This window comes from Bos grunniens, chromosome 7 (genome assembly GCF_055505025.1).
Source record: "Bos grunniens cultivar Pamir isolate PY7600 chromosome 7, Bosgru_T2T1.0, whole genome shotgun sequence".
In the NCBI taxonomy this organism is placed as follows: Eukaryota; Metazoa; Chordata; class Mammalia; order Artiodactyla; family Bovidae; genus Bos; species Bos grunniens.
In genome coordinates, this window is record NC_141171.1 from 43,850,062 (window position 1) to 43,988,960 (window position 138,899).

The following is a 138,899-nucleotide window of genomic DNA, read 5'->3' on the forward strand; positions in this document are numbered from 1 at the left end:
GAATATGGCTGCTATGAGCATCTAAGTTTTTCCTTTTATGATAAAGTTTTCCACTCTAGAGTGCTGAGGGAGGGCATCCCTGCTCAAGGGGGTGCAGGCTGAGGATGGAAAGTCTCTCTAGTCTGGTGGAGGAGGCTTAGCCAGGAAAACAGCAGGCTGCCGGGCGACTGGGGCAGAGTTGCTGTCTGCAGAGGGTGTCAGCTGACAGCCCTGCTGGGAGGCGCCGGGCCAAGAACTTGGGATTTCTTTTCCCAAGGAGGCTTCTAGGGGTCCAATGGGCTCAGCTTCCTGCCCCAGTGTGAGAGCTCTTCCTGTGCTCCCGGGGCCACCAGGGAAGGAGCCAGGGGGTAGTACTGGGGGGTCAGGGGCTCCGGATCCCCCAACCTGCACTCCAGGCTGAGCACGGCCACAGTCCGGTGACTGGCTCCCATATGCCTTCCTAAGCCTCGGTTTCCTCATCTGTAACATGGGGCTAAGAACAGCCCCAGTCTCCGGGATGAGCCACTGTCTGGAAGGGGTCTGGGTTTCTGACACTGGCCTCCAGAACTGGCTCAGACCCCTGACTTTGGTTAAGTCTGGGTGATCTCCTGTCCACATATTCCTGAGGGCTAGGCAGGTCTGTCTTGGGCACACAGAGCCCAGCACAAGCTTCACACACTAGTAAGTGCTGGACAAATACCTGAATTAGTAGGTGGCAGAGATGTGACCCTGAGAGGAACCTGGATTCCTGCCTGCCCATGCAGATTCCAGGGCAACAGTGACGTGACAGCTCAGACCCACGGGCCCCCCAGCTGCCCTCCTCCGGTCACACTGCACCTGATTCTCATTAGCAGGGGACTCGGGCTCCCCAGCCCCAGTCAGCTGGGCCCCACCCCACCGCCCCCCCCCCCCCGCCCTGCACTGGCCTGGAATCCTTGACCCTGGCACTGAGGCCAGCCCCCCTGGAAAGGTGCCAGAGGCTGGCTCCCATCAAATGCACTGAGGCACCCTTAGAGTTCCCCATGCCCTGGGCACCCCCATTTGACATGCCAGGTGGACATCTGACTACACAGAAGGTGCTTTCTATCCCTGGTGGCTTGGCTGGGCCGGACTCTGAAATCTGGTCTCTGGAAAATTCCAAGGCCTAATTCCAGCCAAACAGAGCCCTCCTAACCCCTCCCCATTCATTGTGTTATGTAACGTATGGGTATTAATTCTGAAGCATCTGGAGGCAGCTGCCTGGATTCAAACCCAGCATTGCCCCTTCCTGGCTGGAGAAGTGAGTTTACCTCCCTGGGCCTCAGTGTGTTCATCTGTGAAATGGGGACAAGGCCAGTACCCGGGTCTCAGGATCAGTGAAAGGGTGACTTGAGACAGCGAAAGTATGAGGCACAGCTCAGAGGTGCCACCATAGTTCCACGGGGCCCAAGCCTGCCCTCTTGTCCTCTATCCGCTTGCCTCTCCATGGCTGCCCAAGCCAGAGCCAGTAGTCACCAACCCTAGTGCCTCTCCTTTAGTCCCCAAATCCTGCTCCTCATGCCTAGTGTCCATTATGCACAGCAGCTTCCTAGCAGTGCCCCTCTGGGCTGCACTGCCCTCCCCACCAGCCCCAGTCCCAGAGATATTAGGCTTCTTCCCCTTCCTCTCTCTTCCTCTGAACCCTGCTGTGGCTCCCCAGGGCCGAGATGATCAAGCTTCACATTGTCATACAGGCAGGCCCCAGGGACCTACCTATCTGCAGCAGTCCCATGAGTGTATTCAGGACGACTAGACTCGAACCTCAAGTGTACCTTGAGGGGAGCCCCGCTAAGCACTCATTCCCACCCACCCTTCCTTTTGAGGCCTCGAGAGAATGAGACAAACCTTCTGACTTCAGTTTCCTGCTCAGAGAAATGGGCGCGTGGACAATTCACAGCTTGGTGGAAGGCGCAGGATTGGAGAAGCCAGCGAGCCGAGCGCGCGCGACTGGCGCGGGGTTTACGTGCAGGATGCCAGCGCCGCTCTGGTCCCTGGAACTCCTGCCAGCCCGGCGTCCCCGCATGCCCACAAGCCCCCACGCGCCCGCCCCCTCCCGTACCGGCCGCCCGGAGCGTCTGGACTCCACCCCTCCCCCCTCGGCCAATAAGAGGCGCCCCAGTAGCGCGCGGCCCCTGGAGCAGCGCTGTGCGCGGTGGTCGCGCCCGAGGCTGCGCCAGTGCGCCAGCCAAGGCCCCCAGGGAGGGATGGATCCCCGGCCGCGGCGGCGGCGGCGCAGTTGCTGCCCGCTGGTCTCCGTCTTCCTGCGCGACCCAAGCTCGGGGCGCGTGTACAGGCGCGGGAAGCTGATCGGCAAGGTGGGGACTCCAACACTCCAAGTCCGCGGCAAGGGGGCCGGGCGGAGCGGGGGTCCCAGCCCGGCGGAGCGCAAGCGAGATCTCGACCCGCAGATGAGCCAGTGTGTGCCCTGGCTTTTGTCTCTGCGTGTCCGCGTGTCTGCGGGAGTTTGGAGGCTGGCGCGGGGCTGGCGTGGGTGGGTGCCCGGGTCTGCGATGTACTCGCTGTGCGGCGCGCGTTGTATGGCGGGAACCGGTGTTGGGCGTGCAGTGCTGTGTCGTGGGTTATGTCCAGGGTATGGGTGTGTTGTGTGTTTTTGAGCCTTGGTGCGGACTCAGACTCTGTTTTGTTGTCCCTGTGCGTGTGTGTCTGCGTTTGTCATAGGTCTGTGCTTTCTGTGTGCGGGCGTTGTAGCGTGTGTCTGGGTACTGTGTTGGGGTTCTGTGGACTCAGCGTGTCCAGGTATGGAGGCGTCTGTGATGTATCTGTGTGCCTTCGTGTTCATCTGTGTTGTGTTGCTTTGGGGATCCAGGTAGGAAGGTGTGAGCTGTGTGTGTGTGTGAGGAGGCCTGGCCATCTGTCCTCACACCTGTATGCACCCAGCTTGACTCTCCTGCCCTGCAGGGCGCCTTCAGCCGCTGCTACAAGCTGACCGACATGTCCACCAGCGCTGTGTTCGCGCTCAAAGTGGTGCCTCGTGGAGGGGGCGGGGCTGCGCGGCTACACGCCCGCTGCAAGGTACTATCTGCGCGTCAGTGCCCAGGAGCCCCAGAACCGAAGCGGGTCCCCAGAGAGGTCCCTGCCCTGGGGGTGTGGAGCTCGCCTGTGGGGCATGAATGCCTCGGGTGTGGGTGCCTACCGGGTGTATACACATGGTGCCCTGCCTGCAGGTGGAACGCGAGATCGCTCTGCACAGCCACCTGCGACATCGCAATATCGTGGCCTTCCACGCCCACTTCGCTGACCGGGACCACGTATACATGGTGTTGGAATACTGTAGTCGCCAGGTGCGGGGGCGGAGTGAGAGGGAGGCATGTCCCCTCCCACCCGTGTCTGCTGAGCTCATCTGTGTCCCCCCACCCTTGTCTGTCTCTCCTTACCTGTTTTAACCTGAGACCACACCAGGCCCACCTGTGCACCTCTGCCCACCCAAAGGCTCTCTTGACCCACCTAGGCACATCTTAGCCCATCTGTGCTTCTCCTGTACTCAGCCAGGCCCCACTTGCCCACACCTGTCTCCAACTGGGCAGCCCTGCCCCCTTCCCCAGGTTCAGGGCTCCCAGGGCCACTCCATGGTGCAGCCCAGAGCCCAGATGTCTGATTGGCGGGAATGCCCGTTCCTGGACCCAACTGAACTTAGCTGCACCTTCACAGATCCCTTGAACTCAGCCCACTTAAATACACCTAAGCTCACCTATGCCCAGCGTGTACCCACCTTGTGTTCATCTCTGGTCTACAAGCTCATTGTGGCCCCTCTGTCCACTGAACTCCTGTGCTCATCCTCGAGCTCAGAGCTCACCAATGCCCATGCCACAATCAGCCACGTTCACCTGGGCCCAGCTGAATTTTCCTTTGCCTTCTTGGGCCCCTGGAACTCACCTGTGTCTCCTCGACGGTGGTGTGGCACCTGTCGGGCCCCTGCAGTCGCTGGCCCACGTGCTGCAGGCACGGCAGACGCTGACGGAGCCCGAGGTGCGCTACTATCTTCGAGGCCTGGTCAGCGGCCTGAGCTACCTGCACCAGCGGCGCATCGTCCACCGGGACCTGAAGCTCAGTACGGCCGGGGCGGCGCTTCGGGGCGGGGTGAGGGCGGGGCTTCCACTGAAGCCACGCTCCTTCCTCACTGCCCGCTGCGTCCCCTTCCACAAGGTAACTTCTTCCTGAACAAGAACATGGAGGTGAAGATCGGAGACCTGGGGCTGGCCACCAAGATAGGGCCAGGGGGCCGCTGCCACAGGTGACTGCAAGCTCTGAGCCGGCTCTCTGGGTGGGTGCAGGTGGGCCTGGTCTGGTGTGGGGGCCCCCAGTCTTCCTGAGCCCCCGTTATGCCCCCAGAGTGCTCTGCGGGACCCCAAACTTCCTGGCTCCAGAGGTAGTGTCCAGAAACGGACATTCCTGCCAGTCGGACATCTGGGCTCTGGGCTGCATCATGTGAGTCGCCCTGGGAGCCCCAGGCCTGGGGAAGGGGGGCAGGAATGCCCAGGTGGGGACAGGCACCGGCAGGTAAGGACAGGTGTAAGCATATACGGAGGAGGTTGAGTGTGGGGACAGGCAGGTATGAGCAAACATAGAACCTCAGTGTATGCAGCTGGGGGGCAGGCAGGAGCAGGCACCTGCCATCACTTGAGCCTACAGGTATGAATAGGGATACAGGAGGGTGTATGTACAGCAGAGGACGGGTTTGAACATACCCAGAGGTGTGGACAGGTGTGTGCAGGTGTTAGGTACACAGGCAGATCAGGACATTTGTACCGACATGAGGTATATGCAGGATTGGAACAGGTGCGAGCAAGCATAAATTAAAACTGGAAAGGTCTATGCAGGTGTCCAGGTGTAACCCAGGTGCAGGCAGGTGTACAAACAGATGCTGGTGTCTTCTGTGCAGACAAGAATGACTAGGTGAGAGTGGATGCAGGGCGGGTGTGAGAAAATGAGTGTGAAGCAGGAATGGTGTCAGGGATTGAGGGTAGGGGTGCATAGGTAGGTGTGAACCAACCCTGGATGCCCAGAATAGATCCAAGCAGGATCTATTCTGCCCTGCTTCCTGCCTCCGACCCGGCCAGGTACATGGTGCTGACTGGCGTCCCTCCTTTCGTGGTGGCTCCCCTGTCGGAGATGTACCAGAACATCCGAGATGGCCGCTACCCCGAGCCTGCTCACCTGTCTGCCAACGCGCGCCGCCTCATCGCCCGCCTGCTGGCCCCCAACCCGGCCGAGCGGCCCAGCCTGGACCACCTGCTGCAGGATGACTTTTTCACTCAGGTGTGGAGTGTCTGGGGGACAGGGCGGCCCCTCTATGGGGTGTCTCAGCAGCCCCAGGTGAGGGTCAGGACCCCCAGGTAGCACAGGTACTCAGGAGCAGCCTGCTGACCTCCAGCTCCCCACTCTAAAGGGCTTCACCCCGGACCGGCTGCCACCCCACTGCTGCCACAGCCCACCCATCTTCGCCATCCCCCAGCCTCTGGGCAGACTTTTCCGAAAGGTGGGCCGGCTGCTACTGCCCCAGTGCCGGGCGCCCTGTGAGTACCTCTCCTTCCCCCGTCACCTGCTCCTCCCTGCCCTGCATCTCACACACCTGTCATATCCCCTTCCTGCTCTGAAACCATCTCCACGGCAGATGCTCTCCATGTGGGGCCAGGCTTTGCCCCCACCCCCAAATCCTTGTGCCCCCTGCAGGCCCCTTGGCTTCTCAGGAGGCCTCAGGTCCTGGAGAAGATGGTTCAGACTCTGACTCCATGGAGTGGGGCAGTGAGGTGAGGGCCAGGAGCAGGGAGGTAGTGGGGAATGCAGAGGGCGTCCTCACAGCTGGCTGGGCACGGGAAGTCACGAGGTCTCCATGGGGAGGCCAGAGCCCGCCACCAATTCCCAACATCTGTTGCTCCCTCCCCAGGACTCCCTGTTGGAGAGTGGGGCTCTGTGCCCCCGAGGTCCCCATCCAGCTGCTGGCCCAGGGGACCCTCCAGAGTGCCCCGGCGGGTGAGCATGCTCCATCCTAGACAGGAACTGTGGGCAGGGGTGAGGGTTGCGAAGTGGGGGGTGAGGATTGTGCCTTGCTAGCATCACAGCCCTTCTCCTGGCCTCAGTTTCCCCACCTGTAAAGTGTGGACAGTGTCTGGATTCCTGGGTTGAACATGGGACTTTTCTGGATGTGGAAGCTGGGGGTGGGGTTGTCCTCCATATCCTGTGCCCCTCAACAGAGATCTGTCTCCCCAGGACCCGAGGGGAGTCCAAGGCAGGGGGTAGAGGCAGCCATCAGGAACCTGCAGCTCTACCTGGATTCGGGCCCCCCAGGTAGGGGCGGCACAAGATGACGTGAGATTTGCTGAGAAGCCCAGAAAACAGACTTCCGGCTTCCCCGGCCACCCCCTGGGCTGCTGGATTTCCCTAGGCTCCCCATTCCCGCCTTTTTCCTCTTCCAAGGATTCCATCCGGGCTGCCACATGGGCTTGAGCTATTTTATTTTTAATGCCAAAAAAAAAAAAAAAATGCTTAATGAAATAAAGCAAAGCCCTGCAGTGTTTTGGACCTTACACGCGTTTCAGATTTATTCATTGCTAAAAGTGGCTGTGACCCCAGGGTCCCCCAGTCCTCTCCCCTCAAGGCAAGAGTTGCTTGGGTTGTCTTTGTTTTTCGTCCACACCATGCGTTATGCAGGATCTTAGTTCTCCCTATCAGGGATTGAACTGGCTCCCCCTGCAGTGGAAACACAGAATCTTAACCACTGGACCGCTAGGAAGCCTCAAGAGTTGGTTTTCTATGCCCTGGACCTTTCTCCCCATCTCCTGTGCCTCCACCAGGCCCCTCCAGGAACCCCCCATCATGTCACTTCCTCCTTGTGCCCAGCCATGCAGGACCCCCCAGGAGAGCAGCAGCCTGTTTTCTGGGCCCCCAAGTGGGTGGACTATTATAGCAAGTATGGCTTTGGCTACCAACTGTCAGACGGTAGGAACAGGGTCTTGGTTCGGGATAGCACCCACATGGCCCTGCACCCCCCAGGGGGAAAAGTCATGGAGTTCCTACCCGCTGTGGGGCCAAGCCCTCCCTGCCTTCACCTTTCTTCATTCACTCAAGTATTTAATAAATACCTACTGTGCATACCTACAGGTGCTTACTGCCTGCTGGGGGAGAACAATGCTAAATAAATGAATCACTAAGTTGATTTTGGTGGCAGTTTTCTGAAGAAAATAAAGCAGATGAGATGACAGACTGGGGGGGGGCGTGGAGGCAAATCCACAGAGTGGTTGTGGAGGGAGGGGGTTTCTGGGGAAGTGATGCTCAGGTGAGACAGGAAGGATGAGAAAGGGCCTGTCGGGAACAGCATGAGAGGCAAAGAGAACAGCATGTGCAGAGCCCCCAAGATGGGATCCAGTGCGGTGGGTTTGAGGAGCGGCATGGAGGCAGACATGAAGTCACAGAGCCTCACAGGTGACTGCTGGGGTTGGGGGCAGGAAGGAGAAGTCTGACTTGTACTTTTATTAACAGGAGACCAGCAGGGAGGTGGCTGGATTAGCTGGGTGGACAATGGTGGTGACTTGGGCTGGGGTGGTGGCTGTGGAGGGGTAGGCAAGGGCTGCAATCTGGGTGTAGTTTGCAGGTTTGTGGGGGGGGGGATGGAGCAGCCACCAGGCAAGAAGGGAAAGTGGCAAGAGGGCAGATGTGGGGACCCATCAGGGTCTCAGCATGGACAGCCAAGTCTGAGGCGCCATGGGTCTGGAGTTTAGGGCCAGGGTTGGGACTGGATGGACAGAGAGGGCTTGGACCCTGTAGAGCTGGTTTCAAATCATGGTCCAAGGATCTACAGGAGCAGGTGTCCTCGGGTGTGAGCTGCCCAGAATGGAGCCCCTGACTCCATGGTCACTGCCCTGTGCCCCCCCCAACAACAACCAGGTAAGCTATGCGCCCCACTTGGAAAAGCTGCAGATGTTTACCCTGAGGAATGAGCCCAGACTCCTGGGCGCCCTGCTGTTCCCCAGGGCTGCTGTGCTTCCTGGTGTCCAAGCAGGTGGTGCTGCTGCTCTTCAGCGATGGGATGGTGCAGGGGATCAAGGGGCCCCCTCAAATGGGCCTGGTGTGTTGCATGCTTTTGGGAGAAAGCCCTAGGAAGCAGTTGGCTCCTGGTGGAACCAGGAACTGAGACTTATGACTCCCAAGCATAAAACTGGAAATAAAATGTGTTCAAATGATGGCAGAATGTCACTGGGGATCATGGTCCCATGTGGTCACCGGTAGCAGCTGGCAAAATGTCATCTCATTGCAGAATCAGTTGTAGGTTATCCTGAGCGATTCTGGCAATCTCTGAGAAATTGTAGCCGCTCTTAAAACAGACTTCCAACGCAGTAGTATACAATCCTTACTATCATCTTAGAAAAATTTGTATGATTTTATTTTATAGTGAAAACCCCATCTCTGTTTAGACCAGAGTGCCCTGACCTGGGCTGGATCTCAGAGGGCAGGATTGGCTTCAAATGGCCATGCCCAGCGGCAGGGAGAGCTGGCAGTTCCCAGTGAGGGAACTAGAGGAGTTGAACAGCAGTGAGGAGCTGCTGTTCCCCAGGACACAGGCTTGAGTAGGAGGTCTCACTGGGTGGTTATGGGCAGGGGGTCCTATCTGAGCCTTGGTCTCCCTGTCTACACGGTAGAGCCCTGGCTCCTGGCCTGGAGTCCCCATGGGTGGGGCAGCCACTGAAACTCAGGTCAGGGCGCCCTCAGTCTCCTGTCCACTTGCCCTCCAAAGGCCAGGGCCCCTTCTCCCTTCCACCCCAGGTTCTCCCCACATTGGCAGATCAGCAGCAGCAGCGGAGATCAGGAACAACTCGTGCTGAGCAGGGGTGGTGAGGAGCTGCTGCTCACAGTCTGGGAACTGGGCCAGCCTGGCACCTCCTACCCGCTGGGCATCCTCTGGGGCCATGGCTGTGCCCCAGGCACCCACCAGCACCTTCAGCATGCCATCCTCATGCTACAGAGCATCTAGCGATCCTGAGGGTCAGAGTAGACCTCTGCATGTTGATGGACCCAGGACCCAGGGTCCATTTCTGCTCCCGTTGCCCTCCTTTCCCCACTGAGTGACGTACTCGGGGGCAGCATAGGGAGTGTGCAAGGGGTGCGGGGGCCTCGCCTCACCTCTAGACATGACTGTTCAACCCAGACTTGTGTCTGGATTTGTTCTTTTTTCATTAAAGGAAACTTGACTCTGCAGCCTGCCCCATCTGCCTCTCTTTGGGGCATTTGAGGAACTTTGGCAAACGGGCACCCAAACCCAGCATGATTTGAGCCCACCGCTCTCTGTGACACAGATAGATGGGCCAGATTTTCACCAACACAGAAATCCTTACCAGAGTGGGGTTCTGCCATGACCAAAACTCTCAAGTATGGAACACTGCTTAACGGATGGGCAGGCAAGACACGGAAGGGGAGGCTGGGAAAATGGTGACCTCTGTCACACCAGGGCAAGACATTTGGCACCTGCTGCTGCTGTTGCTGCTAAGTCGCTTCAGTCATGTCCAACTCTGTGCGACCCCATAGACAGCAGCCCACCAGGCTCCCCTGTCCCTGGGATTCTCCAGGCAAGAACACTGGAGTGGGTTGCCATTTCCTTCTCCAATGCATGAAACTGAAAAGTGAAAGTGAAGTCGCTTAGTCGTGTCCAACTCTTAGCGACCCCATGGACTGCAGCCTACCAGGCTCCTCCATCCATGGGATTTTCCAGGCAAGAGTACTGGAGTGGGGTGCCATTGCCTTCTCCACAGAGGAACCTGGCGGGCTACAATCCACTGGGTCGCAAAAAGTCACCTGCTATCAGTTTCCAAATTGCAACCTGACATATGAAGCTAAATCCCCAGGGCTGATGCCTCTCATCTCTGGTCCTCTTCCTTCCTGGGGAGGAGGCCCCAGCAAGGTTCTCTGGATCTTTCTATCCATTTTCAGGCACTTATGCTTCTGTGGCTTCCCTGGTGGCTCAGCTGGTAAAGACTCTGCCCACAATGTGGAAGACCTGAGTTCAGTCCCTGGGTTGGGAAGATCCCCTGGAGAAGGGAATGGCTACCCACTCCAGTATTCTGGCCTGGAGAATTCCACGGACTGTATAGTCCATGGGGTCTTGAAGAGTCAGACAGGACTGAGTGACTTTCAGTATGTTGCTATGGAAAAAATTAAACCATTGGTGTTGCTCTTTTTCTCAACACTGTGACTCGGTGCATTCCTGCCTCTGGGTGGAAAGACCCAGCTGGTGATTTTGTGGAAGAATGGAGTGAAGGGAGGGAACGAAGGGGCTGGGGGTCCATCAGGGGAGGTCACAGGCCTGAGTGTGGTCAGACCTGGGAAGAGAAACTGTTCTGCATAAAAGAGGGAGAGTTTAGAATCTCCTTGGACTCCCTGGAGAACACGGAGGAATGGGGTGTGAGCAGAAAAGTACACAAACCGTGTGTGGATTGTGTTTTTTTTTGTTTTTTTTTTTTACTTTGCTACTATTATTACTACTGAGGTAACATAACATGAAATTCACCATTTTAAAGGGTAAAGCTCCATGGCACTGAGTGCATTCACACTGTTGTACAGTTACCACCCCTGTCTAGTTCCAGAACAGTCCATCACTCCAGAAGAACACCTGTCCTCATCAGCAGTCACTCCTCACCCCTCCACTTCCACAGCCCCTGACAACCAAGAACCCACTCTCTGTGCCTGTGGATCTGCCTGGAGATCCACACTTCCCATTTTCTGTTCTGGACATTTCCCATCAACAGAATCACATGCTGTGTGGCCTTTTGTGTTTGGCTTCTCTCACCGAGTATCATATTCTTTTTTTTTTTAATTAAAAAAATATTTATTTATTTGGCCTTGCTGCATAGCATGTGGGATCTTAGTTCCCAGACCAGGGATGGAACCCATTCCCTCTACAGTGCAAACCCACAGTCTTAACCACTGGACCTCCAGGGAAGTCCCGAGCATGGTATTTTCAAGGTCCATCCACACTGCAGTGTGTCAGAACGTCACTCTTTTTCCTGGCTAATACTCTAATGTATAAACGGATGTTTCAAGTCACTCAGTTTGGGGGTGATGCATTACCCAGCAATAGCTAACTAATACACATGCCAAAGCATGAAAAGAACCCAGCCCCTTTTCTGCCCAGAACATTTGTTTCTGGGAGTGGAGGGGAGGCAAAACATCCACAGTCCATTTAACTGTGCATCTTGCAAAATGACCTACCTAGAGTATTTATTTCCATCTGTTTGTGGGCGTAAGAACAGCAACAATCTGTGAGAATCGCCCACACCCTGAGCCTACAATGGTGGTTTATTAAAAATAAACCAACCACGGAATATATTAATTTCATAACCTCCCAGACCGATTCTTATTTCTAGGTATGAGAACTTCGAGAGATGGCAAAGTGCCCACACCACCCTCATACTGAAAATTTCTGGAATCTTCTTCAGAGAGGTTAACTGTGTGTCTTAAGAAATAAAATTATTAGAAGAATTATTAGCCTCACCTTTTGGGGCATTTACAACGGGCTGGAGCTTCATGAAATGGAAATGAATTCATTCCAGGGATGACCAGGCCTTTTTTTTTTTTAAAGAAACCACGGAAAGCCTATTTAAACCTGAAAAGTGAGGGAAAATTTGGCTTCACTCAATTCTACCCTTTTCCCCCAATCTAAAGCGTCGGTAGAACCCAGCCTCTGGACTACCTACCTCTTCATTGGTCTGTGGGAGCATGTGTCACGATGCCTCCTCCAATCACCAGCAGGTGAGGCGGGACCAGGGCTGGAGCATCCCGGGCAGGCACGTTGGTTGGTGCCATGGCAACCTGGTGTGCCATCACAAAGCCTCTCTGGCTCCAGGTCCTGACTGCGGGCACCTGGTTCCCCATCTACTCTAATTCTCAAAGTTCACCTGAGTGCTTTCCCCCTCCCCATTTAACAGATGAGAAAACTGATGCACATGCGTTGCTAGCAGAACAGCTGTAAGTAGGTCAACCTGAATCATATCAGACTGCCTCACTGAAGAGTTTAAAAAATTCTGATGACTCAGGGGAATCATGCTGAGCAAAAAACAAAAACAAAAACAATGTCACAGTCTCATATACTGTAAGATTATGTTTATATAGCACTTTTTAAATGATATCCTTTTTGAAATGGAGGACATTTGAGTGGTTGCCAAGGTTAGGGAAATGGGCCACTGTGGTGGTGTATACATGTACCCACCCTACTAATACAACTGTAGATAACTAAATACACACACATACACAAACGCAAGAAAAACTGAGGAACTTGGAAATCTGATTTAGATATAAATGTATCCTGGTTGAGGTACCGACTGTCGTTTTGCAAACGCAAATTTTGCGGGAGACTGGACAGAGTGTATAAGGGATAAGCATTATTTCTTAAAACTCCAGGGGAATCTACAATAATCTCAATAAAAATTTCAATTAAAAACTCTGTTTTAGGCGGATTCATTTTGATATTTGGCAAAACTAATACAATTATGTAAAGTTTAAAAATAAAATAAAATTAGAAAAAAAAAAAAAAACTCTGTTTTGGACTTCCCTGGCAGTGCAGTGGTTGAGACTCCTCGCTTCCATTGCAGGGGTGCAGGTTTGATCCCTGATCTGGGAACTATGATCCCACATGCCAGCATACCTCGACGAAAATTAAAAATAAAACCGAAAAACTGTGTTCCTTGGTTCCTCAATAAATTAAACATAGGACTACCAAATAATTCAGCAATTTTATTCCTAGGTCTCTATGCAACTAAACCTGTGTGCCTCAACTACTGAAGCCAGTACTCAGCAATGAAGACCTAGCACAGCCAAAAATTTTTCTTTAAATTTTTAACATAAAAACAATTTAAAAATTCATTCCTCAAGGATGAATGGATAACAAAAGGTGGTCCATATATACATTAGAGTATTCTTCAATGATAAGAGGAGAGAAGCCCTGACCCTCCCTACACTGTGGATGAAACTTGAGAACACAATGCTCAGTGAGGGAAGCAGACACACGAAGACACACAGGGTGTGATTCCACTGATGGCAGATGTCCAGAACAGGCCGATCCATAGACACAGATCCTGGTTGTCAGGGGCTGGGGGTGGGGAGTGACTGCTAATGGAGGTGGGATTTCTTTTTGGAGTGATGAGAATATGCTGGAATGAGACAGGGGTGATGGATTGGCCAAATTGTGAATATACTCAATGTACACGTCAAAGTGGTAAATTTTGTTATGTTTACTACAATTGAAAAAAAAATCCTGCTGCCCACATGGCACCCAGACTAATTATGGGGACTCAGGCTTTGATATTTTTTAAACCTCCTCATCCACACTGAGGATCTGTGTTGGGAACCACTGGTTAGAGTACGTGAACAAGACATGAGAGCCAGATCTCCAGGGAATATGCGCCTGATGTAGATTGAAACCAACTGACTTGTAAACAATAACAATACACTCGAGGAAACGGAAATGCTGCCCAGAGAGTTACTGTTAAGAAATCAGCCTTACCATGAGGACTCCCCTGGTGATCCAGTGACTAAGACTCTGCACTTCCAATGGAGGGGGCCCAGGTTTGATCCCTGGTCAGGTAACTAGATCCTATATGTCTTAACTTTTTTTTTTTTTTTAAAGTTATTGTTAACAATTTTAAGTTCTGATGGTGACATTGTGGCTACGTGTGTTACTCAGTAAGCATTCTGGCTTTGTGGACAAATGCAGTTTGCTACAGAGCCTGGTGAGGGTGGGGCAATTGGAGAGAAACAGCCAAGAATTGCTGGGGAATTTGAGAATTGGTTATTTGCTGAAGCTGGGTCCTTTGGATTGACCCTCTCTGCTTGGATTTACATGTGATGTTTCCAACACTAAAAAGTTCTACGAGTCAAGCATAAGTCATTTTAGCTGGGACATGAATCCATCTTAAGGGTTGCTTGAAATAAACGAAAATCAGATGTTCCAACTCTGCAAGCGGAACCCTCCATGTGGGTGGGTATGTGGGGAGATTCCGGGACACAGCCTGTTCAGGGCCAATTTGGTCCAATCCCCGAGAAATGGGATGAACAGTTCTCACTGGGGGAGGGGAGGTTCCTGCCACCAGGGGAGACTTTAGAACATTTTCATCGTCAGAACTGGGAAAGGGGGGCTCCTGACATCGAATGGGGGGTGGGCAGGGATGCTGGTCAACCCCCGTAGTGTCCAGGATGCCCCTCAGAGGATGATCCATGATCCAGACCCCAAATGACCACAGTGCCTAGGGGGAGAACTTACATTAATTATCTAGAAAAATAAACTCCAAGCCCTACTCACACTGGACACCAGGGTAAATTCCCAACGGTCAGATGGTGTAAACCAGGTGGCTTCCAGCGTTTGTGTCACCTCCTCTCCCACTCAGGTGTGTATTTAAATGTGCGCAGTGTCTCAGGACCTCAGGAGGTCAGGCGGTTAGGGATCTGGTTAGGCTAAAGAAAAAACCCTCAGTTTCATTTGGGTAGCAGGGAGCGGTCCCTGTCGTGTATTCAGTCAGCAAACGTTTAGGGAGGGCCCACTGCGTGCCAGCGCTGAGTTGCTGAGCGATGGATTGTGGGCTGTGGAAGGGGACCGGCTTATGTCCTGAGGAGCCCACAGGCCTGGGCTAAGGGCAGTTACACCCACTTTATATAAATAATAAGGAGCGGGCTCTGCGGCTGTATCGGGCAGAGTGTCATGTGCAGCTTCGGCCACACGGTGGCGACAGAGGACGGGCAGTTCTGGTCCCTCCCGGCCGCTGGAGGGGCCCGGCTGGGGATGGCGCAAGGGGTTAGTAGCAGCAAAAGTACTTGGGGCTTTCTGGCTTCCTCCAGCTTCCGCCCCGGAGCAAACCCGCTCCTGGAATAGCAAGGATCAAGGCGCTCAGTCCATATCCATAAATGTGTGTGGAATTAATTCTGCTCCAGGTTCACGAACCTGCCAGTCCCCACCCCACATCCTGGTGTTGTTCAGTCCATAAGTCTTGTCCCAGCCTCTCGGAACCCATGGACTGCAGCACACCAGGCTCCACTGTCCCCGGCTATCTCCCTGAGTTTGCTCAAATTCATGTCCAGTTGAGTGGTGATGCCATCCAACCATCTTATCCTCTGCTGCCCCCTACTCCTCCTGTCCTCAATCTTTCCCAGCATCAGGGTCTTTTCCAATGAGCTGGCTCTTCACATCAAGTGGCCAAACCATAGTGTTGACTCTACAGACCTTTGTTAACAACGTGAGGTCTCTGCTTTTTAATATGTTGTCCACATCCTGTTAGGCTGCTCTGCACCTTTAAAGTCAGGGTGGAATTTAGGAACCACAGGAGGGACCTCTCCAGCAAATATGTGTCTCCCTGCAAATCAGTGGCTTCTCATCCCCCTCCATGCCTCATAGAGTTACCAATGAAGCAAATAAAAACATAATATGTTCTGTTAAATCTGAATTTCAGGTAAATAACCGAATGATCATCAGGTAGAGGGGTGTCCCAGGCAATATTGGAGACAGATTTTGACTAAAAGCATGATCCACTGTGTATTAGAAATTCAAGTTCACTGGGTGTCCTCTGTCTTCTAGGATGCATTATTTCAGCTCTGGCCTCTGGCTTCGGTGTCTCTTGGACATGCCCTCATTCTCATGGGGTGTTTTGAGGATGTCCTTACTTTCTGGCACCACAAGATGTCTAGGCTCATTTTGTAGTTTCCCTGCACAGGGCATAGAATCAGCCATTTCTCCAAGGTGCTGGGGCAGCTTTTAACACAGCTGTGTGAGTTTCCCATATTGAAATGAAGCACCACACATGTGGGGGCTTAAAGCAACACAAATTTATTCTCCCTAACAGTCCTGGAGGGCAAAAGTCCTCAGATTCACACGTGGGCAGGGCTGTCCCCTCTGGAGGCTCCCGGGGAACACTGGCTCCCCACTTTTCCAGCTTCTAGAGGCACCGCATCCCTGGCTTGCGGCCCCTCCCTCCATCCTCACAGCCAACAGTGCAAATCTCCCGTCTCTCTGCCTCTGACCCTCCCCCTCCCTCTTATAAGGACCCTGTGATGACACTGGGCTCCCCCTGGGGAATCCAGGGTTGTCCGCATCTCAGGGGCCTTAACCCCACCTGCAGAGTCCCCTCTGCCACATGAGGCGACACGTCCACAGGCCCTGGGATCAGGAGGTGATGTCTTTGGGATCATTATGCTGCCGACCACAGCAGCCCACAGGTTTTCCCTCCCCCGTGGCTTTGTCACCTTCAGGCCACTCTGTTCAGGATCTCCACTCCCTGTTACTCTCACCACAATCTCTGGGCACACTGGCCTTCCTGTTTCTCTGCTTTAAAAGAGTCTACATGGTAAACAGCTTCCCTAGATGCTATCTCAATTTAAAGTAAAGCCAAACAACATTTAAGATTCAATCTCTTGGTTGCACAAGTCACATTTCAGATGCTGGGTCACCCATGTGGCTGATGGCTCCTGTACAGGTCAGTACAGGTCTACAACAGTCCCATCATAACAAGATGCCCTATGGGACAATCCTGAACTGGAACCTTCCAGAGAGATGTGGCCCACAGAGGAACCTCCAGCCACCTGGGGCTATTTACATTTGAATTCTCTTGGCCAAAGTTCAGTATGGGCTGGTGTGTCTTTCTTTTTGTAAAGGGGAAGGTCCAAGGGTGAGGAAGACCGTGGCAAAAATGGGGACCCAATAAAAGTCCTGACACAGGTGGGAGAGATTAAAGGAGAAATTCCAAGGCCTGGCTCCAATCCACCTTTTCAACTCATCTCCCCATTATTCTCACCTGTCCCTCTGAGCAGCCATTCTGTGTTCCCTGGATGTGTCCTGGGATCTCATCACCTCCAAGTCTTTGCCATGCTATCTGCACCTGACTATGCCGTCCAGTCAACCCTCAGTCTAGCCCACCTACCATATCAGTTTCCCAGAGCGGCTTTAAAAAATTACCTTAAAGTGGGCAGGTTAAGACAATAGGTATATGTTCTTCCTGTTCTGGAGGCCAGAAGTCAGGGATCAAGGTGTGGCAGGACCATGATTCCTCTGAAGACTCCAGGGCAGGCGGTGGGTGGTCCTTCCTGCCTCTTCCAGCTTCTGGGGACTCCAGGCATCCTGGGCTTGTGGCTGCATCAACCCCAGTCTCGCCTCCAGTGTCACATAACTTCTCCCCACATGTCTGTGATCCTGCTGTGTCTCTTACAAAGACATTAGATTTAGGGCCACCCTAACACAGATGAAGGTTTTTCTGATAGCTCAGAGGGTAAAGAATCCATCTGTGATGCAGGAGACACAGGAGACACAGGTTCAATCCCTGGGTTGGGAAGATCCCCTGGAGGAGGAAATGGCAACCCACTCCAGTATTCTTGCCTGGAGAATCCCATGGACAGAGACGCCTCCAGGGTCACACAGCTTCTGCCCACACGTCTGTGACTCCTGCTCTTTTATAAGGACACTGTCTTACAGGGTCACCCTGATGCAGGATGATCTCAAGATTCTTGACTATAGCTGCAAAGCCCGGTCTGTAAGTTCCCACCCATAGGTTCCAGGGCTGTATCTTTTGGGGGCCATGTACCAATGCACTCCAAGGCTGGAGCCTCACCAGTGCTGGGAGTGTGGACCTAGGTGTTTCCCCATTTACAGATGGGGACATTCCAGCAGGACTAGACTGGAACCCTGGGTGCACAGGGTCTGTCCTGAGACCCAACTGGGTTCCACAGTCTGGGGTGACTACTCTCAACCAGAGGGTCCGAGGTGACCTCCATTTGCTCTTGGGCATGTCCTCTCCATCTCTGGCTGCTTCCTCTCTGTCCCTGTTGCCCCTTCAAATGCTCCTGTTATCCCAAACTCTTGGCCTTCTCCTGAAAGCCCTCCAGGCTGCTCTGCTCTGTCTTCCTAGTTTCCCTAGCGGGCTGTGTTCTCCAGGTCCCTCAGTGCCTGTTTCCAGAGCCAGCAGCCTGTGGTCACCTGGCCCCTGGGCTTGCTTGTCCCTGGAGCAGTCCTGGGCCCCTCCCTGTCAGCACATCCCATCCTCAACTCACTCCACTCAGCTTCCTCCCATCTCTGGAGCTCTGCTGGCCCCTGTCAGCAGCCCACAGTCCAATCTGTGACCCCCGAGTCCTTGCCTCTGGGCCAGTCCCAGTCCTAAAGAACCATGTCTGGCAGCCCCACACCCCAGAGTTCTCTGCTCCCAACTAGATGCCTGGGGGACAACACCTGAGGCTTATCACTGGGAGGAAGACCTGCCCCTCCTCTATACAATGTCATCCTGCTGGCCATGGGAGTGTCATGGCAGCAGGCAGGTGCCCCAGGAAGCAACCAATATCATCACTCCCCCACATAGCTCACAGCTGTCCCCATGGTTGGTTGTCCCCTAGGATGTGGGGTCCTGAGAATAAGAAGACCTGGCTGGACCACCTCTTTGTAGAACCCCAATAAGATGCCAACAGCACCTGGCTTGTGGAAAAGCCTAGAAGCGGGATATCCTGAGCCCTAACGCTTTGACCTGGAAGACTAGGTGGGTGGGGCTGGAACTGAGCCCCTATCCCAATCCCTCCCCCATGCCCACCAACCCCACACCAGGCCAAGGTCTCACATGTAGTAAAAAGACTTTATTAAGAAGGCTTTGAAGTCAAAAAATAAAACTCTTGATACAATTTTCTGAACCCTTAGGTCAGCTCAGCAAATATATAATCAGTAATTTAGCTGTGTAAGATTAAAGGTCCGTTACTTTATTTAAAATAAAATATATTTTAGTCTTAAAATTTATTCCATAAAGTACATATTTCCCTATAAATTCCCTACATATACACAAGAGGTAAAAAGTAAAAGTTTTTTTTTTTTTAAAAACAACAAAAATTAAAAACTGTCAAAAGAAACCACAGCAGAAAGGGATTAATAATTAAAAAAAAGTTAGAAAGTTCCGGACGCCCCTCGCCCCCTCCCCCCCACCCCCCTCCGGCCTGCGCGCGGCTTACATACTACAGGGTAACCATATGATCCCCCCAAAGGGAGCCATCCTCCTCCTGGAAGTTGCTACAGAGGTTGAGACCATGGGAAAACAAACACTGTCAAATTGATATCCGCTACATACAAAAGAAGTACAACCCAGAGTTGTAAAAATCGTGTTTTTTCTTCTTAAAAAGATCACCTTGGGCTGGGGGCTGGGGGCGGGGGATAGGGGGTAGGGAGTGTCTTAAATAAAAAGTGCAAGCAGGCAAGCAGGCCTTTTCTCTCTGGTTTATTTTAACCTGTCGACTCAATACTGTCATTTGTTAAGAACTGAGGTGCCGCTTGGCCGCGTCGTCTCCACGCCTGGGACCGGAAGAGTTAAAGCTCGTCTGTAAACACTGGCCGCCGCCCCGCCCGCTTCCTCCCCTCCAGGCCCTGTGCACCCACCCTGCGCCCACTGATGGCCCCGGGGGTGGGGGTGGGACCGCGGGCGCACCAGGGGCCCAGCTAGGAAAAGATATGAATGGCCTGGGTGGCGGGTGTGCGGCAGGCCGGGCACTCCGGCTCGCTCTTGCCGCAGATGCGGACGGCGCAGTCCATGCAGAAGAGGTTGTGGCCGCAGGGCACCAGCGCGGCCATCACCTCACCCTCAGCACACACTACGCACTCCCGCGCCAGGGCCGCAGGCGCTGGGGCCGCTGGGGGCTTACGGCCGTTCTCGGGGGCGCTGGAGTCCAGCGCCGAGCACGAGGAGGCCGAGGAGCTGCTGGGCAGCGAGGTGGCTGTGGAGAAGCTGGCGCTGCTTGAGAAGGACGTCAGGGAGCCCTGTGGGGGCCGCCAGGGCAGGGCGCCCACTGGGTCTGGTGTAGGCCGGCGGGCCAGCGGGAGCTCCAGGCCCAGGCCACCGGGCTCGGGCAGCGTGGGCGAGTGGCGTGGTGTGCCGGTCCCGCTGCTGCGTCGGGCACCCGGGGCTGGCGGGGCGGGGGCCCCATTGACCGCTGAGCAGCCACCGAAGGCCGGCAGCGGGGTGGCCCGCTCGAAAGGCGCCCAGATGGTGGCCGCGGTGGGCACGGTCAGGTCCAGCGCCAGGAAGTCGAAGCCAAAGTCGCAGTCCTCGAGGGCGGGTGGCCCCGTGGGGGCCCCAGGACCGTCCCCGCCGAAGGTGAAGCCCCCATTGCCAGAAGTGCTGTAGGGGCTGGCGGGGCCGGTGTCCGGTACCTGCACAGGCACCGGCGGCCCCCCACGGCTGGCCGCGTAGAAGGACTCAGGACCTCCCGGAGCGCCCAGCGCAGTGTCCCCACGGAGACTGGCTGTGGGCGCTGGGGGCCGGCGGCCCGGGTTGGGGGCTTTAGCCCAGAGGCCTGCGGCCGCCCCGAGCAGGTCCAAGCAGACATCTGTGCCGTTGGAGTGGAAGTCGCTGTCAGGGCTGGCGTCGGTGAAGGCCCCCGTGCGCAGTGTGATATGGGCCTCGATCTCCTCGCGTGCCCGGTCCACGTTCTCGGGCATGCCCGTCACGGCAAACACCGGCTCCTTGTCGCGCCCAGGCGTCACGATGTATGTATGCGTCCGTTGCTGGATGCGCTTGATGGTGGCGCCCTTGGGCCCCACCACCAGCCCCACCACGCGGTAGGGCACGCGCACCTGAATCGTGGTCTGTCCGGGTAGGTTGGGTGGGCCCTGTGCGGTACCCGGCAGCCCGCCCGCCTTGCTCCGCGTGGCCCGGATCACGGAGAAGTGCTCGGCGGCCGACAGGATCTCACGCTTGGCCATCTCCACGTCCTCCTTGCGGCCGGTCACGATAAAGACCGGCTCCTCCCCTCGCACCGGAGTCTTGATGTACGTATTCGTCTTGGCTCGCAGAGCCTTTATCTTGCACCCTGGGGTGGGGGAGGGGGAGACATGGTGAGGGCGGGGACCCCTCCTCAGGACAGCCCCTCCAGGGCCGCAGCTGCATGGGACAGCTGGTGACCTGGGTGGGTGCCCCCACCTTCCAGCTGTAACATCAGACTGCCACTCTACATGTCCTTCCTCCTCTATAGAGACACTGGTCACTGGATTCAGGGCCACCCCAACCCATCATGACCACATTCTAACTACATCTGCCAAGACTCTTGCCCGGTAAGGTCACATTCTGACATTCCAGGTGGACATGGATTTGGGGGGACACCTTTCAACCTACAACAGGGCCTCTCTTTGCCTTTTTGACAATCCCCCTGCTATGCAGCAGGGGTTTGTAGGACCAGAGGGGACACTGAGGCCCAAGGATGGAGGGAGGGACACAGAGTGTCCCTGAGATTACAGTCATGTGAAGACGGAGCCCAGGGCTGGAGGGAGGTGGCCACAAGCCCCAGGACGCCAAAGCTCGTGAGCACCACTGGAAGCCCGGAGGCTGGAGAAGACCCTCCACTGGAACCTCTGGAAGGAGCATGTCCCCCGCCAACACCCCGATTTCAGATTCCCACCCTGCAGAACTGTGAGCATTCAGTTCTAGTTTCAAGCCATTCGGTCCACTGTACCGGACAGAGGATACTAACGCAGACTCTTTGACACCAACTCCCAGACTGCCTGGAGGGGAACCCGAGGCCTGGGCGGTGGGAACTTCTCATCACATGACCCTCCCCCAACAGCAGATCCTGTGCCCCAGGTCAAAACACCTCCACAGGCCCCCCAGTGGTCCCAGACACTGAAGGGAAGCTGGGGACATGCCTTGGGGGTTCATCACTGCTGCCCAGGTGACCCTGGGCCGCAGTCTGAGGGTTGACCCTGCAGAAAAGGGCCGGGACATCTGTTGAGGAGAGGGTCAGTCATGCAGGGTCCTTGACTTGGCACCTCACCCAGCATCTGGCAGCCCTCCCAGGGCTAAGGGGAAGCTACACATGAGAAACCTAAATGCCAGGTGTGGTTTCACCAGGCCCCTGACACCCCACCCCCACCCCAGGGCCTTCTGAGACATTTTGAACTGGGGCCCAGGAGACTGGGAGTCCCCCCACCCTCTAAGCACTGGGAAGCCAGGAGGACATAGGAATACTGTTTCCCTGTGGCAGGCAGGCGGCTCTGAGTGGAGTTAACAGTGTGGCTAAGTTCTCAACAAGAAAAGATACAAAGTTAGCCAGCAAGCCTTCTGTGCTGATCAAGTCAGAGTGATGGAGCCTGGGTCCCAGGCAGGTGCCCCTCACCCATAGCTGAATAAAAGCAGGGCAGGTGAGCAGGGGTCTGCCATCTCTCAGCCTCACCTCTTGGTCCCTGGCCATTTCCTCCATGCCCACCCGGGGTCCTCCCCTTGGTGGCTGCCCGGCCTTTCTGGCAATTCCAAAGGCCCCCCCGACCTGTGGCTGCGTCCATGCCTGCCCTGGTCTCCTCCCTACTTGGCTGCTGGGAAGGGCCTCTCCTGCAGTCCCCTCGCACCTAACCTTTCCCATCTGCAACTTTACTTTCATATCCTCTTCCTTCTTTGCATGACATCAGAGCCTGGCATGCCTTCCTCCAGGGAAGCCCACCCTGACTATACTGGACCAGGCCCCAGTACACACTTCTCAGACCTTATGTCTAACTTTCTGAACTCTCTGAGACTGGGGGACTGTGATGTAAGGCTGGTGCACTGGGGATACTCTGGGCATCTGAGGGACCGTTCCATGCCTCAATTTCCTCATCTGTCAAAAGAGAGCAGAAACAGACCCAGACTCACAGGTTTGGGGCAGGATCTGATGGGCCAGGGACTGGAACCTGCCCTCATGGGGGAGCCTCAAAGCGGGTGGAACCCTGCAGCTTTCTGTTCACGGGACCCCATCCTGCCCTGACCTGAGAGCAGCCTCGGGTGGAGCCCTCAGTGGCCAAACAGAACCCTGCTCACCACCCCCACTTCAGCTGTGATAGTCACTGCCCCCCCCACCACTAAGACCCCTAAAGGTGGCAGAGCTTGGGGGCATGGAACTGCACAAGACAGGAAACTGGGGCTCCAGGAGTGACCCTGGGGGCTACTGCCAATTGGTGGGTACAGCAGAAATGCAGATTCCTGGGCCCTGCCCCTACCAGGATTCCAACTCAGAGAACCGGGGAGGGCGGGTGACTTCCCCCGGCCCCAGCGGGCCCCATAGCTGCCGGACCTGCCCTCAGAGAGGCAAGGCCTCGGGTCCCCACAGGCAGCCTAGTTGCAGGCAGTCCTGCTTCCTGCTGCTCACATGAGCCTGGACCAGGATCCAGGCCACCCCTGCACTGAGTGCACTAGGCATTCAAGGAACCAGGCCCCAAGGGAGCTCATGCAGGTGACCATAGACCACACTTATCCAGGGAACCTCAAGGTCATGTGGGGGAGCCAAGGGCACCACCCTGGGAAGAAGGCTGCGTGCTGGGGGAGCGCTCCTGGCTAAGGGGACAGTGGGGACAGCGTTCCACAAGCAGGCGGGTGCTGGGACAACCCAGTGGGGTGCTGTCCCAGAGCAAGGCTGAGTCACAGTCGGATGTCTGGGGACAAAGCTGGCTCCCATGTGAAATAGGGAGCCATTGTGCAAGCAGGGAAGGCTGCGACCCCCAACCTGGGCCTGGCTCTCTTCCTATACTCCCCACTCTGGGTGGGTAGATAAGAATTTCAAGGCATGGCCCCCCATCACCCTAGGATCATCCCACAGGGATGGGGCCACACACAGGCAGAGAATACCAAGCAGAGGTCCCTCTCACTGAGGGACAATGAAGGGGACACTAGGTGGCTGGCAGGTCACTTGTTCCTGACCGTGACCTAGTGTGCTGCAGGCCAGGCTTGGTGCTGAAGACCCAACCCCAACACCCCAGTCATGGCCACACTGCAAACTCTGGCAAGGGGAGCCAGGCAGGAGGGCACTGGGGTGGACGGGGGCGGGTCTCGGAAGGAACAGGGCCAAGGTCAATGGTAGCAGATGTGTGCCAGCCCTGCCCACTTACGGGCTGGGGTGACACCCCCCAAACTGGTCCTTCTGAGTTTCCACTTTCTTGTTTGTGGAAAGGGGTCAGCTCCTGACACACCCAACCCTGGAGCCAGTTCTCTCCCAGCTCACCTTTTCTCCCCCGCAGTGCAAAAAGAGTCTGAGAGACTAGAGTGCAAATTCCGGCCCTACCAGCTGGCTATGGCTGCACTTCCACCTCAGCCGCTTTACCCTCCTGGCCTGGAGGTGACAGGTCCTCTCTAGGGGATACCGTGGGGCAGGCTGAGGCCCCCACTCAGTGGTCCTCTCAGTCCCTCAGGCCCCTCAGCCTCAGGGACCAGGGAGCACCACAGGGGTCATGGTCCCTACCCCTTGCCCAGAAGTTGCACAGACCTAGTGGGGAGGAGACTGAGGCTCACGGAGCAACATGGGGTTGTCCGGGAAAGGGAGAGCCCAGGTTTGTGGCTCTGGTTGCCAGAGGAGGCTGGACAGATGCACACCCCCTCCATGAACTCCAGGGAAGGGGTGGCCTTAGACCAGGGGTCAGACAGAAGAGTAAGTTCAGGGCAGGCCACGACCCCTGCACTTGGGCCAGCAGAGCAGGAAAAAGGGACAGGCTCCATGTTCAGGGACCCACAGGGTAGATGGGGAGGGGTGGGGGACTGTGACTGGAAGAAGGGCATAGTGTGTCTTCCAGGCTGTGCCTGAGGACTGGTGAGGGAAGATGGGAGCCACAGATACTTCAAGAGTGGGGAGCAAGGGCTGCTGAAGCTGCTGACCTGTCCTGGCACGTGTGCTCCACCCCCTGAGGCCCTGCACCCGACTAATTATGGGACGGCAACTGTGTGCCAGCCGGGACTGGGTGGAGAACCAGCATCTTGCTTGAGAATTTTCACAAAAACCTCCATTGAGGTGCTCTCCCCCAACCCCCGTCACAGAGAGGAACCACCCTAGATGTGGGGAGAGCTCTGGGGGTCCCTGCCTTGCTGCCTGCCATCAGTGGGAACCCAGGCGGACACCTGGTAAACGGGTACCAGAGGCACAAGTAAGAGACAGGGCGGAGCCTGACGACTCAGCCACCAGATGGCTCAGACGAGACCAGGGCTTGGGGCCCTCTGCCTACTGCCCACACCCCCAGGTGCTGCCACGTGCATCCACAGGGGGCTTGCCCTCATGCTCCACCATCCACCAGCCTAGTGACCTTGGGTGGCATCCCCGGCCTCAGTCTCCACATCTGCCCCCAACGGGCTTCTGAACATTTGGTGTGGGGCGGCTGTCTTCTTCCAGGTCCCAGTGCTGTTACCGGGGACAGGGCAGGGAGGGGACAGAGCTGGGAGGGGACAAGGCAGGGAGGGGAAGTGTTCAATTGGGGTCTCTTGGTGCTTGCCCATAGCCAAGGACCCCCTTATGGCAGTCCCCCGACCTAGCACCACACCTGGCCCTCCTTGTGTCCACATGAAGGGTGGACAAATGAATGACTGAATGTACCTGTGGCCGAGGCAGCAGGCTTGCTGGCCCCAAGGCCCCACCCACCTGGAACTAGTAGAGGGTGGTGTTGAGGTATCCCTGTGGTCCTCTGCCCGTGGCAGTTAGGGTGACAGGTCATCTTGCAATTCAAGCCCCCCACACCTTTCTCTAGCTCCCGTGACCGAGGTCCCAGAGGCAGGGTCCCCCAGCCCCATCTCAAGCTCCGCCCAGGCCCCACCCCAAGTTCTAGAACCTGGCTGACCAACAGAGAGGCCGGAGCCCAGAGGTGTGGGCAAGAGAAAGTTGAGGCTGGTGGGCAAGCAGCTAACAGGGTGGGTGGGTGTGTGCTGGGCCGGGCACTGCCCACCACCTCCGGCCCGCCCGCCCCGCAGCTCCAGGGCCAATGAGCGGCCGCCGGCCTGATGTCACCCAGCCTGGCTCTCTAACAAAGAGAACAATGGGGCGGCTGCAAAGACCTCCGACAATGCCGCTTCGGGACCCCCACACCCTGGCCAGAGAAGGGCTGTCGGGCTGGATCCCCCCAAGTGGCTTTCACAGGGGGTCCTTGTGCACACCCTAGATCCCTGACGGGGCTGACAGCGGGAGGGATATTCGCTCACCCTGTCCTGCTCCCCCTCACCCCAGCAGGGTGCCCAGGCTGGCAAGTCTTAAGGTGTACCCTCTTTGTGCCACCAAATCTCTCTCCTGACCCTGCCAGAATGCCCTGGCCCCTAGCCCCCCTCACACGCGAGCGAACCGCCCCGGGCCATTTCTGGGTGTGGAGAGGGCACTGCCCGGCCCAACCTCCTTATCCCTGGGATGGAACCTCCGGGAGCCCAGGGCCCAGGCAGTGAGCTGCACGCAGGGCGCTCTCCAGGCTGGAGGCGCCCAGACAAAGGCGGCAGCGGGGCCGGAGCGCCGAGGGGAGGAGCGCGGGCCGCGCCCAACTTTCTCCCGCGGCCAGCGGCAGGACAAAGGCGCACAGGCGGCCACCGAGGCCCGAGCCCACGCGGGGCGTGGCCGGGGTCTGGTGTCCAGCCGTGGGCTGGGCTGGGCGGCCCCTCTGGGGGCGAGTCGCGCAGGAACCCCTGGGGCGGCGCCCCCGACGGCGGCCACTCACCCTGGCGACCCACGATCTCGGCGACGTGCTCGGAGCTGGGCACGGGCACGCACTCGGTCATGTTCACGCTCTTCTTGCGGCTGCCGATCACGCTCATCTGCTCGGCCAGCAGCGTCGAGGGGCCCAGCGCCGCGGGGTGGGGCGCGAAGCCTGCGAACACGTCGGGCGGCGACGGCCGAGGCGGCGGCGGGGTGCTCACGTCCGGCTCCAGCAGCGGCAGCGGGCCGGGGGCCACGGCCACCCCGGGCGCCCCCGTCTCAGGCCCGTCGGGGGGCGCCGGCTCCGCCGCGGCCCCGCCGTCTGCGCCCCCAGTCGCTGCACCCGCTCCGTCTCCGCCGCCCGCGGTCGCCCCCTCCTCGTCCTGGTCGCCCGCGCCCCCCAGCCCCAGACCCGAGAGCTGGTCCAAGGCCAGGCGCAGCGCGGCGGCCGCGTCGTCGGGCTCGGGCGGCGGCCGGGGCGCGGGCGCGGCCTCATCGGCGCCCTCGGGCGGGGGCGGCGGCGGCGGCGGCGGCGGGGGACCCGGGCTAGGGTCCCCACAGACCGGCGCCCCGGGTCCGCTGCCGCGCGCGCCCCCGCCGCCGTCGGGCTGTCCGGTGGAGCTAGGCATGGCGGCGCTAGCGCTCGGGCCCGCGCTCCCGCCTCCCGGCCGCCGGCCGCCCCCGCCGCCGCCGCCGCCGCCCGCGCCGCCGCCCTCCGCCTCTGGGAGCTCGGCCGCCGGCCGCCGGCATCCAGCAGCGGGGCGGGGCGGCGGCGGGGCTGCTCGGGCGCGGGCGGCGGCGGCGCGGCGCGGCTCTGCTTGCTTCTCGGCGGCGGCGGCTAGTCGGCGGCGGCGGCGGCGGCGGCGCGAACGCTCCTTCCCTCCGCCCTCCCGCCGCCTCCCTCGGGCCGCCGGCCGCCCCGCCCCGGCCCCGCCCCCGTGACGCGGCCACCGCCAACAATGGGGCGCCGGGCAGGGCGCACGCGCGGGGCGGGCGGGGCGGTCACGTGGCGTGGACACCGCTGCCGCGGGCGCTCGGGCGGGCCGGGCGCCCTGGCACGTGCGGCCGCGGCCGCAGGTAGGTGCCCGCGGCGGCCCGGGCGCAGGGTGCGCGAGGGCGTCCGGCCCCAACCTCGCCTCTGCGCCGGAGTCCCGGGCTCCCCACTCCGAGACCCCTAGCACCCCTGCCGGGCTCTGTACTCAAGTCCCCTTCCTCTCCGCGGTCCCCGTGCACACCTGGCCTCTGGGCACCCCCGGGAGGTCACGGGCACCCACATCCCCTAAGTGCTGGTGTTTCCGGGCTTGGGCTGGTTTCCAGAGGCCAGAGCCCTCGGACGTGAGCGTCGCTGGGTAAAATTCCCGAGAGCGGCCCCGTGTGCCCACGCCTAAAGCCATCCTGTCCTAGTGGCCTCCAGCGGCCCTTCGGGGCCTTCTTTTTGCCTTTGGGGCGAAAGAGCCTTCCGGTTTCCCTTTACAGGTAAATAGATGGGCTGGAAGGAGGATTGGCCCGCCGAGTCGCCAAGGGGACCTTGGCCCCAGTCTCTGGCTGGATGCCGTGGAACCTCAGGACAGTTGCATGTGCTCTTTGGGTGCGAGAGGGGACGGCCTGCCCCTTTGCCCAACACTGGTCTCTCCCTTGGGTCTGCTGCCATCCTCACCGGACTTGGGTTCCTGCCCCGAATTCTGTGGAGTCCCTCAGCCATAGCTGCTCCCATGACTAGATGGTCCTTCACCTAGTCTCTTCTCTTCGTGGACTCTTGTCTCTCCTGGCAGGTGCCCCCTGCCCTTGAAGCCCTCAACTCCTTGCCTCCTCCTCATGCCTTTCCCGACCCCAGGCTGCATTCCACCCAGTTTCTCTCTCAGGATCTGAGAGGAACTTTTTTCCTTTTCTGTGTTTGAATGCTCTCAAGTATTGATTACTTCATCCTGACTTATGTGTGTCCCCTCCCCACTAGGACTGGGCTCCTGGAGGCAGGCACTGGAGCTACAGAACTGCTGGGCTCCCAGGAAGCATTCAGTGTGTGACCCCGGCACTCCCTCCCATGCCCCCTCTGTTCCAGCCACAGGCTTTGTCCTGTCTCCTCACCCAAAGTTCTGCTGGCTGTAGCTGGTGTTCAGAGCACAGGGGGACCTGCCCTGGCCCACCTGGCCAGCCTCAAGTCCCCCTGGGGGCACGGTGTGGGGAGGGGCCTTGGTGCCTGCTCATCCTTTCCCCTTCCTGGAACCCCACCCAGGGTGGCATGTTGGATGCTGAGAAAGGGGCTTGGGTGGGGAGAGGAGAGGCCAGGAATGGAGGAGACAGTGTTTGAGCTGGGGCAAAGAGTGGTATCCAGCCCTTACTGGTAACAGATGGGGAACAGGCCAGAGTGTCTTGTCCTGGGTGCACCCCTGTGGGTGGTCATGCATGCACACACGTGTTCTTCAGACAAGCTCGGACTGGTGAGAGTTAACAGCACAGTAGCAGGAGTTCAACATCAGCAGGAACTCTCCCAGAAAGTCAACCAAAGAGACAAAAGGTGGGGGAAGAGAAAATAAAGGAAAGGAAAGGAAAATGGATGGAAGTTGTCCAGGAAATAATGGGATAGTGGAGCCAGAGCCTCCAAACAGCTAGGACCCCACAACTTGTTCAGGGACTCAGGTGTCCTGGGACCACTAAGGGCTTTCAGGTCACATTCCAAAGGATCAGGAAGAAAGCCGAGCTTCCTAGGAGAAGTGATGGCTGACCCCAAGGTCCATATCAAGAGGGAGGAGAAATCAAGATGTTTCAGGCCGGCAGATCATCACGGATTAGCTTAATATACTGCAGGATGCACTCCAGCAAAAAAAGGGAGTAAGTAAATGAAGAAACAGGTGCTGCGCTAGGAAGGTGAGTTATGTGGGGCTGGATGATCATCTGAGGGGTTTAATCGAGGCCACTGATCAGGGTGTGAGGGGAACCGATCATCAGAAGCAGACTATGATTTTAAAAGAAGGCTGTCAGGCAAGAAATGGACAAGAATGGAGAGAGAAGGGGGAACGGGGACTCTGGGGCCTTGATTTCAACATGCAGTTGGAGACACCTGAACAATGACCTGTTGTATGTACATGTGGATTTGTTCACGATGGCCCTGTGGTGATGTGATTTAAAAGTCCTTTTAATAAAAAATAAAAGTCCTTTTAGAACTGCAAACCACCAATCTCTTTAGTGATTTTCATGCTGAAGTATTTAGGGGCAGGGGGTGGTGTCTCCTTCGAAATATACCAGAAATAAGACGAAGGGAGGGATGGACAGAAAGGTGGATGGGGGTTGGGGGAAGCTACAGATGAAATGGCAGTCCTGGACCCCTGGGCAGGGTACTCCCCTTGGCACTGTGGACATTTGTGGCTGGGTCTTTCTTGATGGCTCAGAGGTAAAGAATCCCACCTGCCAATGCAGGAGATGTGGGTTCTATCTGTGGGTGGGGAAGATCTCCTGGAGGAGATAGCAACCCACCCCATTATTTTTGCCTGGGAAATTGCATGGACAGAGCATCCTGGGGGGCTACAGTCTATGGGGTCGCAAAGAGTTGAACATGACTGAACAACTAACCAACAACATCCTCAGGGAATGGGGGGCCGCTGTGGGGTATGGAGTGGCATTCCTGGCCCTACCCACTTTATGCCTGGAGTCACCTCTCCTCTACTCCCTGGAGTAGTTTTCTGTGGCACCATCTGTCCAGCCTCCACCGCTGAATCGCAAGGTGTTCATCTCCCTGTGTAGCTATGTCCTGATTTTTTATAAGGGCACCAGGCATTGGGTTCAGGGTCACTCTACTATGTGACCTCATCTTAATAGTGACGTCTGCAAAGATCCTATTTCCACACAAGGTCCTGCTCACAGATTTAGGGAACCAGCTATCTGGGTGCCCCTCAGCCTGGTCAAGTTGACCCCTAAAATTAACATCATGGCGTGGTTAAGTCTGGCTTCTCACTGACCAGCATGTTCTCAGGGCCCATCCACACCCATGGTAACAAGTGTCAGGGCTTCTCTGCTTTTTGTGGCCAAGTGATGCTCCTGTGTCTGGAGGAGCTGGATTTTTGTATTCACCAGTGGATAGACACTTTGGCCATCATTTTTTAAAAAAAATTATGGCCATGGTGGCTTTTCATTGCTACAAAGGCTTTTCTCTAGTTGCAGAGTGGAGCATGGGCTCCAGAACACGCCAGCATCACTTCTGACACAGGAGCTTAGTTGCTGGGACATGTGGCATCTTCCTGGATCAGGGATCAAACCCATGTCTCACGCATTGGCAGAGGAATTCTTTACCACGAGCGATCAGGAAAGCCCTGGCAGTCACTTTTTGAGAAGCCTCACCTGATCTTATACAGTGGGTGTCATCCCCTGATCCCTCCAACCCCACCGAGGATCAGCATCCTTGTTCTGGACAGTGTGATGTTCTCTGTTACTCTGTCCAGTCATGGCCCCCAGCCCCATGTGGTCAGGGCAGCTGAGGAATGCAGTGTCTAAGTTGTCACTGATTTCTATATCCATGGCCACATGTGACTGGTGGGAGTCCCGCTGCTTCCTCTGACCAGAAAGTCCCTGTTGCCAGGCATCACTGTCCCGTCACCCCCGGCCCATGAACCTGGGGGATCCTGAAATGATAGGTTCCAGGGCTTCTGTAACAACTCTTTATCCCCTGAAGGGACAGCAGCGACAAGGCCCAAGAGGCTACAGTGAGCTGGGGGAAGCTGAGGTTGCAGGGGCCTGGCCACATGGCCAGGTAGGAGCTGCCTCCACTGAACAGGAAACTTATCTTCAGGGTAACGTCCCCCAGAGTCACCCTGGGGCCTGTGGACACATCACCTCACAGGGTAGAGAAAACTTCGCAGGAGGGATTAAGCTAACGCCCCTGAGATGGGGATGACCCTGGATTCCCTGGGGGGTCCGTGTCAACACAAGGTCCTTATAAGAGGAGGCAGGAGATGCTGCCCTGCTGTGAGGATGGAGGGAGGGAGGGGCCACAAACCGGGGATGCGGCACCTCTAGGAGCTGAAAAAGGCAGGAGCCAGTGCTCCCCTGGAGTCTCTGGTGGGACCGGCCCTGCCCATGCCTATAAGAGCCACAGAGTAGGAGTGAGGAGGGCCCAGGCCACCAAAGCCCTGACCAGTTGTGGATTCAGACAGAAGCTCTGAGGGTCCAGGCTAGGTGGCTGGGCAGTGGAGGAGCCAGGGTTCTCCCGGCTCCTGAGCCCGGCTTTGGATCAGGAGAAAAGCCAGCCATGACCACTCCACCAGGGGTGGAGGGGCTGCTGGAGTGGGGTGGGTGGGACCAGCGCTCTCGCTCACACTGCTGGGGCCTGATCCTCAGGAGACCCCGCTAAGGGCCACAGGGAAGCCACCCAGCATCATTCTCACTTTCTTGCCCCGGGAGACGATGAATTTGAGGGAGGCTCCCAGCACACGGACACAAAACCCCCAGATTTGGACTGACACAAAGCCCTAGCCATACTTGCCTGACACGCTTTATTCGATGCCACCCACAGAAACCTCCTGCAGCCTCCTAGCTCCTCCCCTCAGGGTTGCAGCGGAGGGGCTTTCCTGGGGCCTGTGGCTACCTGGGCAGTGGTACTGCAGCCTGCACGGGGCAGTGCCCAGTCTTCAAGGCTTTGTGCTTTGACTGAACTTGGGAGGACGGGGTCAGCCAGCCTCCCAGGCTGGTGTCCTCAAGAGGGAGCCGGCAGTGTGACCCGGCCCCTGGAGGGTCCCAAGGCCACTACCACCCCGCCAGCAGGCCACCACAGCCCAGGGAGTCCGGACAAACGAGGCAGTGACCCGGGCCTCTCCTGACAGTCATGGCTGCAGGTGCGGCAGGCATGGGACAGGTCTGGCATTCACAGGCCACACTGGCCATGGCTCAAGCCTCCAGGCTGATGGATGGGCTGCAGCGAGGGTGCTGGCCGGGATCCACTCAGGCAGCAGGGTCTCCCTTCGCCCAGGCCCTTGGGCTGCTGGGACTGGGGCAATGCGACTCTGCTCGCCTTGTTCTGTGGAGGCCGCTGCCCAGGCCAGCAGGAAATGCACCTGGTGAGACCCAGGCCCAAGGGTGGCGCTACCCTGGAGCCTGGCCTGAGTCTGGCTGTGAGCAGTTAGTTCTCCGTCCATGGTGCTGACCATCAGGCTAGGCCAAGTCGGAGACAGCGAGATCTTCAGGTGCCGAGGCCCGAGTTCCCGTCCGTGTGTGGCCAACACAAGGTTCGCAGCAACGGAGACGTTTGGCCCCTGGGGGACCGTGAGTTTATTGTGGGTGCGCTGCGCCCGGCTGGTGGGCCTGGGGAGCCATCCTGTACTGCTTCTGGGAGCGCTGACATGTAGCCTGGGACATCACCCCTCAAGGGCACAAGTCAGAGGCGAGACTGTTCCACACACATTTCTCCAGTCCTGGGGAGCCTCGCAGGCAGCCTGGTGGCAGTTGTCCTGTGTGAGGAGCTCAGGGCAGTGGCCGTGGGGACCAGGCTGGCCTGAGTGCAGCATGGAGCAACCACCTGAGCAGGGGGCCTCCTGTGGACGGGCTGGGCCCTTCAGAGAAGCAGATGTGGGGGGTCCGTCAGGCGAGGGGCTGTCCTTCAGCCAAGCTCCTGCGGCCCAGGGGAGGGGGCACACCAGGGCAGGGTGAGGGCCGAGTCTGAGGTGGCCCCATGTGGGCGGGCTGGCAGGCGGGGCCCCTGCAGAAATAGATTGGGTGGCGTGAGTGCCTGGCCAGCCTAGGGCTGCTGCCGCAGGCACAAAAGGCCAGGCCTGGTGGCACCTGCTCTAGACGTGCTCCATCTCTGGGTCCTGGTCGGGCTCCTCCTCCTCCTCGTCCTCGTCCTCCTCGTCGTCAGCGCCCGCCCTGTCCAATGGTGCCTCACCATCCCGGGCCAGCTCCTCCACGTGAGCCAGCATGTCGGCCATCAGCGCCTCCTCCAGCCGCTTGCGGACTTGCTGCACCAGCTCTTCCTGCTTCCTGGGGACACAGGGACCCAGTGGCCAGGGTTTCCCAGTCTCAGACAGACCCCAGCCCCACGCTGTCCCACCTGCGTTTGCTGCTGCCCCTCCCCAAACCAGCTCTGCCAAGAGGGCCACTGTCAACCTGGGCCCACGACCCCTGGGCCCTCCCTGCCTCCTCCACGCCTGCCCCCTCTATGTGGACGAGACTTCCTACCATCACCAACCCATCCTTGGTGCCCCCACACTGATGGCCAAGAGTGCCCCCTGCAGGCAGGACCAAGGCCACAGTCCCACGTGGTCCCCACCTTGCTGACTCTATTTCTCCAAGTGGTGCTTTAAACGTCGCCCAGACTCTTACACAGTTGTCTTGACCTATCACTTCTGTCACCTCCTGCCCATTCCCTCCACGTGAGGCCTGTGTGTGTGTGGTCTAAGCACGGGTCCTCACCTCTCATGGGGCTCCCCTCTCGCCAACCCCCAGCACTCCAGGTGTGGCTGCTCTGCCTTGCAGTCTTCTGTGCACCCCCCACCCAGAGCCCCTTGAGGGGCTCAGAGCCCAGCACAGAGAAGCTGCTGCATGGCCAAGAGACCTGGCCTCTCTGGAGCACATAGCCTGTGGGGAGGGAGGAGCAAGGGGCAACTACCTGATGTCCTCATCAGTCACCATAAAGGCCTTGCAGAGCGGCTGGGCCGTGTTGAGCCACACCCCAGGGTTCTTCTCCACAGCGGCTGAGAGCTGCCCGGTGATGGGCGTGGTGCTGGTGTGCAGGGCGCTGGCGATGGCCGACAGCAGTGTCTCGTCTGTGCAGCCAGGACCCACTCCTGCTGGGCATGGGGGACGGTCACCAGCCTTGTCCCCTCAGCCCTTCTACAGGTTCGTCCTGAACCTCTCTCTGCGGGTGGGCAGCCCGTGGTGACACAGGAGCACGAGCTGCCCTCGCAGCGACAGCAGGGAAACCAGACCCCCAAGGCTTCTCAGGACCAGTGACTGTCCCGTCCCGAGGGTCAAGTGCACCCTGGCTGGCCCCAGGCTGGGGGACCCAGAGCCTTGTCCCTCCTCTGTCCCCTTGCTCCCCCTGTGGCAGGTCACCTTGCAGACCCTTGGGGAGGTCCATGGTCTTCACCAGCTCCTCTGCGATGTCAAAGGCATTCAGGCCGCTCAGCTTCTTCTCCCAGAAAAGCTGCCACCAGACACATATCAGGCGAGGGGATTCCCAGGCCACTCGCCCCCACAGCAGGCAACACGGGGGCTGGGCTGGGGTCTCAGCCTGACCTCTAACCCCACACTTGATGGGGCTGTTTGCACCCCAGGGCAGAGAAACCCCAACCTCGTTTCCAGCAGGATAAACACCCCAGACATCTGACTTGCTGCTGGATGGTCTGTGGTCCCTTCACCCCGGGGTTGGGGGTCAGGAGGCCCAGTCTCCACCTGAGCTGAGCCCGGGCCTGAGGCCCTGGGCATACAGTGAGCTTGCACCCTCAGGCTTTACCTTGAGACCCGGGAAGGGTGTCTAAGGGGTAAAGACCTAAATGGGAGAGTGGGAACACAGAGGTTTCTGACCTGTTAACCGGACAGCTGCAGCCCACATGGCACCGAGGGCACAGCCCATAGTGGGATCCCTGCCCTGCGGGTCTCCCAAGTGTCCCCCCTGTGCCAGCCATGGCCTCCCGACCCGGGCCAGTACCCCCACACCCAGCTATCTACTGGGTGTTTGTAAACACATGTGAAAACGTGGTAAGTCTTGGTTTTTGGAAAACAGTTCACAACACTGCATATGTGAAACATCATTGACCTGCTCGTGACAGTGGCGGCCCAGGCGGCCCCTTGTGTGTGTGGGTGGGGGGGGGTGGGGAGACTGCTTCCCGTGGGACTGCACTCCAGGATGACGGCTCCTGATCACAGTGCTGGGGGCCCTGGGCCCACCAACTGGGCTCTGAAGAGTGGACTGAACTCCAGAGCCCACCTGACCCAGAGCCAGGCCTGCCACCGCAAGCAATCAAGGTGTGTGTGTGGGCTCACCTGCCGGGGCTGCTCCACAGCCTTCTGGGGGTCGCTCTTCACCTTGTTGCTGGGGTGGTTGGTGATCTTGGTCACTGGCTGCTTAAAGATGGATGCTGTTTGCCTGACCGGGAGGGCCGTGTTCAGGTCAGGCTTGCCCTGTGGAGACGGGATGGGGCAGGTCCTCAGAGTGCATCCCTGTCAGTGAGGAAGCTGTGCTCCAGGGCTTCAGGGTCCCCAGCACACCCCAGCACCCCTGGACCAGAGGCAGTGCTATGCCCAGGCCTGGGCTGATGTGCTGCCCTCGGTGAGCTTGGCCAGGGGCTGTGGACACACACCTGCCCCCTCCTGCCTCGTGGCCCCGTCCTCTGCAGAGCATGGGCCAGGTGCCCTTAGCCACCTCTGTCCTGCAATCAGGGCAGGGGACAAAGTCCCTGAACACTTGTTTATTGGAGACTTGCAGACACTACAGGCGCCAGGTGCCCAAGCACAGACCGCAGCTGGGCCTCTCCTGGGCAGGTGACGGGCAGGTCCCGATCTTCCTTCTGCTTTTCCATAGCCGCCGAGTCTCCCCCAAGGAGCAGCCAGGCATCTAACTCCAGGATGGGGGGTGGGGGATGGTGGGGGGGGGTGAGTACCTCCCTCCCGCCCCCAGCAGCAGCTCCCACGGGCTCACCTTGACCTGGCTTGGGGAGTCGTAGCGCACCCGCTGCCGGCCCTTGTTCACCTTGCTCATTAGCATCTTGCCCGTGCGGAAGTCAAAGGTGCTCAAGTCCATGGAGCCGCCCAGGTAGCGTGCCAGCTGAGGCTTGCTTCGGAACTTCTTCCCGCTTGGGCTGCGGACACAGAGGGTCAGCGGAGGCCAGGTACCCACTCCCCCAGCAGAGCAGATGCCAAGGCCAAGAGCAGGGACAAACGCTCCCGCCTATGGCAGGATGGGGCCAGCCCTAGGAGCCTGGCTGACATTTTTGGAACATTCCGGAAGCAGACCATGTGTTAGGAAGCCTGAGCCCTGGCTATGAGGCTCTGCAACCTGCACAGCCCATGGACGGGGCCAGGCCTCGCCTCGCCTGGCCTCTCAGAGCTCACACCGCAGGTGACCAGCATGGGACCCTGCACCAGCAGTAAGGACTGGTCACTGGGGACAAAGACGGGTGTGGCCACTTTGAGAAACAATCCAGCAGTTCCTCTAATGGTTACAGAGCAAGTCCACCTCTAAGTATCCAAGAGGAACCACAACACACGTCCACAAAAACAGATGCCTCGTCACTCACGGAAGCTGACTTACACTGGCCAAGGGAAATGTCCTGGATGTCCCTCGACCAGGGAACCTCATTCAGCCACGAAAATCCCAAGAACTAGTGAGTTGTACACATGAAGCCTCCAGCAGGCCTGGCACCCATCCAGAACATCTTGTTGCTCTCTGTCCCTGCCACTCTCCATCTGAGGCTGATGAGGGCTGCATTTTGTAGACCTCCCCTGAAGGCCTTTAGTCTGAGCTCATGCCAGCGCACACCTGCCCCCTCCAGGTGTCCCTGAGTACTGCAGATCAGCGACAAAAGCGGGCAGCATGGAACCCATGCTGACTATCAGCTGGGCAATGCCAGCTCTCCCCTCCACACCTCCCACCCCAGAGTTCCAAGGCTGCCGGGGACTCTTCTGGAAGATCCACTTTTCCCTTACTCCCTGTGCTGGCTGACGTGAACAGAGTTCACGTCCTGACTCCAGCTTCATGGGCAGAGGCAGGACCTCGACAAGCCCTCACCCCCACCCACTGCTGTCCTGCTCACACAAGGCCAGGGAAACAGAAACCCAGGCTTCAGATCTAGGGCTGGGGAGCAGGGGTATGGGTCAGAGGTAGTTGAGGTCTAGGGCTGTTTTTGGAATAACAGAAGGGTCTAACTCTGACCATGGTGACAGGTGCACTGTGTGACCTGTATGCTTTACACAGGTGACAGTACAGATGGCTCCTACCTCAGTAAAGCTCTCACAATAGTGAAAGTGAGGCCAAGTAGGTGGGGGCTGCCAGCAGCTGGAGAGCTAATGGATGTGGGTCTCTTCTGGGTGACAAGAACATTCCAGAACTATAGTGGTGACGGCTGCACCATGTGTGTGAATGTCCTAAAAACTGCTGAGCTGGACACTTTTAAAAACTGAATTGTGCAAAACATGAACTATATATCCTTTTTAAAAACAGTTTTTGCAGACTTGTATTGGGACATAAAGATGTCCAAGGTATTTTATCCAATGAAACAAAAATCTAGATTTGGTAAAACCTGACATACAGAACAAGAGTGGCCTTTCTACAGAACAAGGGCCACCCCGGGGAGCAGATGGACAGCCAGAAGCCAGATGGAGGGCCCCCTGAAGCACTGAGGTATTGTGGGGGTGGGAGCCAGTGCCCAGCATGGACACAGGGCTGTGGGAGGGGTAAGGAGTGGGCAGCAACCCCAGGCCTATAAGGGAGCTTGTAAGGTCTTGTGAGGTCTTAAGAGCAAGACACAGCTGGTTCCAGCCAAGCCGAGCCTGCTGTTCAGGGAAGGGGGCCGACCTGCTGAGCACCACCTACTTTCCTAAGTGTATTCCCACCTTTAAAATGGGCTCCAAGAAGTCCTCTGTGTTCCACTCACCCTAAAGAGTGACGCTAACTGCCAAGTCCTCAACTTCCTGCCTGGACTGTAAATGACAGCCACAGCTGGAGTCAGCTGCTTCATCCTCATCTCCCAGTCCTCAGGGCCCAGTTGCCAAGCTGGAGGCGGGTGTGTGTGTATAATCCCTCCCCAAGTATGTGAGGTGACACCACTTCTCCTGCAAAGAACACTGTCTCCCCACCACTCTGTGGACCAGGACACCACAGTTCCATGTGCCCAGGGGCCGGGCTAGGATCCAAGGGCAGCTATGTCCGACTCAACAGTCCAGACAGCTGCCTTCCCTCAGCAAGAAGAGTACCAGGGAAATCCACATGCTCCTGCCCCGGCACCTGGCTCCACATCGGGGGCTGAGAGGGCCAAGGACCCATATCCCAGAGAACACTGAGGGTTTCCTATCACAGCCCCCGGACCTCCCACTTCCTGAGACCAGGCAGGTCACCCAGACCAGAGGCCTGGGAGAGGCACTGGACCCCACACCCTCATTCTGTCTCAGGCCCTCACCTCTCATGGGAGCTATCCAGTCCCCTCTGGAGGCTTTCCCTACCACCAGATCCCAGTGCTCAGGACCAGGGCCTTGGCGTGGGATGCCACTGTCAGAGGCCCTGAGAGGCTCCCAGGTAGGGAGCAGGTGGGGACGAGACCTCAGATGATGGCAGTATGGGGCCTTTCAGCCACTCTGGCCACTTTCAGCTCCTGAGCCTCCTCACAGGCTCCTCCCACCGCCTGGACACTCCTCCTGGCTCCAAGGCCTGGCTCAGCTCTAGACCACCTATTCAGACAAACCCTCGCTGACCCACCCCCAGCTCAGCTAGGCACCCTGTCATTCACCCCTCACAGACCCCTGCATCTCTGCATATGTCACCACCTGTAACTATGAAAGCAATGGGGCACTTGATGACTGGGGCACCAGCTGTCACCCAGGAGAGGAGACCCAGTTCTTGTTCCCAGCTGAATGGTCAGCAGTTGCTACAGAGGCATCTACTAAATTAACAATGGATTAAAGGCACAGAGACCTGACTCAGTCTTTGGATCTAAAAGGAAGAAGTAAGTACACAAGTGTGCTTGGAATTAAATGAGGGCACGTGGTTCTTAGCCAGAGGCCACTTCAGGCACCTAGGAGGACAGAACCAGGATTCAAGTTTTCTAAAGAGCCAGCCATGCAGTCAGATACAATGAAGGGGAATATACATACAGGCCCTTAAGAGATGCTGATTGTAACCCCACTATCTCCTGCTTGACCTTTCCAGACTACAGCCAATCACAGTGTACACTGGAGGGCTACCAGCGCTTTTCCGACGTGAGAACCTGAGCTTGTCCTGGGCGAACTGCCATCCCTTTCCTGCTCACTTCCCTCACTCCTCCCAAAAGGCGGCTAGCAAAGGCCCTGGACCTGCTGCACACACCTCACCACCTGGCAGGCATTCAACACGTGGCAGGTGTCCTGCCTGCCTGCCTCCCTTTCGCCAGGGTCCTGAAGCAAAGGGGAGGGAGCCATCAAAGCCGGCTCAGAAACAAAGCATCTTCACCAATCAGAAAAAAAAAAGGAACAGAAAAGCAAACCGCAGGTGGTTGACGGTCTGAGGCTGGGGTTCCAGCCTCTTATTGTGTCACAGAGGTGTGGGTCCGTGCTACCTCACCCAGCCCAAGGGCAGGTCTCCCTCCAGTTTGGGTATGGGGGGGTTCACAAAGACCGCGTCCCCGGTCTGGGGACTACAAGGGCCACTACCCACGGTCCGAAGGACAGAAGGGCGGACCTTAAAAGACACGCAGCTCTGGAGCCCAGTAGCCCTGGTAAAGAGCCAGGAACCTGCATCCCTAGGCAGCCTTCCCTAGTTCCCCAGAACCAATACTGCTTCCGGAAACCCTGGCTCCCCATCCGCCCAGGCTGCGCCTGGCCCGGGAGAGCCCCACGCGGATCAAAGGGACACCCCAGCCCCCACCCCCGCCTCCCAGCGGCATCTGGCTCGAGCCGGGGTGCCCCTTGCCCAGCCGGCCGCTTCGCTGCGGCAGCCGAACAAAAGCCTCCGCGCGCCCGGGACCGGTTCCAGGGCCATGCGGCCGCGTGGGAAGCGCAAGCGCACTGAGACAGGGCCTCGCCGGGCACGCACGCGCAATGGGCAAAGCGCCCGCCGCACGCCGGCACGCACGCACGCACGCACGCACAACGCACGCGCGGGGCCCAGGCCGCGGCCCCGGTCCGGGAGCCCAGGCCGCCGCAGAGGCCGCTGGGAGGCGCCCGTTGGGGCCCTGCCCGGCCGGCACGTTCATTCACCTATAGTAAAAGACATCCCTGTGGCCGGCCGACAGCCCCGACCTTCTGGGCACTTCTTCCCTCTCCCAGCCCTGCGGGAGCGCCGGGCACTCCCACCTCTTCCGCTCCATCGCGCCCGGGTCCTCGGCCCGCCGCCGGCGCCGCCGCTGCCGCCCGGACCCCCGCTCGCCGCCGCCTTAGCTGCCTCCGCCGCTGCCGCCGCCACTTGCCGCGGCTGTTCCGGCCCGCAGGCCCCCACCCTCCGCCCCCAGCCGGGCGCGCGCCGGCTTTGCCGCCCTCTCGGCCCCCTCCCCGCGCTCGCCAGCCCCCGCTCGGGGGGCCCGCTCCGCCCACCCGCCCGCGCGCGGGGCCCCGTGCTGCGCAGGCGCCGCGGAGGCCCCGCCCGGACCGCGGCCTCCGGCCCCGCCCCCTTAACGGCGGCGCCAATCAGCGTGCTTCCTGGAGGCGGGGCCTGCGGCGGCGCGCGGCTTGTCTGCTATGCGCGTGCGCTTTGGGCGGTTCACACGTTCCTCTTAGCGCTGGGTCTCCGCTGCCCTCCTTGAGTGGTCTTTTCCCCGAACCTCCTCCGCGGTCCCTCTGGTGTTTCGGGATGCCAGTCCAGTGCCGGATTGCCATCCTGCTGCTCCCCTAGTCTCGTCATTGGCATGCACGTCTAGGCACATTGTAGGTGACCACCCACCTCCACACCCCAAGGCCCACCCGACGCTTTAATGACACCTCAGAACCCAGGCGCCAGCCCCTTCTTCCGCCTCCTCCTTGGTCCACCGCCTTCTGTTTCCGTGGGCTCTAGGACCTTCCTCGGAAATTTCCCGTCCCTCTTATGTCCCTTCACACTCCCCTGGGCGCTCCCCTGGCTCCGCTGCTCCTCCAGGGCTGAGCCGGGGCGGTCCAGGGCAGGTATTTCAGAAAAGACTTCTGAGTGAGTGGCCGAAGCTATGGTCAGTGCCAGGGGTGAGCTGGGCCTCCCGTCAGGCTTTTCCGGGCTTCCGGCCCCTGGGGGATGGGAGGATGCGGGTGGGAAGGGTCTGGGCTCCCCCGAGGGCAACCAGCTGGGTCCGCACGCCCTCAACTCCCTGCAAGTGCAGCCCTGGGTCTCCCGGTCCCTGCTCTGGTTGGAGGCGGTGCCTGGGCGGAACCCCAAAGATCGCGGCGGACAGGTGCCACTTGTTTATTTAAAGTCCCTGGTAAGTGCAACTTACTCATTACGTACCTTTCTCTTCTGAGTTCCCCAAGGCGGGTAACTGGGCTGTTCTCCTACAAACAAAGGGCAGAGTGGCCGGGCAGGCACCCTGATGGGTGAGCGGTCATCCTGTTACAAAGCTGGTTTCCAGCACTGGATGCTCGTGTGCAGTTCAGGCCCAAACCCAGGCCTCGAGGACCCTGGCCTTGCAGGGAGGGCAGTCCTGGTCACTGTTGTATTTTCTCCCAGCGTGTGTGACTTCGTTTTTCTTTTTTAAATCTTAGTTGCAAAGATAGACACGTGCATTGTAATCAGTGAAAGCACGGGTGAAGATGCTTAAAGGAAAAAGTTGTCATCCTTCTTGCTGCAGGAGCCCCCAGCCCTGCTTTTACTTCTCTTGGGTGCACATCAGCTGGAATTACTAGGTCATCTGGTGATCCTGTGTTCTTAATTTTTTGTTTTTATTTTTTGAGAAGGGCAAAACATCGTTTTAAACTTTTTATTTGTATACGGTTTTCAAAGGTTACTTTGCTTTTGCAGTTATTACCAAATATCGGGTGTATTCCCCTTTTGTGCAGTACATCTTTGAGCCTTACATCTTTGGGTATAGATCTATACCCAACAGTTTGTACCTCCCACTCCCCTGCCTGTATATTGCTCCTGCTCCCTCTGGCAACCACTAGTTTGTTCTCTCTATATATATGTGAGTTTTCTTCTTTTTAGTTATATTCACTAGTTTGCTAGTATTTTTAGATTCCTCCGATGTGAGATAGCATACAGTTACTTTCTTCATCTGACTGAATTTTGTTATTTTTTATGGCTGAGTAGTATTCCATTGTATTGATATATATATATACACACACACACACACACACACACACAGAGACATCCAATATACCACATCTTTATTATCCATTCATCTGTCAATGGACATTTAGGTTGTTTCCATGCCTTGGCTGTTGTAAACAGCCAGAGCAGTAAATAGTGCTGCTCTGAACACTGGGGTGCTTGTATATTTTTGAATTACTATTTTTATTTTTGTTTTGTTTTTTGATATATACCCAGGAGTGGAATTGCTGGATGTTATGGTAGTACTATTTTTAGTTTTCAGAGGAACCTCCCTGCTGTTCTCCACAGTGGCCGCACCAATTTACATCCCTACCAACAAGGCAGTAGAGTTCCCTTTTCTCCACATCCTCACCAGCATGTTATTATTGGCAGACTTTTTGATGATAGCCATTGGGACAGTGGTGAGGTGATACCTCATTGTGGTTTTGATTGGTGTTTCTCTGATGATTGATCATGCTGAGCATTTTTCATGTGCCTACTGGCCCTTTGTTTAATTTTTGGAGGAGCAGCCAGGCTCTTGTTCACTGTGGCTGTGCCCTTTCTCTTTCCCACCGGGAGTGAACAAAGGCTCTGATCTTTCCACACCTTCCAGTGTTAGTCTGTGGGTTTTGCCAGTCGCACACAACAGGTGTGTAGTGTCAGATCACAGCATCTGACATCAAGAACCAGCCCCCGCCAGTCTCTTGCCTCTCAGGGAAGCTGACCCCAGAGCATAGATAGTGGGCCTGTGGGTGCTACTTGGCCTGAGCCAGGCCCCTGGGATTGTCCTTGAGGGACTGCCCCAGAGGCCTGATCAGGAGGGTGGCTGACCCAGGGTGCTGGTGGCAGATGCCGAGGGGAAAGGCCAGGAACACTGCATGAGAGGGACAGGGGCTGGCCAACTCTTCTGTTGGGTGGGCGCTGGCTCTCTGAAATAAACTCTGTTTGCCTTGGCCTACTGGCCCAGTCCCTGAGCAGACACCCTCTTCTGCCCATTTCCACAAGGTGAAAGGTAGAAATCAAACCAGGAGGCTTAAACCACATGAGGACCTTGGAAAGCCTTTCAGAGGCAGGGTCTCACTCCCCTGCATCTGCTACCATGGAGGGGCTGTCCCAGGCACTGTGGGGTATGGAGCAGCATCCCTGCCCCCACTGTCCTGACTCATGCCAGGAGGACCCCCCAGTCATGATGACTACAGACATCCCCAGCCAGGGGTTCCTGCAAGCTGATACAAGGTATGCGTGGCACTCACCTCAGGGAGAAAATTTAGTGAGCACCAAAAACGTCAAGATTAATGGCACTTAATGTACTATTTTAACATTTCAAAATGAAAAAATCCTTGATGAACAAAATGTCAAGATTTTTTACTGAAGTATAGTTGATTTATAGTGTGTTTATGCTGCACAGCACAGTTACATGTAGTTATACTGCACACTCAGTTATATGTAGATATATTCTTTTTCATATTCTTTTCCATGATGGTTTATCACGGGATGTTGAATAGAGTTCTCTCTGCTATACAGTAGGATCTTGTTGTTTATCCATCCTATATATAATAGTTTGCGTCTGCTTGTCCCAAAAACTCCCAGTCCTTCCCTCCCCACTCCCTCTCGCCCTGGCAACCACAGTTCTGTTCTCTATGTCTTGGAGTCTGTTTCTGTTTCAAAGATATGTTCCTTTGTGTCATATTTTAGATTCCACATATTAAGTGACATCATATGGTATTTGTCTTTCTCTTTCTGACTTATTTTGCTTATTATGCTCATCTCTGGTTGCATCCATGTAGCTGCAAGTGGTATTATTTCTTTTTGATGGCTGATGTTCCTTTGTGTATGTGTGTATGTGTGTGTGTGTATCACATCTTCTTTATCCATTCCTCTGCTGATGGACACCTAGGTTGCTTCCATGTCTTGGCTGTTGTAAATAGTGCTGCTTTGAACATAGGATGGATGTATCTTTTCGAATTATAGTTTTTGGTATATGCCCAGGAGTGGGATTACTGGATCATATGACAACTCTTTTTTTTTTTTTGGCCACACCATGGGCTTGGGGATTTTAGATCCCCAACCAAGGATCAGATCTGGGCACTTGGTAGTGAAAACACAAGAGTCCTAACCACTGGACCACCAGGGAAGTCCCTATTTTTGGTTTTATAAGGAACCTCCATACTGTTTTCCATAGTGGCTGCACCCATTTACAGTCCCACCAACAGTGTAGGAGGGTTCCTGTTTCCACACCCTCTCCAGCATTTATTAGCTGTAGAGTTTTCTAATGATGGCCATTCTGGCTGGTGTGAAGTGGTACCTCACTATTGTTGTGATTTTCTTTTCTCTAATAATTAGTGATGTTGAACATCTTTTCATGTGCTTATTGGCCATCTTTGGAGAAATACCTATTTAGGACTTCTGCCTATTTTTCAATTGGATTGTTTCTGTTGTTATTGAATTGTAGGAAATGTTTATATACAAAATGTCAAAATTTTAAATACAGATTGAACAGTGCTATTTTAAAGTCTGAGACAAAATGAGGAAGATATGCCCTTTATATATGTTTTTATATAGTTTTTGATGGTTTATTTTCCTCTCCTGGAATATTAAAGTGGTTGAAAAAGTTAGCCTAAATGTTGTACTTAATCCAAACCTGCATTTATTAGAATTTTACTTTTTTGGCTTTCACAGGAGGAAACTCTGATATTTTCATTAAAACTATTAACCATCATGAAAATACATAAAAACTCATGTATGGCACGTTCACATTTCCTTTTGTCTCAGGCTTTGATGGGGCCTATGGGACTGTCCACACCTGCGAGTTAGAAATTGTTAAAAAAAAATGAAGTGTAACTTGTCTCATAATCCATCACTTATAGGTACTCAAGTGATATCTATTAAATACAGAGATTTAGGTGATGTCTGAAATCACATCACTCCACAGATAGTTATAATGGTAGATGACAGGAACAGAATGTCTCACTCTTCCCTCACAGCTCAGTTGGTAAAGAATCCACCTGCAATCAGGAGATCCCGGTTTGATTCCTGGGTCAGGAAGATCCTTTGGAGAAGGGATAGGCTACCCACTCCCGTATTCTTGGGCTTCTCTTGTGGCTCAGCTGGTAAAGAATCTGCCTGCAATGTGGGAGACCTGGGTTCGATCCCTGGGTTGGGAAGATCCCCTGGAGAAGGGAAAGGCTACCCACTCCAGTATTCTGGAGAATTCCACGGACTGTATAGTCCATGGGGTCTCAAAGAGTCGGACACGACTGAAGCGACTTAGCAGCAGCAGACTGGTTGAGCTTCCTAGGTGGCGCTAGTGGTAAAGAACGCACCTGCCAATGCAGGAGACATAAGAGATGCAGGTTTGATCCCTGGGTTGGGAAGATCTCCTGGAGGAGTGCATGGCAACCCACTCCAGTATTGTCTGGAAAATCCTCATGGACAAGGAGCCTGGTGGGCTACAGCCCCTGGGATCACAAAGAGTGGGACACCACAAAAGCAACTGAGGGTGCATGCAGTAGACTCATTAATAAACGTTGGTACCAGGCAGCTGTTTAAAAACTGTGGATGCAGTGTGGGTTTTCATTGAAGTATAGTTGATTTATAATGTTGTGGTAGTTTCAGGTGTATAGCAAAGTGATTCAGTTATACACATGCACGTATATATTCTTTTTCATTATGGTTTATTATAAAGTGTTGAATGTAGTTCCCTGTGCTATACAGTAGGTCCTTGTTTCTTTCATATATAGCAGTGTGTGTATTGAAGAAGGCAATGGCACCCCACTCCAGTACTCTTGCCTGGAAAATCCCATGGATGGAGGAGCCTGGTAGGCTGCACTCCATGGGGTCGCTAGGAGTTGGACACAACTGAGTAGCTTCACTTTCATGCATTGCAGAAGGAAATGGCAACCCACTCCAGTATTCTTGCCTGGAGAATCCCAGGGACGGGGGAGCCTGGTGGGCTGCCGTCTATGGGGTCGCAGAGTTGGACATGACTGAAGCGACTTAGCAGCAGCAGCAGCAGCAGCAGCAGTGTGTGTAATGTTAATCCCAAACTCTTAATTTATTCCTCCCTCCCGCCCTTCTCTTTTGGTAACCATAAAGTTTGTTTCCTATGTCTGTGAGCCTATTTCATAATAAGTTTTTTTGTATCATTTTTTAAAGATTCCACATATAAGCAATATTATAGATTTGTATTTTTATGTTTTATTTTACTTATGAAAATCTCTAGGCCCATCCACGTTGCTGCAATACTTCATCCTTTTAATGGCTGAATAATATCCCATTGTATATACACCACATTACCCATTCATCTGTTGATGGACATGTAGGTTGCTTCCATGTCTTGGCTATTGTGAATAGTGCTGCTGTGAACATTGGGATCCATGCGTCTTTTCAAATGAGTGTTTTCATCTTTTCCAGATATATGCCCAGGAGTGGGACTGCAGGATCCCATGGTAGTTCCACTTTTGGTTTCTTAAGGAACCTCCGTAACCATTCTCCACCATGGCTGAACCAGTTCACATTCCCACTGTCAGTATGGGAGGGTTGCCTTTTCTCTACACCTCTCCAGCAGTTATTATCTGTAGACTTTTTCATGATGAAGCTGGGTTCCTTCTGAAGCGCCCTGGCCTCCAGGAAATAAACAGTAGGTGAAAAAGGCTGGTGCACAAAGTATGTAGCACACGCCACTCCTTGTGTTAAAATGTGTGAAGCTGCTCTGGACTCAAAGTATGTGTCAGCATGTCTCCCTGAAATGTGTGTGTGTATTGACACCCCAACCCCCCAGTGTGGCTGCATCTGCCGACGGGCCCCCAAGAACACCGTCAAGGTTAAATGAGGTCAAAAGGGTGCAGCCCTGATCTCCTAGAGGCAGTGTGTCCAGAGTCCCCAGAGAGCTCCCCGCTCTCAGATCAAGGAAAGGCCACATGAGGACGTGGTGAGGAGGCGGCTGAACCAGGAACCAAGCCTCCAGAAGTGAGCTCAGGCTGCAGCCTCCAGAACCAGGAGAGGTTCACTGCAGCCTCGGCGGCTGGGCCTCTGTTCTGTGGTGGCAGCGCAGGCAGAGTCATGAGATGGCTGTTTTCACAGAGAGGATGTTTCTAGCCTCCTCCGGGACTTGGCAGGTGTTAAACAGTCCATCCTCCTGCACCTGCTCATGTTTGTATCTGTGCCTATACAGATAGGTTCTCAGGTGCCTCCCTTCAAGACAGAGTCTCCCCCTGAATGAGATGTGGAGGAGATGACCTGAGACTTCTGAGAGGCTTGTAAAAGGCAACTCCCCCAACCTTGCCCACCATATAGTAAGGAGGCTCAAGTCTCACCTGAGAGGCCCACATGGGGAGTAGCCATCTGAGGGGGCCTTGCGGAAGCCCCAACACCTGCCCACCCCCACCCCCACCATGAAGCCGATGCCTCTGTTGCAACTTCGTGAGGGACCCTCAGCCAGCACCCCTCAGACAGATCACTCTCAAACTCTCACTGTGAGGTAACATTTGTCCTAAGGCACCAAGTCATGAGTAATGTTTAGGCAGCAAGAGATTAAAAACACCATGCAAGTATCACCCACCACACATCTGAAATGATCAAACCATGTCTGCCAGCCCCTGGGAACCCCAGACCTGTGCAGTTCTGGCGCTGAAGGGATCCCCAGGTCACCACACCCCAGCATGAGCACGTGCAGGCGGGCAGGTTTCAGAGTGAGGTTTAATGCTGTGTGTGTCCACACACAAAAGTTATTTCCACCAAAAGAGGAAATGAACTCGTGCCAGGGACTTCCTAGAGTCCATCCAGAGAGCCTGGGCAGTTCCAGATGCAGATGGCAGGAGGCAGCACAGCAGACATCTGGAGGAGGGACAGAGCAGGGTGAGCAGACGCCACTGCCAGGCGCTTTCCCATCTGTGAGATGGGCATCCCTCCACCCCGACCAGACCCAGGCAGGCTGAGGCTCCAGGATGGAGCCCCAAGGGGCCACGCCCACCCCATAGACCCAGGTTGCCATCTGTAGCTCTGTACTACCAGGCAGGAGGCTTGCGCAGGGCCCTGCCCTTAGGCAGGGTTGTTCAGGTGAGCCCCCCCACACCTGCCGCCCCAGCCCTGGACCTGCAGGCAGTTCTGTTCTGCCGCTCAGGGATCCCAGGCTACCCCCACTGACTGCTGCTGAAACTCACCAGAGGGGCCTGAGGTTGTGAGTCTAGTCATCCTTCTTGAACTTGCCGTTGATGTAGGGCACCCAGTCCAGAATCAGCCGCCAGTCAGTGGCCCATACCAGCCCCACGGCACCCACAGCGCCCCACAGGCTCGCCGTGGGGACCCTACAAGGACAGCAGGGGTCAGGCCTCAGCGCCCCTCCCACACAGCTGTTCATTAGGTGTCTGCCTTGCACCTGGCCCTGCCCCAAGTGTGGGCAGGACACATCCTGCTGATGACCCCGAGGCAAGGCCATTCCCATCTGCTTTCATATCAAGATCTGCTTAAGGTTTTATTTGAGGAATTCTGCTAAGAAAAGCCCAAGCCCAAGCTTATAACCATAAGGATAGAAAAAGCTTGCAGGTAGACACATTAACGAATGCAGTTTACAGCAGGTCCATCCCCGAGACAGCCAACGGACTGAGGTGAGAGTTGTCAGGGACCTGTCCTACTGATGAGACCATGGCACAGAGATGGCAAGCCACGTCCCTGAGACACACACACTCTGCACTCCGCTGGGTTCAGAGCCAAAGCAGGGGCTCCAAGACTACCACACCCCACATTTATATCCAGCAATGGGCATGGTCAAGGACGTCCCCAAGAGTCCCACCTCCTGGCTTGTATACCCCTCCCTTTGAGTGTCAGCAGGACCCAGTCACACCCCTAATAAAATATGGAGAGGGGTAAATCACTGCGGATGGTGACTGCAGGCATGAAATTTAAGACACATGATCCTTGGAAGGAAAGCTATGACAAGCCTAGATAGCATATTAAAAAGCAGAGCCCTCGCTTTGCCAACAAAGGTCCATATAATCAAACCTATAGTTTTTCCAGTAGTCATGTATGGATGTGAGCGTTGGACCATAAAGAAGGCTGAGTGCTGAAGAATTGATGCTTTTGAACTGTGGTGCTGGAGAAGACTCTTGAGAGTCCTTTGGAATGCAAGGAGATCAAACCAGTCAATTCTAAAGGAAATCAACCCTGAGCATTCATTGGAAGGACTGACTCTGGCCATTTGATGTGAAGACTTGACTCACTGGAAGAGACCCTGATGCTGGGAAAGGTTGAAGGCAAAAGGAGAAGGGGGCAGCCAAGGATGAGATGGTTTCATCACCACCTCAATGGACATGAGTTTGATCAAACGCCAGAAGACAGTGGAGAACAGAGGAGCCTGGGTGTGCTGCAGCCCATGGGGTTGCAAAGAGTTCACGACTTAGCAACTGAACAACAGAATCAGAGCCACCTGCCCTCGACCCCACTGTCCTGGGCATTGGCCTTGGGGCCTGTGGATGCTCACAGAGGGAGGTGGCAACGCACCTGACCTCCAAAGGGCACCCAAGGTGATGCTGCTGAGAGTCCCTCGTGGGCCTTCCTTACACCCTCACCACCTCTCCACTTTCTCACCGGAAGACACCAGGGCTCTGAGAGGGGCTAAGTGCAGGGTCTCCAGCTGGTAAGCATGGATGCTCCGAATCTGAGACACAACGGCACAGTGCCTCCTGGCGGTGAGTCCTGCTTCCCTGCCTCCGGAAGCCAGTGTAGAGTGCAAGGCTGCACCCATCCCCTTTAATATTTTACATCAATCTCATGTCACGTATCATACCATTTTAGTTTTTCCTTGCCCAAGGACTACAGCGTCAGTCTGGAAGGTTCTGTTTATCTCTGTCTCTAGCACCCAACGCAGTGCTAGGTGAGCCCACACACTGGTTGGTGCTCAGTGGGTGCTGCCAACTGAATGAAACCCTGGATGAGGGTGTCGCTGCTCTGATCAAGGCAGACAGGGACAGATAGACGGTGCTCGAGGGCTCAAGCTGCCCCGGGGGAGGGGCGGTAGGGGTCTCTGGTGGTCCCACCCAACGCCAGGGACCGCCTTTCGGCCTGAGTTGCCTCAATTATAAAGCGCCACTGTCACTGTCCACCCGAAGGTCCCTAGCAGCGCCGCCGTCCAGGGACATTCCCCACTTGTCACTCTCCTTGCCAGGGCTCGAGGACACGACTGCCGAGTACAGGCCCCTGTTTCTCAGCGCCCCACGTTGTGGGTTCCTCGATCCCGCTGCCACGTGGGGCCACACCCATTCCACCCGTCTCCCACGGGGAGCAGGGACAGATACAAATGTCGGCTTCACAGCAACGTCAGGCAGAAGCAAAGCCAAGAGCGCACAGGGTCAGTTTCAGGCTCCAGGAGCTGAGCGGGGGCGCTGGGCGCGGACTGGGTGGGCACCATCGCGGCCCCCAGGTGGAGCGGGTCGGGCGCCGGCCACACGAATGTGCGCGGGGAGGTCACGCAGCCGTTCCGTGCCTCAGTTTCCCCATCTGGGACCCGAAAGGACAAGGGGCTCTGGGGCGGGGGCTACGTCCTCACCAGTTTCTGGCCAGCTGGCGATAGCGCGGGCCCAGGAACCTGGTCAGCATCGCGGTGCTTTCCCTGCTCAGGGTGACCCTGGCCCTGACGATTCGGGCTCACTGCGCAAGCGCGCTAGCCGCAGCGCGCAGGCCCGCAGAGAGGCCCCGCCCCGTCCCCTCCAGAGAGGGCCGGCAGTGGGAGACCTTGAGACTGCCGCCGCGGCGCACGCAGATTCGCAAGCTATTTACACTAACTTCCGGGAACGGTCTGACGAACTCAGACTGGAATGGGCGGGCCCTGGAGGCCGGGCCTTGTGATCACGTGATGCGCAAAGCTGGCTCAGCCTCTGGCTGGCAGAGCGTCCGGAAAGTGCACAACCCGCAATCCGCGGCGTCTTGTGGGTTTGTGTCCCAGTTAGGTGCTAGAACTTTACTTTTAGTTAAAGAAACTGAGACCTGACGGGGAAGGGACTCGTCCAGAGTCGCACAGAGGGGAAGGGTGGCGATTTGAACTCTCTTTTGAACGAATTGGGCGTTGTCACTGGACTCGCTGCGTGTGACACCTTGGCTAGATGATAGTGCTTCCTGTAGCCTCGGTTTGCAGGCACTAAGTTGTGTGTTGCTCGGAGACTTGTCCAAAATTGTTTGCACGTTTCGTTTGGGAGATATTCCTCATTCCAGCAGCACAGGGAGGCCTGGCTCCTCGCTCTGTGTGCATTAATACCACCTTTTAGCTGGTGGACCGAGGACAGGTGAGTCCTCGTCATTCTGGGGCTCCAGCAGCGAATGTACGCTTGGAGATGCGGACTGGACACCGTGGAGTTTGTCTGGCCAGCCCAGCCCATCCTCCTGGGATCCGCCCTGGGCACCTCCTGAGACTTTAGCCTCAAACCGGCCCCTGGCCGCTGACCAAAGGGTTGGTTAGAGACCACGGTCTGGGCACGACTGATGCTCGTTGCTACTGAGTTGAACATAGTTTCTCTGCCTTTCCAGAGGCCCTAGGATTTCTTACGTTGGGATCAGAGAGGACCTGAAATAAGTTCTGTCCTTGATGGAAAACCTAAAAAGTGGGATGGAGGGGCCACCCTGAAGATTGTAGAATCTGAGACAGATTAGAAAAGATGAGCAGACATGGCCATAGAGGACTTGGGGCTGCAGGTCCTGAATCCAGCAGTTTCTGAAGCTCTGCCATGTTGCTCCTTGTGCTTAATGCTCTTCAGCTCAGGGGGCAGAATGCTTTTTTATTTCAAGTGATAAACAAACAAAAATCAGATTAAGAGGAAATAAAAGGCATGTTGGGTGGCTTCAGGCTCAGCTGCATCGAGTCTAGCAAAATCATTACATGTTTGCTCTCCATCTCTCAACCCCAGCTTTCCTCTGTGTTACTCTCTGGTGAACTCTCTCTGAGCAGAGGCACTCAGAAACTCCTGGTTGACATAGAAACTCTGGGTTGACATTCCAGCAGTCCTTGTAGGAAGATAGCACCTCTTTCCCAATAATCTCAGAAAATGCCCCAAAGCTGGTCCTTACTAGCATGTTGTGGAAACAAGAGCCGGCCCTTCTCATTTGTGGATGTGGGCTAAAATTGGAGGAGGATCCCCAAAATAGAATACCAGGATTCTGTGACTAGAGAGATGGTGAATAAGCAAGAATGGTTGCCCCCCCACCCCCACTCCCAGCCGCCCCTGGGTTCCATCTAGGATCCCCGTTTGGCTCTCAGGAAACCAAACTCTTTTCTCATGTTAAATTCACATTACATACATTTAACCATTTTAAAGTGTAGAATTCAGTGGCCTTTAGTATATGATTGTGTATCCATCACCTCTAATTCTGTAACATTGTCATCACCCCCAAAGCAATCCCATCTCCATCAGTATCCCCCCCATCCTCCTGCCCCCAGCCCTGACAACCAGGACCCCACTCTCTGTCTGTAGATCTGTCTGTTTGGGACATTTCCCATCAATGGAATCACATCCTGTGTGTCCTTCTGTGTCTTCTCTGAGCATCGTGTTCTCAGGGTCTGTCCATGTAGTAGCAAGTGTCAGGGCTTCAGCCCTTTTCAGGACTGAGTGATGCTCCCACGTGTGGAGGGACCACATCGTGTGTATCCATCTTTTTTACAACTTTACTGAGGTTTGGGTCACAGATACACTTAAAACATACAACTTGGACCTGTGTATTTACCCACTGAGGTCCAGGTCAGCCTGTGTTTTTACTGACCTTACTCACCACCCCCCTGTCAAACGGGTTGAGGGTGGAATTGTGCTCCTGAGGACTTGTTCAAGTCTTGACACCACCCCCCTCCACCTGTGAACAGGACCTTATGTGGAAATAAGGTGTCTGCAGATATGATTAATTAAGATGAGGTCATGCTGGAAATTTTATAGCCCTAATGCAATGGCAGGTAAGAGGGGTACCTGGACACAGACCCACAAGGAGAGGCCACCTGGAAATAGAGGTGGCGATCAGGGTGATGAGGCTGCAAACCAAGGCACACCCCGGGCCCCTGGAAGCTGATAAGAGGCAAGAAGGACCCTCCTGCGAGGGCCAGGAGGGAACATGACTGCCACACCTGAAGTCCCCTGTTCCTGTCCCCCACCCCCCCCCCCGACCCGCGCGGAGCTGTTTCAGCTGCCCTGGGAGCCATGCACGCGCACACAGGAAGTGGCACCATCCCTGGAGCACGTATGCCCGGTGCCATCCTTGGCGGGGTGTGCTCAGGCATCCCAGTGGGCATCACCTTCCTCACCCCCCTTTTCATCCGTAAGCACACAACAGCTGAAAGATCAAGGGAGAGCCAAGTATTGTCATAAAATGTCATTTATTGCTACAGTGCTGTTATGTACAGGACAGGTTGCCAAATCGACTCTTAAAGAGGATCACTAGTAAAAGAATCCAGCCAGCTGTGTTGAGTTGTATAAAATTATTTTACTTAAATTTTTTTTCCATTTTAAAAAAAGTCAAGTTATCCTGAGGCACTCAGAGCACAATTTTCCTGTAACTGTGATTCTTCCCCCTCCCTCAAGGCTTTTTCCCAGGGCTGGGTTAATCTCATTATATATATATATATATATATAACATATAAAACTTAAATTATATATGTGATAGAGTTCAGAAATCTGTGGGCCTCAGGGAGCTGCAGAGGGAAACTGAGGCAGCTTCCCCATAGATAAGACCCACAGACCAGGGGGGTCACCAAGGAGTGTGACTTGGTCTTGGTAGGAGAGCCCAGAGGAACCCCAGGAGTCGAGGTGGGGCCCCCCAAGCTGGGATATCCCACCCATCCTGGTCTTGGAGTTTCCTCAAGCTTCTCATGGGACACCCAGCCACAGGGGCATTCCTGTCTTGGGGGCCAGGCAGCCCCAGTGCTTGGGGAATGAGGGTGAGAGTCTTAGGGTAGATGCCTGGGATGCTGGTGGTGTGGGGTGCCCACAGCCAGCCTGGGGGTCCATAAGGCCTCTGTGCAGGAGAGAAGGGAGGGCAGGTGAGATCCCACTGGGCCTGACTCCATGCCTAGGTGACACAGAGTGACCATCTTGGACTTTCAGTTTAAGCCTGGGATGGTCCCAGCAGTCCAGGTTCAATCAGCTCCCTTGAACACAGGTGAGAAGGGTACCTGGGGAGGCTTGGGAGCTGGCACTTAAGAGCCTGAGGGCAGCCCACCCTCCAGGGTTGCAGACACACAGACCAGGGGCCTTTCTAGGCAGGGACCCTGTTCACCACCCCACCCCACCCCCACACACACATCAGGACAACCACTTGGGGAGCAGGGGTTTTTGTGCTAGAGTTCGAAGCAGGGCCTCAGGTCCCCTGGCCAAATAGATGAAAATGTTCAGGCCCTGAGCCCAGGAATGCTGGTTCTCACAAAGTCCTATCTTGGAAAGGTCCACAGGCTGGGGGCTCAGTGTAGGGCTGGCCTTGGGAGGGAGGGACAGAGCTGCTTACAGGGGAGGAACCCTTGACCTTCTGAGCGGGGATCATCCCTGTCTCCACTGAGATTCCCCATCAGGGTGAGGCCCACCCACCATTTCACAGACAGCAGATATTAGAGAACAGCCCCCGCCACGTTAGAACCGGAACAAGATGGCAGCAACCACCCCTGGGACCAACAGCTCCCAGAGAGGATGGGAGACCTCAGGTCTACATGAGGTCTTTTTTTTGCCATGCTCCACTGCACGTGGGATCTCAGTTACCAGACCAGGGATGGAACCTATGTCCCTGAATTGGGAGCATGGAATTTTAACCACTGGACCGCCAGGGAAGTCCTGGGGTCTTGTTAATACAATTTTTAATAACCTTGTTGATAATGAAATGCAATGCTAATTTCTAGAAACAGCAGCAGAAATAGCAAGAGACAAGAGACTTTTATACAAAAAAATTTGTTGCTTACAAAACATATGCAAAAAAGCTAAAAAAAAAAAAAAAAGGCATCCTAATTTTCTTCTACGTTATATATATATAAAAAAATCTCGTAACTAAGGTTCCTTTTATGTTCCTTAAAAACAAAACCAAAAAACGATCAGGCTTAGGCACGACTCGCTGCTGGCTCCGCTCAGCTTCTCCCTCCCGCGAGCAACACGTTTGACCTCACATTTAACTTAAGGCATCTTTTTTTTTCTTTTCTGACAAAGTATGTATTTCTGGCTTGCTTTCTTGCTTGGTTTCAGGTTCTATTGCCAAAAACAAACAAACAAAAATGCTCCTTTGGGCCCGGGCCCAAGCGGCAGGGCCTAGACGCAGTTTCAGGATCCATCCGGTAGGAGACCTGGTGGCCGGGCCCGGGGCGATGCTGGCTCGAGGTTGACCTCGGGCGACGTGGGGTGGGGATCTGGCGTCCGGCGTGACCGTCTCAGGTAAGACCGAGGTGGGGTCACTTGTCCGGGCGACATTCCTGTCACAGGTGCCCGGCAGGGTTGTGGGCCTCGCCCAGGCCGGGGTGGGCAGCCGACAGCACCATCTGGGGGTCTCCAACCACACCCGATACCTTCTCCTCTTCCCGGCGCTTCAAGCAGGCCGCTTTAGGGTTCAGGTTACGCTCTAAGGGGAAGGGAGAGCACTGTGGGAGAGGGTCCCCCAGGGAGCGAGGAACAAGTGCACCTCCGTTTCTCCGCCCATCCGCATAAGGCCGCGGGGGGCGCACGGTGGGCAGAGCGCCGGTGGGCAGGGCGGGGGTGGGATCCGCAAAGTGGGCGGAGCGCCACCCGTGGGGAGGGCGGGGCGGGGCGGCCGGGCGCCTACCTCGCACCTGCTGCTCCAGGCCCAGAATGACCTGCACGGCCTGTTGCAGGATGAGCAGCTTGGTCTGCGCCTTGTCCGACTTGAGGTGCAGCTGGCACATGCGCCCCAGCTCCCGGAAGGCCTCGTTAATGTCCCGCACGCGCACCCGCTCCCGCGCGTTATTGGCCATGCGCCTCTCCCGGTCCCTCAGGTCTTTCTCCTCCAGGGACAGCACCTCCTCCGTACTGCTGAGTCACAGCACCGGGGGCCCCATTAGTCCCGGGTTGGGTCGTGGGGAGGGCACCCGCTGGCTGTGTGGGCACACGCTCTGGGCCAAGCTCCAAGGGCGCCCTGTGCCTGGCTGCAGGCTGGGCCTCGACCCCCACCCCAGGGTAGACAGGGAGCTGGAGCGCAGTCTTTGCCCCCTGCCTGCTCCCCGTGCCCAGGATGGCCCAGGAAGCAGGGGAGGCCCCGTAACCCCTCCTGGGATGACGACCTTCCCCTTCAGAGCAGTTGTTTGCTGAATGATGGAGCTGGGCCTAGCTGGACCACCTCAAGCACAAGGGGCCTGGGACCCTTGGAAGAAGGGGGGTTCACAGCATCAAGACCTCTCACCCTGGGCCCCAAGAAATGTCTCTCCCCATGTTGGACTCTGGCTGCCTGACAGCCACCCTGAGTCCTGCCCGCAGGCCCCTGGAGCCAGGTACTTGCACTGTGAAAGCTGTGTGGTGGATGCAGTGTCGAGCCCTCCCCAGTCTAACAGGGGCTCAGTTCGCCACCTGGAGACCACGTGGTCCACACCCAGCTCAGGCCCCCGCTGTGCAGCAGGGAGCGCTGCACAAGCCATTGCTGCCTGCTTCCCGGCACAAGGCCAGTCTCACTCAGAACACCCGCCTTGTGGCCTGGGGTCCTGTTCTACCTGCCCACCCTGCCCCCTCAGGCCTAAGTGACCCCTGTGGGTGGCGGCAGCGGCCGGAGCCCAGGACAAGCGCGCAGACCAAACTGACAGTCAGGCCTCAGGTCCCCTTTCTTCCCTCAGGTCCTGGCGGGCAGGGGCCATGGGGGAAGAAAGGCCTGGGCCATAGCCCTGGCATCCAGTGCTCCAGTGCTTGGGCGCAAGTGCGAGGTGAGGAGGGCGGCTGGGGGAGGGGGAGCACGGGAGGCAGAGAGCAAAGAGGCAGGCGCGGGGGGTTGGGGGGAGGACACACACACACACAGCGTGACACCCACATCGCCATGGAGACGTGGAAACCTCAGAGCTGAGGGGACAGAGGGCAACAGGCCAGGGCCCTAGCTCCAGTCCAAGCGACAGCACTGCAGGAAAGAAAGGGTTAACAGGGCAGCAAGAGTTGGGTGGGGGAGTTAAGGAGGCAGCTGTGAGGGGGAGTCACAGGTGGTCCCTTCCTGAGATCCTCGCTCAGCCTTTGGGATGGGGGTGAACCCCTCTGCAGGTGGGGCTGATGGGCTCTCATGGCCACAGAGTGCCTGCTCAGAGCGACAGAGAAGCCTGTGGGACCCAGGGGACGCTAGTTGCTGCCAGCCCAGCTCTGGGCTTCGTGAGAAGGAAGGGCTGGGCAGGTGGGGGGTTCTCTGGGGTCTGGGGACACAGTTCTGCATCCAAGTGCCCAGGTCTAGAGGGCTAGGGATCTGGAGTCTGTTCTTCCCATCTCAGAGGGGACAATGAGGCCAAGCCAGGCAGAGGGCCAAGATCAGGAGTGGGGTATGGTCACTGGGGGAGTGGTCACTGCAGTGACAGTCACTTTCAGGGAGGGTGGTCACTGTCAGGGGAAGGTCACTGGGGCGATGGTCACAGCAGGGAAGTGGTCATGGAGGGAGAGATGGTCACTGCAGGAAAAGTAAAGTCAGCGGGGGGGTGATGTCACAGCAGCAGAGAGGTCTCTGCAGGGAAGTCACGGGATGACATCACTGCAGGGGGGCGCTCATAGCAAGGGTTGACATCACTGCAGGGGGAGGTCATAGCAGGGAAGATCAAGGCAGGGGAGGTGGGCTCCAGGAAAGGGGGGCGAGCGAGGGCAGCGGAGGGGAGGGAGCGCGCCCCCACTGACCTCGCACCTGCTGCTCCAGGTTCAGGATGACCGACACGGCCTGGTGCAGGATGAGCAGTTTGGTCTGGGGCTTCTCACTGTTGAGGTGCAGCTGGCACATGCGCCCCAGCTCCTTAAAAGCCTCATTGATGTCTCGGACCCGCAGCCGCTCCCGTGCGTTATTGGCCACCCGGCGCTCCTTCTCCCGCTCAGCCTTCTGCTCTGGGGGGAGAAGGTCGTCCTCGTCCTCGTCTGGGCTATGGGGCCGGGGGCCAGAGGAAGACAGTGAGGCAGGGCTGGGCGTGGACCCGCCGCTGCCACGGGAGTGGGCATCCCAGGCATGTGCACGTGCACCCCCAGGAGGCCCTGTGCACGTGTGTGGCGGGCCCACGGGAGTGGGGGAGAGCGGCACCTGGACCGGGTGCGTGGAGCCTTGAGGTCCTTCTTCTCATCTTCGGCTGTATCAGCTGCCACGTTCTCTTCATCCTCTTGCTCTTCCCGCTTGATGTCGGTGGTGCCTGGGGCAGTGCCGTGCCCGAGATCTGCAAGAGGCGGGGGTCAGCAGGCCATGTGGAAGCTCTCGGAGAGCTGGTCCCCAGCCCCACACAGGCGTCCGTTCCCAGACCCCAAGGACTGAAAGGCCTTGGAAATAAAGTGCACAAAAAGGTTATGGCTACTCAGGGCCGGAGAAGTCTCCTAAAACACTGAGCGCTGTCCTTGAAACAGAAATCAATAGACTTGAATATATCCAACTTGAGAACATCTCATCACCAAGAAAATCAGCAGCTGAGCCACAGAACAGAGACTCCTCACCCACAAGCGGAGAAAGGGAGGAGTCTCAGTGAGGGGAGGGCAGAGCGTCTAGGGAGCAGGCAGGGCACCTGGGCACTGCAGCTGCTCCATCACCCTGAATGGAGGAAACGCCATGGGTCTTAGCACCAGTCCTGAGTGTGACCTCTTGGGAAAACCCTCTGGCCTGACCTGGAAAAGGCGGTGACACACAGACCCGGAAATCCCAACCCACACCAGGGGACACTGCTCAGTAGATTCTGGAAAGTGCCAGCACAAGGGCCCAGGGTGGAGAGGGGCCTAGTGTCCTGTGAGGCCAGGGTGGTCCCTGCATGGGTGGGAAGGCCACCCAGCAGGATGGCGACATAAACCAACCTGTGGCTGAGGGTATACAGCTGCTTGAAGCCACTGTGGATCCCAGGAAGGTCTGGGCTGTCCTGTAGAAGGGGTGACCCCCTGAGAAGAGACTAACTCAGGCCTCTTGGCACTGCTGGCATCAGGCTGGGTGTCCTGGGCCCTGTGGGGGCTGGGTAGCATCCCCACCCTGGGTGATGACCAGGGTGAGACCCTGGGTATGGAGGGATGCAATCTAGACATCCAGGAAGCACAAATCAGAGCCTGGCTGGTTCTAGGGGTAGGGTGTGCAGGCAGGCATGAAGGTTGTGTGGTGGGGGCCTTATCAAGTCTGCATAGCACACTATGTCACCTGACAACCTGGTTTTCACAAGGTTGCTGAGGGCGGGGTGGATGGAGCAGCCCCCATGAAATCCAGGACCCCAAACCCCAGTGGGCAGCCTGCCAGTTACCCCTTTCTGCTGAGGATCTGCAAAGTAGACGGCTTTCCCCTGGCTGCTGCGGGACATGCAGCATGCTGCCACTCCCTCAGTCTTCAAAGAAACCCTCTTGACCTCGCCCCCTCTCACTACTGCTGACTTCTCTGCTTCCCAGACAATTAACACCCCAGAAATCCACTGACCTTGTCCCCCCTGCCCTGGCGGGGTCCTCAGCTCAGCATCTGACACAGTGCGCCCTCCTCCCCAAGCCTCAGTACCCACCCCGATGCACAGATCCAGGATCTGCCCCGTCTACACTCCACCTGGGACCCTCCAACTCCAACATGTGCCAAGGACGCCTAGATGCCACCTCCAGACTGGAACCCCACCTCATCTTCCATGTCTTCACATCCTTCAGAGCCCCTGGAAATTGCCCCTCATGGCCTCTGCCCAGGCTGGTCCCCAGCGGCCATCCACACCCTCCTTCTTGGAGGGGCAGTCTCTTCTGCCCCCAGTCTGTCCTCCCAGAAGCAGCCACCAGAGGGCGCCTGTGAACACCTGAGCAAAATCCCAGGCCCTCCTGTCCACAGCCCTCCAGGCTCCCCACCTGCTCCGAGATAAAAGCCCAAGTTCTCCCATGGCCCACAAGGCCCTGAACCACCTGCCTTTCCCTCCTCCCTCTCCTCATCTGGCTCCAGCTGTTCCTCCAACATGCCAGACACGGTCCTGCCCCAGGGCCTTTGCATGTACTCACCCTGGCACCTGCCTGCTCATTCCTAACTTTAAAACTGCAGACTCTGCAGCGCCCCTCTCCCCGCCCACCAACTTTCCCTCCAACATGTGTCCCGACATGCTCACTTCACCTTCTGACATCACCCCCTTTCTCTGCTCAATCCGTTTTGTTCCCCAGCTCCAAAAGCAGCAGTGCCCCAACCCCAGCCTTGTGGGACCCCAGGGCCAGGCCCAGTAGGGCTTCTCTGGCGAGGCTGAAGGTGGCACTGATGTGGAGAGTACATTCCTCTGCCTCCTCCTTAGTACCCTGGGGCCTCAGTTTCCTCAACTGGAAATGGGGGTAGACAGTCCTGAGCCCCCTTTTCCAGAGGAGGAACAAGGGGTCAGCCCACTAGTGGGCCCTCAGCACAGGCAACGCTGCTGGACTCACCGCCGTAGGAATCAGGCTGCCGGGAGAGGTCGGGGAGGGCCACATGGTTGTGCACGAGGCCACTGCTGCCAGAAAGGCCGTCCTCCGAATGGCCGCTTCCCACCTGTGGATGAGGGGGGTCATCGGCACTGGCCTGGCCTGTGCAGCCCATTCACCACCCACCCTCCTCCCAGGTCTGCCCTCACCAGCACTTACCAGGCCTGCATGCCGCCCACCCAGTGGCATGACAGGGCCAGCGAAGCCCGAGGTCAGTGCCCCATGGCCAGGTAGCAGCCCGTGCACGTCGCCTGCGGTGCCCACAGCATGGCTGCGGAGCACGTGGATGGCCTCATCCAGGTGATCCTCCACCTTGCTCTGCTGCAAGAAGGGTGGGTGAAGGGCTGGGAACGGCCGCCAGCAACCTTGCTGACCACTGCCTTGGACCTCATCCCCAATAAATTAGTTGAGACATCCATTCTGGTCAAGGGGCACCCGTCCTGTCACACATTCTGTTATTTACACCACACCTGGGGCTCTTACAGGACATGGTTTCCACGCCCTGTGAGACGTCACGTGACCATGGCAGAAACGAAACGCTGAGCCAACCTGCCCCGCCATCAGTGGACCTCCACAGGCACCCACCGTCCTTGGAACAGGTGTTCCTGTCTGTCCCTGTGCACCTACCCCACACTCCCACCATTGCACACCCTCCCCAGCCCCCAGGATGCTCACCAGGCCATGGAGACCCCCATCGTAGCTGGGCGATAAGGCACCGGGGGCTCCTGGTCGGGGCCACTGCGATGTCCCTGGAAGGGGCAGGAGACATGCACGTGAATGGGCACAGGTTTGAGGTGTGTGCCACGCAGCCTGACACAGGAAGAAGCAGGGCTGGACTGAGAGTCCCAGGCTACAATGCTCAGACTGGCCACATGGGGGCTCCCACGCCCGCAGGTCGGTCTAAAGGCCTGAGCCTGGATCTGGGCCCAGCTGACCAGGCAGCTCCTGTCTAGGGTGTGGACCCAGTGGGTAGGTCACATCTTTGCACCTCAGTTACCACTTCTATGAAACCCATGGGGAAGGAGGCTCCTCCCAGTCCCGCTGCACCTAAGCCCTGAGAACACCGTACAGGCCTATGGGTACTGTTAAAACTGCCCACACACCCCAGAGCCCTTGGTCCTCTGTCCTCGGACTTGAGTCCCGTTGCATAACACAGCACGAGGCATACAGTGTGTGTCTAACTAACAACCGTAGGGGTGAATAAACGCCAACACACCCATGTCTGCTCTGGCTCTTGGGTACCCCAGGCCTCTGCTGGATCCCTCTGCCTCTGCAGTGCATGGAGCACTCCCTCCCAGCTTTAGCTACTTTGTGAGATCCCGCTCCTCCAGGCTGCCCTCCTCGACAGCCTGGGAGACAATCGTAGGAACATGAGCTGAGGCAGGTGGTCGGTCTAGCTCCCCACCCAACTGGGGTTGCAGTCACCAGCCCTGACCCCCTCCCCCAACACCCTGCACAGACCTGCCAGGCCCTGTGGGGAGCCCACGGGGGTGGAGGGGCTGGAAGAGAAGTTATTGCTTGAGTGATCTGGGGAGTAGATCTGTGATGGGACAAGAAGAAACAAAGAGCCACCAGGTGGCCTGTCAGGGCCAGCTTCTCGGGGTCACTGGCTCAGCCACCCACCACATCCCACGCCTCACCGAGGCCAGGGCCTTGCCAAGGGCATCTCCGGAGCTGCTGGATGTGGTCCCACGGGAGCCTGTGAGTGGAGAGATGTGAGGCCCTAGCCGACAGAGGCTACCACACGGATGCCCCAGCCTGGCCCTGGGCGGCCCAGCCAGTCGGGGTCTGCTGCCGTCCAGCACCTGCCTCCGCAGGGCTCTGGGGCCAGGTGGGCTGTAGGGCTCTGCGCGAACAGCACACTTTGGGGGCCTCAGTTTCCCCAGTGGGGCCCCCTAATGAAAGAGCCACTTTGAAACAGCTGAGGAGGGCTGAGGAGCCGATAATAACAATGATAACCAGGACCACACTGATAATGATACCAACAATGCTAATCTTGAGCCCATGGGGGTGGGGGACAAAGGGCTATACCCAGGAGGCTCTCTGCCCCGCTGACGGGGGGCGTGTGGCTGGAGATGCTGCTGTAGGTGCCTGCAGGGCCCGAGAAGGTGGATGCGGCTGGAAGCCCGCCGTTCACCTCTGCTCCGTGCAGCTGGTAGCCCTGCAGGGTGGGAAGGATGGGTCAGAGGGATCACATCAGGGCACTGCCCCCCACCTGCCAAGAGCCACCCACATAGCTTACCATGCGCTCATGCTGGTGCAGGCTGCCAAACCCGCCGCTGCCCCCCACAGAGCTGCTGCCACCTGCCGGGAGGGGCAGGGGGGACGAGCCCCCGCCCAGCATGGGCCCAAAGCCTGCCTGGCCTGGGGCGCTCCAGAGTTCAGCAGAGGGGTGGAGGCTGCCATCTGCGGAGAGGGGGATGGTAAGGTGGGTGGGCACAGGGACCCCCGGCCTGCTCCAGGCAGCCTGGGTGAGCCCCCATACCTGCCATGTAGAAGGGGGTGGGGTAGGAGCTGCTGGGCGTCTTGGCGGATGGGTAGGTCGTGGGGTCCCTGCCGTAGTCGTCCCCTGAGCTGGGGGGGTACACCTGCAGGGGCCGCGGGCATGGTCAAACAGGAAGGACTGGGGCTTAACTCTGTCTCCCCTCCACCCCACCCCCCTGTACACTGTACAGCTCCAACCCCTCTCTCCAAAACTGTGGTGGCCAGTGTCTGTGGCTTGCCGGTGTCATCACCTATCTGCAGTTCCTTCTTCACCCCACCTCCTGCCCACTCTGCAGAGCCCCAGATTCAGACCTGAGGCCTTTGTAGATTAGACGCCTCACCCCGACCCAGACTACCTTTTCCCTCCTTAATCCAACAAACTCCTACTGATCCATCAAAGCCCAGCAGTGTCGTCCCCAGTGCTGGAACCTCCCTCAGACCAGCCCGGACCACAGGAGACCTGGGAGCCTCAGAGGCAGGGCCCTGGGTACACCTTCTGCCCCAGCTGCTCCAAAGAAGTAAGATGGCAAAGGCCTTTTAGGATCAGCACCAACCCTGATCAGCTGGCACTGTCTGGAAAGTGCTGGGATCGACTGGCAACATCTGCCCCGACAGTGGAGCAGAAAGCGGGGAGCAAGTGATGAGTCAGGGGGGATGGAGTGGGCTCAGGGGCCTCTCACTCTGATGTTTCAGATGTGACATCATGAGATGAGGCTTAAAACAACCTCCACTTGCCTGCTCCCCACCCCTAGGCTGCAGGACTTCAACCTTGGATGGTAACCCTGAGCCTGGAGTGGGCTGGGTCAGCCTCGGGGGCTGTGCTGGTGGCCAGTGAGGGAGGCAGGCAGAGAGGGCAGTGACCGATCCAGGGAATCCGGCAAATTGCCTTTTCTCTCAGCGTGATTAAGTCGCGGGAGCTCGGCACTGGGAGCCACTGACGGCTCGGCACCATCTGCTGGGCCTGGCTCCCTGCCAACCACAGGCAGAGGGGCAAGGATGCAGGGTGGCTCCAAGCCAGGCACAGGGAGCAGGAAACCCTCTGAACTGCCCCCATGATGCCTATCAGCTCCCACTCCCAGGACCCCTGTTCAAGCCCTTTCTGAGGAGCCTCAGCCACAGGAGACCACTTATCTTAAAACATAAGGGACCCAGGCTAGACCCAAAAAAGGCCTTCCCGACTCCCTCAGAGCTGGGGCCTCAGGGCAGAAGTCCTCCGAGCCCCTGGGGCTTTCACCAGAACCCACGTGGGGCTGGCCCACCCTGGGGGGTGTCACAGAGGCACTCAACCCATAGGGCCCATCTGTCCCACGACTCACTGAAGACGGGAGGCCAGGCGGCACCTTCCGGACCTTCTTGGGCTGCGAGTCTGTCGGGATAGGAGGAGTGAGAAACCCCGGCCCGGATCCCACCTCACCCTGGCCCTTCCCACCAGACATGCCTGTCACGAGAGGTGGCAGACAGCCTTCCCACCACCCACAGCTCAGAGAGGGGACCTGGGGGCTCTACTAATAGAACAACTCAAGCCTCTGTCCATGCACAGAACCTGGGGGGCAGGCATGTGGACTTCATAGGATGTGACTGCTGGGCCTCAAGGGGACTGCCGCCCTGGCCCACTCACCCAGGCTGCTGTCCGTTGCTCTCCGCCGAGGGTGCCCAGAGTAGGAATAATACTGTGACCCGCCCTTGATGCCCGAGGGGGACAGAGGCCCTGGGCTGCTGAGGGCCAGCTCACTGGGGAGGAAGCCCACCTGAGGGAGGGAGGGGAGGTGTCATCAGTCAACCCCCACCCCCCTCAGCCAATTCCGGTTAAAACAGTAAGTGCAAAGGCCGAGGCCAGGTCCTGGGGTGGGCGACCCGGGGAGGAGCTCCCTTCTGGCCAGCACCTGTGGAGCGTCTCTGATCAAGGCGTGAATGCAAAAGGCAGAGAAACACTGTCAAACCTGAAGATGCCGTGCGGTCTGGGCGCTAACACGCACAATTGCACCTAGGGAATCAGCTTGGTTTACTTTGTATGTATCCCTCCACTCTGCTTTAAGGCAAACAGTTTAAACTCGCAGACACTGGTATAAAATGGGACTCTTCCCTGGAGAGCAGGCGTGACTGGGGTGAAGGCCCACAGCTGCAGCCTCAGCCTTCCCATCTGTAAAATGGGCACGCCAGCCGCTACACGGCTCAGGGGTCATTGTGGGGACTGACGGGGCCAGGCAAGGTCTCCCCAGGCAGGGGTCCTAGTGCCCAGCAGGCGTCCTGTGGCTGTGATAGCTGCCACGCTGGCTGCAGCCTAGTGTGCACATGGGTGGTGCTGTCTGCAGCAGGGCCTAAGACTAAAGCCCCCAAGGGGTGGGGGAGAGGGCCTAGAGGTGTGACCAGGACAGGAGGCCACAGGGGACCGCTATGGTGGGTCACTGCCTCATCAGCCTTGCAGCAGGGGTGATAACCTTGCCCAGGCTGGAAGCTGTGGGATGGACCACAAGGCTGAGCTGGCCTCAGGTTCCCTGTCTGCCACTTGAGGCTGGGTGGGCGGGTGTCTCCTGAAGCCCCTTCAGCTATGTAGGGGGCCCGCAGGCTGGACCCAGCCTCTCCTCCACAGGCACCTGGCTTGGTCCAGGGCCCGGCCTGTTTTAGCTGCTGCTGGTGAGTGACCAGCACTCGGCTCAGCCAAAGCAGCTTCACAGATCAGGAGGAATTCAGGATGAGTTTGTTTAAAATTAAAACTAGAGAATACGAGGTGCTGACGAGAGATCAGGAGCTCCCCCCGCCGTCGCCATCCACCTGCACCACCCCCCAGTCTGGAGAGCGGGGTTCTCCAGGCTCTGCAGTCCCATGCCCTCCCCGCAGACACTGCCTCACCTGAGTCAGGCTGCTGACGCCAGCGTCTCTCCCGAAGGCAGCGTATGCGCCCCGCTCACTGCCCTTGCCTGGGGAAAGGAAGGAGGGTCACCCGGAGCTGCCTGCACACAGTAGGGACTCCACAGTGCACAACACTGAGAAACGTGGTGGGACACTGCTCTCCCTACAGGGTAGCGAGGGCCCAAGGGACAAGTGGGGGTCCAGCCAGATGCTGCCCCCAGATAACCTGCAGAGTATCCTGCAGACATGCCAGGCCCCCCTCGTCTCACCCCCGAGTTGGGACAGCACCAATTTGCCCCACCCCTCCGAGCTTCGGTTTCCTCTGTTCAAGGTCATGAGGTGTCAACTCCCCAGAGTGCTGGGTCTCAGGGGACAGGCTGGGGTCCCCGCTACTGCCTTAGTTCAGCACCCAGGGCCCGGGCTCCTTCACCAGCCTCCAGCCAGGGTTAGCTAATGAGTGAGCAAGTGATGTCTCTGGGGACGCTAAGTCAGGTGACTCGGTGAAGGGGGCCCTCCCTCTACGTGGGTGGGCAGGCCCCCACTGTGGGGGGACAACCTGTCAGAGAGAACTGCTGGTGTGAACGGCCTGCTGCGGTACACAAACACCTGGATCCAGCCTCGTCTGAAGCAGGTCCCGGGACCAATCAGTACCTGAGCCATGCAAGTCTGTTTCTGGCTTCTGCTGACCACCAACTTTGACTGAGGGTGGACCGTACTCAGCCCTACTGTGAGTAAGGACTCAGAATGTCTGACTGACTAACATGATTTATTCTCAAATTGCGGGGGGAAATCTCCCTTTTATTTTTTTTTTCCCTTTTATTTCAAAGGACAATTCCAAGTAGACTTCTGGAACAAACGCAGTTTAGGGAGCAGGCAGATGGACCATGCTCCTACCAATATGCAGATACCCCACAGGCCGCACCCAACAGCTCAACCTCCCATGACCCCTCCAGGCAGGCAACAATGGGCCCAAGTAGGGATGAACAAACTAAGGCCTGGAGGCCAGAGGGACTTGCCCTACAGTCCAGAGAGTGAACTTCCTTCCTCCCAGGGCGGGTGGCTGTGGGAAGCAGAGCTGGCCAGCCCAGCCAGGGCTCTGGGCACCCGCCCTTCCACCCCACATTGAGTATGGGGCAGGCACTAAATAGGGGGTATCCTGAAAGCAAAGATGAGGAGACGAGGAGAGGAAGCAGAGGTTCTGGGATGGGACCCGCAGTGACCAGAGCCCTGTGGATATACAGCAGGTGCCTAAGCCATGCACCAGGCCCCTGCATCAGGGAAGGACCAGCAGGGCGCGTCAAGGAGCCGGACCAGGTTGGGGGCCACACTGGAAGACTGACCCCACCCTTGGGCCCTGGCACTCACTGACCACGCCCCACCATGGCCGCACCAGCCCTGGTCACCAACCAGGGGCCCCAGGAGGTGAGACCTCGCCCACATCGCCACTAGTTCCCTGGGCGTGTCCTGGGCTCCCTGCTGCCCTGAGCTCCTTGGCCACAGGAGCGTGTGGCGGGCGCGGACACAGCTGGGCTCTGGGCCCTGCTGACCAGGCTAGGCCGTGGGAACTGCCCATGTTGGAAGAGGCTGAGAGAAGAACCCTGAGGGGGACCCTCTGTCATGGCAGGTGCAGAGGTGACCCCAGGCCCCTGGATCAGGCCCCACCTCCCAGGCTGGGAGATGCACACAGATGCCCGCTGGATACAGCAGGTGCTGGACGCTGCTCTCCCCAACCCTCTTCCCAGGGCCGCACCCAGGCCACACTCATCTATCTGGCTCCTTAAGTGTATTCAGCCACACAGGGCTTGACCCCAAAGCCCCCCCCACCCTGGCTGATTGGCTGAGGACCCCCAGTTCACCCACCTTCCCAGTGACTGCGAATCCTGCCATGACCCTTGGCCTGGGAACCACCACCCACCCCCCAGCCCCTCTCAACCCCCAGAGACACCAACTCCACCATCAGCCCCAATGCTTCCCTCAGAACAGGGAGACCAGGGCTCATGGGAACAAGGGTCCTGGGGGCCAGGTCCCTTCTTGGTGAGCAAGATGGGGGTGGGCCTTCGGGTCTGGGTAGCTGCAAAGTAATTACTGCCAGTTCTTGGAAGGCTCTGTGACAACCCTATCCGGAGGGTCAGGAAGCCAGGACTCAGGGTGGGGGACCCTCGTCCAGATCCTGATCCCCACAGTCAGGACGTGGGCGCTCCAGGGAGGGCGAACGGGCCTCAGCCGGGTCCTGAAGTGGTCAGGATTTCACTTCCCAGGTGCACTTGGAGGGTCCCTACCCATGTCCTCTCTCTGGATGAATATTCTGGAAGCCTTGGCACTCAAGTACACTGCCAACCTCCCAGACCAAGTGGGCGTGTGGGGAAGTGCGAGGGGCACGGGTGCCACACATGTAGACACTCACCTCCAAGCCCGGGGCCCAGGAATGTGGAAGAAGGGAGGCTGCTGTGGGACTCACCGAAGTGGGCACCGTCACTATAGGTCTGCGGGGAGACAGCAGGGGTGAGGGAGGCACCCCCACTTCAGGGCTGGGAGAGAGGCTTGGGAGGCACCTGGGTCAGGACACGACCCTACAATGCAGAGCCAAGAGTCCCTGCAGACCAGGCTGGCTCCAGCCTCACTGCTCTGGGCCCATTTCCCCATGCAACACGACCCCAGGGAGGGAAACCAAGGGTCTCGGCCTCTAGCGGCCCCTCACCCGGCCGGGGTCGAAGGAGGAACTGTCTTGCTCACTGGTGCCCCATGAGCCCGAACTTGGCCGGTCCTCGAGACCTGTAGGGCAGGAAGGCAGGGTCAGGGGCCTCACCTGCCCACTCCACACCAGCCCCCACCCTTGGCCAGAGGTGAGGGGTGGGGTGGCCCTTACTCAACCTGGGATGCTTTCCAGGCCGTTCTGACCCACCCTGGAGCCTATCCAGATGCACCCACCCAACTCTGCCCACAGTGACACCACCACCAGTGACAAGCACCCTGGATATGCGGGTACCAAGAAGACCAATTCCACCCATCCAGGACTGGCCCCCATCCTGCCAGGAAAGATGGAGCCCTTGACCGGTCTCTGGGCCTCTTAGGGGACGGGGGCGGGAAACAAGGGATGAGCTCTCATCTCCCCTTTCCCGTAGCTGCCAACTCAAAAGGTGGGGCCATGCCTTTGTTGTAAGGAGGAGCAGCAGCAGCCACCACTGACTCCCCACCAAGCACACAGGCTGGCGCCTGGGGAAGTGGAATCCAATCTGGAAGACGGGAGCTTACCCCGCTCACCCAGCCCAAGGTGTGGCAGGGGTTAACCACAGTTGGGACTGGGGACAAGGACCGTGGATGGAGGGGTGAGCAGGGTGGGGCCCTTATCTCCCTGAACACTCGCCAGGCACGGCCCAGGACTCTCCCCACCTCGTTCAGGGGCAGACAGCATGTGCTCGTGCTTTTCATGGGGGAGGGGTGGGTTGTCTCCAACACAGCCCATCGGGGGCCACAGGGCTCAGGACCCGGAAGAGCAAAAACGAGCAGTCCTGGGGCCCCTCCCACCTGTGTCTCAGTTTCTCTCCTCAGTAAGTGGGGTCATGAACACATCCCACTTTGCAGGACTGGGGGTATCCACATCTGACACTGAGTCAAAGCTCCCCAAGCTAGGCTGGGCGAGAGATGGGGGGAGGGCTGTGCCCAGCACTGCAGGCTGTGCCAAGGGACAACCCCTCCCCCTGCCCTGACCCTGCATGGTGGACATCCAGAACACCCTAGCTGGGAACCTTCACCCAGCATTCCTTTGCTCATCTGTACCAGAAACTTACTTCAAACTGCAGCCTCCTATTTTGGTGCCTTTGTGTTAATCATCTCCCCTAGAGAATCGGTGTTTAATTGCTATCTAATTTGCAAAATTGTGCATATTAATCTTCTGGTCTGATGAATATTCATATAGATCACTTAAGATTTTGTTTTCTAATCAAAAATTTCCAGTGTGATTATGATGGGGGGCTGAGACCTGCCATGGTGAGCAGGGGGTCATACAGGGAGGTCCCATGGTCTCCGTGAATCCATCCAGCATTTGCCACCAGATTTGGGGTGTCTGTTCCCCAAGGCTCTGGGCCTTCACTTGGACTACGGGAACTGGAGCAGCTGGTGGTGGGGAGTGACCTTGGGCACAGGGCCAGCACTTGAGCCCGTTTCCCTCCACACCCGCTTACCTGTTGTCCCCTTGCCCTCTGGCACAGCCCCTCTCCTAGATGAACTCATTCTGTTCTAGGTCCCCCATTCCCGTGGGCATTCGCAACAGGCCTCAGGAACTTCGAGCAAGAGCAGGAGGCCAGGTCCAAGGCCACAGCCAAGCCTCCCTGCACCCCAAGGCCTGGCAGGGCTGAGGGGCACTCCTGGGGCCTGACACCCAGGGACCCAGCCAACACAGGCCCCACAAGATTCAGGCAGAGGCAATCAGGCCCTGCTCTTCCCTTTTGGGTAAAAATCTCCTCCCCCAGCCCCAGCCTCCCCTCTCCTACAAACGACAAAAATAGGGATGACCCCTCCCCCACTACTCCCATTAAGTTATTCCCCCCACTACTGGTTAATTACACATTTTAATAACCCATCATGAATATTCATAACACATCCCTTGTTCATGTTCCAATTAATACGTACTAATAGAATAAGACTTCACAGTCTGAGTGTATTTTTTTTTTTAAACAATCACACTCTTTTATTTTAATAAAGCTGGAGATGAAGTGGTGGTGGGGCCGTACCCAGAAAAATCACCTCTCTGCTCAGTCCTGGCCCACCACCCCAGCAACAGACCAGAGATGGACCGAGCAGAAGGCTGGGGGGGTTAGGTGCGGCACAGAGGGACCTGCCCAGCCCGCACCCCAGCTGGCTGCCTCCTTGGCCAGGTGACATGGGGGGAGGGCTCCTCTGAGGGGCCTTGGTACCAGGTGATTCCTCCACAGCAAGTCTGAGGACTGGGACCTTGGACCAAGTCCAGCCCTTGCCTCCTTTTGTCAATAAAGCTTTATTAGTACAAGGTCACAGGAATTTGTTCCCGCACTGTCTACCACGGTGTTTGCCATTGTAGATTAGTTGCACATACTGTCTGGCTCTTTATCAGAAAGGTCAGCTGACCCGAGCATGGAGATTCCTAGAGCCAGTCCCCCTGTATAAAGCAGCCAGACCAGTGGACTTTGGTACTTGGAGTGTGGGGAAGATGGTCACGGCACCTGAGCAGGGCCCTGCAGTGCCCCCACCGCAAACCTGCAGCTGTATAGCCATGGTGGCTGTTGGGAGTTCTATCCTGCAGCCCCAGGCCTCGGGTCCCAGGCTAAATCCAAGGAGCTATCCTCTCCCCACCTCACTCCAACACTCGCTCTGCAATCCGACTTTGGCTCAGCCAGGGTGTGTCCCCTGGGTCAAGCCACCACCCTGCCCCAGGGTCTGCCCAGGTTCCCTGTGCACCCACTACCCTGGCCAGGCTAGCTCTCTTCCCTCCCTCCAGCCTCTCCCAGGGCTCCCCACTGCCCTCAGGGTAGAGACCAGACTCCTCCCTGACCACAGTTCTCTCCCAGCTCACTCCTACCTGACCCCCAGCAGGTGAGCAGATCTCGACCCCACCCAAGGTCTGCCTGGGTGGTCCCCACACCTGATGACCCTTTGTCTCCCAATAGGGAGGTCGCCATGCCAGCCCCCTCTGTCCCCAGCGATGCCTGCACAGGGCTAGCCCCCAAACAACCTCCACAGACACCGTGGCCCTCTCCACTGATCCGATAGCTACTGAACCCATCAAAACGTCATCTGCTGTGCCATCCTCCTGCGGTCACGTGTGGTGACTACTTGCCTGCAATGTGGCCTCCAGGACTGGGGAAGAGCTCCCACTGCCACCAGGGGCTAATTAACACACACTCAGATGGACGTAAGTGGCTAGCGACTGCTGCATTGGACATGTGAACCACCGAAATAAAAACTAAATAATAACGGTATAAACCACAACACACACCATGATCACACCTGAGAAAAAATTAACAGCACCTAAAGGGCTCCCGCACTGCCCCCAAGCAAGGAGATTTGAGGCTAAAGAGAAAGTCAGTGGAAGTAACACCCCACCATTTCCAAACGAAGGCTTCACTCCAACCCAACCTCTCATGAACCCCTGGAGTGGAAACCCCTAACCCCAGGGGCTTCCCCACTGGAAGGAGCTGGCCCTCAGGTGGAGGAGGGGGTCCCACAAACAGATGGTAATGCAGAGAAACAGGGTCTCTCAGGTGCAGAAGTTGCCCAGCTCCTCCTATGAATTTCAGATTCCTGACAAAGCGACAGCAGAAAGACCCTCTTCTGTTCCAGTCTATCACGGACTGGGTGGGAGGGTCTCGACTCCACCCCACCACCAAACCTAAGCTCAGAACCCCAGTCAGGAATTCCCTGCAAAAACAGGCACAGGGCAAAACAAAACCAGAATACGGAAGACAGGCATGTTCACGGATTTAGGATCGATCCCAGGAAACAGAAGGGTACCTAAGACTACCACTGTCGCATGTGCGTTCCCAAGGAAACTGCAGAGCTTGTGGGTTCCCTGGAATGGATGGAAGATAAGGCTTCTGGGAGACAGGAAACAGGAGAAACTAATAATTTTGCAGCAAATTCGCAAAAGCAGCATCAGAGGTGGGGAGGCAGAAGTGACAATGCAGAAGAGGTGATCAACACAAGAGTGGGCTCTGGGGATGCCCCCAGACACCAGGGAAGGGGACATTCTGAGACCCCAGGCGTCCAGGGAGAACAAGGGAAAAATCACCCAAACTCAAAAACACTGAGTCAAAAACAACCTAGGTGCTCAAAGCGAAAGTGAGGAGCTGGAGGAATGCGCACATCTCTTGGACACCACGGACTCGCATCCCCATGCAATAACACAATCCATAGAACTGAAGCTCAGGGAGGTATATAGTGGCCTCCCTGGGGAGTACCAGCACCAATCCCATACCCAGCCCACTGCCACTCACAGGAGGCAGGTGCCCAGGTGCCGCTCACCAGAAAAGCAGGAGCAAGGTGACATCAGCTGCAGCCCCTCCCTGTAGATCATCCAGAAGGAAGCACTCCCGGCAGGAGGGTAATCCCAGCACAGGCCACTCCAGTCAGGAGGAAGTGATGAACGAGCACCTTTGACCCACACGTTAAACAGAATTTAAGACACTATCCCACCAAGAGTGGGCACCAGAGTGCACAGGTGCTGCACTGCCTGGGGGACTCCCCACGGTTTCTCCCAAGGAACCCTTGAGCAGCTGCCATCATCCCCACTTCAAAGATGAGGAGACTGAGGTCTCCTAAGTGGCAGAATTAATATAACAAGAACACATGTTTCCCAGCTGGATACAAACACACAGGACAGGACTTGAAAGGAGAAATGACGTTTTTAAAAAGTGGCAATATATTCAAACCAAACAGGAGGCCAGGGGAAGGTCACTTTCCTGCAGAGCACAAAGATGTAATTTCACTTCTGGGGAGGAAACAGCCTGATCCAGGAGGAACCCCACCAGCAGAGTTGCACACCAGCACAGGCTGCCAAACTCAACCCAACAAAGTAAACCAGACCTGGGTTCAAGGAAGAAAAACTACCATCAGTGTGTGAAAAGTGAGAGGGACGCAGACTCGACTTTTCTGAAACCTGAAAAGCGCTCTGGAACAAGTGACTCGGGAAGATGATCAGATGTACACAGACATACCAAATAACACCAGTGAAACGGAGAGGCCAAAACATTTACACACAAGTCTGAATTCAAGGCGCAAACTCTCACTGGAATGGAAGGTGGGTTTTTGCTGACAGTGGGCAGGACCCACAGAGAATACCCCACTGTCCTGTGTCCTTGACATTGGACAAATGAAAAGCCTGACTGCGATGAGCAGGAGACGAAGATCTCACAGCTCTGGGTCCAAGTGCCCATTCTCAGGAAGAATGACAGGGGGCCATTTCAGGAAAGCAGGGAGACCCTGCACCTCCCCAAAAGTGGTAACAGCCCAAGCCGTGGTTACTTGTTGCGTCACTGACCCAGAAATGAGCCAGTCGAGGAACAAACCCTCCACCCCCCAACCTGGAAAACTGGAAATCTCTGAAAGAACTTGACCAAAAGGGAAATTTTTTTTTAATATTATCAAGAATCTACATTTAAAAATAATGAAAACACACATTTTTGAAACCAACAAGATATGGCCAAAGTGGTCCTCAGAGGGAAATTTATAACCCTCAAGAGAACAGAGGTAAACAAATGAGACTTCAATTCAAAAGAAAAACTTAACAAAAAAGGACGACTTAACACAGAAGTAGTGGGGAATTCCCTGATGGTCTGGTTAGGACTCCACGCTTTCATTGCCAAGGACCCGGGCTCGATCCCTGGTTGGGGAACTAAGATACCACAAACGACGTGGCATGGCCAAAAAATAAAGAAAGTGAGAAAGTAAAATAAAACAATACAGAAATAGGGCAGAGAAAAGCAGTCAACTGATAAACATCAATTCCACAATGAAGTAGACTCCTTGGAAGAAAAATCAATAAACAGATACAAGGAGACTTCCTTGGTGGTCCAGTGGTCAAGACTATGCCTTCCAATTTGGCAAGACTCTGCCACCAAAGGGAAGGTGGGCTTAATCCCTGGTCAGGGAACAAAGACCCCGTATGCTTCAGGGCAACTAGGCCCACGTGCCACAACTACTGAGCTCATGCACCTCAACTAGAGAGCCTATGTGCCCCAACCACTGAGCCCACGTGCCACAACGAAAGATCCCATGTGCTGCAACTAAGACCTGTAATGCAGACAAATAAATATTAAAAAAAAAAAAAGAAAAAAAAGGCTGAACCCCACATGACCTGCAAAATGCAAACCTGAGGCTGGCAGATCTGGTCTGGCAGTTAAACAAGGATATAGACCAAACGCGAAATTCAGGGTGCTTTGGAGTAGAAAAAACCATTAATTTCTGGAGAGTCAGGAGGTGGGGAAGGAGGACAGCAGGGGCCATCCTGAGATGCCCAACACACCACGATGATGCCAATCACTCATGTGGATAGTTGTATAGGACCAGAAGGAAACGCCCAGAACGTGATAAACAGAGTCAGAGAGATCTATCTCGAATCAACAGCCAGAATCAGGCCCGGTCCTGCTGACAACAGCCAAACAGCACAACAGCACACGCCTGTGTGGTTCCAGAAACACTGGCTGATGGGAAAAGGCACATGGTATCCTCACCAGGATGGAGGAAGCCGGGTGCCTGCAGGTGGTGTACTTGGAAAACCAAGCCAAGCAAAGAACCTAATTAGGGGATGTCAGGAGGCAACCAGGTAGAAAATATGATAAAAAAGATCCCCAAACAACATTTGTTCAATTGCAAGTCATGTTTGACTCTCTGTGACCCCATGAACTAAAGCAAGCCAGGAGTCCCGGTCATTACTATCTCCCAGAGTTTGCTCAAACTCATATCCATTGAGTCGGTGATGCCATCCAACCATCTCATCCCATCGTCCCCTTCTCCTCCTGCCCTCACTCTTTCCCAGCATCAGGGCCTTTTCCAGTAAGTCGGCTCTCCAACCACAGTATACAAAGTCCTAAAACATCTAGAAACAACCCTCACTGCAGAATTATGTGACCAAATTAAGAAAAAAACAAAAACTATAAAGTGATTAAGTGCCTTATAATTAATAGTTTTCAAAGTTGATCTTAAAAAATTAATATTAAGGGTTGCAACTTAAGGGAGAAGACACCACGTTCTTACAATGTAAAAATGCAATACCATAAAGACAAACAGTTCTTCCTAAACTTATCTATGAATTTAACATAAAATCAAAATCCTGAAAGGTTTTTTTTTTTTGAAGGGATGTGGGATGGGAGGAGATATAATTATTCTAAAGATCAAAAAAAGAATCAGCATATCTCAAAATATGTGGGTGGGAGACCTGGAAAACAAAAATTGACGTAAGACTATAAAAAACACCACAAAGCTATAGTAACTAACACTGGGTAGTACAGAAGTAAAATATTTATATTTTTATAGCAAAGTAAAAATACAAAGCAAAAATTCATGGCTAAATGGCAATTTAGGAAATGCTCTGAGGCATATCGAACCACCAAGAAAGATTTTCTTGAGTTTATTCTGTTCTGCTGCTGCTGCTAAGTCGCTTCAGTCATGTCCAACTCTGTGCGACCCCATAGAAGGCAGCCCACCAAGCTTCCCGGTCCCTGGGATTCTCCAAGCAAGAACACTGGAGTGGGTTGCCATTTCCTTCTCCAATGTATGAAAGTGAAAAGTGAAAGTGAAGATGCTCAGTCGTGTCCGACTCTTAGTGACCCCATGGACTGCAGCTCACCAGGCTCCTCTGTCCATGGGATTTTCCAGGCAAGAGTACTGGAGTGGGGTGCCATGGCCTTCTCCTTATTCTGTTCTAGAACTTCCTAAATTAAAGGCTTACTCCACTTCTTTCCATTGTATCTGAAGACTGTCAAAGACTATGATTCCTCTTCAAGTGCAGCTTTGGCTGCACCTGTTTCTTATGTTTACGTTATTGCTGATTTCTGTCTAGCCTAGCTGTGTTTTACTTTCCTCTTTAACTCAAGAGGCAGACAAAAAGGAATTTTGTTATTTCCAAGTAGTTAGGCTTTTTGTTTATTTCTGCATTTTTTGGTCTTTTATTTGTAGTTTTACTGCATTCTTCTCAAGGAATGTGAGGAATTATATTTTGGTCACTTTTTTTGGTTACCTCCTTTTATTATGCTTGGTATGTGATCAATTTTTATAAGAAGTGTGATCCCTATTTACAGGGCATGGCCTTTGAAGGATAGTTCTTCTAACTGAAGGTGCCTTTCAGGCCTCATTCCAGGCTTTTCATCAGTATCTCTGGGTCCAGGGCCCAAGAGTGTCTGTTCTGAGCAGTCCCACAGGTTAGCAGGTTAGGTTGGCCATGTGTGCCACTGGCCAGGAACTGCTATGTAAGTTCAATCTTGATCACTCCATTATTGAGGTTCTCTACCTCCCATTTATTTTTCATTTCTTTGCTCTCACAAAAGCTGTAAAGGCATCCTTTTCTGCCCTCCAGCGTCTTTTCCTGTATATTCCTCAGTCTGATGGAATGAGGAACAGGTACATTCATGACCGTCACATCTGCCCTGCAGAATGGACTGTCATCTAATTCTTAAAAATTTCTCAGAAATGGCACCAAGGCTAGAACAAGTGGAAAGACTTGACAACATAAAAATGAAACCTGTAAACCACTGAGAGGAATTGAAAATCTACATCAGCAACAGTTATAAATGAAAACTTATGAAAAAGGCTGCAACACAGATCACAAAAGACTAATACCCTTCCTATAAAAAGCTCTTGCAAATCAGTAAGACCCGTATAGGGCAGGGGCACAGAACACTACAAAGAGAATACAGCATTGGGTGGTTAGCTGGGATGCTTACTAAACTCTCAAAGTTTCAGCTTTATCCTAAGTATAATGGGGGAGATGACTGCACCTGTCTCACCACCCCGGGAGGACTGAGGACTCAGAATGAAGGATCTAGGGTTGGTTCCTGGAGTACAGTGCTTGAGAAATGCTGATATAAGTTGCTGGTAAGTGTTACTATTGCTGTTGTTCAAAAATTCATCAGGCAGCCATAAAAAGGAACAAACTGTTGATCCAACAACTTGGATAGGTCTCCAAGGAAGTGTGATCAGTGGAAAAAGCTGACCCCAGAAGGCTCCGTGCTGTGTGGTTCCATGTATGCAACATCCTCAACACAGCGAAGTTGGGAAGATGGAGAAGAGGAAATCAAGGGTTGCCAGGGTGAGGTGGGGGGGAGGGGGGAGTGGCTGCAGGTGGGAGGTCGTAGGGCAATGGAACAGTCCTGAAGAGACCGTGGGGGTGGCTTCATGGTGCTACACGTGGGAAACAACTGCATGGAGCTACAGACACACAAATGGTGCACGCAGGACTCATTAATAAACTAAAATACTGAATAAACTCTGTGGCTTGTACGATGGTCAGTCTCCTGATTCCTTGTCATATGAGAGGAGGCTGGGAGGGGGTAGGCTAGGGAGGGGCTTGGAGCTGCCCTGCACATTTCTTTACAACTTCCTGTGAATATATTGTAATTTCAAAATAAAAAGCTGACTAAATCCAAGTAAAAAGGGAGGAGGGCTCAAGACAGTGATCAGAAATTCATAAAAAAATAACCCATCTGACCAATATGCTTTTGGAAAGATAATGCTTTTGGAAATGAGCGATTGCTCATTAACAAGTTAACGCCCGCTACAGAGGCAGATTTGGAAGAGGTGGGGAAGAGCCGACCCTGGGATGCCAGAAGGACATCCTCCCCATGGACACAGGTCCACACCCAGCGGTTCTGGTCTGAAGCTTAGGCTGAGGCTGTAACCACACATCCGTGCTGACCCAGCGTGGACGCCGCCTTGCCTGCCTGTGAGGTTTGTACCAAGACTGTGTTATGAACATTTAGAAACACAAACCAGGAGAGCTGCAGAGACATGACAACAGAGAAGCCCTTCCTCTGGGGTCAGCCAGCGCCTCCTGATGTTTCTGGTTAGGGGGCCCTTGACCCTATAGTTTTTGGCACAGGAGGTGCTGCCACTGAGACAGCTGTGCCTCGGGGTTTCCCAAAAGGGAGGGGGTGGAAAAACTATTCTTATTCTACAGCCTCCTGATCTAACACAAGTAAGCCTCCGCGTCAGGTCAGCGTGGCTTCAATGCTGCCGACAGTCTAGACAGAGATAGCACAGACTGCAGGGCGGCTGCTCAGCCCACACGCCCAGAGACCCCTTCGCTGGAGACCCCTCCCCATGGCCTGGGCAGCTGCTCTCCTGGTGCAAAATGCTTTTTCGGAGCAGGTCTAGGAAAATGCAAGTGGACTTGAATGAATTCTAAGCAAACACTGAGCCAGGATGTACAGAGCGGGAGGGGAGAACCGGGCTGGCAGGACCCCCTGGAGCTCTCATCCCCTGAAGGTCACCCTGCCTGTCTGGAGGGCGGTGACCCAGGCTCAGAAAGCAGGGGGCTTCCCCAAGGCCTATCCTGCAGTTTGACCACCAACATTCATCCCTGGCGTCTTCCTGGGGTCTCCAACTCCACCAGGGAAGGAGCAGGGGAGAGCCCCTCAAAGGGGCCAGTCTCTGTTCCTGGGGCTCTCGTGTATGGAGCAGGACCCCCCCTTCACCGTGAGCTCAAGGCAGACATGGAGACAGCCCCATGCCTCAGGTCTTAAAGCACTTTCACGCCCAAGGACTCATCGAATCAGCTGACAGGGAGACTCATCTTATAGATGAGGAAACTGAGGCATGCAGGCACGTCACCTGGGTCAGGTGACACGGCCTGCCCTGTGTCTGACAGGACAGCAAGGAGGGGGCCCCTGAGTTCAGGTCTTAGGGCTCCCGGCCCCATGTCCCCTCCCCCACTCCTGGCAGCACTAATGGGTTGAAACAAACTGGGGACCTCTGGGGCTGGTACAGCCACACCACACCCTCGTGGGCAAGAAAGCTTAGCCCTGACATACAAGGGGTCAAGACCAGACCCTTCCCATCCAACACGGTCAGGTGGGGCTGTAAGTGAAATGGGCCTGCAGGAACCACGGAAAATCACTCTGAAAAACCCACAGGGGGGTCCCCAGGCTGGGCCAGGTGTGGGGTGTCTTGGAGGACTTTCCTTGGGGGCTCCTGGCCCCAAGTGAACCCTGGAAAAGGGAAGAGAGTCAGGAAGAGGCCTGGGGGAAGGTGAGGGAGCCACCTCACCTTCCTGAGGAGGAAGGACAGCGCCACCTCCTCCAGGAAGCCTCCCAGGGCTTGGCCTTCTGCTTGAAGCAGGAAAGCAGCAGCACCCCCAGCTCCTGAGGGTTGTTTGGGGGGCAGGGTGGCCGGTGGGGATTTCCACACTTCAGGAGGACGCCAGCCAGCCCTGAGGCCACTTCCTCCGGCGGAGAGGAAGGCCAGTGCCGGGCAGCAGCAGACAATACCACCCCCACCTTTAGGGAGTGGGGTAAGTGAGCACAAACCAGCCTTGAAACCCCTCCACCTCCAGCTGGCTCCCCTCAGCCACCTCAGTGGAATCTGGAGAAGACAGAAACTTCTATCGTGACCCCAGAGACGTGAAAGGACACAGCCTCCATCCCAGGGCCATAGAAAGAGACTGAAGTCCACATAGAGCGCCAAGGAGACGACCCTCAGCCCTTCTCCCCAACCGTCTCTCTGCCCACAGCCCTCCAGGGCTCCCATCTCCCTAGGGGAAAAGCCTGAGTCCTCCCCTGAGCCCACTAGGCCCTCCACGACTTGCCCACCCTTCCTCCCTCTGCTCTTCCAGCACCCCAGGAACTGTCCTGCCCGGGGGCTCGGCATTCACAAGCCTCAGTTCAGACATCTCCCTGGAGACGGCCCTTCTGCCCGGCTACAGAGTAGCTTTCCCCCAGCACTCTGCTGCCTAACCCCTGCTGTAAGCTACTTGTGGCCTGTCTGTCCTCCCTGTCCACCCTCTGTACTTGGTGCCACAGGGGTGACCATCTCATCCAGGAGTGGCAGGGACAATCCCGTGTGCACACTCAAACCCCCAGATCTAGAGCACACCAGGCCAGTCGCTCACCCCAGAGCCTGATCTCGTATACAGAAAGTGCCAAATACACACTTGACCAAGAACGGCCAGGAGCTGGGCAGGATGCGGAGAGCTGGGGTTCCACACCACACCCCTTCTGGCCTCGGGTTACCCCCTGGGGAGGGACTGGAGACCCAGAACCCACTGGGGCCAGGGAGACCTTGGAGGCCCAAGTGCCCACTTTAGCCCGGACAGCAACTCTGCGCTAACCACTGGACTCCCTCCCCAGCCCCATGGCAGATCACAAGACCATGACAACGGCTGGTTCTCCAGCTTCCCTCAGGCTCACTGTTGCCCCATCCCACGCCTACCTGGGAGCCTGGAAACACTGCCCCAGGCCCCTCATCTCCACACCACCTGGTGGGCCTGAGCACTGCCCCCGAACACCTCCTCCCTTGGTGCCTGGTCCACCAGCCCCCCACAGTAGCGGTCCCGGGCTGCCTGGCCCACCCTCCAAGAGGCGATCTCCTCCCTCAAACACAAAGCCGGGAGGCAGTGGGGTCCTCCTACCTGAGCTTCCAAACTGGGTCCCGGCCAGGGAGGCCGGCCGGCTCTTACCGTTGGCCACAGGCAGTGGGAACATCTGCAGGCAGGGAGGGAGAAGGTAAGTGGGGATCACAGCTCTGCCGGGGTCCTGTCCCACTGGGACCCCCACCCCCAGGGAGCACATCCCAGATCACGGTCACCAATGGGATTCGAAAACTCCTGTTTACCACTTTCCAGAGATGAATTAACCTATGGAGCACTTGATATAATCCCTACTCTTAGAAAGGATACACTTTTAAGTTCCAGCTTTAAATAAAAGTGATCATTTATACCTCAGGTGGATCCCCAGGCATTGTTATTCCAGCCTCTGACCCTGACCTTCCCTGACCAGCCTGGCTCCATCTCTCCTTGTGTCTGACCCCACGGGTGGCAGGGTGAGGGAAGGACACCCAGGCCCCACTGCCGGGACGGGGAGGAGCCCCACATTCTGGGCTGTGCTCCGAGGTTGTACCCCTCCCTGCCAGTGACTGGGCAGTTCTCCTGAGGGTGGGGGCACCCAGTGTGGGAACATCACCCCCCAACCCCCACCAGCCTCCCCACTCACTCACCCAAACCCACAGTGTTAAGTCCCTCAAGATTAAACAGCTTAGCAGCATTAACTGGGAAAACCCAACATCAACAAACCCTTGTGCCATAGAAAAAAACAAAACAGTTCTGCCCTGCCCCAAGGGTCTGAGTTCAGAGGTTCTTTTTGTGCCCCAAGTGACTCAGACTGGCCTGAATCAGGGATTAGGACTTAACTGGGGAGCGGCTTGTGGCCCCCCAAACCCTCCCTGGCCAACCAGGTGGTGAGGGTGTGGGATCTGTGGGTGTGACTGTTGGGGGTAGCATCATGAGCCTGGGGAAGGACCAGGAAGGGGGTCTCTGCCTGCACACCCCATTCTATAGAACGGGAAACTGAGGCCACAGGCTAAGCTGGCAGGGTGAGTGCAGAGGCTCATGGCAGGTGAGCACCCAGGCTGGATGTGGGTTCTTCGGGTTTGTGTCCCCTCTGGGGGCAGTGCGGTGTTCACTGGACCCAGGGCTTTGTCCTTAAGGTGGGCTCCTTTCCCGCTGGGGACCCTAGGCCTGCGCTGGGGGAGGGGCAGGTCTGGGGGTCATCAGTCAAGCCCCTCCGGAGGAGCAGGGGCTCAATTCTATTTCTGTTTCATCCTCCAGGGTGCTGGGGGGCCGCTGACGTGGCACTTGCCACAGGGGGCACTGGGCCGTGTCTTGTAGGCGCTTCATGTCTTGTGATCAGCCCAGACAGGCCCCCACACTGCTCAGAGCCTCAGTGTTTCCTTCGGTGAAATGGGACTCAGGGCTCAGGACGCGTGGGCTGTTGTGAAACCCAAGCGCACGTGGGCATGCACAGGGCTCAGAGGAGTACAGTCGAACCACTGTGCCAGCGCCTGCCCACAGCACCCTCCCCAGCCCCCAGTCGTTCCAGACCATCATCAGGCTGGGGACAACCTCAGGCCCACCTAGGGGACAGCGCTCAGAGCCCACATGCACTCAGGACCACCCATCTAACAGGAAGCCCCTGACCAGGAGGACATGGATCCTAACAGCTGGGGGCAGCTTTCTTCTCTGGTGTTTAAGTGACAGTTACCTCATTTCCTTCACATGGACCTGCCCCAAAGATATGCTTCCCTTTGAAATCTTTTGTTTTAGTCGAAATTAGGTTGTTTTAAGAAAACAAATTAAGTCAACTTCTATGGGGCAGGTGGGAGGCAGAGCTGTGAGCCGCAACCGGGGCTGTCTCTGGGCCTCTCCCCCCATGATGACAAGGAGGGTGAAAAAGATCCAGTTCTGGGTTTCCCCGGAGGATAGACACTGGGCACCTTTCCCACTCCACCTCAGTCTCCTTATCTAAGAAGTGGGTTGCTGGCTCTGAGCTGGTGGGGGAGGGGGCGGTCTGGATCCTCCGGACAGAAAGGGGAGGTGGGCAAGTGGTTAGGGCTGTCGGGTGGCAGGGGGAAGGGGCCACCCCCTCCCCTGACCCGTAAGCTGGTCTGTTCCAGCCCAATAGTCTGTGACTTGTCAGTTTAACAAAAAAACAACTGAGTAGCACCCCTGGTTACTCACCCGCGGAGGAAAAAATAAAACGGGGCTTAAAAATACCAGCCTGGCCCTTCCGGAGCCGCGGCCGCTCTGTCCCGGGGGCTGTTTTTCCGCAGGGTGGCTTCAGCTTAGGGACTTTTGTTTTTGACAGACCTCAGTGGCCTAGGCCTTGTACCGGCAGATGATCAAATTCAGACCGAAAGAATCAAACCAAAATGGTGCTCAGTGGGGCAGGGAGAGGGGCAGGATTTAGGAAGTCCACACACAGTCCCCAGGTTTACTTCTGTCACAGGCAGCCCACCTTACAGACGGGCAAACCAAGGCCCCCACTCCTCCAAGGGAAGCTCTAGCTTCCAGCCCCCACCCCCAGGCCTGTCTGAGCTATGTGACCTCTGGAAGCCAGCACCCTCTCTGAAGCTCCATCCACCTGGCCAGGGAAAAGGCTGTGGCTGGTGGAGCACACTGCCTAGGAAGTGTAGGGACATCCTCTGCCACACCCCACACTCCCATCCCCCCAAATTCCTGTGCATTGCTCTCAAGGTCTCCGGTCACTTATGACCCCAGCTCCTGGTGACACTGCACACAGGCTTTCATGTGAGTAAATAAATGAACAATTACACGTCCACTGTGTGTCTCCTCTAACCACTCACAGAAGGCCTCCACACGGGGCACTGAAGCATTGGGCACTCCCATTTTATGCACCGACAGTGCTGTGAATAACCCTGATCACACCATCCTATAGGTCAGAAGCAAGATCACTGTCAAGATCACTGCATGCCTAAAGCAAGCTGGGGTCTCAGGGCCAAGCCTCCACAAGGAGGAACTGAGGGCCCTGGGCAGCCCCACCCTTACTCTGGGCCTTAGTTTCCCCAGCTGTAAAGGAGTGGGCTGGACCCACTCTGTGCCAAAGCATACAGTTGGGTGACAGGTGCCCTGAAGCTGCACCCTGTTGTAGGGGTGTCAACCCATCCATTGGCAGCTCCCCAAATCTCCCCAGCCCCACCTGGGGTCCTTTGACCCAAACAAGTTTGAGGTCCAGATACTGGAGATGTTTTTGGTAGTGGCTTCTTCCCATGGTCCTGGGGCCGTGGAGAGCTGGGTGGAGAGGAAGGGTGGGTAGGGTCGCTCACCATGCTAAAGTCCAGGAGGTCACTGAGCTCCTTGTCCGTGCCTACAGGCGCCATCCTTTGCGACTGGTTCATTCTCCAGTGGCAACGAGGGGCCGGGGTCAGGTCCTTAGGCCTAGAGACAGCCCTGCGTGGTGGCCACCACAAGTGCAGGCAGAGGGGAGGAGGAAGGAGAGAAGAGGCATGAGTGAGGACGGCCGAGGTGGACAGATGGGGAGGCTGTTTAAGAGCCCCTCTAAATGCTTCCAGGGTCTGGGTCCTTTGCAGCCAGGATTCCGGGATTGGGGCCCCTAGAGACTCCTCCCCAGGGCCATGGGGGAGTTTGAACAACGGGGTTCGGGCAGCACAGAGCAGATCCCCTGAACTCCCTCAGCGACCACCAAGGAATCAAGTTGCAAATGTTACACTGAAGGCGAGGAGGAGTGGTCCCTTCCCAGATCGGTCAGAACCCGCCCCTTTCCCCGCCACCTCTCCTATTTCCTCCCACCCGCACGCTTCCCACCAGCCCAGGCCCCGCCCCCGCGAAGGAGGAGGGGCGACCCGGCCCCGCCCCAAGGGAAACTTGGTGACCCCCCCCAACAGCTGTCAGAACACGTTGAAGGCCTGGTCACCCCCAAATTCAAAGCAAAATAAATCCACAAGTAAGACTGCGAAGCCCCCTTCCTGTCCCACGACTACACTGGCAGCGGGGGTGCCGCGAGCAGGGACCGACCCACAAAGCTTCCCACCACGAAAAACAACCGAACTCTGAAAAGAGAAACACCACCCTAGATTGTTTTATTGTCACGATGTATCCAGCAATTATTTTTAAGCAACTTTGAAAATATCTCTTGCCCTGGGGGAAGGGGGTCCCAAGACCCGAGTCTCCCCCACCCTACAAGGTCCCTAGGGGCTCCATTCTAGAATAAGGGGGAATCCACCTGCCAGGCACCATCCCACACCCAGAAGAGAGAGGAGAGCAGGTCCCCGTCCCACAGTCACACAGGGAAGCCCCTCCAGGGCCTCCTCCCGGGCCCCCAGGGGGGCGGGGGTGGCAAGCAGAAACCGTGGGGGCCACGAGGGAAGCTAGGGTTCCGAGGTCGAGGGAGACCCGACTTCAGAAGCGGAGAAACCCCCGCTTTGTTTGCCAACTGGAGACGGGTGTGAAACGGATGCCCCGGCGCACCCCCTCCCCCGCGAAGCTTTTTCTTTTTTGGAGGGCGTGTGAAACTGACTTTTTTTTTGAGGAGTACGAAACCGCACTTCTTCGTGGGGTGGTTGAAACCGATTTAAAAGCAGACCTGAGAGGGGGCTGAAACATGCTTCTCTGGGGGAGCTGAGATACTTCCAGGGTGTCACGAGGACTTTTGGGGGCTCGAAGCCACTTTGGGAAGAGAGGGGAAGGACCGTCGTCCTCGGGGCTGGGGGGGGAAGGGGGCCCGGGAAACCAATCCCCACCCCACCCCCCGCAGCCGGTGCGGGCGGCGCGGCGCGGCCCAGGAGCCCTTTGAAGCTCGGGGCGCACCCGCCGCCCGCGCCCGCGGAGCGCAGAGCAGATGTGTCCCCCAGCCCGGCCCCGGCCCGAGCCCGCAGGCGCGCGGCGCACCTTCCCCGCAGACAAAAGGACGCTCCTTCTCCCTCGCTCGCTCCCTTCCAAACTCCGCCGCCGGCCGGGCCCCCGGGGAAGGGGACGCCCGCGGCCTCCGCGCCACTGCCCCGCCGCAAAGTTGGGCGGCTCCGCGTCACCCCCGCCCAGCTCCGCAAACTTTCCCGAAGTGCCGGTCGGCGGGGACGCGCGGGCCCGAGCGCGCTCTCCACGTCGTCGGCCCCCTCCGGCGCGCAAAGTTGGAGAACAATGACTCCGGCCGCGCCGCCCCCAGCCCAGCCCGCCCCCGCCCGGCGTCCCCGGATCCCGGCGTCCCGGCGCCGCGCGGAGGGGCCCGGTCCGCTGGGCACCAAACAGCGGAGGGTCCCAGCGCGCTCACCTGCTCGGTGCGGCCCGGCCCGCAACGCGCGGGGGGCGGTGGCATGAACGGCCCCCCCGGACAAAGAGGCGTCGCGGCCCCGAGGGGCGCGCGTGGGCGGCGGCGCGTGGCCCGGCTCCCCGCGTGTCCGCCCCACGGGCCCTGCGCGCGGCCCTGGAGTTGACGGAGACGGCGTGCGAGGAGTCCGCGGTACCCTCCTGCCGCGTCGCTGGGCTCGGTCCGGCCCGCTACGCCCGCGGCCGCTGCCTCATCTTCCTGCGGCGGGAGACATGTTCCGCCCCTTGCCCCTTGCCCCGCCCCGTCCACGCCAGGCCCCGCCCCAAAAGCCCCGCCCCGTCGCTTCTCGCGGAGCCCTCCGCCACCGCCTGCTCGCCGGGCCGCCGCCGGCCGCCCATACGCGCACGCTAGACGCTGCTGCGGACCCGCGGAGCCCGGCGCCTGGAACGGGAGCGCCGGGGATCTGTCGACCAACGGCGGGAGCGCGGGGGCAGGAACTATCTTTCAGCGCGGAGGCGCACGAGAGCTAGGCTATACTTGTGACGCAAGTGGGAAGGGCCGTGAGATGGAAAGATAAGGAGGAGAGGCCGGGGCCAATCGGAGGTAGCGAAAGCATGATTGGCAAGGCTACCTGCCGTTCGTGGCTAGGCCCCGCCCCCGCCCCGCCCACTTCGCTCGGCCTAGCGAAGAGGCGGGACTCTCCAAGCTGAAGGCCGCGAGAAGCTGTGGGGGGCGGGGAACAGCTGGTGTTTTATTCTCGGGTTTGCGTGGCCGCCCGCACAGTCTCTTCGTCTTGGTCGTATCTGAGTTTCTAGGTCTGCTCCCTAGTGCTGGGTTTTGCGAGCGGGCATCCTATGCCCGGAGAGAATGAATCAGACCTATTTTTCTCTCGCGGCCATGGCTGTTAGCTCCGTTTCAGGTTCTGAGAGTTCCGCGTGGAACCCGCTCTGTGCTTCTGACTTGCTGGTTGCCTTTGGCTGCCTGAGACTCAATTTACTCATCTGTTAAATAGGATTTGGGCCTGAGTTTGAGCTGGACTGAGACCTCACAGTCTCAGCTGCAGTTCTGGGGTCGAAAAGAGTCGGATACAACTGAGCGACTGAATTGAACTGAGCTGAGACCTCACAAAGCTTTCTGACTCTCTGTGAGTTCACTTAGATCCCAAGTTCACCCCACAGCCAGGAGCTCTTGAGCTTTTGGGAACCGTAGACCCTACAGAATGGAAATAATAATTATTATAAAGGAAAATGAACACACTCTAACACGATTTATGCCCCCACCCCCACCCCTGTGTCCGCAGAGATAAAATCAGAGTCCTTTCCAGGCTGAGAAGAAGACAATGTCCCCCTGGCCCAAGTGGCTCCAGCCACAGTGGCCTTCAGAACCTTCCAGGCTCACTCTTACCTCCAGGCCATTGCCATGGCTATGCCGTCTGCCTGGAAGGCTTTTCCACCCCATCTGGAGCCCCAGTTCCCCACAGTTCAGGGTGGTCAGGGAGGCCCTAGATCCAGAGAGCAGGACTGAAAGCAAGGCAGAAAAGTGGGAGCCCAGGGGGAAGGGGAAGGGGAGACGACTCCAGGGCAGGAGGGAAGCTCAGCCGGCTCCTAATAAAGCCTCTTCCTGCTACATGGGGACCGGGCTGACCCTCACCTTGACCCTCAGCGCCAAAATGCTGCCATGTGCCACAGGCCTCAGGAAGGGACTGAGGGTTTGGGGGGGTTTGGGTTCAAATCCCTCATCCCTCCTGGGATCACTTGGGCAAGCTCTTGCCGCTCTCTGGGCCTCGGTTTTCCCATCAGGAAAATGGGAGAGTGTAGTGATGGTCACTGTGTAGGTGCCAAGGGTATGTGCCTCCATCCTGTGGCCTCTCCCCACTGGAATACCCAAATCTCTGGAGTGAGGGCTCCCAGACCACAGCCTTTCCCCACACCAAACCTGATGCCACAAGTCCAGGGTCTGCTCTGGCTTGCCTCTATCCTGGGAGGCTTTCTTGAGGACCAGGCTGGGGGTGCAGTCCCTCTGGACCCCCAGCCGACTCAAGGTGGGCCAGCACCCTTTCCCCTGACAGTGCTAAGGGTCTAACCTGTACAGACAGAGCTGGGGCCAGTATTCCTGGAGTTGACACACCCCCTGAAGGGGGTAAATGATCCATTCATAGGCCATGCAATTATTGAGCACCAACAGTATGCCAAGCTTGGTGCTGGGTGTTGGATCACTGTGGTGATTATGACTTGTCTAGTCCCTTTCCTCCAAGGCAAGATGAACTGTCAGAGGCCCGCTGTTTTAGTCCCAAATGTGCTTCTTCTATCCATATGTTCAGCTGTCAGGTCCTCAATCCTGAGTGATTAAACCCATAAACCCATTATACAGATGAGGAAACTGAGGTTCAGAGAGCTCCTCCCTGGGGTCCAGTCCACCTGGGGCTCACACCTGCCAGGAGGCTCTCCCAGCACCCACAGGCCACCATTGTCTTCCCTGGGGAGGCCCAGCCTGGGGCTGAGTCACCGGGTGGAGCAGCCCAAGGGGGACCACCACCCCGCCTTGGCTGCCGCCTCTGCCCAGCCCTGAGGCCCGGGTGTGCCCTACAGGGCACTGGCACAGGGACAGGCAGCCAGCAGCTGGTGCCAGGGGCCCCTCGAGGGCAGCCCACAGCCCACCCACCCCCGCCTGTCTGACTGCGGCCTTTGTTTTCCTCTGGTGCCCGCCAGGGGCCTGGGGCCAGGCAGGAGCCACGGACCTGCCTCCCCCAGTGGGGGCTTCCTTCCTCCACCCAAGTCACACCTACTGTGTGCTGTCCCAGGCTGGGAACCTTGGGAGGAAGACAACCCCAACTCTGGTTGGGAAAACCCATGCCGAGGACAGAATCCCACTAGTGAGTGGGGTCGCTGGGGCAGAACACAGGAATGGTGATGGAAACTTCCAGAAGACAGTAGATGGGCACACCGCAGTTAACCATGGATTTAGGACTTGAGGGCCACTCTTCTGACATCATTTTCATTTGTCTTCAGAGTGGGCACCTTCTCCTGGGTGTGAACGGACCCCCCAAACGCACTCTCCCACTCCCACCCCACCCAGCCCCGCCCTGCTGTTCCTTAGCCCAGGAGGAAGGGAGGGGCCCTTATCAGTCAAGCCAGACCCCGTACACAAACCTCGGTTCATGGTCCCTAATTGGGGGGGCACAGGGTGGGGGACAACTGCCTAGAGCTGGGGTCTTGATGGGCCATTGGACCCCCGTGGGGCCTGGCCCTGGCTTGTCCATGCTCTCCGTGACTCCTCCCACACAGATCTGATTGGGGTTCCCTTACTCATTCATTCATTCATTCTCCCCGGCTTCTGGGAGGGAGGTCTCTGCAGGGTGTGCTGCTTGGGCCTGGGGCCAGGGCCTCTACCTGGATATGGGGTGAGGGGCTTTTTAGCCTCTGCAGAAGAGGGAGGAAGTGCTGGCCATGGAGGGCGAAAAGCGGATGATGGACGAAGCAGCAGCTCTGCTGGCCGTGCTCCCACCCCCCAGCCTGCCTTCCCTGGTGCTCAGAGCCATGGGCGTAAGGAGGGGAGGGGACCCAGTGATTGGACCTGGTTTGTCCTGGGGAGTCAGTGGGCCAGGAGGGTGCTTGGAGCCCCAGCTTCATGCTTTCCATTGTCGGGTTATCGGAAGAGTTTGGGGTGAGTTCCCTTCTCTGGGGTGGGTTCCCTGGGGCAACGACACTTGGGTGTGACCAGAAGGATGAATGGTCAGTGGGCAAAGAACAAGGAGCCTAGGGGGCAAGGGACTGTGTGGTGTACTTTAGGACTCCATGAGGCTGGAGTCCAGAGAATTGGAGCAGAGAGGAGCCAAAGTCAGGGGCACTGGGTCTGCATGGCAGGCGCACTATGGAGTCATGGTGGGGGTCTGAGCAGGAGAGGGACGTGGTCCCATGGCTACATTTGGAGGTGGATTCAAAGGGTTGGTCCTGGGGGTAGTGAGCTGGGTGGACTGGGGGTAGGTTTGAGGGGTGATGGAAGGCTTACCTGGGGGTGGGGGTGAGAAGGCAACCATCCATGGGCGCTGGGTGTGGGCTGGGGACCTGGGTTTGTGAATAGTGGTGCCCTTTTTGGAGCAAGGATATCTTAGGGCCAGGGACCAGATGAATGGGGCACAGGAAGTCCACATTCCCGCCTTGCCCAGGCCCCAGGGACAGAGCCTTGGCTTGACCACGAGGGACTTCATGAGTGAATGAATGAGTGTCCACCCTAATCTAAACCCCAGCCCCAAGCTGAGCCCCAATTCTGCTCTGAGCCTCTATTCTAGACTGAACCCTGGGCCCAGGCTGAGCCCCCGACCCTGGACCAAGCCTGACTGCCCTGCACCTCTCCCACCCGGGTCCCCCACTACCCTCTCTCCCTGCCCTGTACCCGTCCACCCCCAGGGCTGGTGCCACCTGTCCAGGGCAGCCCTTCCCCTTCCTGGCCGGGTGCCCACAGCTCCTGACTCAGGGCCCCCGGGGGCCTGTCCCACCACATTCCGGGGCAGCTTGTGCAAACATGGGGCGCCTCCCAACCAGCCCCTAGGCATTATCCAGCCCAGTTCCCCCGGGGATGGATGGGGTGAGGGGGGCAGGGCAGGGGACAAGAAACCTTGCCAGATTCCCACTGCCCACGCCTGTGGCCCCACTGACCTCTGCCTTGGAGGCATGGGGGTGCCCCACTGACCTCTGCCTTGGAGGCATGGGGGTTCCTGAGCTTTCTGCGGGAGGCAGCGGGAACCACCCATTGTTCAGACAGGGAAACTAAGGCTCCAGCCCCTGCCTGAGGGGGGCCAGCATCCTACACCTGGCTCACATGCCTGCCCATGCTCCTTCACCTGTTCTAGTGCGTGTGTGTGTTAGTCACTCAGTCATGTCCAACTCTTTGCGACCCCATTGACTGTAGCCTGCCAGGCTCCTCTGTCCGTGGAATTCTCCAGGCAAGAATACTGGAGTGGGTTGCCATTCCCTTCTACAGAAGATCTTCCCGACCCAGAGATCAAACCCAGTTCTCCCACACTGCAGGCAGATTCTTCACCATCTGAGCCACCAGGGAAGCTCTCACCTGTTCCTTGGCGCCTTTCGGAATCGAGAGCGTCCTGGCAATTAGCACCTTGCCACACTAAGGTGTGTGGGTTTTACTCAAGGATTCTGGGGAAAGTCATGGGGGCAGTGTGGTCTCCTTGGAGACAGGGGAGCTGAACCTGAAATGCTGAGTTGGTCCCAGGCTGGCGAGGGTGCTCAGGAAGAGGGCATGGGGCTGGGGCTGGGAGTGGCCTGGGGTATCAAACCCATTCCATAGTGTGTGCTGGGGGCCCTGGAGAGCACTTGGCAGTGAACGGCATCCACCCCAGTCCTGGCCACCCTGTGTGGGGCCAGGACCGCACACCGGTCTCTCCTTCCCCCTTTTCCACCAGAAGTTACCAAGCCTTTGCCCTGGCTGTGCCCTCCTTCTGGGTCATCCTTTCTCTCACTTGTGCCTGGCTCTCTCCTTCTCATCCTTCGGGCCCCAGTTTCTGTGTTGCCTCCTCCAGGAAGCCTCCTTGGCCTGCATAGCAGGCCAGGCCCTCTTCCCCTCTTATAACTCCTGTCACCATTCATTTTTTTGCCATTTCTGTCACCCTATCACTTGAACCAGATCAAGGGCCCCCAAGGGCGAGGCCCAGGCTTTCTTGCTTATTGTTGCCCCATGAGGCTCAGAGCATCCTGGAGACAGCGCAGGCCCGGGGAGTGGCAGAGAGGCAGCTTAGGTCCAGTGGGGCTCCTGGTTCTTGGGGATAGATGTGGAGCCAGGCAGGTGGATGTCTAGGGGAGCACACAGCCCATGAGCTCTGCTCCCAGCCCCTTGGCCCAACTTGCCAACAGATTCAAGTCCCATCTCCCACTCCCCACCATGAGCCTTGGCTGTAAGACCCCAGGGTGCATGGCTGGATGTGTCATCTTGGAGCTCTGCACCCCAGAACCCTCTGAGGGCTGAGTCCCTAGGTGGGTGTTTACAAGGGGCAGGTCAATGGGGTCACCCATTAACATGATGCAGTTTTTCTGCTGGGCATCTCCTGGGATCCCTACTGGTGCTGCACAGGTAGCAGAGATGTTGGGGGGAGGGGGATCTGTTAATCAGCTGAGCTCTCTGTGCTCCAGGGATGGGAGGAAACTGAAAAGTTTGGCTGCCCATTTCCCCCCACCTCCTTGCCTTCCTTAGGGGTGGAAAAGGCACAAAGGCCACAGCTACAAAAGGACAAAAATCTTCAAATGTGACTCTGTAGATATGCTTCTGACAGGTAACAAACGAACAGACAAGATGGGAATTCCCAGGTAGTGCAGTGGTAAAGAACCTACCTGCCAATGTGGGAGACACAGGAAATGAGGATTCGATCCTGGGGTTGGGAAGATCCCCTGGAGTAAGAAGTGACAACCTGCTCCAGTTTTCTTGCCTGGAAAATCCCATGGACAGGGGAGCCAGGCAGGCCACAGTCCATAGGGTCACAGAGAGTCAGACACGACCAAGTGACTTAGCGCACACACACGCACTGATGAGATGTGACATATGGAAAGAAACTATTTTCAACCTAGTAACAGAATAAGGATTTATGTCCCTTCATATACAAAAAGTTGCTACAAATCAATAAAAAAACCACCCACCAAAATGGAAAACTGGACAAAGAAAGGAACAATTAGTTCACATGTGAAGCCACACAAATGGCTGCTGGAGAGACAGAAAAGGAAGCTTAAAGTCACTCATGACGAAAGAAATGTAAACAAATATGCAAATAAGAAACCACATTTTGTTCTGATAGTTGGCAAAATGATAAAAGATTGGTCACATCCTGCAATAGTGAAGCTAAGTGTGGAGGTCCTCTGAGGGGGTGCTTATTAATGAAGAAGCTCTACATCCCTTTGGACTCCCTCTCTAATTCCAGCCCTAACACTCAGAAATCTATTAAAAATGATAGGGCAAGCAGGGATGTTCATTAGAATGTGGTTTGTGGCAGCTATTACTCGGAAACAGCACATACCAACTACCAGGGATGAGAGAGAAGATCCTAGCCGTGGCTGAACAGGGATCACTGAACTGCTTGATGGGGCAGGGGAGTGTTGCATGCATGTTCTGAGCCAAGGACATCTGAGGTGGACTGTTCAGATTAAATACAAGTTCGAGACCCACAGCACCATTTTGGGAGCACAGTTTGTGTGAAGCAAAAATGTGTGTATCGAAAAAACACAGGAGGAGGAAATGCCCCAAGGGTTCAGCGGTTACTCTGGGTGCGGAGTTGGAGGGGGGGAACTTTCAGTTCTTATTTTATATTTATATTCATGAGGTGGGATGAACTTAGAGGTTGGATTGTGTTTTCAGTGTGAGTGTGTACATTCTGGCATTTTTTTAATTAAAAGAAAGTTTAGTTTGTCAATCCCTGATTGAGGTTGGGTCTCTGAAGAGCCATGGGAGGGGGTGGGGTGGGTTTCCACTGGGGAGATCGAGATTCCTTTCAGGAACTGGGTTCACTGGGAGTTCCCTGGAGGGGGCAGGCTTCCAGATGCCCCTTGGGTCCTCTGGGGAAAACCCCTGGTGCTCTGGGGAGGGCCCCCCTGGGTGACCTTGAGCCTGAGCCAAGTACAGGGAGCACTGCAAAGAGAGTCTGGCATGGGTACTTCCTCACTCAGAGCCCAAGTTCTCATCAGTTCAAGGGGACTGGAGATCTCACCACCCACCAGGGGCCAGGTTGGGCTGCCTGGTCTCCTGGCAGGTGCTGGGGGAGCGCTGAGGGGCGGCCCCTTCCCCAGGGGCAGGGACGGCCCCGGGCACTGCACAGGGGAACTGGGTCATGCGGGTCACAGAACTGCCCCTTTAAAGGTATCAATTCCCCCACTTTGCAGGGAACCTGGAGAAGTGTGGAGGGCATGCCTTGGACTCAGAACCACCAGGTTCTTGGTTTCTCATGTTTGGCCTTCCCTTGACCCTGATGTGTGGGCGGAGCCTGGCCCCACAGTGCTCCTAGGCTTCCTTCCACCCCCTGCCAGCCTAAGTGGCTCCTAACCCCTCGGTGCATCACCTATAAGGCCTGCGCACAGGCACAAAGAATAAGAAATTCACTCCCCAGCTCCTAATTCCTTCCCTGCCTGGGGGTCTGGCTGTGTCAGGCTGGCAGCAACACTTGCAGTCAGGGCTGGGGTCCAGGCAGGCCCTGGGGTGGGGGTACAGGAGGAATCCAGAGCAGGAGCAAACTGAGGTCACTTACAGGGTGTGCTCCAGCCAGCTCCCCCCTAGACCCTCCAGTCATGCTGGCGTGACCCTCCAGCCATGCTGGCGTCCCCCTCCCTGCTCCTTGGACATCATGACTCATGCTGACCTCAGGGCCTTTGCATGGCTGGCCTCTTGGCCCAGAGCACCTCTCTCCCTCATTCTCTCCTCAGCCCATCCATCCCCAAGACTGTCAGCTTTGCTTGCTCAATGTCCCCCTCCCAGTTCCTTCAGGGCAAATGCCCCCCATCCCCCAGGCTGTCCCCAGAGTCCAGCCCACCCAGTGGAGAGGCTGGGGAAGACAGTGGTCCCTATTTCACAGGTGAGAAAATCGAGACTCAGAGGGAGAGGCCAGAGGTCAGACAGGGAGAGGCACTTAGAAGCGCCCCCCCCACCTCTGCCCAGCCCCTCTCCACCAGGGCAAAGGCATTTCCTTCTGCTCAGGGGGCTGTGGGGTCCTAGGGCAGCTGGTGGGGCGCCTAACGGGTCTTGGGGCCTGTGTGTGTGGCAGCGGCAGCTGGGGCTCCTGGAGCCCAACCCCCACTCGGAGTGTGAGTGGGAGGTGGGGGAGGGGGAGCAGCAGCTGGCGCCTGGCCCTGTGCCAGTTAGGAACCTCTGCGGGGTGGGGCTGCCCTGGGACTGTCTCTCTGTCTCTCTCTTTTGGCCTCTGTCTCTATATCTCCCTCTGCCTATCTGCCTCTGTCTCTTCTCTTTCTGTTTCTTTCTTTGCCTCTGTCTCTCCATCTCCCTCTGTGTGTGTCTCTGTCTTTCTCGGTCTCTGCCTCTCTGTGTTTCTTTGTCTATCTGTCTCTCATCGGAGCTGGGGGACTAGCCCCATTTCAGGTCATTAGGATCTCCCCTTTACCTCCACCTGCTGGCTGTGATCACGTGAATTGAAGGACCCCCACCTCAGCACCCCCGCTGTGGTCTCTATCCCTCCCAAGATGGGGAGCCTGGGACACCCCTCTTGTGGGCTGGGGGACCCTGGGCAAGTTTCCCAGATGCAAAGTCTGTGGGCACCCTCTCTGGGCCAGGGGTGGGGTGGGCCACAGCCGGTCTGGGAAGAAACAGTCACTAAGGAGCCACATTACAGGCATCTGAACCTGTCCTTGAGGGGGAGTTCCCTTACCTTAGTGACACTAGAGAGTCCCAGGGAGGGGATACAAAGGCCAGAAGTGATCCTGCAGGGGGGTGGGGTGGGGTGGGGAGAGGCCCAGCCAATGCAAAGGCCCTGATGCCTGGGGCAACCCTCAGCCAAATTCCTGGGTCCTCAACCCCAGGTCACAGAGCAGACTGATCTGCCCACCGCCCCACGTGAAGACCCCTCCCCCACCCCGGAATTGTGCCGGCAGCCAGGAGGGCACTAGGGGTGAGCAGGAAGCAGGGTGACTGCCTCCCCAGGGCCCTGACTGCCCAGTCTCTACATTCCCCAACGTCTGCCAGTACAGCCATCCCCTGAAACCTCCCTGACAATAGACTCCAACACCAGGGAAATATCCCCAGGGGGGCTGTGGCTTGTTCACCCCTTGATTTGCATTTTTGCATATTAATGAGGGTAGAGCTGCTAATTCTGCCACATTGTTTTAAAGGTGCAGAAACGCTGGAACTGCTGAGGAGTGAGGAGGGGGCATTCCTTACCAGGAGTGAGGAGGGGGTCCTGGGTCCCCAGATACAGGATCCCGGTCCCTCCGTCTCAACCGTTGCCCCTTGGGTCACAGGGGTGGGGTCCCCCAGTCTCTGTGTCTTTGCTCTTGAAATTGGGGCATCAACCTTGGGGGCAGCAGGGCAATGGGGAGTCTGGAATTTTCTGTCGGGAGCTCTATCCTGAGCATCCCATGGTGGGAAAGTCGAGAACTGAGGATCAGACTCTGCCATAAAATCTTTGGATTCCGTCATAGACTCTGGATCCAGCATCATCTCCATCTCCTGAGTTCAGGCTGGAAACCCCACTCCGCCCCCCGCCCCCCTCCCCGACTCCCCGCAGCCCCGGTGGGGGGGCGAGCGTTCTGACCCCACTTGTGGCCCTATGCTCTCTCAGCCCAGCCTCAGGACTCCTTCCAGCTCCCCCTTGCACATGCTCCAGGTGCTCCTGCTTTCCCTACAAGTTCACCTCTGCTGTGGCCCTCCAGGCCACCCTGCCCACGCGCCTGTTTAGCCCTGTCACCTCCAGGTCCCCATCCCGAAACTGGGAAACCGAGGGACAGGCTGGAGAGGCTGCGTGCTCGGGGTCACACAGGGTCCCCCCTCAGACCACTCCCCTCCCACTGGCCGCGGGGATGGGGGCTGGACCATGGGGGCTTGGGGTCCTTGCGGCGATTCAGGCCAGAGGTGCGCATTTGGGCGCGTGCTGCCACCTGGTGGTGCCCTGAGGTGGGTCTGAGGTTTTCCTCCCGCCTCGGAGCCCCCACTCCAAGGAGGACATCGCGCGCTGGGGGACCCAGGAAGTCCCCGGTTGCAGGGATACGGAGGCGGGCCAGAGTCTCCGGGCCTGAGGGCGCGGGCAGCAATGGGCAGGATGGAGAGGCTTCAATGATGAGGAAGGAAATGGAGGCCCGACCCGGCTGCCCTGTCCTGACCCTCTCCAGACCCCTCCCGTCAGGCCTGTGACTGCTCCAAACCTTCTCGTTCCATTGTCACCCTAATCTGAACATTTTATGTCCACACAGACCCCTGGCCTGACCCGATGCGAGGTGTGAGCGCGGGACTGGGGAGACTCCCCTACGCTCCCCGGGACAAACGCACTGGGGGGCCCCGGGGCCAGTGTCCACCAGGGGGCGCCCGCTGCCCAGAAACCAGCGGAGGCCTGCTGTGCGCGGTGGCCGTCTGCGCACGCGCGTGCCCGGTGCCGGTGGGCTCTGAGTGCTCGCTGCGCTTGCGATGTCCACGCGTGCCCGGTTGGGATCTAGCACGTGTGAGCGCACTGTGCTCGCGTGTACGCAGCTCTCAGCTGTGCTCACGCGCTCGATTCTACCAGCACGCTGGAGTGTTCATGTGCTCGAACGTGTTTACATTGCCCTGCAACAGCTTGGTTGGGTACCGTGTGCTCAAGACCTGGCGCGTCCGGGCACAGGCGGGCATAATTTTGTTTGCACTTGTGAGGCCTGTTTATCCACGCGTGTGCACATGGGATAGCCATAACCAGACGTCCACATTTCCTTTGTGCATCGATCTGTCTGCCTGCCCTCGAGCGGAGTCCTATCTGTACGTCTCCACGTACTGCCCGGCATTTCTGCAGATGCGCAAGTCCTGGCAAACACGTGTCCACATATTCTGGCATGTTTATTGCGTGTTTACACATGTGCATGCTCATGTGTGCACTGTGATGGGGCACACACATACACACGTGTGCTCAGGGATGTTAATGTTTATCTCCATGTTAGAGCTTCCCTGGTGGCTGGCTCAGACAGTAAAAAATGTGCCCGCAATGCAGGAGACCCGGATTCCCGGGTAGGGAATATCCGCTGGAGGAGAACCCCCATGGAGAATCCCATGGACAGAGGAGCCTGGTGGGCTACAGTCCATGGGGTCACAGAGTCAGACACAACTGAGCGACTAACACACACATGCATGTACCTGTGCTTACAGCCACAGCCCACACTCAAGTCCCCCTTCAGAGACACTGCTCCCAGCAGGATGCCTTCCCACCAGTCAGCTGTCAGAACATCTCTAACAGGTCCTCCCTGAGATCCTGACGTGCATTTTGCCCCCTCCCTGCTCTCCCGTTCTTGCCTCTCTGGCCTCCACCCAATCTCCTCCCGCTGGTGGTCAACAGGCTCCGTGTCACCTGCAAGTGTCACATGTCACCTACAAGGAGACAGGGAGCGTCTGGTTGTGTTGACATCTGGGCCTTTGCTGTGGCCTTTCTTCCTGGCCCAACTTTCCCAGGACCCTGCTGACATGTCCCCAGCTCAATGTCACCTCCAGCCAGTGCTGCCCTCCACCACGTCCAAGAACAAGGAAAGCTTGTTTTTTTCCTTTCTTGTCCTAATCTGGGTCTTGGCTATTGCCTGTCCCCCATGAGGAGTCATACTCTGTGATGTCACCCCTGATTTCTGGCATCCCAGGGACACCTACCTGAGAAACTGGCAGAAGGACACAACCCACGGTCCCCTTGATTATGGGAATCTATGCCATGCTCTTACAACCCAGCCACTGTCAGCCAGCCCTGGAGAAGCTCCACCATGGCAGAGGCTGCCTGATATCTGGCCTCCCCCGCGTCCTCTCCACTCCCATCACTCTCCCTAATGGTTCCCTCTCCACTCATCAAACTTCTGTTCATCCTGTAGGGCCCTATTCCATTGGTCCCTCTTCTAGGATGCCTCACCTGGTCTCCTGGGGGTGAATGAACAAGAGGCTCCCATGGAGGCAGGGTGATCGCGGGTGGTCCAGGCCAAGTGTACAGACAAAAGCCCACTGGTGGTGCAGAAAAAGTGGACTCCAGGGAGGGGTGAATGCCAGTTCCTGGGTGCCCTGCAGTGGCTGGCAGAGCTGACAAGCTGCCCAGGAGGTTCTGATATGAGCAGTGTATCCCTCTACTGTGCTTCTCCCCTGTGCCTGTCCTTCCCTCTGCCTGTCTATCCCCTCCCTCTATCCCTAGCTCCCTCTCCTCCCTCCCTCTGTCCCTTGGTCACCCCTGGCCTGGCCATACCCCCAGCCACAGGGGGCCATCTCCTTGGCAACAGTGGCCATGGGGTCAGTAGCTGGATCAATCTCCTCTCACCCGGGTAGCCCCGACCCTGGACACGGAAGGTGACAAGGAAGTGGGGTCAGGCCTGGGGTCTGGGCTGGAGGGATGTTGTGGGGTTAGGACAGGGGTCCCTCAGCCAGGGCAGCAGTGGCGAGGCGTGGAGAGGGAGAGAGGGTCTCTGGTGGTGTGGTCAGCAGAGTAAGAGGTCAAGTGAGCCCTGGGCACATACTGACTCCAAGATTTTCCCAGGCCTGTTCTTCCCAGCACTAGTCACTACGTGCGAGGACCTGGAGGAAGGCTCAGTCATTGTCCCAGTTTGTAGCTAATAACAAGGACACCTGACTGGGCCCTGGTCACAGCTGGCCCTGAAAACCAGGGCTGTGTCCACAGCACGCCGGGCAAGTCCACATTCCTGAGTTGGCTGCCATCACAGCTTCTGGAAGATTCCATTACTGCTACTGAGCAGTCTGCCATCACTGCTTCTAGAATATTCCCCCCATCACCACTTCTAGAATACCTCCCTGTCACAGCTTCTAGAATATCCCACCATTACTGTTTCTAGAATATTCCTCCATCACCACTTCTAGAATAGCGCACTGTCACAGCTTCTAGAATAGCCCACCATCAATGCTTCTAGAATATACCCCTCTCATCACCACTTCTAGAACATTCTACCATCACTGCTCTGAAGAGTCTACCCCCAGGGGCCTTTAGGTTTTTCCCCTTTGGGATCAGGCCATGGAAGTTTCCCAAACACGACAGAAGGAATGGGCTCTCTCCCTTCCTCAGCGGCCGGCCGTGGGGACAGCTTAGCAGAGCAGCCACAGGGGTGAGGGCCACAGGGGGCCCTGGGCACAGGTCGATGGACCTGGCCTGTGAGAACATTGATCACTAAATGCGTTTGTATAGATCCTGGCACAGGTAGCCCTGGCCCCCGGGGGAAGCGAGGCAGGGCCAAGGGAGCCGTGAGGGGTCGGGGAGCCCTCCGCAGGCTGACTGGGGACGCTAGGGGTGCAGTACAGCACAGAAGATAACCTCATTCGTGTTCTCCTCTTTTCGAGCCTCACTTTCCCCATCCGGGAGGTGAAGATGTGGAGGGGCTTTGCGGTGGGCCTCCTGGGCCCCTCTATCCAAAGGAACCACCTCCATCTCAGAGAGGTCAGGCTGCTGGCCCAGAACCACACAGCCTCAGGGGTGGGGGCTCTGCGACGCGCTCTGTTGATGCAAAAGACTTTCTTTACCCAAGGCCTTCCCACCCTGCGGCAGGCACTAGGGGGCAGCTGGGGACCCCCTCCCCGCCGGCCGGGGCTGCTGGCCCTTTAAGAGACTCGTTTTGGCGCGGCCTCGGGGTTATCGATTGCAGCCTTGGAAACACGATTAGATTATCCCGGCTGGGAACGGCAGCCAGGCGGGGGCCGCGTTGGGGGAAGCAGGCTTCTTGTAAACGGCTCCCCATAGGACGTTGGGGCTGGGTCTCCGGGGCTCGATGCTGGGGGCTTCGCGGGTGCCGGCGGCCCTGTGCTCCAGATACTAGGGGTGGATAATCGATTCCTCCGTTTTGTGAGTAGGAAACTGGCGCTCACAGAGGGGTGCGCTTTTGTCCAGCACATTTATTGAGCGCCTCATGTATGCGAGGAGTGTGAATTCAACAGTCACTATATAGAAAAACGTCATTAAATAGTATTATTATCATAAATAATCAACCCCGCTGTCCTACGAAGCCTTTATCAGAGTCCACTCTGATCACTGTGACAACTGGTATGGGGTGGGGGGACTCTATGATCCCATCTTGCAGATGGGGAAACTGAGGCCTGAGCTTTTGCAAGCCTCAGGGGCTGAGCTAGAACACTCAGCTTCCTCCCTCCCCGCGAATCGACCCCTCCCCCTCTGATTCCTGGGGCACCTCCCAGGTGAGTCACTTATAAAGGGAAGAGACTAGTTTGTGGGGACAAGCCCTTCCACCAACCCTACTTTGTATGCAACCCCAAAGGCCTCTGGGAGGCATTTGAGCTTGGTGGGTTGGTCTGAGGCAGATTTACAACCCCCTCCCCAAATGGGGGCTGAGCAGGTGGTGAGCAGGGAGGAAAGAGTGGGAAGGATTGATGGGCTACCAAGTTTGTGGCTGGGGCGCCACCGCCATTACCAAATTCTGAAGCCTGGGGAGAAAGCTCCACTCATCCGAGCCTGCCCACTTGCGTGAGACCACGAGTGACTTCCTTGACCACCTACTGTGTGCACAGGCGCAACCCTCACCGCCCTCACCTGAGCGCAGCTGCAGGACTTGCAGTAAAAGTGGATCCCTGTGTCCACCCACGTTCACACTGGAGGCGCCCTGAAGCCCAGTTCCAAATGCTCCTAGAGTGAACGTTTGTCAATTGACTAAATAATAGTACTTAGCAATAATGGTAACCGTGCTTGTGCTTAGTCACCCAGTCATGTCCAACTGTAGCCCGTCAGGATCCTCTGTCCATGGGGCTTCTCCAGGCACAAATACTGGAGTGGGTTGCCATACCCTCCTCCAGGGGATCTTCCCACCCGGGGGATCAAGCAGCAAATTAAATAACAGTTTAGACAGGATGTAGCTTCTTTTTATGGAGAAGGCAATGGAACCCCACTCCAGTACTCTTGCCTGGAAAATCCCATGGATGGAGGAGCCTGGTAGGCTGCAGTCCATGGGGTCGCAAAGAGTCGGACATGACTGAAGCGACTTAGCAGCAGCAGCAGCTTCTTTTTTAAAAATTGTATTTAATTATTTGGCTGAGTTGGGTCTTTGTTGCAGCCTGCGGGATCTGGTTCCCAGGCCCCCTGCATTGGGAGTGTGGAGTCTTAGCCGCTGGACCACTGGAAAGTCCTTGGATATCATTTCTTGATTACCCTCCCAGCCTCATCATTCTGCAAACCTCTATTATCCAATCATTCCCAGCATTTATTGAGTGCCAACTGTATGCCCTAGCTACCCCCTTCATCCCCTCAACATCCCCGTGAGGCTGGAAATATGACCAACCTGGTCTACAAACTAGGAAATGGGGTCACGGAGGTGGGGGGCTTTCTCTTAGAGCTGAGAAGATGAGATTCTAAACCCAGATCCATCTGTGTCTGACCCTCAGCTTCTCTGAGGAAAGGGGTTGAACTCTTGTCCTGAGGTTCTGAATGTGGAGACACTAAGGCCCAGAGCCAGGGAGGGGCCCAGGTGTCTCCCAGAGTTTTCAGGAGGAGCCAGGAGACAGTTCAGGCAAAAGTGGGACAAGCCAGGTGAGGGCTACAACCAGACAGTGTGACCTTGGGACCACCCACAGGGAAGGGGCCTGATCCTTGTGGGAAGGGTCTCAGGAGAAGAAGGTCCAGGGAAGGGAGCATGCCCCTGCCCTCTCACAGCGGGAGGGGACCCCAGACCAGCCAACCAGAAGGGCTCTACACACACATATATATATATATACACACACACACACACACAGACACACACAGCAGGCACTTAATAGATGCAGATGGGGGACTTCCCTGGTGGTCCCATGGCTAAGACTCCAAGCTCCGGAGGCAGGGGGCCCAGTTCCATCCCTGGTGAGGGAACTAGATCCCTAACTAAGACCCAGTGCAGCCAAATAAATTAAAATGAATATTTAAAAATTTAAATAAACAAATATTTAAAATTTATTGTTTTTTAATAAATTAGAAATGTAGGGTCAAGGCCCAGGGGTGACCATGGGAAGGACTGCCTGGGGGCTGGGCCACAGGAGGGGTGAGGGGCCCACTTGTCCTCCTGGAGTCACCCCTGCAAAGTGCAGTGTGGGCCTCTCCCAGCTGCCTTCCCTGTGCCCTTTCGTAAACCTGTGTCTCTCTGCATCTGTCTTTCCCTGTTCCTCTGTCTCTCTGCCCCTCTCTCTGCTTCCCTGTCTCTGGGCTTGGCTGCAGTCACATCTCCCTACCTCTCAGGTCCGGCTCACCCCCTCCCCAGGCCCTCCCAGGTGCCTGTGCCGTGGCCTTTCCAGGTGCCCAGCCCCCAGCCATGAAGAGCCTCTGGGACATGAAGAACCCCTGGGGGCAGGAGAGGACAGCCCACAACCTCCCAGCCACAATGACTTGAGAAGCTCCGCAGACACCCCCCGCCCCTCCCAGAGCGGGGTCTGAGGCTGCTGGGCCTTGTGGCCTTGGCCCAGCCCCTGCCCTCTCTGGACAGTGTTACCCGGCTGTAAACTCCCAAAGGGCTGGGTTTCCGGGAAGCCAGAGACTGGCTTAGTCCTTACTTGAATGCAGGCTGGGAGAGTCTGTTGTCTGGCTGTGTTCTTCAGTCTGGGGTCCCAGGCAACCATGGTAAGCAGACACCAGATGGTGGGAGAGGAGAGAATGAATGAATCCACCAGTCCCTCAGGTATGATGCCTCCCTCAGGCCCTCCACTCACATCCTGCTGGGGCAGTGGCAGTCAGGGGTGCTGTACCAGAGGAGGGCTAGCACCCCTGGGGCTGGGTGTCCCCCTCGCTGCCTCTGGGCCTGGGCTTGGGGTGGTCCTACCCCACATATCCTTAGAGATCCATCCCAGGTGCTGCAGGCTGAGGTGAGCAGGGTGGCCTGGGTCCAGAGGGGGCAGCAGTGAGGTAGGAGGTGGGAAAAGGAGGGAGACCGACACCATCCGGGCTGGGCTGCGGGGACCGTGGACCGTGGGGAGGTCTGCAGTCTTTTTGTTGACTTCACTGGGGAACCCCAGGAGGCATTAGAGTGATGGAGGGGTGAGGCTGTCTGGGCGCAGGGAGGGAAGGAACCCTGGGGATAGGAGGAGGCCAGGTGGCTGCGATGAGGCTGTTCTGAGGCCATGTGAATATCTGAACTGGAGAAGGATGGAGAGACAGCACAATCTGCCTTCCTGCCCAGTCCCTGACATGCAGAGGAATGGGGTGCCAGGAAGGAGCCCAGGGCCAGAGAAGGGGTGCAGGGCAGTGGCCATGGCCCTGCTGGCCCCTCAGAAGCAGTAATTAAGGGCTCCCGGCGTCCCCGCGGCGTGATGTATGTGCGCCTTAACTAATCATTTATTAGGTCACTGATGGTTCGTCAATATTAATTCATTTATTTAAACAACTCGGCTCCGTAATGAAGATGTTGCTTGAGAGGGGACGCCGGTGGGTGGTGGGGCCGGGGTTGCAGGCAAGGGGCTCGGGCCTAGGTCTAGGGGTCTCCGGGGCCCTGGGAGCTGATGTACAGGTGACATGTCCCAGCAGCTCAGGGTTACACCAACATGCCTGTGCCCATGAGGAGAGCAAGGCTGAAGCAGGAGGGGAGCTGTCTGGAGGCCCTGTAGCGATTGGGGAGGGTGGGGAGAACTCAGGCTGACCCCTCAGGACATGCTGACCCCTCAGGACACGCCCCTGCTCTCCGGCCCTCCTTGTGCAGCCCCACCAGCCAGCCACGGGCTAAAACGCTCAGGGCTGGCTTGCTCCCTATGTGTTCTGTGCCCTCTGCCTGGTGCATCGTTCCCTCACTCCTGGCCTGCCTGCAGACTTGGACTTGTTGGGGAAACATTCAAGAACAAAAATCAGATCACACTCCTCTTCTCTCTGCTCAAGAGCAGTCTATGGCTCTCCAGTGCCCTGCAGAGGAAATTCAGATGCATCTGTCTCCGCTGACCCCTGCCGACCCTCCCCACCCAAAGGCGTCTCCGTCACATCTCTAGCACCCATGACCCTGTCCTGGTGATTTGTTTATCTGTTTGTCCTCTATTTCCCCTGCCAAATTCACCTCACTGAAGGAAGGGACCTTGTCTGTCCCAGAGTGTGGGTGACAGGCAGCAAATGCCACCCTCCCCCCAACAGCAGACACTTTGGGGGCTCAGGTTGTAGAGTTGGGGCCCCTGTCACTTCAACACAGCTGCAGCTGTCTGTCCCCAGTGAGCCTGGGGGCCCCTCTGTGCTCTGGAGGGACCAGAGGTGAGGGGCGATGTCCCTCCACACCCTGAGGGATAAGTCCTGTCTTTTGTCCTTGGTAGTGACCACTCTGGGGCGTGTCCCTCCAGCTCCCTCCCAGGAGACCTCCTGCATAACCCGCCCTCACTCAGCTGGTCTTGGGCTCAGCTTCTGGGGCCCCCAACTCTGAGACACTGTGATTTGAGTCTCTGAAACAGGTCCAGGGACAGGAAATCCACATCACAAAGCTCTCCAATCCCCTTGCTCCGGACTCTGCCATTGTTAAAAAAAAAGAAAAAGAAAGTAATTATTGAAATCTGCACAGAGATGGCAAAGACACAAGAATGAGGGTGTAGAAGGTGTACAGACTCCAGGGTACCCATCTTATTGCTCATCCCATTCTCTGGCATTCTGGGATCTCAGAACTCTGGAATGCGGGGATTTGGGGATATCAGGATCTTGGTATTCTGTGATTTTCAGGGTTTGCTGCTTTATTCTCTTCCAGGGAGGTGTGGCAACTCGCCCCTGAGGAATTTCTAGGTCCCTGCTGGCCTGGGGCAGATTTTATTCCCTCTTCTTCCACCAAGAGCCTGGTGGTGTGTGTGTGTGCTTAGTCGTGTCAGACTCTTTAGTGACCTCATGGACTGCAGCCTACCAGGCTCCTCTGTCCATGGGATTTCCCTGGCAAAAATATTGGAGTGGGTTGCCACTTCCTCCTATAGGGGATCTTCCCTACAGGGGATCGAATTTGGGTCTCCTGCATTGCAGGCAGATTCTTTACCACTGAGCCATCTGGGAAGCTTGCCAAACTCACCCGGCTGACCTATTTGGCCACAGGGACCTGAGTGTGTCATGGACATGATCATGTCTCCTTTCTCCAGAAGGGGACACCGAGGCACCGTGTGGCTAGGTTACACAGCAGGTGAGTGTCAAAGCCAGGATTTGAAATCCCGGTCTCCATCTGTCTCACCTAAGATACTTCTTTTTCTTAAAAGACTTATATTTATGTATTTGTACTGGGTCATAGTTGTGGCATGTGGCCTCTTTGCTGCAGCATGCAAGATCTAGTTCCCTAACCAGGGATTAAACCCAGGCCCCCTGCATTGGGAGCATGGAGTCTTAGCCACTGGACCACCAAGGAAACCTCCCACTCAAGACTTTTCTAACAGTCATTCATCCAGGGCCCGCTCCTGCTCTACAACCTCCCTGCTGCCCACGGGGCCATGTCTTGAGGCCTACACCCTCCCTGTCTTGGCAGCCCCAGACCCTCTCTGTCTGTTGCTCGCTCTGAAGGCTGAGTTCCAGCCCAGCACCCCCCACCCCCCCCACCCCCACTGCCAAGCCCAGGACAGTGTGAGATTTCAGCTGGTCCCCTCAGTGGGCCTGTCCAAGGGGCCCTGGGGAGGCCAGCCTGCAGCTCCCTCCACTCTCCCAGCTGTGGCCTCTATCTTGATTCTGGTCTGGCCTCTGATGGCTGCAGTGCCCATTATACAGATGGGGAAACTAAGGTTCAGCCAAAGCAGCAGGCCTCCCTGGCAGGCACACATGACAATAACAATGAGAATATCTCACTGCGAGGGTGTGGTGAGAACTGGTCAGTTCATTCATTCACTCACAGCCCCCAGGGTGCACCTCTCTGATCCCTGGGTGACCTGGGGCCCCAGCTGGTGAGTCCAGATGGGGTGGAGAGAGAGCTAGACACAGTCATTCCCAGCCCCATGGAGGTCAGGGTGGGAGAAAGATCTGGGGGTAGAGCAGGGGGTCAGGGAGGGGCTGAAAGCCAGACCTGGGTGAGGACTTGAAGGATGAGGAAGTGAAGAGGAAGGGAATTCTTGGTAGGAAGACCAGCACTTGCAAAGGCGCAGAAGTCTGGAAAGCCCTTCTTTTCTTAGAAATCTTGCCTGGCTGTGGCGAAATGTGTGCTTGTGCTCAGTCTCTTCAGTCATGTCTGACTCTTTGTGACCCTGTGGACTGTAGCCTGCCAGACTCCTCTGTCCATGGGCTTCTCCAGGCAAGAACACTGGAGTGGGTTGCCATGCCCTCCTCCAGGGCATCTTCCTAACAGCGAGGCTCAGATTGCAGCCGAGGTTCCAGGACCCGTTGAGGGCTCTGCTCTCTTGCAGGAGGAGGGCTTGCAGTGGGGTGGGGGACGCTCAAGCCGGGGAGGGCACGGCCCCTGATTTGCCTCCCAGATTTATAACTCCACTCTGGGTGCAAGTGGGAACTAGAAGCTCCACTGAGAATCAGCGACATTGTGAGCATTAATTGAGCACCTACTGTGTACCAGCCTTTGGCCTCATGCTCAGAGGTGACAGCACAGGGCTGGAGCTGGCATGCGAGGGGCGGTGGTTCTGCCCACATCACGTCCAGAAGGCTGGGCCCGCCTCCCAGGCCAGCGGAGGCTCCCATGGTGCACCCAGGAGGGCCTTCACTACCTTGGTGAACAGCTGGAACGGCTGGGGCTTGCAGGGCCAGGAGTGGACCGGTCGTGTGTGGCAGACCAGTGCTGGTCCACGTCTGGGGTCTCCACGACGCCCGAGGAAACTCCTGGCCACTCGGACAGTGCACAGGGTGGGCCGTCAGGGCATTAAAGTTAACTTCCTTTTAAACAGACTTAATTAGTGTTCTCCAGTCCCACATAAATTAATCGTGGCTGGCCACGGAGGCTGGAGCGCCCGATCGATGGGCCGCTGGACGGCAGCGAGGAATCCTCTGGCTCATCCGTCAAGTCGCTCTGGCTGATAACGGCTCACGGCTTTATCTTCTCCAACCAGGCCCAGGTGGCCAGGGAAGTCTGGGCAGGGGCGGCCCTTCTCTGGGTCTCCGTTTCCACATCTGTGAAATGGGGTGATGCTCAGATGAGGGGAGGCAGGCAAGGAGCCTGCAAAGGAAGGAGTAAGGTAATAGTAATGCTCCAGTGGGCCATGGGGCCATCCTGGGGCTGCTGCTGCTAAGTCGCTTCAGTCGTGTCCGACTCTGTGCGACCCCATGGACTGCAGCCCACCAGGCTCCTCTGTCCATGGGATTTTCCAGGCAAGAGTACTGGAGTGGCGTGCCATTGCCTTCTCCGATCCTGGGGCTAAGTATCACTTAATTTAATCCTGGTGAAGGGCTACAAGACTCCAGTTTTTGAATGTGTCAGCTGAGGGCAGAAGAGGCCATGTAAACTGGGCATCAAGCTCCAGGATGTAGTTTAACCATGTCTCAAGGTGTCTCCTGCTCCAAGGGCTGGGACTTTGGGGGTGATAACCTGAGGCATTGGTTATGCACCATTTGTATTGGGAGAGGGGCAGGGAGGGTTGGAGAATCCCCCAGGAGACCCTGTATCCCAAACTGAGATGAAGAAAGAGGGCACCCCAAGTCTTCTGGAGTCAGTGCTCTTGAACAGGGTGGAGGGATCCTAGGACGTGAAGGGTGCTGGCAGCTCCTTTGCCCTGCCAAGGCCAAACAGCCAGGCAGGGGTCCCCAGGAGCCCTCTGAGTGGGGACTGAGGCCCTACATTCCTGCATGTCTACACAAAGGTATCATGAAAATTTCCTGGGCACCAACCCCACCCCACCCCCCGCCCCCCCCCACTACCCCGGGTCTGGGCAGTGGGAACATTATGGTGAGAATGTGGGAAGTGGCCTCTCTCCGAGGTAGAGACAAACAAATGAATGTCTACTTAGAAAACCATGGAGGGTTCAGGAAGGGCTTCCTGGAAATGGGGGTATTGGGCTGAGACCTGGCGGAAGGGCTAAGGAGGAGGGGTGGCTGAGGGCAGATCGCAGGTGGAGACTGTGGGAGGTGTGAAGAGGTTCAAGAAAAACCCTAAACCTGGAGCCATTCTGGAGTTGGGAGGAAGACAGTAAGGTGGGGCATTTGGTGAGGGCCTGGAGTTGCAGCTGGAAACTTCCCTGGGGGCTCAGACGGTAAAGTGGTAAAGCGTCTGCCTACAGTGCAGGAGACCCAGGTTAGCGGGAGACTCCAGGTTAGCTGGAGACTCCGGTTCGGTCCCTGGGTCGGGAAGATTCCCCTGGAGAAGGAAATAGCAATCCACTCCAGTACTCTTGCCTGGAAAATCCCATGGACGGAGGATTCTGGTAGGCTACAGTCCATGGGGTCGCAAAGAGTCGGACACGACTGAGACTTCACTTTTCACTTGACTTTGCAGCACAGCGAATTTACGCGGGGCGTGGCCTCTGTGGGCGTGACCGCTATGGGGCGTGGCCTGGCAGGGTCACCCCTCTCTGAGCCCAGAGCAGTATTTCCTGACAGGGGAAGAATACGGACTAAACTGAGATCCCGGAGACTTGTCTAGAAGTCGGGGAGGCTCGTGGCAGACAGCTGGACACGGGCTGCTAGGCCTGTGGGGTAGAGTGGGGCCCGAGGGAGGAACGGGATGGGGAGGGGTTGGAGCCTAAGGGGTATTGGAGGCTCTGCCTGGGGGGCAGGGAGGGCTCCGCAAGGAGAGGACTTTTTTTTTTGGTGGTGAGGCCAGCGCATGTGGAATCTTAATTCCCCGACCAGGGATTGAACCCATGCGCCCTGCAGTGGAAGCGCAGACTCCTAACTACTGGACCACTAGGGAAGGGGAGGACTTTGAGGAAAGAGAAGGGACTAGCTGGGTGACAAGAAGATTCGGTTCTGCATGTGTGCATAAGGCCCTGAGTGGGGTACAGCAAAGAAGCTTGCTGTGTGGAGGCAGAGTTGGGGGTGGGGAGCTGAAGACCCCTAAAACCCCGGTGGAAAGTGGGCAGGGCAGTCAAGGATATGGGTTTTACTGAGAAGGGAGGGAACCACGAGGAGCTTGGGGGCAGTGGGGGGAGCTTTCAGAGGTGAGGGGCTACAATGCAGTTGTCTTTTTGGAAATCCTTCTAGTTCCCCGTGGAAGTTGTCCCAGGAAGGAGGAAAGAAGGGTGGAGGTGAGGGACTGAGGTCCAGGCAGGAAACAGGGGTGCCATGGCCTAGAGGTGGCCAGATTAGGGTTTGTTCTAAGAGGGGGTTGGAGAATCCCCGAGGACCACCCCCCAGGGGAGAGGCATGACTTGAGGGGCGGCTCCTTGTCCCTACCCCTCACAGCTGCCAGAGCCCAGACAGAAGGCTTCGATCTCAGTGGCTGGGGGCTGCCTGGAATTATTATTCATAAACATATTTCAGGCCCAGCCACTGAGCTGAGATCCCAGCCCTGTGTGTCTGCCGGCCGTGTCTGCTGTGCTGTGAGCTCGGCCAGGTCTGGAAGCAAGCTGCTTCTCCTGGCTCAGCACCAAACAGCCACTCAGGGCAGACGGATCCTGCACCTTGGTGGCCTCAATCCATCCTTCTGTACAATGGGGCTTCACGTGGACTGGCCTGGAAAAGAGGTTGTTAACAGGGGCTCTGCGGCAGGGGAGGGAGGCTGGGAGTGACCCCCCCCCCCACCCCTGGCATGAGCTCCACCCTGGGGAGACTGCAGACAAAGTCCCAGCCAGGGGAAGGGTCCGCATAGGGCGCCTCCTTCAAGCTTCAGATTCCCCATCTGGATCTGGTTGTTGTCGTTCAGTCACTCAGTCACGTCTGACTCTTTGTGACCCCATGGACTGCAGCACGCCAGGCTTCCCTGTCCACCAACTCCTGAGTTTGCTCAAACTCATGTCCATTGAGCTGGTGATGCTATTCAACCATCTCATCCTCTGTTGCCCCCTTCTCCTGCCTTCAACCTTTTCTAGCATTAGTCTTTTCCAATGAGTTGGCTCTTTGCATCAGGTGGCCAAAGTCACCAAACAAACAATACCAATAATAATAATACATGTCCAGTGCAACCAAGAGGGGCTTCCCAGCAAACCCTGTTACTTGGGCCAACTGACCTTCCTCTCTGGGCCTGGCGGGAAGAATCTTGGCAGAAAGAGAAAAACGACGCCTTTGGAAAATGATGGTTAAGGTGCAGCTGGCTGAGTGGGGTCCCGGGCAGACACACCCAGTGACAGCCAGCCCTGCATCCACGTCCCACCCGACTGGTCTGCCAGGGGCCTGAGGCCAGCCACTGGGCTCTCTGAGCCTCAGTTTCTCCCCCTGTGAAATGGGCATGGTTTGTGCCAAGAGGCTGGCTTCTGAAGGTTGGAGCCCTGGACTGGGTATGAGGGAAGAGGTGACCCTTGTGAAATGAGCTCCACCTCCATTAGAACTTCGCCTCCTGGAGGGGAGGTCAGGTTCCCTCCCCTGGGTGTGTCCCCAGAGCTGTTAGGCAGGCAGGCAGGGAGGGGCTGAAGGGAGGGGCTGCTCTTTCCCTTTAGGGGACCAGTATCTCTCTAAACTCCCTGAATGTACAGTAGGTCTGTGTACCTGTGAGCCTCGGTCTTCCCAGCTCTGAAATGGTCATGCTGACTGGCCTGCCATGTTTGAGCTGGGTCCCTGGCTCTGTGCTGTTTGCATCCCCAGAAGGACAGGGAGCTCACCTCCTCCCCAGAGCCTGCAGTGGAAGTTTGATGTGCATCAGGCTGGGGCCCGGGGATAGGTCTGGGGGAGGCAATTCTGAGAAAAGGTGGAGACAGTTCTGAGAAACTCCGAGACCCTGAGGGACTCCTTCCCCTTCTCAGAAACGCTCCCCCACCACGCGGGAAGATGCCTGAACAGGAGATGCTGGCAGCCAGACACGGGCAGGGGGCTTGGACCACTGCGGATGCCGGCCCCTGACAGTCCCCCCTCTCCCCTGCCACTCCCTGTCTTCCCTGTCTCCAGTCATAGCCCTCCACCCAGGCCAGTGTCCCCCACCTCCTGCCTATCCCCAGGGGGCTGCCATCCTTCACCTCCAGGCCCTGGGCCCACCTCCCCCGGCCCAGTCCCTCAATGTTCTGAGCCGATGGCTCTCTGCCCTACCCTCAGCCCCTCCCTACCTGGGTCCACTCACTGCTTTGGGCTGACACCCCCGTGAGCCCAGAATTCACATCCACTCAGCACAAATCTGGGACTGCTTCCGCCCTGCCTGCCCTGCCTGCTGTCCCCTCCCCATCCTGCAGAGGGGGCGGCACACTGACCTACAGCCCCTCCCCCGCAGTGTTCCCCGGCTGCCCTGGCCCAGGGTCATGCTAGACACAGGTGACCCTCCAAAGTTTGACCTCTCTGCGTGCCACCCCCAGGAAGCAGACTCAATCCTGGGCCACCCCTCCACCTTGGTGTCTCGTTGGCAGCCCTAGGGTGGCTGGGCCACTCTGATGTCAGTCTGGGAGTGAACGCCATAGGCTCCAGGCTGACCAGCTTGTTTATTGTGCACAGCTGGGGTCCCTCCCATGGCCCCCTGGGAGGTGAGATGCTGATCCTTGCCCAAGTGCTCACACCTGAGTCCTTACGTGTCCCAGGTGGCCCAGAAGGAAGTGGGGCTCTGGTGGGCAGTAGTGGTGGGCTGAGATACAAGGGGGGCCTTGCCCCGGTGTTGGGAGAAACTGGGCAGAAAAGGAGAAATATTCCTTGGTTGGAGAGCCCCCCAATCCTCCCATCCCCACCCCCACCTGAAAACCAGTTCTCCCAGGATCCAGAGCACGTGGGTGGGGGTTGGGAGAGGGGATTAGACTCAGGCCCGCAGCCCCCCACGGGTGTCCCTGAGGCCCACTGGAGGGGTCTCTGTGGGGCAACCCTCTCCATTAAGGCTCTGCCTCCTCTCCCCTCAGGATGTCCATCCCTAACTTCTGGGCATGCCAGCACCCCCTTGGAAATCACTGATAGTTCCCTTTAGCTTTCGAAATCCCCAGCCCCCAATTTCTGCCACAGATATCAAAGGTTTCACATAGATCAGAATGGTTCTAAGAAGCAGGCAGGAAAAAAAAATGAGAAATAAGTTTTGGAGGCAGAGGAACTGGAGTCCTCAGGCATGGTGGGAGAGAAGGTGAGACAGGGTAGTTGAGCTGGGATCTTCCCCGGATCCCTGGGAAGTTACACAATCGTCGCCCCCTGGCTCTGCAGTCCCACCCCCAGGGCAGCCACAGCCTCAGGTTGCCATTCTGGATTTTTTAAAGTCGAGGTAAAATTGACTTCAGGTAATGCTAACTATTTTGCAGTGAACAATTCACTAGTTTTCAGTACATTCACAGTGGTGTGCAAACACCACCTCTGGCTCCAGAATATCGCACAACCCCAAAAGAAGGCCGTTCCCATCAGCAGCCACCCCTACCTGCTGCCATCCTAGCCTCTGACAACCACTCCTCCCCTGTGTCTGTGGATCGGCCTGTTCTGGACGTTTCCCATCAGTGGAACCACACCCTGTGTGTCCTCCTGTGTCTGCTTCTCTCACTGAGCCTTGTGTTCTCAGGGTCTGTCAACGCGGTAGCTAGTGTCAGGGCTTCTCTCCTTCTGACAGCTGAGGGACGCTCCCATATGTGGAGGGACCACAACTGTTTATCTGTCACCTGCTGGTGATCACTTCTGTTGCTTTCACCTTTGGCTGCTACGAACAAAGGTGCCCAGATTTCTGTTTGAGCCCAGCCTTTCATTCCTCTGGGTGACCCCTGGCAGCGGGGCTGCTGGATCTCATGGCAATTCTGTTTCTTTTCAGGAACCACCAAGTTGTTTTACACAGGGGCTGCCCCATCACAGCTCCTGAATTTCACCTTCATCCTCTGGGGAGCAATGGCCACCTGAGAAAGTGGGGCTGTGAAACCAAGAGGCGTGAGGAGGTGGATGCCCAGCCCAGCTCAGCCAGACCATTCTTCAGACCTTCTCACTCCCCCTTTGACCTCAGCTTCCCCATCTGACAAGTGGGCAGATGGGGTCAGACTGGGGCTTCAAATCTTTACATGCCGCAGCAGAACAATGTTTTTTCAGACAATCGCTTTTCACAAGGCTACCTGGTAGCTCAGATGGTAAAAACATCTGCCTCCAATGCAGAAGACCTGGGTTCAATCCCTGGGCCGGAAAGATCCCCTGGAGAAGGAAATGGCAACCCACTTCAGTATCCTTGCCTGGAGAATCTCATGGACAGAGGAGCCTGGCGAGCTACAGTCCATGGGCTCACAAGGAGTAGGACACGATAGAGCGACTAAGACTTTCACACTTTCATTAGTTTGGATGGATGAAAGTGGGGTCATCTACTCCAGGTGGGGGTGCTGCTTGAGGACATATGAGTTTCCTGTTGTTGCTGTCATAAACACCACAAACTTAGCACTTTAAACCACATGCATTGATGCTGTCCTGGAGGTCAGAACTGTGACATGGGTCTCACAGGCATGGGCAGGGCTGCTCCCTCTGGAGACTCCAAGGGAGCACCGGCTCCGGCCTTTTCCAGCTTCTAGAGGTGCCACATACCTGGCTCGCAGCGCCTCCCTCCATCCTCACAGCCAGCAGCCCAGCATCTCTCTCTGCCTCTGACCCTCCCCCCTCCCTCTTATAAGGATCCTGTGATGACACTAGGTCCCCCGGAATCTGGGGTCATCCCCATCTCAGGGGCCTTAATTTAATCTCTCATTCAAAGTCCCCTCTGCCCCATGAGGTGACGTGTCCTTGGGGCCTGGCAGTTAGGGGTGGATGTCTTTGGGGGCCACTATTCAGACCATCACAGAGGACACCCCCCAACCTGCATTCAACCTTCCTCATCCTGTGCCTACCTTGCAATCAGGACACCATTCATAGCCTCTGAGACTGCAGGAACATTTTGTGCCCCTGGGATTAGACGATCTCCAACTTCCTCCCATCACTCACTTACTCAAAAAGCATTTATCGAGTACTGGCTGTGTACCAGGGCTCTCCAGCAGGGCCAGCTTTGGAGGCAGGGGACCTATGCAGTCTCCCAGGCCTCCACGCTTGGTTTAACACTCTGCTGCCACCATCTTGAGATTCTTGATCATTTGATCTCTGACCTTGTGTTTGGTAAGTGGCATCCATAAGGACCATGGAGCAAGGCATGAGCTCAGGACACACACATGGACCACTAGCCCCCAAGTTCCTGCTGCCCCGCTTGCACCACCAGCCTCTGCAGCATTGGCAGAATATTTCCATGTCCAGAAGAAAATACCCAGTGTGAGATGAAAACACCCAGGTTTGGGGCTGTTTCATCTGTTCTGATGAGAACAAAACATGCATGCACAGTCTATGAAATCCAGCATGTCTTTGGTGTGATTCTGGTGTGAAATCCAGTCAGTGTGGTATCTGTAGGTGTGATTCTGCACCTACAGGACACACAATCTGGTATCTGTGTGTACGATCTGTGTTGCACACAATAAATGGTCATGTTCCTGTTCACCATTCAAACTTGTAATATTTTTTTACTTAAAAGACACCGACAAGCCACCAAGATTTACTGTATAGTACAGGGAACTATATAGTCAATATCTTGTAATAACCTATAATGGAAAATAATTTCAAAAATAATATGCATATATGTATAACTGAATTACCTGGCTGTGCACCTGAAATACTGTAAGTCAATTATACTTGAATAAAACATATATATTAAGAAAAAACAAAAATTAAGTAATTATTGATATATTTTTTAAAAAGACACTGAATCGCAAGTGGAAAAAGCTATGACAGGTAGAGAGAGAGAGAGAGACACCGAGGGAGAAAGGAGAAAGCTATGCGTTTTAGCACCTTGAGCAACACTTGATTTCTTGCTTTCAGAACGAGTTGTCTTGCATTTTCATTTTGCAGCAAAGCCCCACCCCTTATGCTTTGGGTCCTGCATTCTGGGCCCTGGAGACGGCTGTGAACAGACAGGCGTCTAGTGGGAGAGACACTCAAGGAATAAGTGAACGTTTAGAATGTAAGGTAGACAAGATAGTGATAGGAATTGGGGAGGAAAGGGAACTTTGGTTATGTATTTGTTACATCTGTGAAATACCTACTGTGTATTAGTGGCGATGGTAATTTAATGTCAAGTTGTCTGATTAAGAGAGGATCCCACTTCATTCTCCCAGCCCAGCTGCCCTGCAAGTGTCTCCATGGTGCCAAGCACACAGCCTTCTATTTTCTCAGCAACAGAGGAAAGGATTCCTCCTTACTACCTCTAACTGAAAAATCCCAGGGAAGGACTTCTATTGGCCAGTTTGGGTCACATGCCCATTTCTGGACCAATCAGCACAGTCATGAGGAGGAGACACTACACAATTGGCTGGCTCCAATGAAGTACTCCCACTAGCCAAGACTTGGTTTTAGAAGGTTCTGTGAGATTGGGAGGAGACAAGCCTGGACACAGATATTTTTAGGCCCAGGTGGTAAGGGCTGGAGTGAGGGAGGCCAGAGAAGAAGGTATGATCAAAAGCTATGCTGGGGACCCAGATGAGGATTCACAAATGACGGCACATTGAAGGTGGGGCTTTGAGGAAAGTGTCGGGATTTGCCTGGCCATGAAAGTGGAGGGCAGAGAAAACACCATCAGTGAGAAACAAAGCATGGCTATAAAAGGCGGCAGTGATGGAGGTGGGCTGAAGAGCCTTCCAAGCCAAGTCAGAAGAGTGGGACCTTTGCCCCACCAATGAAGAGGCAAAGAAAATGTTTAGATCCAGGGTCTAAACTGGATCTGTGAGTGAGAAAGAGCCCCCTGAGGTCAGTGTTGGGGGTGGTCTAGACCAAAAATCAGCAAACTATGGCCTGAGTGCCAAATGTGGGCCTTGGCTTGTTTCAATAAAGTTTTGTGGGCAGACAGCTATGCCCACTCATTTCTACATCACCTATGGTGCTTTCACTACCAGAGTACAGCTGAGCTGTCCTAACAGAGACCGGCTGACCCAGAAAGCTGAACTTCTTTACTCTTGGCCCTTTGGAGCCTGGTGCAGAGGAGTGAGAGCAGAGTTGGGGGCCCAGGAACAGGTGAGGCTGTGGGGAAACTGAAGAGGGGGCCCTTCCCAGGGAGATCAGGAGGCAGGACGGAGGATGTGGGAAGGCCTGAACGTGGAGGTGGAGGAGGCTGAGTAGACAGCGTCTTTAGCTTGGAGGTGGGTGGCCTGCTAGGCCATTGGTGATGGGGACACAAGAAGGACCCTGAGGCCAGTGAAGCTGGCTGAATTGGGGGCCTGGGGCAGTGGAGTTGGCTCCCAGGGGAGGAATGCAGTGGCCCATGGGCCTAGAACCTTCCATGGGTCCCAGAAGGCTTGGGCCAAGTTCCCCAATGGGCCCTGTGGCCCTGCGGGCCGCCTTCAAAGGGGCCCCTGTGTTGCCAGAGGTCACCTGGTGACTGAAGAACAGAAGAAGAGCCCCCCAGCCGGAAGGCCTGAGGGTCCGGAGCTGCGCTGCCCACAGGGCAGTCATCCATCATGTGCGGAAGTCCTCCTGGTGGCCGCCTGGCTAGTCTAGAGGGAACTGCAGAGTCGGGAAAGTTTTCTCTGAGAGGAAGCCCCGGAGCCACCATCCAGGGCATTTCTGGGGTGTGTGGAGACACTGTAAGCAACCAGGGGAGAGCTGTCCACGCTGTGAGGGGCAAGGGTGGCCTGGTGACTGAGTCGAGCTCAGACAGAGCTACAGAGGACAACCAGAGGCCTGAGGGCTTCATCCCACACAGAATGGGGCCCTTGAGCCTGCACAAAAGGCCCGTTGGCCAGGACAGCTCCCTGTGCAAGCTATGACTCTGGCTCTGGGCTGGGCCCCTGTGGCCTCCCGTGCTCCACAGGCCCCCGCCTGGCACAGCCCCTGGTGTGCCGAGGATCTCCGGAAGGATGGGCCGTGGGGAAGGCCAGGCGATCGATAGCTCCGTCAGCGGCGAGGGCGGGAGGAAGCCAGGCCCCAGGCGGCTGCCTGCTGTCCCCCACCCCACCCTCCAGGAAGGCGGATAAGACTCAGGGACCCTCTTGAGCGAAGCCGGGCACCCGCCTGCCACCCGGCACCCCTATCTGCCGCGGAAGGACCCAGTTCCTGAATTGCTTGGATGGGCCGCATCGCAGGCCTCCACCGAAGCCTTTAATAGCCTGGGCCTAATGTTTTATTGTTGGTTTTAAAAGTGTAATTAGTTCAAGTGTAAACAGAAAAAACCTGCTTAATTAAGAATTTTTAAACAGGGGCATAAAAGCGCTGGCGGAAACACTGTGAACCCCTAACTGCTTTCATAAAATCGATTGAGAAGAGGCTCCGAGCGCACGGGCCGGGCGGGGCGGGGGCGCGGGGGGCTGTGGGCGAGCCTCCGGACTGATGCCTTTCACCCGACCAGGCGCAGGCCCCAGGGACCTGCCGGTTTACGACCGGGGTCTGGGGACCCGTACCTAATGATTTTTACGCATTAGTGGAGATGAGAGTTGGCTAAGACCAGACTGTTTAAGAAGCCTTTATGGGTATCTTAGAGCTGAGTCCCGTGACCCCGGGGCTTCCTGGGTGGTGAAAACCCCCACCCCCACCATGGAGGCCCTCCTCCTGACCCCTTCTTGGGCCGGTGGCCGGTCATCCTCTCCTCGTGGACCACATACACAGGACGGTGGACAGGGGAGGTCCGTGGTCACTGGCTCACCTCTCAGCCTATCAGGCAAGTCCCCTGCAGGTATGGACACCCACCCTCCGCATCAAGTGCGTGGGCTTACTGCAGGATGCTGGCAGTGCCTGCCTTCCACAGGGGCAGGAGGTGTCCACAGAGGTGCGTCAGGCTTGGAAGGAGCCAGGGTTCAAGGTGAGATCATCTGGATCCGGCTGCTGGGAAGGGGCTGGGTGGGACTGTCACCCTTCACCCAGAGGCCATACGGGCCCCAGGCTAGGCCCAGCACCTTGCCCAGTCCCAGAGTTTGTCTGCTTGAGCATCACGTTTGAGAAGCAGGGAGAAATTCCAGAGAGCCAAGTGGTTGATGGCACCATGCAGGGGTATAGACTGGAGCCTGTGGGCAGGGCTCCTGAAGGTCCCGGGACCAGCCTGGCAGGGCGTGGAGTGCAGGCTGTGGTCCAGCCCCAGTGCTCTCTCTGTGAAGGGGTCCCCTCTTCCCTCACCCTCTCCCCCACAGCAACTTTCTGAGAATAAGAATATGCGGTGATTGCAAAGTGGTTGGCAGGTCTAGGTTGGGATCTGGGACCCACTTCCAGTCTCGGAGCCTTGGGTGTTGAGAGGGGTTGGTGGTCTTCTTCACCTTTGTGCCCTGAGACTCTCCTTGGTCTGCCCAGTCTTGCTCCCCAGAGACGGAGATGGGGGATCAGAGCCAGCCAGAGCCGAAGGCCTCGCTTGTCAGGAGCTTCTCAGATTCTGCTGCTACTGTGGCTCCAACCCATGTGGCCAGAATGCTGCCCCAATGGACTGGCCTGGAGACCCAGGCTGACCCAGCCCCATGTGACCCAGGAGTCATATCCAGTGATTCCTGGCTTCGACGCCTGAGCTTGGATCTGCTGAGCCACGTGGAGACCACCTGGGAGGGCTCAGAAGGAGAGCCTCCCTTTCCAGAGCAGAGAGGCCACCTGCAGGAGGCCTGGGCTCCGCGTCTCTGGAATCTGGGCAGGAAGGAGCCCTACGGACACCCCTCAGGTGATCAGAGAGGCTGAAATGGCTGCCTAAAGCAGCCCAGTGGCTTGCAGTTGGGGGACTGAGAATCTTGGGGCCTCTCTTCCTGAGGGACAGGGACCAGGTGGATCCCCTTTGACCCCCTGCCCACCTGCCCAGTGGTATTTGGGGCATCTGGGCTGAGCCCATCAGTCTAGGGGGTGCACCGTGTACATCATAACGATATTGATACGTGGAGGGAGGCTGGGGCCCAGCACGGAGGCTGCCGCCCGGGGCCTGCCTGCTCGCAGCCGCAGCCACGAAGGCAGATCAATAACTGGCGAGGCAGACAGACTGGGGATTTCTCTCCTCTAATTGGGAGGTGTCAGCGGGGGGAGAGGGGGCAGTGCCCAGATGTGCAGGTGTGGCTGGCCCCTCTGTGGCCAGCGCTCAGGGTCTTAGCCCCGCTCAGCAGCTCTCTCATTTGTGAGTCTATCTCTGTTTCTCTCCCCGTGTCTCTGCATTTCTTTGTCTTCTGTGTCTTTGCATCTCTTTATCTCTCCTTTCCTGTTGGTCCCTGCTTCTCTGCGTAAGTCTTTGTGGGTCTCTGTCTCTCTTTTATTTTTAAATATTTATGTATTTATTTTTATTTGTTGGCTATATAGCATGTGGGACCTTAGTTCCCCGACCAGGGACTAAACCCGCCCCCCCTGAATTGAAAGTGCAGAGTCTTAGCCACCTGCCACCAGGGAGGTCCTTCTCGTCTCTCTTTTAATCTTCATTTCTCCATCAGTCTCTGTCTCTCTCAGTGTCTATCGCTCCTTGTCCCTCTCTGTCTCTCAATCTCTGTCCTTCTTTGTATCTCTCTCTTTTTTCCCCCCTCTCAGAATCTAAACTAGAATCTGAAATCTCTCCCAGAAATCACACTCAGGAGCCCTAGTCCAGGTTGGGGTGAGTTGGGCTCACCTCCTCATGGACCTGGGCCCCCTACTCTGGCCCTGGTTGAATGTCCTTCGTCTGCAGAGGGTTTGTTCAAGTTTGAACAAGTTCCCCTCCTGTAAAAGCCATGAGATCTCCATGGGAAAATCCCATTCTGGCTGTGATCTGCATTCCTGGAGATCATCATGGGGCCTGGTACATCATGCCCCATCTGTTTGGACCCTTGTCCTTTACAGGGTGGGGGTCTGTGCTACAAATGAGCAGACCCATCAGCTCCCCGTCCTTTCCCTGCCTTGTGCATGTTTGAGTCTTCCTCTTAGTGGGGCCCTGACTGAGTTCTCAACCCTTTGGAACCTCAGGGCTCTGTCTGCAATGTGGAGGTGAATTTCAGAAAATGACTCCCATTCCCTGTGATGAGCAGGGTTCCCTCAGCAGGCAGATGCTTGTGGGTGTGAGGAACAGGAAGCTGGATTCCAGGGGCACCAATAATAGAACTGTAGAGTGGATCTACGAGCTGAAAGTCAAAGACTGCGGTTGCAGGTAAGGCTTGATCCAGCAGTACAGCTTGGTTACCAAAATCCCAAAGATGATGGCCAGAAGCCTCTTCCCTCCTTCAAGCTCAGTGGGAGAGAGACAGAGAAAAAGGAAAGGAGAGAGAGGGAGAGGGAAGGAGGCACATCCCTCATGGTCCCTGAAGCATTTCAAGGCTTGGATTGAATCATTTAAGTCGCAGGACCACCCAGCCTTAATCCCTGGGGATGGAAATAGGGGCCACTGAAAAGGGAGAAGGATGATATGGATGTGAGCAGCCAATGCTGGTGCATAGAACTTCTCCTTCCTCTGGGAGAGGGTGGGGGAGTCGAGGAAGGTGCAGCAGATGCTTGTGCAGCTGGGGTTAATCCAGCCCACAGGTCCAACCCACCAGTGGTCAACTCCAACTTCTTTCCACCTCCAGCTCCAGTGCTCCCTCCTCCAGGCAGCCTTCCTTGACTGCCCCTCTCTGAATTTCCCGATTGAAACCCTGCTTCTGGCCTGGCCCTGGGCTGTGCTTGTCCAGCTCTGTCCTTGCCCCTTAAGGCCATGGGTCTCATGGCCTCTCTGCCCCTCTGCCCATATTGTCTACATGTCATTCTAATAAATCCTTCCTCCCTCTGCTGCCCCTGCCCAACCTCAGTTTCTCCTCCTGTAGGAGTATCTTGGGGCTTTTCAGGTGGTGCTAGTGGTAAAGAACCCACCTGCCAATGCAGGAGACATAAGAGATATGGGTTTGATCCCTGGGTTGGGAAGATCCCCTGGAGGAGGGTATAGCAACCCACTCCAGTATTCTTACCTGGAGAGTCCCATGGACAGAGGACCTGATGGGCTACAGTCCACAGGGTCGAAAAGAGTCGGACACAACTGAAGCAACTTAGCACAGCATAGCACAGAGAAGTATCTTGATCAGGGGAGGATCTGGGAAGTGGAACAGGAGTCTGTCAGCCAGCATCTCAGCTAGAGAGGGAAAAAAAACACAAATCTCTGGTGAGATTTGAATTTCAGAGAAGCAACAAATACATTTTTCATGCAAGTTTTAATATACTCTTGCTTGCAGGCATGTCCTGGCTGCAGGGGACCACAGGGGCTGTGCCTTCTAGCTCCCCACACGCTGGGGTGGGTGCGGGGAGGCCCCCCAGGGCATCTGAGGATGGGGGCCTGGATCCCTGCAGTCATCATCAGCACTCTGCACCCAGGACCCACTTATACTAAATAGTCACTGTTCAGCAGAACTCACATGTGACTGGGTCTCCTGATTTTATCTGGGGACCCTAGTTGGGGAGACAGGCTCTGCAGGGCCTGGCTGATCTCTGGAGCATTTATTAAGCACCTAATATGGGGCTTAGACACTCCCCTCAGAGGTGGGGGCTGGGCCGGGAAACCCAAGTAACCAGTTCCTTGGGGATAGTGTGACCGGGCTTCTGGAAGCCCCCAGCCCAGCCAGGCCTGGCCACTGCATCCCTCCCAAGGCTCGATTGCACAGATCGATGCCTTCCCTCATGGTGTGGTGTTTGCAGGAGCTGTAGCCCTGATCGAAGCGGGCAGGGAAGGGGACGGGGAGGGCGGGAGGCAGTGGAGTGGGATGGGGGATGGACTGAGCGCGTGCGCATGTGTGTGTGTGCCCGTTACATGTGCGCAGCTGAGGGTACACGTGTGCCCACATCTGTGTGGGAGCATCAGTGTGTCTGCTGGCCAGTAGCTTGTGTAGACATCCAGCCAACCTGTGTCCCGGTGTGGATGTTGGTGTGGTCTATGTAGACACGTGTGAACACTTGCATGAGTGCGGTGGACCCTCTGACCTTGTCTTCTGTGCTGGTGGCCTGCCCGTGTTGAAGAGGTCCCCCAGAGCCACGGGTGGTGAGGGTCAGCAGGGGGCCTTAGGAAGCCAGAGTCAAGGGTGTCGAGTGTCCTGTGTTGGGGGCTCTCCCAGGGCTTCCTGCCTTGGCTGCCCACACGTAGATACCAGGATGGTGGTTCCAGGTGTCCACCTCCCCTTTCCAGCTGGACAGGAGCGGATGAGACCACTGGGTCCTCCGGGCAGACACTTGGCCACCATCCCGCTAAAGCCATTTCATAAATTCCCAGTGTGGGAGGGCCGGAGGGTCTAGGGGGATCCAGAGACAGCGACAGAAACAGAGAGAAGGGGGAGGGGTGGGGGACAGAAAGGCGCTGAGAGACACCCAGAGAGCGGCAGTTCACATGTCTCTCTCTCTGTCAACTTGACTCCCTCAGGCCCGCAGGATAACAAATCCTTACACAGAAACAGGACTAAATGAAGAAGCCCCCTGGGGCACTCGCTCCTGGGGTGACCTGAAGGGCAGAGCTTGCTCCTTCCCTCAGAGGCCCCGGCTGGCATGCTGGCCTGCGGAGCTGGGGGGTCAACGTCCCCATAGCTGGTGGATGGACCCCACCATGGGCACTCTGCCCAGCAGTTCCCTCTACCTACACCCTTCTGCTCACAGCAGCTGGAGGGACTGACATGCCAATGAGCTTGTGCCACTCTCCTGCTAAGACCCTCACTGACTCCCTATTGCTCTTATGATCAGATGCCGACTCCTCGAGGTGGCCATGTCAGAGGTGGGTCCTGCTGTCCATCCCCATTTCAGAGAGATAAATGCTGAGGCTTGGAATGGAAAAGGGACTCAGCCAAACTTCTGAGTTCTGGCTCAGCTGGGAGAGGAACAGAAGCAGTGGCTGGGCCTGAAATGGTACGAGAGGGAGGTTGGACACGAGACAGGAGCCCAAAATGGGGAAGGACCTGCTCAGTCTCCAGAACACAAATGCGGTACCCATAATATCCCAACATGAACACACAGGCATGTTTGTCCAAAAGAGACTCACTCAGGTCCTAGTGACTCTTAGTCACCAACAATTATGACAAAATTTCAGTTCCTGCTTCCAGGCTGTGCGTTCAAGGGGAGATGTATCTGCATGTGCTGAGAAGTGACAGTGAGGGAAGCGGCAAACAGTGTAGACCCACAGTCAGAAGTGAGGTTCCATGCTGCTGCTAAGTCACTTGTCGTGTCCGACTCTGTGCGGCCCCATAGACAGCAGCTCACCAGGCTCCCCCGTCCCTGGGATTCTCCAGGCAAGAACACTGGAGTGGGGTGCCATCACCTTCTCCAGTGAGGTTCCATACTTAGGGGCTTATTAAGTGCAGAAATCAAAAGTACTACAAAGACCAGCCATCACCCCAGAAAACCAATCTTCATCTGGACCCCCATTTGCCCAGAAGTCACAATCCATTCCTCAACTCTGTTTCAATAGAACATCAAATCTGTGATATAGGTTTTTTTTTTTCTTTTTTTTTTTTGGCCACACTGCATGGCTTGCAGGATTTCAGTTCACTGACCGGGGATGGAACCTGGGCCCTGGCAGTGAAAGCTCTGAATCCTAACCACTGGCCACTAGGGAACTCCCTGAGATATCATTTCATACTATTAAAATAATGTAGGCTTTATTTTCATTTGTTGTTCAGTCATTCAGTCCTGTTCAACTCTTTGTGACCCCAGGGACTGCAGCATGCCAGGCTTCTCTGTCCTTCACTATCTCCTGGAGTTTGCTCAAACTCACGTCCATTGAGTCGGTGATGCCATCCAACCAGCTTATCCTCTGTTGTCCTGTTCTCCTCCTGCCTTCAAAGTTTCCCAGCATCAGGGTCTTTTCCAGTGAGTCAGCTCTTTGCATCAGGTGGCCGAATTATTGGAGCTTCAGCTTCAGCATCAGTCCTTCCAGTGAATATTCAGGATTGATTTCCTTTAGGATTGACTGGTTTGATCTCCTTGCAGTCCAAGGGACTCTCAAGAGTCTTCTCTAGCACCACAGTTCAAAAGCATCAATTTTTCGGCGCTTAGTCATTTAAGACAATCATGATAAAAGGGAGAGAAAATGAAAGAAAAGTTGTCCCATCCATCTGTCACAAATTGAATATAGCATTGTCGCCCCCCACCCAAATTCATGTTCACCGCAACCTCAGAATGGGACCTTCTTTGGAAATAGGGTCTTTGCGGATGTAATGAGTTAGGGTATTGAGATGCTTTCCAGACCTGACTGAGGAAGTGCCATAATGGGGGTTGACATCCACCATAACAAGGACCAAAAGGTTCGTTGCAAGGAGCCCAAGAGCTAGGACGCCTATCAAAGGCTGCTGGTCAAGCTGAACAGGCCAGACCAAGCACCTCCATTTTCAGTCAAGTTGTACTGAAGAGATTGTGAGCTACACCAGCCGTCCACCTTGGTCCCTTTTCCAGATGATAGAGAAGATGAAGTTTTCGGGCTGGACAGGCAAGATAGCTGTGGTCATGGGGGCTGCAGCCAATGATGTGTGTGTCTAGGAGGTGCCCAAACTGAAGGTGTGTGCTCTGTGCCCAGAGTTGCATCCTCAAGGCCGGGGCAAGATCCTCACCTTTGGCCAGCTGGCCCTGGACTCCCCCATGGACTGTGGCCCTGTCTTCCTCTCTGGTCCTCCCCAGGGCTGAGAGGTGTACAGGCATTTCAGCAAGGCCCTAGGAACCCGGCATAGACACACCAAACCCTCTATACACTCCAAGGGCCAGAAGCTCGAGCACACCAGAGGCTGATGAGCCAGTCTCGGCTACACAAACTAACCCCAGATTCTACCTTGTTATTGAAAAGATTTGTGATGCTAAAAAAAAAAAAAAGAAAGAGTCTTGAGATGACATCATTCTGGATTTAGGGTGTGACAGAAAAAGACAGAGAAACATACAAGGAATAAGGTGATGTGAAGAGGAGGAGCAGAGACTGGAGTTATGCAGCCATAAGACAAGGGCTGCCAGCAACACCAGGAGCTGGGGAAAGAGGCTGGGTTTTTCCTGCAGAACCTCCAAAAGGAATCAGCCCTCTGACACCAGGATCTTGGAGTCAGGCCTCCAGAACCGGGAGAGAATAAATACTGTTGCTTTAAGCCATTCAGTTTGTGCAACTTTGTTACATGGATGGACCCGAGAACACTCACACCTCTTCCTACTGTTATAGCATCTGCCCTGAAACATTTGTGTGTGACCTTTCACCCTTTTTCATGTTGATGGGAATCTTTTCTTCCTGTGTGTAGTTCATCCAAGACACTGCTCTCTTGTCAGTTTACAAGAGTATGTGAATGTTTTCCTAAGTGAATACTCAGCAGTCGTCATCTTAAATACTGGGACACAGATATATCATCATATATTTATTCATTAAAGATTTATTTATTTTTGGCTGTGTTGGGTCTTTGTTGCTGCAGGTGAGTTTTCTCTAGTTACAGCAACTTGGGGCTACTCTCTGGTTGCACTGATTGGGCTTGTCATCGCAGTGGCTTCTCCTGTTGTGGTGCATGGGCTTAATTGCGCCTCTGCATATGGAATCTCCCTGGAGCAGGGATCAAACCTGTGTCCGCTGCATTGGCAGGTGGATTCCTAACCACTGGACCACGAGGGCAGCCCTATCATCATTTGTTGAGCAAATTGTCTTGTTTTGAACACTTAGGTGGCTCCCATCTTTTTTCTGTTGGAGACAGGACAGCTGTGAGCATCCTTGAATTTAGACACTTGAACACACTGTGGAGTTTTCCTTCAGGACACTCTCAGTGTAAAGGAGTTACTTGTCAGAGACCATGAGACAAATATTAAGACCATGATGATTCATTTTCTCAAATCATCTCCAAAGTAACATTACCAAATGCACATCCTTTAGTTGTGTCCCAGCAGGTACATTTGCCATCATCTATGCCAGCCATGGGAATTGTTATTTTTTAACCCTTGAAATGTTGAGGTATACTTTTCAGTTATTTGTATACTGATCAGTAATTTCACTTCTAGATATACACCCAAAAGAATTGGAAAGAGCTACTGGGAAATGGCACCCCACTCCAGTACTCCTGCCTGGAAAATCCCATGGATGGAGGAGCCTGGTGGGCTGTGGTCCATGGGGTCGCTGAGGGTCGGACATGACTGAGCAACTTCACTTTCACTTTTCACTTTCATGCATTGGAGAAGGCAATGGCAACCCACTCCAGTGTTCTTGCCTGGAGAATCACAGGGACGGGTGGGCTGCCATCTCTGGGGCCGCACAGAGTTGGACACGACTGAAGTGACTTAGCAGGAACTGAAACAAGTACACACATATTCACAGCAGCAGGATTCACAGGAGCCATAGGTGGGAACAATGTAAGTGTCCGCTGATGGATAATGGACAAACACAATGTGGTCCAACTGTGCAGTGGAATATTACTCAGCCTTAGAAAGGATAGAGATTCTGACACCTGCTACAACCTGGGTGAACCTCAAGGAAGTGATGCTCAGTGAGAGAAGCAGACATAGAAAGCTGATTCCACTCACAGGAGGTCCCTGGAGGAGTCAGATCCACAGAGACTGAAGTAGATGGTGGGGCCAGGGACTGGGGGAGGATAGGAGGAGTCAGTGTTTCATGGGAGCAGAACTTCAGTTTGGGAAGATGATGGTGGGGGACAATGATGGTGGGGATGGTTGCATGACAATGTGAATGTGCTTAATGCCACTGAGCTGTGCGCTCAAAAATGGTTGAGATGGTGGGTTTTATGTCATGTAGATTTTACCACAATACAAAAACATTTTTAACGGGGAAAAAATGAGGTAAAATGTATTTGCAGTGAAATGCACAGATCTTGGTCTGTAGTTTGATGCATTTTAACAAATGACCGCTCGTTATGTGAACAGAATCCTACCACATCGGAATGCTGTGGTTCTAATTCATGAATTCTGGTTTTTCATGTTATTGGTTATTTGCATTTCCTCTTATGGGAATTTCCTCACTGTGGTTTTTGCCCATTGCATCAGGGTGGGATGCTGCCAAGAACCAAAATAAACCTGAACAACCTTAGAAAGGAGGCTTCTCAGTCTAGACACTGCACATCTCTAAGTGCCCATGTGAACCAGGGGTCCAGGGAAAATCGTGCAGTAAGAGAGCATCAGCCGAGACATGTGTGGGTGACACACGCTTGCACAACCCCAGCCTGTGTCTGCAAAGAGACCCCTGACCCCAGTAATGCATGTCCCTTGGGAAGGGACTGAGATGATGGTCTTTTTGCTCTGTTCTATCTGCCGTGGCTGAAAATATCATTTGCCACTACATATAATAAAGTAAACAGGCTCAGAATTTAAAATGTATTGGGACTTCCCTGGCTGTCCAGTGGTTATCCATGCTTTCACCACAAGAGGCACGGGTTCCATCCCTGGTTGGGAAGCTAAGTCCAACAAGCCACATGGCACATACAAAAAAAGAAAAGGAGAAAAAAGAAATAAAATGTACTGCTGGTGTGCCATTGTCCCCAAGACCAGAGCATCTTCCTGAGCCCAGATCTGAAGACTCTTTTCTGGTTGAAACATCCACCTCGTCTCCCCTACCTCACATCTACCACTCAGATTCCATCTCCGGGTCTTTGAGTCTCATCCTTCCCTGGGCAGAGGACTGAGGGTCCCTTCCCAGCTCTGAGTCACCCCTGCACTGAAGGGCCAGCTAAAAGTTGATGGGTAGATGGGGAGGCAGACATATGGGTGGGGACACAGGTGAGTGTAGACTATAGACAGCCGTCTATAGACGGCTCAAAGCATAGAAGGGTGGTGAAGGCTAGATGAGAGAAAACATGGGAAGGTCTTAGAACAGGGCCTGGCACATAGGCAGTCAATTAAATGTGACCTTGTGACGGGATGGGGAAGGGAGTTCACAGGTAGACAGTGGAATGGATGAATGTCTAGGTGGTAGGAGGATGAAGGAATGAATGAAGCCATGATCGGCAAGTGAATATGTAGGCAGACTGATGCTGCTGCTGCTGCTAAGTCGCTTCAGTCGTGTCTGACTCTGTGCGACCCCATAGACGGCAGCCCACCAGGCTCCCCCATCCCTGGGATTCTCCAGGCAAGAACACTGGAGTGGGTTGCCATTGCCTTCTCCAATGCATGAAAGTGAAAAGTGAAAGTGAAGTCACTCAGTCGTGTCCAACTCTTAGCGATCCCATGGACTGCAGCCCACCAGGCTCCTCCGTCCATGGGATTTTCCAGGCAAGAGTACTGGAGGGGAGTGCCATTGCCTTCTCTGAGGTAGGCAGACTAGGTTATGTGAATAAGTGCTGACATCAATATGGCAAGAAATGGTTGGGTAGATGGAGGATTGGACAGATGGAAAGATAGGGGGATGATGGATGATGGATGACAGGTAAATCTATGGGCCTAAGGATGGATGATTGGTGATGTATTAATAGATGAATGGATGAATGGACAGATGGGTGGATGGATGGATGGATATAAGAGCATATTATAGATGATGAAGGTAAGCCTGACTGGCTGGCTGGGTAGATGAATGAATGGATTGATGAGTCTATGGATGCATGAATGAATGGATAGGCCTATGGATGGATAATGAGTGATATATTAGTAGATGAATGGATGGATAGATAGAAAATCATATAATAGATGGTGCATATAAGGATGAGTGGATGGATGGATAAGTCTATGGATAGATGGAAGAATGGATGGGCCTATGGATGGATGATGGATGATATATTAATAGATGAATGGATGGATGGGTAGATGGATGGATGGATACAAGAACATATTATAAATGGTGGATGAATGGATGGATAGATAAATGAATGGGTGGGTGCGTCTGTGGATGGATGAGGGATATTTGGGAGGATGAATGAATGAATGATGGATGGATAACTAGGTGATTGAGTGGATGGATGAAGGAATGAATAGGTCTATGGTTGGGTGGATGGATGAAAGAATGGATAGAGGGATGATTAATGTATGAGCAGTGGATGGATGGATGGTGGATGGATGGTAGATGGATGGATGGGTGGATGATAGATGGATGGATGGACAGATGGATGGATGGATGGTGGATGGATGGTGGATGGGTGGATGGATGGATGGATGGTGGATGGATGGTAGATGGATGGATGGGTGGATGGATGAATGGATGATAGATGGATGGATGGGTGGATGGCTGGGTGAATGGATGGGTGGATGGTGGATGGGTGGATGGTGGATGGATGATGGATGGATGGATGGATGGATGATGGATGGATGGGTGGTAGATGGTAGATGGATGGATAGATAGTGGATGGATGGATGGATGGATGGATGGTGGATGGATGGATGGGCTGGGGGTGGATGGATGGATGACCATACGCATGGATGGATGACCAGATGGACAGATGGATATGTGGACACTGTCCCCATTGAGTCCCACATCCAATAGGGCTGCAGGCCACCGCTTCCAGGCCTGGTTGGTTCTCAGGGGCTTCACTTTCTGTCTTGGATGTAGCCTTCTGCTACCCTCTGGGCCTCAGTCTCTCCCCACATTTGGGGAAGGGACAGGGGGAGCCCAGAGTCCACTATGCTGCTCCCTCTCCCACCACCTCCATTCCTCCTCCCCAGGAAGGACTGGTTCAGGATCAACGAATGAAGAACAAGATGCAAAAAGGTAATTAATCTATGGAGAGGGGAGGAGTGTTAATACCTTGAAGACACAGGGGACACACTGTCAGCTCCCACCAATTAGTGGCCTAAACCTGTGTGGCTGCTCTCCATGCTGCGGCCGAGTTGATTACTCTAATTAATTTTGCATCGACCCACATGGATCTGCCGGGGAGCGCTGATTGGCCTGGGAGATGGATGCTGCCGGCTGGCCCATGGCCCCCATGGTCCCCGGTTCTCCACACTCCCCGCCGCTTGGCCGGTCCCTCAATGTCCAATGTGCAAGGTCAAATGCTGCCCCACCCCCACACCAGCTTCTAGCATCCAGCCCACAGCCCAGTACACACCCGGATCTGCAGAATAGGGTGAGGGCACAGCCGGGAGCCTGTTGCCCTGTAACAATGATTGTGCAGAGCTGGAGGCAACTTCCAGGGCTGATGAGAGACCCCTCAGCTGGCCTGGCCTCTGAGGACCGCCCAATGGGAGGGCGTATTCAGGGGGTGAGGGAGCTATGTGCAGCTAAGGAAGCTTCTCCCTGCCTCGGCTTAGGGCAAGAGCCAGACTCACCTTTCCCCAAGCATGGGGGCACTTCCTGCAATCCAGGCCTTTAGTTTCTTGTTCCAATGCACTCAGATGGTTAAAGCCTCTGCCTACAATGCAGGAGACCTGGGTTCAATCTCTGGGTCGGGAAGATCTCCTGGACAAAGAAATAGCAACCCACTCCAGTATTCTTGCCTGGAAAATCTCATGGATGGAGGAGCCTGGTAGGCTACAGTCCACGGGATTGCAAAGAGTCGGACACAATTGAGTGACTTCACTTTCACTTTTTTTTTTTCCCCACGACACAGCCCTGGAGGTCAGAGGCCTTACAGGACTAAATCCAGGTGTGGGCAGGGCTGGTCCCTCCAGAGGCTCCTGGGAAGCACTAGCTACCCCCTTTTCCAGCTTCTAGAGATGTCCACATCCTTGGCTCACAGCCCCTCCCTCCATCACAATCAGCAGCCCAGCATCTCCCATCTCTCTCTGCCTCTGTCCCTCCCACCTCCCTCTTAAAAGGACCCTGTGATGACACTGGGCCCCCAGGAAATCCAGGATCATCCCCATCTCAGAGGCCTTAACTTAATCCTTCCTGCCAAGTCCCCTCTTCTGTGTGAGGTGACACATCCACAGATCCTGGGACCAGACAGGAACATCTTTGGGGCCATTATTCTGTAGACCACAGGGAGGTGTCCCAAAGCAGTGCCCGAGCTCTGGTCAGAAGCTGGATACAGCCATACCTGAAGGGGCTGTTTTGTTTTTTCTAATATATATAATTTTATTTATTTACTTTCGGTTGTTCTGGGTCTTTGTTGTTGTGAGCAGGCTTTCTCTAGTTGTGGAGAGCGGGTGCTGCTCAGCTGTGGTACACAGACTTCTCACTGGAGTGGCTTCTCTTGCTGTGGAACACAGGCTCTAGAGCACAGGCTCAATAGTTGTGACGTATGGACTTAGTTGCTCCGAAGCATGTGGGGTCTTCCCAGACCAGGGACTAAACCCATGTCTCCTGCATTGGCAGGTGGATTTTTAACCACTGAGCCACGAGGGAAGCCCTTAAGGGACTGTTTAAGTTGTTGGCATGAACAGAAGACAGGGACATATGTGGCCCAGAGATCTACTCCAGGAAACAGAAGACAAACGTTCTGTATAATCTCAAAGAAAAGAAAGAAGTCAACGATTTTATAGAAAAAAGATGAAAGATGAAATGCTAAGTAAGATGAGAGACTCAGATCAAAAGAAGGCTGGCAGAGCAAAGCCTGTCAATTAATGACAGCAAAACTATCATCATATGTGGTACAGATCAGAATCAACATTACGGCGATTCAAAGTGGCCACTAGTTTGCTCAATCATGCCAGAAGGCAGAGGGGAAAAACAGATAAGACAGAGGGCTGATGTTCCCAAACAGAACCATATTCCACAATGTAACAGAAGAAAACTTTCCTCGGGTGAAGAGAGGTCTGAATCTACAGCCCCCAAAAAGGGCTTCCATTTTTGAGGCAAAATTAAAGTAAAACAATCAAGCCCAACAATTCTCCAGGGGATATATGTGCATGTAGAGGCTTAAAGGGAACACACAGAAAGATAACTGTCAGGCACTTAAAAGTGCCAAGGATATTAAAGACACCAAGCTGTCACATAAAGGAAATAGTGTTAGAAAGACAAGGAAATAATGGGTAGATGCCTCATAACAGGCTTTAACCCATTTCTCCTAGTACTTGTTGAAAAGGATACACAGAAAAATAAGGCAGGGAAGGATCAGTATGGTTTAAATGATGAGATCAAGCTAATAGACATATCAGACTCTCCTGGGACAGAGAACAGAATTCTTTTAAAGGCCCTGGATCAAAAGCCAGCCACCTACTGGAGGGTGGGGTGGACTGGGAGGTTGGGATTGACAGGTATACACTGCTGATACTATGTATACAATAGATAACTAATGAGAACCTACTACATAGCACAGGAAGCTCTACTCAATGCTCTGCAGTGACCAAAAATGGGAAGGAAATCCGAAAAAGAGGGGATATATGTCTATATATAGCTGACTTTACTTTGCTGTACAGTGAAAGAGGAGAGTGAAAAAGTTGACTTGAAGCTCAACATTCAGAAAACTAGGATCATGGCATCCGGTCCCACCACTGCATGGCAAATAGATGGGGAAACAGTGGAAACAGTGACAGATTTTATTTTTTGGGATTCCAAAATCACTGCAGACGGTGACTGCAGCCATGAAATTAAAAGACACTTATTCTTTGGAAGGAAAGTTATGACCAACCTAGACAGCATGTTAAAAAGCAGAGACATTACTTTGCCAACAAAGGTACGTCTAGTCAAGGCTATGGTTTTTCCAGTAGTCATGTATGAATGTGAGAGTTGGACTATAAAGAAAGCTGAGTGCAAAGAATTGATGCTTTTGAACTGTGGTGTTGGAGAAGACTCTTGAGAGTCCCTTGGACTGCAAGGAGATCCAACCAGTCCATCCTAAAGGAGATCAGTCCTGGGTGTTCATTGGAAGGACTGATGTTGAATACTTTGGCCACCTGATGCAAAGAACTGACTCATTTGAAAAGACCCTGATGCTGGGAAAGATTGAAGGCAGGAGGAGAAGGGGACAACAGAAAATGAGATGGTTGGATAGCATCACTGATTCAATGGACATGGGTTTGAGTAAACTCCGGCAGTTGGTGATGGACAGGGAGGCCTGGCGTGCTAAAGTCCATGAGGTTGCAAAGAGTCAGACACAACTGAGTGGCTGAACTGAACTGAACAGTAGAAACTAGGCTTCCCTGGTGACTCAGATGGTAAGGGGTCTGCCCTACAATGTGAGAGACCTGGGTTTGATCCCTGGATTGGGAAGAATCCCTGGAGAAGGAAATAGCAACCCACTCCAGTGCTCTTGCCTGGAAAATACTATGGACGGAGGAGCCTGGCAGGTTACAGTCCATGGGGTTGCAAAGAGTCAGACACGACCGAGCAACTAACATACACACAGTAGAAACTAACACATTGTGAAGCAACTATACTCTGAAAAAAACTAATTTTAAGAAATAGTAAGGATGTTGGGCTTCCCTGATGGTCCATTGGTTAGGAATCTGCTTGCCAATGCAGGGGACATGGGTTCTATCCCTGGTCTGGGAAGATCCTATATGCCATAAGGCAATTAAGCCCATGCTTGACAAGAGAAGCCATCGCAATGAGAAGCCTGCGCACTGCAACTAGAGAAAAGCCCATGTAGCATCGAAGACTCAGAGCAGCCAAAAATAAATATAAAGAAATACATTTATAAAACTATATTAAGGCTGTAGATCTTGTCAAGAAGAGGAAGACTTAGAGATAACATTCTAGACGTGTTTATTTTTGACTTTATTGAAACTCTTAGAAGCTGACATGAAATTATCACCTGATAACCTTCTACAGCAAATATAAAGTTTAAATTTTCACAAACTTGAACTTATTAGAAGGAATGCAAGGCTCATCCGAAATTCTATAAAGCAAGAATACATACACATATACCTATATATGTGTATGTAGGTGTATAAAATATTAAATATATCCATGTATTTTTTTTTAAAAAAGCCAGGCACCTCGTGAGCCCTGAAGAAATCCTGATCCATTCCTTACAGTGGAAAGAAGGCTGCCATATTTGTCAACCACAATTACTGTTAGCCACTCAGTTGTGTCCGACTCTGTGACCCCATGAACTGTAGCCCGCCAGGCTCCTCTGTCCGTGGGATTCTCCAGGCAAGAAAACTGGAGTGGGTTGCCATGCCCTTCTCCAGGGGATCTTCCTGACCCAGGGACTGAACTTGGTTCAGGCAGATTCTTTACAGCCTGAGCCACCAGTACCAAAGCATGAAAAAGTAGTAATTTTGTGATCAAAACAATTCGAGTCCTTGAGAAACAATGCTAACAAAACTATCCTCACCAAAAATCTATGGGTGGTGGCCAGGTACAAATCTAATGCCTTAAGTGCTTCCATAGCTAAAGGAAAAGACAGTGAATGTAAATAAAGCCAGCATCTCAAGAAGGCAACAACCCTAAAACAGAGCTAATGAAAACAGAGGAACAAATTAATAAAGATAAAAGCTGAAATTAACGAGTTAGAAAAGGGGAACACAGCAGAATTAATAAATAAACCCCATAGCTGCTTCCCTGAAAATAAAAAAGAAAAGAAAATGCTCTAAAATAGACAAACCAGCTGGTAGAATCAAGACAGTCAGAAGAAACACAAATGAGAATTAGGAATGAGAGAAAGGCTATGAAATCATAAATACTGAGGCTGTTTGGATGCACAAAGATAAAACAGTGGAGGATTCTATGCTAATGAACTTGAAAACTGGGATAAAATGGATAATTTTCTAGAAAAAGCACAAATTACATAAATTGACCCCAAGAGCAGCAGAATATTTAAGGAAAGACATGAGAGAGTTTTGCCTCAAGGTGATGCCATGGGTCTCTACCAAAAATAGTTGAAAAGGAGATGTTCAAACAAATACTCATTCATGAATATTTATAGCAGCACAGTTCACACCAAGTGTCCATCCACAGATGATGGATAAACGCTACATAGTTCCTCCACACAAGGGAGCATCCCTTAGCCCTGCAAAGGGGAGAAGCCCTGACACTTGCTACCACGTGGATGGACCCTGAGAACACGATGCTCAGTGAGATAAGCAGACACAGAAGGACACGCGGGGTGTGATTCCACTGATTGGAAACATTCAAAACAGGCTGATTCACAAACACAGAGAGTGGGTTCCTGGTTGTCAGGGGCTGGGGAGGGCATGGGGTGACTACTGACGGGGACAGAGTTTTTGACTGAGGTATGGTGATACTGAAATTAGTAATAATAAACATGTATTTGGTCTTTGTCTCAGTTCCCGGCTCAGAGCTCATCAAATGCTGGAATTTCCTAAGTGACAAGAGATATAAAGGAAAGTGAAAGTGAAATCGCTCAGTCGTGTCCTACTCTTTGCGACCCCATGGACTGTAGCCTATCAGGCTCTGTCCATGGGATTTTCCAGGCAAGAGTGCTGGAGTGGATTGCCATTTCCTTCTCCAGGGGATCTTCCTGACCCAGGAATCGAACCTAGGTCTCCTGCATTGCAGGCAGATGCTTTACCGTCTGAGCCACCAGGGAAGCTATAAAGGGGTCTTTAGTTATTCACAATATAAGTACCTTCAAGCACAGTGACAGACTATTTTCTTGGGCTCCAAAATCACTGTGGATGGTGACTGCAGCCATGAAATTAAAAGATGCTTGCTTCTTGGAAGAAAAGCTATGAGAAACCTAGACACTGCATCAAAAAGCAGAGACATCACTTTGCAACCAAACATCCATATAGTCAAAGCTATGGTTTTTCCAATAGTCATGTATGGATGTCAGACCTGGACCATAAAGAAGGCTGAATACCAAAGAATTGATACCTTCAAACTGTGGTGCTGGGGAAGACACTTGAGAGTCCCTTGGACAGCCAGGAACCAGTCAATCCTAAAGGAAATCAACCCTAAATATTCATTGGAAGGACTGATACTGAAACTCCAATACTATGGCCCCTGATGGAAAAGAAAAGACCCTGATGCTGGGAAAGACTGAAGGCAGGAAGAGAAGGGAATGACAGAGGATGAGATGGTTGGATGGCATCACTGACTCAATGGACATGAGTTTGAGCAAACGCTGGGAGATAGTGAAGGACAGCATGCATAGACTGTATGCTGCAGTCCATGGGGTTGCAAAGAGTCAGACATGACCAAGTGACTGAACAATAACAACCAGCAGGCCCCAATATTAAGCCTCCAAAGATAAAATGAAAAAGGAATCCACAGACTGCCCCCCATCTCCATGAAAGCAAAAAGAACAAAATCAAGTCTTATCCAGGTAAATCTAGAGATACTGGAATAAAACAATCCTACCATCATCAATTAAGACAGGTTCCAGGATGGCAGAAGCTAGTCAGTGTTGGAAAATCTATTCAGATAAAAATAGACTTCGTTGTCCTAATAGATTGGAGCAGATGAACCAAAGGCTCATCAGGAGATGCCACTGTTCGGTAGGCAGAATAGGGAAAAGGAGTCCAAAATGGCGGTGGCTAAAAGACAAGGAAGGTCAAAGGAAGGTCCGAGGACCAGAGTGAAGACTTCAGGCAGAACAAACAGCACTCCTGGTTAAGCCCAATTTGCATAGGGCAGACCCAGGTGAAGGAAAAACATATAAAAGGAGGAGCCAAAGCACTTTCTCACGGACTCTCTCTCCCGCATGCGTGCACTTTTTTCTTTCTTTCTCTCTCTCTCACTCTCCTGCTATCTTCTAAATAAAATAGAGCTGTAACACTGATTTGCCTAAGAGCTGTAGCACGGTTTGTCCAAGACCCGAGAGCTGTGACGCGCCAAGGGCTTTAATGTCCGTCGCTCCAAATCTTTGTTGTGACGAGACAAAGAACCGAGGAACATACACTCGCGTGACACCACTAATATTCACCAGAGATTCTAGGTAAAACAGGAAAATAACACTCTTTTTATTTTTTGCTTTAATGGAAGTTAGGTATTTCTTTTACTTTAAAATTTTTATTGGTGTATAGTTGCTTTACAATGTGTTAATTTCTGTTGTACACCAAAGTGAATCAGCTGTATGTATACATATATCCCCTGTTTTTGGATTTCCTTCCCATTTAGTTCACCACAGAGCACTGAGTAGAGTTCCTTGGGCTATACAGTAGGTTCTCGTAATGTCATAGTGTGTATGTGTCAACTCCAAGCTCCCCTTCCAACCAAGCCCCCTTTTCCCCTTGGTGTCCATATGCTTGTTCTCCGTGTCTGTGTCTCTATTTCTGCCTTGCAAATAAGTTCGTCTATATCATTTTTCTAGATTCCACATATATGGGTTAGTATATGATATTTGTTTTTCTCTTTCTGACATAACTTCACTCTGTATGACAGTTTCTAGATCATCTTAGGAAATTTCAACATTTTATGAACTCTGAATCAGAAACAGAGATGAAGATCAAATAACACAATCAACACATCTCTACAAGTGACCCAGTTTTGTTCCTTTTATGGCTAAGTAATAGTCCACTATAATATATGCACCACATCTTCTTTACCCATTCACCTGCTGATGGGCATTTAGGTTGTTTCCATGTCTTAGCTATTGTAAACAGTGCTGCTATGAACATAAGGGTGCATGTGTCTTTTTGAATTATAGTTTGATCCCTGAGTTGGGAAGATCCCCTGGAGAAGGGAAAGGCCACCCACTCCAGTATTCTGGCCTGGAGAATTCTGTGGACTGTATGGTCCACGGGGTCGCAAAGAGTCAGATGACACGACTGGGTGACTTTCACTCACTCATTCACTTTCTCTGGATATAGGCTCAGGAGTGGGATTGCTGGGTCATATGGTAACTCTATTTTTAGTTTTAAGGTGATTCTATCTTTAACGTGAATGAATAAATGGACAGGACTTCTGGTACCATTGTTAAACACTTGAAACCTTCACAGAAGTCTCCAAGAAACAGTGTACCAGTAGCATCTTCTACCTTTTTCATTGGGGACCCACATGTGCCTTGACCAGGGGCAGGGGTTCACAGAGGTACAGGGAGATGGGCAAGAGGTCCATACTAAACCCCGGAACCTGCACCAGATCTCCCCAAAATCCCTGAAGCCTGCACCTCAAGAGGGCTGAATGGAATGGTGAGGACCTTCAGAAGGCTCATGCCCCCTTCTCTTTTCCATGAAGCCTTCTAGTAAATCCCTTCTATGGACAGTAATTCACCAACATCACCGGGGCAGGTTGACCACACTGTGGAGGTGCTGGCAAGCTCCATAAGGCAGGATAACAAAACAGTTCATAATGGTAGGACAGGTAACACTTGAATCAATGCCCACTCTGATACCAC

General features: G+C 55.4%; 5 protein-coding genes and 1 pseudogene across 58 annotated transcripts; 2 read left to right on the plus strand and 4 right to left on the minus strand.

The window, feature by feature from the left end:
* Positions 1 to 1,990: 1,990 nt before the first annotated feature.
* On the plus strand, positions 1,991 to 6,542 carry PLK5 (polo like kinase 5 (inactive)). Of its 3 annotated transcripts, XM_086411471.1 has the most exons (11): positions 2,000 to 2,312; positions 2,917 to 3,030; positions 3,183 to 3,299; positions 3,937 to 4,066; positions 4,162 to 4,249; positions 4,348 to 4,443; positions 5,076 to 5,274; positions 5,405 to 5,531; positions 5,689 to 5,765; positions 5,903 to 5,988; positions 6,226 to 6,542. In XM_086411471.1, the coding sequence occupies exons 1-11, from the start codon at positions 2,019 to 2,021 to the stop codon at positions 6,305 to 6,307; spliced, it is 1,410 nt and encodes a 469-aa protein (XP_086267597.1). In that variant the 5' UTR covers positions 2,000 to 2,018; the 3' UTR covers positions 6,308 to 6,542. The 3 variants fall into 3 exon arrangements, 2 of the variants coding, with proteins under 2 accessions (XP_086267598.1, XP_086267597.1); XR_015167367.1 differs by lacking the exon at positions 5,689 to 5,765 and having other exon boundaries at positions 1,991 to 2,312; XM_086411472.1 differs by lacking the exon at positions 4,348 to 4,443 and having other exon boundaries at positions 1,992 to 2,312.
* A 12,035-nt stretch (positions 6,543 to 18,577) lies between these two features.
* Positions 18,578 to 27,285, minus strand: MEX3D (mex-3 RNA binding family member D). The gene is made up of 2 exons (XM_086411473.1): positions 26,420 to 27,285; positions 18,578 to 20,814 (listed from the first exon to the last, which is right to left on the minus strand). Exons 1-2 carry the CDS (start codon positions 27,024 to 27,026, stop codon positions 19,445 to 19,447), a joined length of 1,977 nt encoding a protein of 658 aa, XP_086267599.1. The 5' UTR covers positions 27,027 to 27,285; the 3' UTR covers positions 18,578 to 19,444.
* Positions 27,286 to 31,863: 4,578 nt separating this feature from the next.
* Positions 31,864 to 40,478, minus strand: MBD3 (methyl-CpG binding domain protein 3). Of its 3 annotated transcripts, none has more exons than XM_086411476.1 (7): positions 40,363 to 40,478; positions 36,020 to 36,179; positions 35,365 to 35,502; positions 34,435 to 34,525; positions 33,989 to 34,166; positions 33,163 to 33,360; positions 31,864 to 33,079 (listed from the first exon to the last, which is right to left on the minus strand). In XM_086411476.1, exons 1-6 carry the CDS (start codon positions 40,374 to 40,376, stop codon positions 33,168 to 33,170), a joined length of 774 nt encoding a protein of 257 aa, XP_086267602.1. In that variant the 5' UTR covers positions 40,377 to 40,478; the 3' UTR covers positions 31,864 to 33,079; positions 33,163 to 33,167. The 3 variants fall into 3 exon arrangements, with proteins under 3 accessions (XP_086267602.1, XP_086267600.1, XP_086267603.1); XM_086411474.1 differs by having other exon boundaries at positions 40,267 to 40,478; XM_086411477.1 differs by lacking the exon at positions 40,363 to 40,478 and adding an exon at positions 36,632 to 37,272.
* Positions 40,479 to 47,953: 7,475 nt separating this feature from the next.
* UQCR11 (ubiquinol-cytochrome c reductase, complex III subunit XI) lies at positions 47,954 to 50,890 on the minus strand. Its single transcript, XM_086411478.1, has 3 exons — positions 50,817 to 50,890; positions 48,436 to 48,579; positions 47,954 to 48,109 (listed from the first exon to the last, which is right to left on the minus strand). The coding sequence occupies exons 1-2, from the start codon at positions 50,864 to 50,866 to the stop codon at positions 48,459 to 48,461; spliced, it is 171 nt and encodes a 56-aa protein (XP_086267604.1). The 5' UTR covers positions 50,867 to 50,890; the 3' UTR covers positions 47,954 to 48,109; positions 48,436 to 48,458.
* Positions 50,891 to 53,601: 2,711 nt separating this feature from the next.
* On the minus strand, positions 53,602 to 86,676 carry TCF3 (transcription factor 3). 50 transcript variants are annotated; one of them, XR_015167368.1, is made up of 22 exons: positions 86,415 to 86,676; positions 84,454 to 84,577; positions 81,245 to 81,317; positions 73,150 to 73,278; positions 68,852 to 68,925; positions 68,558 to 68,636; positions 66,154 to 66,221; positions 64,922 to 65,051; positions 64,620 to 64,669; positions 63,305 to 63,407; positions 63,062 to 63,225; positions 62,851 to 62,980; positions 62,460 to 62,518; positions 62,281 to 62,359; positions 61,495 to 61,568; positions 60,979 to 61,140; positions 60,784 to 60,886; positions 59,224 to 59,304; positions 58,472 to 58,601; positions 58,088 to 58,316; positions 56,036 to 56,262; positions 53,602 to 55,834 (listed from the first exon to the last, which is right to left on the minus strand). XR_015167368.1 is itself a non-coding variant. In XM_086411482.1 (21 exons), exons 2-21 carry the CDS (start codon positions 84,523 to 84,525, stop codon positions 55,692 to 55,694), a joined length of 2,127 nt encoding a protein of 708 aa, XP_086267608.1. In that variant the 5' UTR covers positions 84,526 to 84,577; positions 86,415 to 86,676; the 3' UTR covers positions 53,602 to 55,691. The 50 variants fall into 50 exon arrangements, 37 of the variants coding, with proteins under 37 accessions (XP_086267608.1, XP_086267621.1, XP_086267607.1 ...); XR_015167372.1 differs by having other exon boundaries at positions 56,036 to 56,259; positions 58,081 to 58,316; XR_015167370.1 differs by having other exon boundaries at positions 58,081 to 58,316.
* Positions 86,677 to 125,090: 38,414 nt separating this feature from the next.
* LOC147369340 (large ribosomal subunit protein eL18 pseudogene) lies at positions 125,091 to 125,604 on the plus strand (annotated as a pseudogene).
* The last annotated feature ends 13,295 nt before the right edge of the window (positions 125,605 to 138,899 follow it).

Bases quoted from the DNA above. Each gene is read 5' to 3' on its own strand.
- PLK5 (XM_086411471.1), top strand. From the start codon at position 2,019: ATGCCCACAAGCCCCCACGCGCCCGCCCCCTCCCGTACCGGCCGCCCG. The intron at 2,313-2,916 runs GTGGGGACTCCA...CCTGCCCTGCAG, and splicing joins GCGGGAAGCTGATCGGCAAG to GGCGCCTTCAGCCGCTGCTA. The intron at 5,766-5,902 runs GTGAGGGCCAGG...CTCCCTCCCCAG, and splicing joins CCATGGAGTGGGGCAGTGAG to GACTCCCTGTTGGAGAGTGG.
- MEX3D (XM_086411473.1), bottom strand. From the start codon at position 27,026: ATGCCTAGCTCCACCGGACAGCCCGACGGCGGCGGGGGCGCGCGCGGC. The intron at 20,815-26,419 runs GTGAGTGGCCGC...CCCCCACCCCAG, and splicing joins CGAGATCGTGGGTCGCCAGG to GGTGCAAGATAAAGGCTCTG.
- MBD3 (XM_086411474.1), bottom strand. From the start codon at position 40,376: ATGGAGCGGAAGAGGTGGGAGTGCCCGGCGCTCCCGCAGGGCTGGGAG. The intron at 34,526-35,364 runs GTGAGCCCACAC...GTCTGGTGGCAG, and splicing joins CTGTGGAGCAGCCCCGGCAG to CTTTTCTGGGAGAAGAAGCT. The intron at 33,361-33,988 runs GTAGTTGCCCCT...CTGTGTCCCCAG, and splicing joins GTGACTGATGAGGACATCAG to GAAGCAGGAAGAGCTGGTGC.
- UQCR11 (XM_086411478.1), bottom strand. From the start codon at position 50,866: ATGCTGACCAGGTTCCTGGGCCCGCGCTATCGCCAGCTGGCCAGAAAC. The intron at 48,580-50,816 runs GTGAGGACGTAG...CTGTCCTTGTAG, and splicing joins CGCCAGCTGGCCAGAAACTG to GGTCCCCACGGCGAGCCTGT.
- TCF3 (XM_086411479.1), bottom strand. From the start codon at position 84,525: ATGAACCAGTCGCAAAGGATGGCGCCTGTAGGCACGGACAAGGAGCTC. The intron at 81,318-84,453 runs GTGAGCGACCCT...CCCTGCCTGCAG, and splicing joins ACCTCCTGGACTTTAGCATG to ATGTTCCCACTGCCTGTGGC. The intron at 63,226-63,304 runs GTATGGGGGCTC...CCCTCTCCGCAG, and splicing joins CACCCCCTTCTACATGGCAG to ATGGCAGCCTCCACCCCTCT.